The sequence below is a fragment of the Rhipicephalus microplus genome, chromosome 10 (genome assembly GCF_043290135.1).
Source record: "Rhipicephalus microplus isolate Deutch F79 chromosome 10, USDA_Rmic, whole genome shotgun sequence".
NCBI lineage: Eukaryota > Metazoa > Arthropoda > Arachnida > Ixodida > Ixodidae > Rhipicephalus > Rhipicephalus microplus.
The window spans coordinates 36,826,759-36,970,937 of NC_134709.1; the positions used below are offsets into that span (position 1 = coordinate 36,826,759).

Here is a 144,179-nt window from a genome sequence, read left to right on the forward strand (position 1 = left end):
AAAAATAAGATATATTGTTGTGTAATGGAACGGAAAGTGTTTATGAGTGCCTTGCAGCACTTTTTTTTATATGCACATGCGTAATAAACATTGCGTTATTTCTTGTTGCGCATACGTGACTCGGACAGGGTCACGTGCACCTATGTAGTCTTTGTCTTTTCCGGTTTTTCGCTATTGGCTGCTTGAGCCCAGCACTTCCGGGCGATGAGCGACGGTTTCCAAATCTGGAGAACCGAGAGATCGCGCGAAAACGAGCACGCGACACGTCGCGCGAGCGCCCAGTTTCGTCGCTAATAGCATCGCTTGTCGCTGTCGCGTGCATTATCGCGCTTATGAGGTTTACTCTTAACATTTTGACCTCCAAGGCGGTGTCGGTGAGAGATTTCTTCTGTGCGTTGTTCAACAATAAAAGTTAGGGCTCAGTGTACATGCCAATGACTGCTAAGGGGGAATGAGAGACAGGAGAATTTGGCTTTTAGTTAACGCACACGCTGCGAATTTTTTATTGTTCAACAACGCACACAAGACAAGAAAGGGTTGCTACGTTATATTCGCTGGGCGTAACCTCCTAGGTTTTAGAAAGGTTTAGCGATCGTTGGGCCGCAGCGCTATGAATACAGTGAACTAGTACATACCATGAATGAACTCGAGGTGGTTAAAGGTGGGAAGTAGATACGAAGCGCAAGTCGTAAGAAAGTAAAGGCCGAATTCTCCTGTCTCTCATTTCCCATTAGCAGGCATTGGCATGTACATCGAGCACTATCTGACAGGAAAAGGTTGCTACGTTATACTCGCTGGGCGTAACCTCCTTGGTTTTAGAAAGGTTTAGCGAGCGTTGGGCCGCAGTGCCATGAATACAGTGGACTAGTATATACCATTAACTCGAGGTGGTTAAAGGTGGGAAGTAGACCCGAAGCGCAAGCCATAAGAAAGTGTGCGTGTGCCACCTCTCGTTTAGTCCTTGGAATGTCCGCTGGATGGCGGTGCTTCTATAGGGGGAATATATGATGAAAAGATGCGAGATGGTGGTACTTGGAGTGTTGAATAGATGGGCGAACGGACACACAGATAGATGCATGGATGGACGCATGAACGGACGCAGGGGCGGATGCATGGACGAACGCAGGGACGAACGCACACACGGACGGGCGGATGGACGCATGGACGGTCACACAGACGGACGCATGGACGGACGGAAGCAAGAACGAATGGACGGACGAATGCTTCGCCCCACTCTCCATCATTCACTCCGTGGATATGCTGCCATTTTTTTCTAAACGCATCCCTCGGGACCGCTTTGTACTCTCCCGTAGTAGAGTACCAAGTACTCTAAATCGTTAACCAATTCTTCTAAACGCATCGGTAAGACTCACTTCTCTCCCATAGTTGAGTACCAATTACTCAAAGTTGTTGATTACTCTTTCCAAGCTCACATATGCTCTTGTCTGCAATGGCGTTGTCTTGTATCTGTGATTCTGTGTAGTAGAGTACTAAGTACTCTAAATCGATACCTACTTCTTCTAATCGCATCGGTAAGGCTCACTGCTCTCCCATAGTTAAGTACGAAGTACTGAAATTTGTTGATTACTCTTTCCAGGCTCACATATGCTTTTGTCGGCAATGGCGTTGTCTTGTGTCTGTGATTCTGTACCTGGGACGGATTTCGCTCTCTCTGAGAGTAGAGTACGAGCACCCTAAAAAGTCGAACACTTTTCAAGACAATAGTCTTTCTTCGGATAATGTGCAAGGTATATGTAAACTGGTAGCGTAACTTCAAAGAAGCCCGTGGATCCAGAGGTCGGCGGCTCGTTGCCACCGTTGACATCTACGTGAGAGGGAGACAACAGCAAAAAAAAAAAAACAAATTAAATATGACGCCACAACCGGAAGCAGTAGCGACGTCGTGCATTTGCTCTACATGACGCGAAACTGAAACTTTTCTTGATTGCTGGCCTGTTACGTGTCTTTCTTATTACGCGATTTCATTGCGCCTTGTGCCTGGCTAATCGCATGCGAAGAGAAAAAAAACTAAGATTAAGGAAGCTAAGTTCTTTTATTAGTCAAATGACGTACTTGCAATATGCACAAAAAACTTTGCAGAGGCAATTGTGAGACAACTGCTCACGAGCACAATAGCATAATATTTTGAAATCTCGCGTTGCCCAATCATCGAAAACCACTGCAGCTAGACAGCAGCTTTGAAAATACAGATTTGGCAGCCGTAGAGTACAGCGTCTCGTTGCCCTGCCTGTTGCGTTCCCAGTCACATAAGGTCAGGGCACGCCTGCCATGCGCTAGCGAAAGCAGTCGGTAGTCACAAGAGCGGCTATCTACATGTTCTGTGAGCTATAGATGAGCTCTCAAATGTCACCTAAGTAAACAGCACATAAAAAATAAGTAAACTACCAGTGGTATGCTAGAAACCACCACGGAAAAGTGAGCTATAGCGCCTCCTCTATTGATGCCTCGTTTACCTGGCGATGCGCCGAACCTAAGAACATGCCCAACAAACACACACGCTCTGCTAGCTGATGACCTCAGATCGATCGCGCTCACCCACAGTAAGGTCCCTAGATGAAACAAGTTTCCAAGGTAGCGTCACTCATTGTTCTCGAGCCGTCCTCCTCACTCTCTCGATTACTCCTCTTTTTCTCTGCCATCCGCGTCTGTAATTGGTGCATTACTTGCACGTGATCTTGCAAATGGCTGGTGGTGTTATTTATTATTATGCAAAAGGTTCAAAACGAGTACGCATGCGCATATGGCTCCAGCCGGATTCTCGACGTGACCAAAGACAAAATCGTAGCCAGAACATAAACTGAAGAGGAGGAGCGTTTCGGTGTGCGCCAAGTCGACCAAGATTGTTTCGCCATGCTCGTTCAATGCAACATCTGCGTTTTTCAGCAATGCTGCGTTGCCGTAAACAACAGAAATTGGTTTCGCTCTCTTCAACTTACCTCGTGCTTTCCGAGATGAAGCGCACCATGAAGTGCAACTATGAACCATTTCACGCGAATGCTTTCGTGCAACTCCGTCAACGTATGTCGACGCGGATATGCGAAGCGAGTTCACTTGTCGGTTTTTATTGAAACACCAGGCGCGCGTCTAATGCGTGTCTAGTGCATGCCAGTTGGTACAAATACATGTGGGTATGCACGTATACAGAGCAGCTGTAGGTTGTAATCAACGCACCTTCAGAAACATTTCACTCTTGACCAGTTCCCGCTTGAGCCGAAGCGCGCTGCTTCGATGCACCTCACCAGTAGAACTCTCACTTTTCAGGAAATTCCCAGCATCGCATCAGAATCACTTGGCATCACGATTGTCCAAATGGGCCCATTTAAAAAAAACGTCATCGCAGTGCTGCTGGACGAGTGTTCGTACCAGTCTGGTCGTAGTTTTTTTTCTTGCGTGTGCACAAGCCGGTTGTAATCAATCGTCACCACGTCACGCCCTGTGGCCACTTACAGGATCCAGCAAGAAGCACGTTCACTGTGTCACAGAACGAACAAAACACAATCGGAGAAGTGGACTAGTTAGAACTGGACGAAATACCGCGGCCGTGGAACTAAAATGTACTACGCGAGACGCCATGGCTAGTGGTGTAAAGTATAGAACTGCACAACGTTGCCGGTTGAGTAACGCACATCTCGCTTGCTCTTGTGTTGTGCCGTTTATGTTCATAAAGGTAACTGTTTATTCTACGTCTTATTTCGTTCCATTTTGTTTCATTTACATCTATTCACCGTAGCAACGGAACCCAAACATTCGCTTTTGGATGGAAGTTTTAAACCTTCTAGGGGGCGCTTCAGGAACATAAGCGAAGAGGAAAGGGAAAGGTGTCGCTACCTTGGAAACTTGTTTCATCTAGGGACCTTAACCCACAGAGGGGGTGAGCGCCATCTATCTGAGAACCGGGCGGCAGGATACTTTAATGAAAATTACCTGTATGCGCGACCATATATGCGTTCCCGAAACCGGTGGGCCAGTGGCCCATGTTACCAGACTGCCTGTATGGGCCCGCTGTTTCTGAACCCAAACGAAAAAAAAATTTGCGCGCACAACAACATACTTAAGACGAAATCTTTACTAAAGCAATCTACTAACTTTTTGAGACAAATAAAAATAAAACTATTGAAAATAAATGTTTAAATTTTGTTTTCATTAATCCTGCCCTTCTCATCTAATCGCGCTTCAATTGTCACGTGGTTGTTAATGTCCATCGCAATAGGTTTCAGACCACGTTACCTTCCGACTTCCGCGACCTATTTAGATTGACCTTGTAAATTGTACGTATGTGTTTAGAGGAAATTTATTTCCTCGTGGTATGGAACAAATTATAGGAAACAGTGTTCAAACATTATGTCTCTTCCTACTTTTTCTGTCTGTCACCCGATTCAGTAGAATGGCGGAAGTTTAACCCCTTCCTCAACGACCAGCCATCTTGATCTGGTTTCTTCGTTCATACATGCTGACATTGGTACAGTGTACTAGAACTCTAACATTGGCAACCAAAAAACAATTAATGCGCCTATTTGGGCACTACGTCAGCAATGGATCATTAAGTAGTGTGTTACTTTATTTCTAAAATGTGTAGATGCGTATATATATATATATATATATATATATATATATATATATATATATATATATATATATATATATATATATATATATATATATAGTGGTCTGAAACCACGTTGTGACCACTCACGGAGGATCTACTGGACTATATATATATATATATATATATATATATATATATATATATATATATATATATATATATATATCGCAGTTTTTATTACGCGGCGCTGGCAATGTGACGCTATGACCGAAAAAAAAACAAATAAACGGGCGTTTCCTACACTTCACTAAAACTAGGGTGCCTTGATGCCCGCGCGCTCCGCTGAGCGGGGGCGCGCGCATCGAGGCACTCTAACTCAAAACTTTATGGTGCTGCCATCTACCAGTTACTTTTTGTTCTAAAAAACTTCGTTTCTTTAAATTACTGCTAGATAGCGTCCATATCTCACGCAGTGCCTACTCGAGGACATCTTCATTCTAACAGATTCAAAAGCAGCCCACCGAAAATTTTGTAAAGGCTACATTGGCCCCATTGCGCATCGACTTCTTACACAACTCTCGTCCTCACGCTCAGAGGGTGAATGGAAACGGCTGATATGGATACCCGGCCACTGCCGAGTTAGAGGCAATGAGCTCGCCCATGCCTCGGCCCAAGAATTACTCTTCCGGACCTCCGACCCTGGCATATCGCATCCACCCTCGGCTATGCGTATGGACCCGCTGCTAACATACAGAAATATTCTAGAACATCAAAGACTCGAAAGACGGAAACTTCCACCCCCGGGGCCAAAGCTCAGTAAAGAATCTTAGGTAGCGTAACGTCGCCTGCAGACCTTGTAATACCCCAGTCCATACATACTGTCCAAGATAGATCGCGACACATACGCACCACAGTGCAGGTTCTGCGTCAATAAAACAGCCACCCTGTACCACATGGTATGGGAATGCCCACACAATCCACCTCTAAAACCCAGAGCACAACACAACACTGTAGGGTGGGAGGCAGCTCTGTCCAGCTTAGAACCGAAGAACCAAGAGGCCCTCGTGAGACGAGCAAGGACAGCGGCCCGTGCCAATCGGATCCCACTGACCGACATTTCTTCCTTGGTCGCAAATAAATGTTTTATTCTCTCTCTCTCTCTACTCAAGGGCATCACAAAGCTCTTCCATATATAAAAGTACGTCTTACTCGCCCAACGTTTGTTCTAAATACACAAATTAATGAAACTCACAGAAACAAAAAAAGAGAGAGGGGACCTTTACAGCTAAGCCTATTCTCATCATGGCATAGTTAATGATGCAAAATTATGTTTAGTTGTACATCTAATTAAGCCCATGCTTAGCAAGTTATTGCTACTATTCTATTTCGGCCGCAAGCTCCACTGTTAGTCCAGCCTTTCCCCACTGGAGCAAGCTGTGCAGATTTTAAACGCGATAGCATATAAAAAGCTCGCTTCACAGATATTACAGTGTCGGTGTCGTTGGTTGTGAGCAGAAAATCGTCATCTTGTGGGTGACCAAAAAATCGACAAAGATATGGAAATAAATATTAAAATTTTTCGGGTTGTGAGTAAGGATCGAACCCACGACGATACCGTGGCGAGCAAGTGTTCCACCAGACAGCCACCTTGGAAACGCAGTTCAAGTAACTTCCTCTGCTTTGAAATTGTAGTTGAAATAACTCGGGCTTTACAAACACGTGCCTTCTGTATACAGGCAATACACTGAAACGTGTAATATCGCAGTAATATTGCGAGGTGCAGTATAAATTTTTATGAAAGGGAACATACGAGCGCGTGGCCTGTGCTCTGCTGCGTCTGCCTACAGCACCATCAGCCGACAGATAAAGAAAGCGCGTCCGCTTTTGGCGGCATCGTCCGTTGAGAGACCAGAGCGTGAGCACAGCTTAGCAGCGCTTGTCCAATGGTCATCACTTGTTTCGTTCGCTTGCAGATGGCACAATAAGCGGACGCACTTTCTTTATATGTCAGTTAATGCGGCTGTATAGGCAGCGGCGACAGAGCGCAGGCCACTCCCTTGCGTGTTCCCTTTCATAGAAATTTACGCCGTAAAATCGTACATTACGATTGTTAGTCAGAACATGTCATCATAATAACGACTCATTACAATAACGGAGTGAACGGACACAGTAGACGTGGTAGAAACAAACCGACCGCGGTCAGAACAAACAACACACATATATTTAAATACTTTCAGCACGACGATATTGTCAGCCCAGTTATTATAACATCAATTGTGAACCACCTAAACAACCTTACACAGTATTACAAAACGCTCAAAAACTTAACAAACACAAGAACACACTCGAAGTGGCTTCGGCAACACTTGACTTACCACAAGGGTCCCCTGCACGCAACCCGCGGTGCCGCGCACCGGGGACTCACCGCTACAGACAACCTCAAAATGGTTGATTGGGCGAGTTGGTGATACATGACTAATTATGAAATGGAAGCGCACAACGTTGAAGCAGACGGAAAGACAGGGACAAGCGCCAGGGACAAGACAGGGATAGCGCTTGTCCCTGTCTTTCCGTCTGCTTCAACGTTGTGCGCTTCCATTTCATAATTAGTACAGACAACCGTTCGCGCCAACCGCCACCCGCCAAAGAGAACCACTTCTCTCTCCTCTGCCACCAACAAGGCCAGGCGTAACCGCCCGCGCTACCGTTTTAACAACCATGATGATGATGATGATGATGATGGTGATGGATGAATGGATGGATGGATGGATGTGGCTGTACCCTTTAGATTGGGCGGCGGCTAACGCCACCTAGCCGTAATATTAAGTGAACTAACCACTAGATTTATCTTTTTTTTCCCTTTAAATAGTAAAGTTGGGGACTGGTACTTTGCAGTGAAGGGTTTAATTTTCACTCGTGCCTTGACTTTAGCCACCAATCAGACAACCATCTAGTTAATTCTACACGCCTAAAGTCTATTTTGCCCTCCCTGTCCCTAAACCCCAGTGCTTTGAAAAACTCTGTGACATCATCCTCGCGAGCAAAACGCCACCTAGCGCTTGGTAGTCGTGAACCCGAAATGCGGCCTATGCGCGCGCAAACAACTTTACATGGGTGATAGCAGCCCCACAGACTTCGTGGTTCAAAGCCGGCCACCCATTACGAATGATACACGCGTTACTGCGCGTATTCCCTTAACACCAGGTAGTGGGTGCATAACAAGTTCAAAAAGATCTCATGCACATAATTGTTCGTCGTTTGAAGCATGCTACCAATACACAGAATACAGCCATATCAGAAATTTTCACCTGCGCAAGCGACTTTCAACTTTATCGATTACATTGTAATAATCCACAATTCGAACTTCTCGAGAAATATCATACAATAAAAAGTATGCACTGATTGGTCGAAGAACGCACTAGGGACAGGATATTGATTTGATTTGTGGGGTTTAACGTCCCAAAACCACCGTATGATTATGAGAGACGCCGTAGTGGAGGGCTCCGGAAATTTCGACCACCTGGGGTTCTTTAACGTGCACCCAAATCTGAGCACACGGGCCTACAACATTTCCGCCTCCATCGGAAATGCAGCCGCCGCAGCCGGGAGGGACAGGATATTGCAATCGCGTTCAACTCTTAACACTCCCCCCCCCCCCTTTTTTTTTTCTGTTGTTCACATCTGTCGCTTGTCCCAGAATTTTACTTAAACTTATTGGTACTCGTATGTTGATACACTTAACCAATGATGTGAAAGTGAGTTTCAAAATTATTATTTATTGCCGTAAAAATTTTATACAGCCCTAACCAATCGTCTGCAACACAGCACGTGCCACATATCGGTGGATAGAAGAAGAAGGCAAACAAGGTTACCGAAGGCTGCTGCTGCTGCTGCAAGCAATCGAGCAAGCTACTGCTGTTCAAGGTTCGATTAGCCTTCTAAAACTAAACGCAGATCACATACGAACCCACAAGTAAATATTCTGTGATCACACACGACGTCATCACCTCCGCGAAATCGGCTTGCCGACAGGTTCCAGAGCCATGATCGCGCCACTGGCCAAGATGAGCTGCACTACCGCTGTGGCCGTTTTCCTTTGCATCTTTGCTCATTTCTCAAGTTGTTTGTCAGGTAAATCTAGCCGGATTTCTGCGACCCTGTTCTTGCCTGTATGCCTTTGTCGTTAAGACTAGCGATGTCATCCAGATTCTTTGCACTGGATGAAAGAGTTGCAGCTACAGGAAACGACGTGGTAAGTGTAAATGTGCACTAACATCGTGAACGAGAAGTGAGGGAATGCCCGTTGCACTGTAACTCTTTGCCATTACAGTACAGCACGAATTTTCCCACAAGCACTCAGAGCGTCTATTTTCTCGTTAAGGTATACCCCGTCTACTTTCTACAGCCGCACTGAAACGTGAAAACGACCACTTGCCTGCGTGCTAACGTGCGCAGGTGACAAAGTGAAGCTGAAGGACGTGCAGGTTCTCACGTTGCAGCAAGGACAGTACACAGCCGGCCGCCGCTCCCACCCCGTGCCACAGCTGAACTGCCGTGGGGGCAGCGCGGGCTGCCGAAACCAGCCTTCGGTCGTTCAATGCTACAACCGGGGTACCGACGGCCAGGATGTGCAGGTGATCTTTCTTGCCACGGGACTGCTCATTCACAAGGTCGCACACGGATTTGTCGCTTCTTATGTCACGTAGTCGTGGGTGATCGATAACTTCTCTATGCGGTCACGGACGCAGCTCCATAAAGTACCAGTACGAAAACATAGCAGCTGCCTAGGCGCCAGAGCATCGTATTCACTGCTTGGGCGATCTTGCTTTCATGTGATAAAGACGCGGTCAGAATATGTTATTGGAGCCCCCTTATCCTCGAAAACTGACGTGATCCTTGACGCATATGCGCATAGGATGAGCATAAAAGCCATTTTCTTTTTCTTCTAAATTGCCGTTTGCTTAAGAAAACGTCAGCGCTGTCGTTGCTAGTACACTTAGTACTTCCTATAGTATACTCTACGGCAGGCATGGTTGAAGCTCCTTAAAACACGTTCGAGAACAGAACGTTCAGCAATGGTCATGCGTATGGAACGAAAGCTGCGCTAAATAAAGGGGACATACGGACTTATGGAAATGAACAAGAAGCTACTGGCGCCGACTACCACCTGTTCGTTATTGTGTACTGCCACCTTTGCATTCTATTCATTCTTGGAAGTAGAGGCGTTTTTCAAGCGAGAACCTAAGCACTGCACCACACCGTCACAAACACGTTGGAAAACAATCATAGAAAAGAATTGCGCATTCTAAATGTCTCACAATCAGCTATCGATTAGTTCACGCTTACATTTCATTCACTTCGTGGCAATCTTCGTCACATAGCTAAACTGCTTAACTTTTCCTATGTACACCTGCACCCGTATAAGTGACGACGTGGTCGAGCACTTGTGGTTTCGCTTGAAAAACACTTGGTCTTTTGACCCTTCAAGTTTTGCATACCGATAACGGCAATCGCCATCTGGAGAGAGGGGCGTACATCTACTGTCTTGCATGGTTGATAAAGCATAGTGATACTAAAAACGTATAATGTGATATAGATAGCGCACAATCCGAAGAATTCCTCTAGTGAGTCTGCAGAACATCGTTCGGTGAAGCCATGACATCTTTTGACATTGACTAAATGGTTGACTTCTGGCTATTGAATGTCTTCATTCGTTCATTTGCAGTGGGAGTGCAAGGCGGAGATGAAGAGATCTCAAAAATTCGGCCTCCTTCGAGTTACGTGCGAAGGATACGATTCCCCGCGAGATGAATACGTCCTCGTTGGTTCATGTGGCGTGAGTGTGAACTGCTGTTATTCCCTTCACGCGAGTCATGCGTTTACAACTGTCATATCTTCCACACTGAAACAGCTAGTATTGCATCCTCAACAAAGCTTATTCGCAAACTTGACTGTCAAGGTGCAGGTGAACGCGTTTTCTCTGCACATTGTTTCTTACCGCAAAGGGGTCACATCCGAGGCTGGAAACAAGCTTGGCAGTAACGAAATTAGCGTACATATATTGTTCGTTACTGTAATGCTTCATTAAATCAATTACTTTCGTGGCTGGTAATTTAGTAGTGTAATTCATTACTTTTATGTTAAGAAAGTAATCATTTCTATACCAATTATTTATGATTAGATAGAAATGGTACATCCACTTCTGTTAAATTCTTCTGGCATAAAAAAGTGACGGAAGGAAATAAAAAAATTAAAATTAAGAATAAGTTAATCGGACTTTCGTACCTGAAGCGTGAGAAATTAAACAATCAACTCCGAGATCTAAACTTCGATGTATTTTGAATGAAGTGTACATAAATTAGAGCACAGATTATGAACGCATTTTAAAGTAATTACGATGAAAACGCAGTGAAATTAAATAAATAGATAGATAGATAGATAAATAGACAGATAGATAGATAGATAGATAGATAGATAGATAGATAGATAGATAGATAGATAGATAGATAGATAGATAGATAGATAGATAGATAGATAGATAGATAGATAGATAGATAGATAGATAGATAGATAGATAGATAGATAGAATCTGGCAGCAGCGGCATCGCATGAGCGTCATCTAAACCTGAATCCTCTGTTTTACGCAGCCGTCCTTGTCTGTGGCTGTTTCTTCGGTGATCATCTTCGTGGTGCTGTGCGGCCGATTAGCTCTTTTGGACAGCGCTGAGTCGCCCACGTGGGTGAATCTGCGACTGCGCAGCCTCTTAGTGCTGCGTCGCTGATATCGGCAAGTCCACCGCTGGAGATCGCTGCTATCGCGGCGACACCCTATAAACAAGCCGGCATTGACGCCCACTCTTCACTGGCAGCAGCGGCATCGCATGAGCGTCATCTAAACCTGAATCCTCTGTTTTACGCAGCCGTCCTTGTCTGTGGCTGTTTCTTCGGTGATCATCTTCGTGGTGCTGTGCGGCCGATTAGCTCTTTTGGACAGCGCTGAGTCGCCCACGTGGGTGAATCTGCGACTGCGCAGCCTCTTAGTGCTGCGTCGCTGATATCGGCAAGTCCACCGCTGGAGATCGCTGCTATCGCGGCGACACCCTATAAACAAGCCGGCATTGACGCCCACTCTTCACTGGCAGCAGCGGCATCGCATGAGCGTCATCTAAACCTGAATCCTCTGTTTTACGCAGGTATTCCGACGTCAATTTTTTTCTCTTGTTAATTTTTCACTGCTGCTGCTGCTGCTGCCATCAAGTGTATCTTTTCTTCTCGCTTTTTTTTTTTTTTTTTTTTTTTTTTCCTGAGTGTGTTTCTTACTTGTACCATGCCGACGAATGCAGAACTGTCAAAACAAGTTGAGGCGTTGGAAGACAAGCTTAACAATATAGCTAAAGGTACAAGTGAGCTCATCTTTGGTAAGATCCTGCTGAGAATGAAGGAATCTGGGATCGACGTTGTTGAACTTAAGAGAGAAGTTGACTCGCTGAGTTCCAGTGTTGAGCATTTGAATGGACTTCTTGAGGATATGCGGTGCAAAAATTCTGCGTTGTCCGATGAAAATACGCAACTCCGATCCCAGAACCAATCATTGACCCGCAGGGTCGAGGAGCTTGAGCAGTACTCTCGTCTCAGCAATGTCGAGATCAAGGGCATTCCATGTACCCAAGGAGAAGACTGTGTTGAAATCCTGAAAACAGTGGGGGACAAAATTGGTTGTCCCATTTTGCCCTATGATCTCGATATTGTTCATCGCGTGCCTACCCGATCTATTGACAGGAAAAACATCATTGCTCGATTTTGTTCTAGAACCAAGAAGGCCGATTTTGTTAGCAAAGCGCGTAAAGCCAGGCTCTGTCTTAGTGATATAGGGTTGTCTAGTCAGTCCAAATTTCCCGTATTTGTAAATGAGCATCTCACTGCCTGTAACAAGACTCTCTTCTCCAAAGCTCTTTCATTGAAAAAAGAAAAAAAATGGTTGTTCCTGTGGACTGACAACTGCCAAATTAAGGCCAGGAAAACAACTACTAGTAAAGTTCTACGCATTCGGGACGAATCTGACCTAAACAAAATAGTATAAAGCTGTTTGTTCATACTTTGGATAGTACAATCATGGCTTCCGTACTAAAACCAGATCAATTGCACTCTTTTCTGAATGGATTTCATTCCATTATTCACTTTAATGCAAGAAGTCTTCATAAACGGTTTGACATCATTGACGGTTTCCTCACTTCACTTTCTTGTTCATTTTCAATGATTGCCATCACTGAAACTTGGTTGTCTGACGATGACAAAAATCTATATTGCTTTCATAACTTTAATTCTGAATACTGCAACAGAATAACCAGTAATTACGGTGGTGCTGCCATATTTGTTTCTTCTGGAATAGCTTATCGAAGAAGACATGACCTATTCTTAACCGTTGATAACTGTGAGTCTGTTTGGGTTGAAATAGATAACTGCTTTTTGACTGGTGACAATAAGAACCTCATATTTGGTTGTGTTTACCGTTCTCCTTCTTCACCAATTAGTGATTTCTGTACTAATCTCGACCATATTTTGCATAAAATTTCAATAGAAAATAAAAATGTTGTCATAATGGGTGATTTCAACATTAACTTACTAGATGAAGGATCACCCATCTGTATCAACTATACTAGTCTGCTTCATGGTTACGGATATGATTGCCTGATTGACGCTCCCACGCGTGAAGATTTTTCAGGCTCATGTACACTCATCGATCATGCTCTCTCTAATTTACTAGACCCACCAGAGGCAAAAGTTTTACACATTGACATCAGTGATCATTACCCCATCATCCTACGCTTCAATACTAATGCTCGACCGCATTCCTTTTCTCACACAAGATATGTGCTGGACAAAGAAAGTTTTAAAACGGCTGTTGCTAACACTAACTGGACTGAAATTAAGTCAATAATCAACCCACAGAAAGCTTTTTCTAAATTTCTTTCACTGATTTCAACGCATTTAATGAAATTCACTTTCAAAACAAAATGTAAAAAAATCATCGCTTTCTCTCATAATCCATGGCTTTCGCAACAGCTATTAACAGAAATGCGCAAACGAGATAACTTGTATAGAAAAACTAAAAAACAACCTTTTAATAAGAACTTAAGTGCCCGATATAAAATCTTCTGCAATGCTCTTAACTACAAACTTAAAACTGCCAAAAGACTTTATTTTGAAGAAAGAATCCAACATGCTTCTAGCACTAAAAAGAAATGGGAGATTGTGAACTCTTTTTTAAACAGGAACTCGAGACAAGACGAGGTACGTCGAATTATAATTGATGGAGTAGAATATGATTCCCCTTCAGAAGTAGCTGAGGCTTTTAGCAACTTCTTCTTCCCTGATAATACCAATTCTCCTACAGAAAGCATTAATACTTCTCGCTTACCCCACTCATTCTTTTTATTTCCTACAATACCGGATGAAATAACTGATGTTATTCGTAATTTAAAAATGACTAGTGCTGGCATAGATGAGATCCATCCTGCTAACATAAAATCTATTGTGCATATAATATCAGACATTCTTTCATTTATTGTTAATTTGATGTTCAAGAATGGTGTATTCCCTTATGAATTGAAGCGTGGCAAAGTTATCCCTGTTTTTAAAAAGGGGGATAAATCATTACTAAACAACTACCGTCCTATTTGTATTTTACCATTCCTTGGAAAAGTGGTTGAGAAACTCATTGAGACACGACTAACTAAATATCTTTCCAAGTTTAACATTATCTCTTCCTCTCAGTTTGGTTTTCGCCATGGCTACTCAACAGAGATGGCGCTTATCCATCTTACTGATCAGATAAAAAAATTAATAGACGAAGGATGCCTAGTTGCCTCAATATTCATCGATCTAACAAAAGCATTTGACAGCATAAATCATAATATTCTGTTCACTAAACTGGAGTCCATTGGCATTTGCGGCCCTGCTCTTTCATTACTAAAAAGCTACTTACACAACAGAGTTCAAGTTGTTTCTATTTCCAACGTCTATTCCCGACAGCGAACCACTAACATTGGTGTGCCCCAAGGCTCCATTTTGGGGCCACTTCTGTTTTTGATTTATATTAATGATTTGCCCAAGTGTCTGTCTTCATCACAATGCATTTTGTACGCCGACGATACCACCATATTCACCTCTCATAAAGACATCTCATCTCTTGTAACCATTTTGAATGCTGACTTAGAAAGTATTTTCAAATGGTGTAATACTAATATGTTGTCTATTAATGCTTCTAAAACCAAGTTTGTTGTTTTCACCTCACACCAGCGGAATGTAACATCAGCACCTAATATTACTTTTGGCCCCCACTCTATCTCTCCTTGCTCATTTTCTTCCTTCCTTGGCATCCTTCTAGATTGCAATTTAAAATATCAGAGACATATTGCTCACATAAAAAAAAAATTAGCATATGGTATAAGAGTCTTGGTCAAAACGCGCCCGTACTTCTCACGCAGCACATTACTATCCCTCTATCACTCTTTCGTACATTCTCATTTTACCTACGGTATAACTTGTTGGGGCAATACTTACAATACTCACATTTCGTCTCTTCAAATCGTCCAAAATCATGCTATTCGACTAATTACATCCAGCCCACGTTTTTCTAATGCTAAATCTTTACTACATGAAAATAACATCCTTACTCTCACTGAACTTACTAAATTCAACCTTGGCATTTTTTTCTACAGACTTCTTAATAATCAACTTCCCCCTACCATTTTCCCGTCTTCTGATCTTGTTATTTATAGTAATACCCGATTTGCACTAAACAACAACTTCCTTCTACCCAGTATACGTACTAATTATGGCAAACAAACTGTTAAATTCACTTCTATCTCATTGTGGAATACTCTTCCACTTAACATAAAATCTATCAGTTCATTTCATCAATTTAAGAAACAGTATAAATTGTATTTGCTTCATGCGGACTAACCATAAGACTTACTGCTTGTTTTATTTGACGTATGCTTTTGTTTGGTCTGTTTTTTGTATTTCTTTTTATTTGTTTTTTTTATTTCCTTTTATTATTTAGTTTTGTATATTGATTGTTAAACTGTTCTATCGCTTTTTTTTTTTTCTCTATTTTTTATGCGTTCAGTTGTACGCTTTGATTTATACTTACGCTCCTGTTGCTTAAATGTGTTTAATAACTCATTGCATTTGTACAGGAGGTCCCGATACAGTCACTTGACTATGGGACCTCCTTCTGTATACTAAATTCCTGTCACTTGTACTGAATTTTATTAATAAAAAAATTTTCTGATTTTCTGATTTCTGATAGATAGATAGATAGATAGATAGATAGATAGATAGATAGATAGATAGATAGATAGATAGATAGATAGATAGATGCTGTTATGGAGGCGTGGTAAAAGCGATATTTTAACCAATACACATGGATCGGGCTACCGCTTCTGGCTTGGTATCTAGCCACTCCTTGCATTTTATCTGCATCTGCGCACGTTTACTTTTCTCATTTATTTTACTGATACGACTGAATAACGCGCTCTCATATTTCTCACCATGTTGCTTTTATTGGCTTTCAGTTGCACGTTAAAAAAGCTCGCGTCAATTGTGGACGTAATAAAGCTGTTTCACTCACTCCCACTCTTTTGTTCTACAACAGTTAGAATACTATCTGGAGAGGACGACTCATGACGGTAACCCGTCTCATGGCACGTAAGCAGTACTCCCTCTTTTTCTGCATGGCCTGAGATCTTATGGTTTCCGTTCACAATAAGTGACCTTTTAGTGAACAACCGGAAGTTTGCCTTTACGTTAGTTTAAGTATGACAGTAAGATAGGCTTAATTACTGCACTATATTTAGGACATACTCAATGCGACAACAAATCACAAGCGGCATTACCAATACGGGAAAGCTTACCTAACTCACGAAAAGAAAACTCGGTAAATAGGAGTGAAATGCAATTTATAGAGCGCGTAGTTCATATGAGCAGTCATTCACAGTCCCGTCTTGCAGTCAGTAGAAAAATCCGCGCTGACGTATTTGGCCCACCCAGTCAGGTCCCTTTATTTTCTCGCTTGTTTCATTGATGTAACTATTCTATGAAGTTGTTTTGGAGCGAAAATATTTCACGCTCTCGCAATTTAGAATCTCACTGAAACATTCACCTAAGAGTAACCACCAGCTAGCGTAACTAGATAGGCTAGGTGACATAGCGTCACCTAGCTTATCTTATCCTCACCGGCCAAACAGCATCTAACAGAAGCTTATCGAATGTTATCACACATTTCGAATGCAAGAAAGCGAAACCGATGTACATACATACCACGCACACAATTGATCTCATACAGTAACACACCTCTCAGATTCCACTGACAGCCATTCTAAATACTCGTGAGTTGAAATTTTTATCAGTTGTCCGGGCTTAGAGTGTCAGTCTCTCATAATCATATGGTGGTTTTGGGACGTTAAGAGCCGTTCCACGCGCTTACCACACAGCCGCAATGGCAATGCGCGTGCCTGGACCCCTACCGCACGCAAGTGGGATACAAATAAGCCATTTGGCGACGCTCTTTCACCCTCCGCAGCGTTGCCAATTGGTTTATTTTTCCCCGCTTGCGTGCGTAGGGGTCCCGGCACATGCGTTGCGGCTGTGCGGGAAGCGCGTGGAACGGCGCTAAAGCCCACAAATCAATCAAGGCTTAAAGTGTTCTTGTCTTTTTTGCATGCATATGTTGAGTAGAGAAGATCGACCCACCCAATATTTGCCATTCGAAGCACTAAAGTTAACCCAACGCTCTAGAGGGGGGGGGGGGGGGGAGATAGGCCTCTTTATAGTTGCCTAAAAGGGTGGGCGCAATGTCCGCGCCATATACATTGACATAATAAAGAGGGCGGGGGGGGGGCGCAGCAACGAACTTTCCACCACCCCTTCCGTACAGGGTAAAACTGCGCCTGCGCACGCCTACGGATATCGGGAAAATTAAGACGCACATTGCTGCACGTATAAAGAAGTATGTGACGGCACGCGGCGTCCTTTTTCAGACACGGGCAGCACGAACACAAAGGACATCACAGCCAAACGACGCCTACCAGCGCGCTTCCATCTCTCTGGAACGCCATATTTGCAGTCCTTGCTCTTCTTGGTGCCTGCTCCCTGTGCTTCTACTGCTTCTCCCTTCGCGATGGCGGCCCCACTCCACTCGGCCGCACTTCCCACGACCGCCAGGAGTTTTCGTCAACCGGTGTTGGGTTCCAACCAATGAGAACCCAAGCTGCAGCCGCGGGATATGCATTGCCTCCGCCTCCCAACCCGTACGACAACCCTCCACCTTACAATCCGCACTACGTCTCACCCAGCCAGCAGCCGGCCCCTAACTCCTGTAAGTGAGGATGATACGCCTTAGCCCGTTCGCTGAGCTACATTTCACCTTATGGAAGACCAAAACACCGTATGCGACTTCGGCAGGATATAATTACTGTGTATGCTACATACAGTTATATAGAAGCTGGTACAGTAGCTTAATACGCGCTGACGGTATGCTGTGTGCCGGGTAACTTAGCTGCGTGGAGGAAGTGATTTTAAATGAAAAGAAAAAAAAGTGAGCCCCGTAACTGTCTCTCAGGTGGAGGACACCTCAACAGTAGCTCACGAGGGATGGGGGTAGAGAAGGGAATAAAAGTATAGTATTAAAAGGTAGAGAGATAGAGGAAGGAGAGACCAAGGTGCAAGGACAGGGCGCGACGGAAGTAAGGAGAAGACAGGAAGGATGGACACGGTTGCAGGAGTGCGAGGACGGGGCACCACTGGCGAGAGCTCTTGTCGGCGACAGGAAATGGAATGCGCTTGCCGTAACTGAAGAGGAGGTTTGCGAGAAGCTCGTGTGCTTGACTGGTACCGTGTTCCAGCTTCTGTAGATTTGTAAATATTATTTTTTTTACTTATTTCATTAATGTTTCAACGTTATTTTTTATGTATGCTTCCCCACTATCCATTACCCCAACAGGGACCTTCAAAGCTCGATAAATGGTGAAGATAACTTCGTGTAGTGCCACCAAGGTACATTTTCTTAAATCACAGCTCTGATATAATTTTGACATATTTATTTATTTATTTATTTATTTATTTATTTATTTATTTATTTATTTATTTATTTATTTATTTATTATACCCTCAGGGCCAAAGGCATTACAGAGGGGAGTGGTACAGAACAAAGGCATAACATGAGGTAGCATGGTTACAAAAAACGTTGTGTACATAAAAAGGAAAAGGAAAGACAAAACAAATTAGTATTATCGCAACAATGTGGTCACGCAAACACAGATTAAACATCAGATATTTCTGCATATACAATATTGGCTAAGGCAGCACGGAACAGTTGGTTATCGGTGATACCCGCAATTTCAGCGGGAAGGTGGTTCCATTCCCGGGACGAACGGGGCAAGAATGACTGAGTGGCAGATTTTGTATGATAATAGTTAATGCCAACCTTGTGACGGTGGTCAATGCGATGGGAAATGTATAGTGGTTGGGGTAAGAGTTCGTTGCGCAGGAAGGAATGATAATATATTTTATGTAGCATGGTTAACCGAAAAAGTTTCCTGCGTGATGATAAAGAGGGAAGGGAAAGGCTGCTTTTCATTGAAGATATGCTGGCAGTACGGTTATAGTTTGACAGAATAAAGCGAGCGGAATTATTTTGAACAAGCTCGAAAGAAGCGATTAGATTTTCTTGGCTTGGATCCCATACTGATGCTGCGTACTCTAACTTGGGGCGTATTAAGGATTTGTAAAGCGATAATTTTAGTGACGATGGGGCTCTAGAAAAATTGCGGCGTAAATACCCTAACATGCTATTAGCGTTGTTGATGATATGTTCAATATGTGTTGACCAGCTGAGATTAGTTGTAATGTGCACTCCAAGGTACTTATATGATGTAACTAGTTCTAAAGCTATGTTGTTTAGGTAATAAGTTGACTGATGCTTGGGGTTGCGGGATACATGCATAACCTTACATTTGTTAATGTTTAATTCCATCAGCCAAGTTTGGCACCAGTTAGAAACAGCGGTTAGATCATACTGAAGGATTCTAATGTCGTCACTATTATTAATCTTACGAAATATCACACAGTCGTCTGCAAACAAATGAATATTAGAGCACAATTTTGAAGGGAGGTCATTAATATAGATAAGAAATAGAAGGGGCGCTAGGACGGATCCTTGTGGGACCCCAGAGCGCACTTCGCTGAAAGAAGAGTTAAAGCCATTAGCATGAACAAATTGGGTGCGGCGGGTAAGGAATGATTCAATCCATTGTAGCACGTTTCTATCAAGGTTGAGGTTACTTAGTTTGTGAAGTAGAAGAATTTCCTCATTATATCACAGTATTTTATCGAGGTAAGTAAAGCGGGTGAGGGGGGGGGGGAGAGCCGGAGGGAGTCCAGAATTTCGTTTATTTCCGCCAATGGTTATCGAATTTCGTATACAAAAAGCCTCGTAAATACACAGAAAAATAATGTGATCACGAAATAAAGTGCTTGTTGAAACTACAGTTACTTGCACTCTACTTGACCCTCACGTCTCTTAGAGCAAGCACCAACAGTACCGTCTGTTCTAATGTCACTGGATAAAAAGCAGAAAAAAATATTTATTAGGGTCCTAGTTTACGCAATGCTCCTTATTATGTATATTGTCACACGTGGTTGGATTGTTCGTGCTTCCTTGCTAAACATTTAGAAGTAGTATGGTTTCCGTCAAGCTTTGCAGACCACTGTTTCAATCGCATAGCACAGACTATCCAGAAGCCCCAACTTTCATCGATAATTGTTTTGCGTGGAGTATACAGAAATTCGCGTGTCGAATCAGTTATTACTTCACCATCTGTCCTCAACCAGCCAAGAAGCGCGGATTTAATGCGATGCTATCACATGTCTATCAGAAATTTATCTCTGAAATTAGTGTAATCCTTCTTATAGCATGATCTCAAGCCTCCTAACTTCGTAAATATGAAGTTGCTCATTCTGCGGAGCTTTTGAAAGTATAATTCACCTAAATGTACGCCGCTGAGACTAATAATCACAGTCGTAATTAAAACTTTCATATGGACTCACTCGCTGGATTTTGTGCCGACCGGTTGTGCCCCCGCGATCTCCGACGACAGCGCAGCTCTGGCCAACTGGCTCGCCCTACGCCATCTCCTGACGCCGACAAGAGCTCTCGCCGAGTGGTGCCCCGTCCTCGGACTCCTGCGACCGTGTCCGTCTTTCCCATCTCCTCTTTACTTCCATCGTTTTCTGTCGTTCGCTGTCCCTGCGCCTTGCTCTCTCTTTCCTCTATCTATTTACCTTTTCATCCTGTCCTTTTAATTCCTCCTTACCCTCATCCCTCGTGAGCTACTGTTGAGGTGTCGCACTGTGAAGCAGACAGTTACGGGGCTCACTTTTCTCTTCTTTTCTCTTTTAAGAATCACTTCAAAACTTCCATATGTACGGCATTCCGGAGCACGGAAAATGTAGAGTGCGTTTGAAAGGTCGGAATCGCACATTTGAACTGCATTCTTGCCTGTTAGAATGATGACATTGAATACTGAAAAAAAGGCATGCTTTACCGCAGAACCATCGCTCGCTATTGTTCTGACCGGTAATCTCTTACACTTCCCTCAGTATTCTCATTCACACCACGAACACTATATATAGCCATGAAAGGTAATTTTCAGTTTCGCTGTGCATAAGGGTGCTTTGTTTTGTTTTGTTTTTGTTTGCACGAATACACTCGGCAGGGTGGGTTCCAACCACACAGCCCAGAAGCTCATCGGGAGGTCCCGGTTTCTGGACAGGCGCTGCTGCAGGCGGTCTACTGGGCTATCTGTTAGGGAACAGAGTCACGTGAGTCACGAGAAATTTTGTCTCTATGCCGCGACCTCACCAATCGCAATATCTTCATAATCTGAAGAATTAAAGTGAAGCGTTTGTTGTGAGTTTCCGTGGATATTCTGGCCGTGGCTGCTATACTGTTGCTGCTGCTGCTTTCTAATCAAGAAGGTAAACTTAAATCTCTTCTTTTAGTATAGCATATCAAACGCCATCATATCTAACTTTTATTGCGCCCCTTCAAGCCACTCAATAGACGCTCAGTCATCTATTTACAGTTGTACGATCACTTGCGGTTCTGAAGCCCACTTCTGCAATTGGTTTCCTGCCCCTACTCTATTCTGTTAATAGAGTAGGGGCAGGATACAGTATACTAAAGCTGCAGCCTATAGCCAAGGATAGGTTAGGAGACTTGTTCGCTATGAAATGTTCATCGATATCTTGGGTTGTAACTGCATGGGCATCTGCACGATTTTGTCACCGGGGGTGCAAAAACGTGTTGCATCATGGCTACAAGGGTAGGGGGGGGGGGGGGTGCAAGCGCTGGAGTAACCTGCGTACTCGAGTGGCAAGTGCTGGTGTGGCTTGAGGGGAGATAGTGCTCCTTTTGCACACCTTCCCCCCCCCCCCCCCCCTACCCTCGACGTCCATGGTTGGAAGACCACGGAACAAAGCTCGTCCTATCGCCGGTGGCCACCTCGGTGTGTTGGCTGAAATTCGAGGACGCGAACGAGCTTGATCTGCAGAAAGATTTTCAACACCGCGAGTTGGCTCCCAACATTTTTTTTTAATGCCAATAATTATATGGAAGGTTTAAAGTGATATAAATATCTGAAAATTTTGGTCTTACATAAAAAATTGTTTGATTGGCTAAGAATTCGAGGGCGCAAAACTACCGAAATAACTTGGATATAAAACAGATGAGGAACTATAGTGAAGCTGAAATATAAACAAAAGATAAAATAATTTCGAAATAAAACTTAATTAAGAATTAACTGCGGACTTCGAAGTATAAGGTGAGTAGCAAAATGCATCCAGGCGCATTCAATAGCGTTGCTTTAATGTGATCTAGTGGCGGCAAGCATTTTCGATGCACGCGTTCAGCAGCTAATGCTTCGCGCTCACGCCTGTTTACCTTTGTGGACTGCACCGCAATTCTAGTTTTCTTCTCGACTGATCCATCCCATTGTATTGGCAATGCTTTCAGGGACGCAGGCGATAGGCATCTGTTCGCTGCTCCCGTCGCAAGGGCCTTCCAACCGGCGTCATACTTCGCAAATGGTTCGTCGAGTGAGGGATGCTCAGTCATTGGTAAGATCACGGAATGTGCTATACTGTTAAAGACCTGTAAGCTTATTTCATTTTTCAGATGTCGGTGACATGCCGAGCGACGTCGTCAGTGCTACTGGTAAGCACCGTACGATTGATTGATTGATATGTGGGGTTTAACGTCCCAAAACCACTATATGATTATGAGAGACGCCGTAGTGGAGGGCTCCGGAAATTTAGACCACCTGGGGTTCTTTAACGTGCACCCAAATCTGAGCACACGGGCCTACAACATTTCCGCCTCCATCGGAAATGCAGCCGCCGCAGCCGGGATTCGAACCCGCGCCCTGCGGGTCAGCAAAGCACCGTACGAGAGGGTTGCACAACGGTTCGTGTTTTGTTTTGTTCACTGGTTATACGACTTCACTCCGTAAGTAATCAAAGGATATCATTACGTATATCCCACGGAATCGTTGGGTTGAGCCTACCATTCAAGATGTCAAAAAACACCGCTTGTTTTATTTTATTTATTCAAAGTATCGACCGCACCCGAGGGCATTATTGTATGGTGTAACATATTCTTACATAGAACGATAACTACGAAAGCAAGATTACCCCGAAAACAAAGAAAAAGATGTAGCTATGAGTGTAACATTATGCCTCTGAATGATGTCTCAGTGGCGACAGTCATGAATCTCTTGTGGAATCTGATGCCACTGTGTGTAAAAAAAAGAGACAAGTGTTGGTAGACGTTTTTCCTGCAAAACAATCCTCCTATTTTTAGAGAGCGGTCACTTCTGTGATTTACCGTTGATAAATATGCTATTAGCAGCAGAATTATAGGGCATCCAAGACTGGACAAAACGATGACACAACGCACCTACGCACATTATTTTTTATAATTAATTTTGTGTATGTATGTTCATGTACCATTCCCCCTGTTTACCGTTTTGAATACGCTGCTCCTTTGGATGATATCAATCACCAACCAGTCCGGGGTGCAACTATAATCGTCTACCCACAACACTTAACGTATGGAGCGGTACTCACTCACAAAGCGTATTCGTTTCCCTTTCTTTCCGTTTCAGGCTTCGGAGGAACCGACAGACGCTAGCCGTGAGACGAGTCGTTCTGGCTCAACGAAAGAAGGTTACTATAGTGCAATATAGCGCAAATGAGCAGAACATTTACACTAAGAACACTTCGAACAGTCCCCGTAATAAAAACAAAGCCGAATAAAGATATGTCTTGACAGGCCGACTTGCTGCGCAAGCTGAAGAAAAAAAAAAAACGAGAAGGGAGACGGGAAAGAGCACCGACTATCAACTAAAAAATGATCTATTATGAGGTACAATGTGGCCAATCCCCCATGTGGGTATGAGCCAAGATCTCCTAGGAGACAAGACAAGACTACCAACTGTTTATTGCCACTTCACGAAGCCGGTGTACAGGCATAGCACACTGCGGAAGTACCCGTAGCTGACTGGAATCATCTCAATGAAACCAATCGGCTAACTAGCGAATCTATATTATTTTCCATCTGTGTCGACACATCATTTCTCATTGGGGTGTTGGTTTATTTTATTAGCTATTACTATTAAACAAAGAGCATTTTCTTTTTTTGTTGGGTCGACCACCAAAGCTTCATACTAAATTTGTAATTTTATTATACAAATAATCTCTGTTATTCTAGAGTTCCACAACATTTACTGAGAGCACTCGATTCTTGGACAATTTCATACAGTGGGTGTGAATCAAATTTGAAGGTTTAGAAGAAAAAGAGCAACCGCTTAACTCACTATGTATATAATTCATACGTGATCATGTCTAATTATTCATTGCCGATCCGCCTGAGTGGCTATGAGCCATACTCGAGACATCATCATCATCATCATCACGTTTACTTCACTGGAGGAGCAATATATCTAGGTCGAAAATAATGAAAGTGGCTACAACCAAACTTGGTCACCACCTTACCACTCTTTTTTCTACCTGCATATAGCAAGTATAGTGCCTTCCCTTCTGCACGTCTTTTTTAATGAGGAGGAAATCATTATTCGTTTGTTTCTATAACGTAGCTGGTTCCCGTCATCATGAAAAATATTCATAACAGCGCCTCTTCAAAATCTGGGTCTGGAAATGTCAGAATCAGGTGTTCTTTTTGGCGCCTCTACTTTAAACTACAGTCACAGGGATGTTTTCTTCGCCGTTGAGAAATTGATCGGTCAGTCTAAAAGAATATCTAGCTGAATTATTCATCCATTTTATTGTTATTATTTCGTACCTAAATTCGTTATATTAGTCAAATCTAGATCATACGAGTAGTATACGTGTTGTCTTATTGTTCGTCTGCCCCGCCGTGGTGGTCTAGTGGCTAAGGTACTCGGCTGCTGGCCCGCAGGTCGCGGGTTCGAATCCCGGCTGCGGCGGCTGCATTTCCGATGGAGGCGGAAATGTTGTAGGCCCGTGTGCTCAGATTTGGGTGCACGTTAAAGAACCCCAGGTGGTCTAAATTTCCGGAGCCCTCCACTACGGCGTCTCTCATAATCTTATAGTGGTTTTGGGACGTTGAACCCCACATATCAATCAATCTTATTGTTCGTCTGCGTCCTCGTTCCTTCTTGCGCTGTGAGTTATCGAAAAATGAACTATTAACAACTAGCCCAGATTTCCCTTCTTGTTCGGTACACTAAAAAAATACTGAAAGAGTTCCTCTACTACTCGGCCCTGCATTCAGTATGAGCCATCAGAGAAGGAGAAAAAGGAAGACGTTGTTGTGATTGTAGGGGATACCATACGAGAATCTAAAGGGATGGAATGCTAAACGTAGCTGTCTTGACAGCTTCTTCACCCTGTCTTTACAGCTTCTTCAGAATATAAGCACCTATTATTTCCCTGGAACGGTGAGTTATTGCAGTTTAGAATAATGGAAATGGCTAAAACTAAACTTCGCTGCCGTGTCACCTTCCTCAACTGATAGAGCAGGTTGAGCGCCGTCTCCTCTGTGTCCCTTCTGTAAGGAGGACGAAACAATCAGTCATTACTTTCTTTCCTGTGCCCTCGCGATCTCCGACGCCAGCGTAGCTCCCGCCGACTGGTTCGCCCTCCGCGGCCTCCTGAAGCCGTGCAGCTCTCGCATTGTGGTGCCCCGCCCTTGGACTGCTTCGACCGGATCCCCACTTTCCTATCTCTTTCTATTTTCCGTCGCTTGCCTGTCTATTTATTCATCTATTTTCTTTCTATTCTTTTTATCCCTCCTTCCCCCCACACCTATAAGGCACTGCGCCGTGTCGTCCCTGAGGCAGACAGAAATTAGGTGCCTTTTTCCCCTCCCTTACAACCACAACCACCACCACCACCTGTCACCGGTAAACGTCATTTAGAAGAAGACTCAGCATAACCGGTCTGGAAATATCCGAATCAGTTATTCTTTATTTTTGGTGCCTCTACTCTGGGCTACAGTTACAGGGATGTTTACTACGCCATAGAGGAATTTGTCAGTCAGACTAAAAGAACATCGAGCTAAATTCTTCATTCTTTTAAACATTTCAATACTAATATTCTGTACTTAAGTTTGTGGTATTAGCTATTCCTAGCTTATACGAGAAGTATTGTGAAAGAACACTGAAATAAAAAAAAAACCACAGCATATCCACGGAGTGAATGGTGATTGGTGGGGCGAAGCGTCCGTCCGTAAGTCCGTGCTTCCGTCCGTCCATTCATCATTCATTCTTGCTTCGGTCCATGCGTCCATCTGTGTGACCGTCGGTGCGTCCATCTATTCATGCGTCCGTCCGTTCGTCTGTCTGTCCGTCCGTGCGTCCGTTCGTGCGGCCATCCCTTTGTCTGTCCATCCTTCTGCCCTCCTGTGTCTGTCAATCCGTTTCTCTAGTGAACACTCCAAGTAACGCCATCTCACATCTTTTCATCGTGTATTCATCGTATTGGGCGCGAGGACATTCCGTGGCGCCACCATGCGGAGGCGTCTCTGTGACGTACGTCATGGTACGTGGTTGGATAGCGCCGCCACCCTTTCGCGCTCAGCCCGCAGTCACTTTCGCGTTTACTCTTAATATTATTATTATTTGTTGTACTTCACTAAACGAAATCAATAAACTGCTGCTGCAGCTTCTTCTCTGACTATACGAAGAGCTAAATAACTACCCTGGAAAAGTATTACGCTTCTCATAATGCCTCACCACTGGCGTCGTCTGCTATGGCCACCTGAATGAAAACCACGGCGGCCGAGTGCGCCACCTCTGTAAAAGGTGTCAACTCATTCCATGTCGAATCGAGGTGTCAAATAGATAATAGGGAGTTTTAGAATAGCGCACCGCGAGCCCTGCCGGTGCGGTCGCTGCCACTGCGCATGCGTCGTAACGCGAGTCGGCGTTCGCGGACCGCACGCAAAAAATCCGAAATTGCGTGCGGTGATGGCGGCCCATACGTGGCCCGCAAGCACTGGTTTTGAGGCTACAGGCGGTGATGGCGGCCCGCATGTGGCCCGCAAGCGCTAGTTTCGAGGCCACGATGTCACTGCGATCGTGCGTTGCGGATCGCAGCAGGGCAAACGCTATTCTAAAACTCATATGGCGCCCGCAGCGCTTGCAAACGGTAATCTAAAACTCCCTATTAATGGTAAAGAAACTTACTTTCGCGGCAAGAAATGCGTGCAACCAAGCTACTTGATTCACTGTAGGTTTGCGTCTAAAGAGGGGCCGCGGTCTACATGACAAACGTGCGCAAATTGCATCTTTGTTTAGCACACATAGCCCTACGAAGCAGAGCGCAAGCGGATTTCGCGTTTCGTGGGAAGCGACAGAACATTAGGGAGTTTTAGGATACCGTTTGCAAGCGCTGTGGGCGTAGCGGGCGCCATATGAGCTTTAGAATAGCGTTTGCCCTGCTGCGATCCGCAACGCACGATCGCAGTGACACCGTAGCCTCGAAACACGCGCTTGCGGGCCACTTGCGGGCCGTCATCAACGCACGCGATTCCGGATTTTTTGCGTATGGTCCGCGAACGTGAATGCCGACTCGCGTTACGACGCATGCGCAGTGGCAGCGACCGCACCGCAAGGGCTCGCGGTGCGCTATTCTAAAGCTCCCTATTAATGCAGTCGCATGCAGCAGCAACCTTTCTGTTATCGTTGCGGGCAAACGTGGGAATCACGCACGCGCGTGCCTCATTCAGAGTTGTAAATTTTCTCTGTGGCATAATCCTAATATTCATTGCGCAAAATTTATATGGTGGTCACACGCTGCACATTCGATCGCCATCGAGCCACAAATGGGGGAAAATTACGAATGATTGGTTCTGTTCCAGAGCTTCTATATAAAAAGTCAAATCATGATAAAAAAAAACGCGATCAGGCAGCCGTATCATTTTGCGCCCTTGAATGTGCATGCTGCAAGGTCTTGCGTACCGCGATCTAAACGGCAATTTCATGTTTCAGTAAAATTACCAACGTCCAGTTGTTTTTTTTTTTTACAGCTGCATTCGTAAGCTGTGTTATATTTCACGGCAGATCTGAGAAGATGAATCAGTTCTCAAAGCTGACCACGTTTTCGCCTGTAGATCAAAACAACATTGAGAGTAGGTGACAGTGGCTATGAGCCCATTCTACCGACACAATCTATAAGCAAGGAATTAAACCTGTGAGCTGAAGTCGCAGACGGCAAGGGCATTGGAATAAATTTTTGGTTGATGGGGCAGACCTTGATTTGGTCCCGGGCCGGCAGAGGTGGTACAGCATTATTTTGTGCGCATGTATCATGGAGACTTTTTTTTCTGGAGGGGAGCGGGGGGGGGGGGGGGTCGACTACTTGGGGGTTTTTAAACGTGAACCTAACGTGCACTGCTTTTCCTTCGCAGTGAGGGTCTCCTTCTGGCAGACCCGCAAAAGCTGGCTAAGTCAGAATTTACTCCAGCGTCGAATACAGCTAGGAGCCACTGCAACGCGCTTACAATGGTTTATAACGCGCACCGTGCATCGCGCTGACAAGCATTCTACATATGAATTCACAGCATGCCTTCCAGAACCACAATGAAATTGACACATCTACTGTGCGCTCATATGCGACACTGTCTGTCCAACTAGGAGGCATTGGTAGATGTAGATCCTATACCTTGTGACTCACATCCATCATGGGGGATCGGCCAAGAATCGGGTAACTTAACAAGAAGGAAAATAAATATTTAAATCCTAGCCTAATTAATATTAGCAGAAATATTGATTCTTTGTAAATTATTTCTGACAAAAAATGTGGATAAATTAGTTCCTAATGCAGGAGCAATAAATTATCGATATCAAGGGTAATTTTTTGATGGTACGGTTTACATTGGTTAGCTGAGAGCCTTTTGGAATTGAGGTTATTGAATAAATCTTTTTGACTGTTTAATGAAATCTCGCAGGTGACACAACGGAACGCAGCACTCTCCAACCGTCTTAAGCAACACGTTTCCAACCAAGCTGTTTCCGACAGAATTCACAACGCGCGGGCAGCCTGCCACGCCAGCTAAACTAGAGGGTACTAGAACTGTAGCTAAACGCCGTGCATCGGCAGCCGCTGTTCCCACTTTCTTCGGCTGCAGTGCCCTCAATAAGGCGTCTTGAAGTGGTTCGTTGAAGGGTGCCCTTTAACAATAATGTTTATTTTTTTGTAGCAGAATATATTTATTACAAATAGACAATTGAGGCATAAGACCGTTTCAAACATACACTACAATAACCCTATGGTTACAAATAGCGTTCATCTATCCATGAGGTACCCAATTTCGCGTTAGGTTCTAAATTTCAGTGCCCACCTATAAAAGTCCGTTGTAACCCCGTATTTTTAATTATAAAATTGCTTTGTTAGTTTATTTTGAGATACAATGTGCAAGAGCTTCAAAAGTTACTTCGCAATAGTTCTAGCCTTCAAGACTGCACGCCAGCAAGTTTTTAGGGACGTAATCTTGAAGGCCATGCGCCAACCGGAAAAGCGGAGAAACAGCAACACCATCGCTGCAAACATGGCGCCTCCCTCGGAATGTCAGCGTTGGGGAGGTGGCTATCGTTCGTACTTTCTTAGGATTTTAATCTTATCTTCGGTTTTATCAGCTGGTGAGTACCGTTCAAGCTATTTATCGCGAATCGTATTGTAACAATAGCGTTTAGTCACCGTCTGTCCGTAGAGACGTCCGTGCGCAGATCGCACGGAAGATAGGCGTTGTCCGGAACATTCAACCGTTGATACTTTAGATCGACCGTTATCGCTGTTTGTGGTGCTATCGTCAGTCCTTCTCGTTCTCGCAGACGGGAAGAGGAATTATTGTATAGAAGAATGAAAGTTGTTCGCAAGAGCTATCACTAAACGTTAGATCAAAAAGGCGTTTCTTGTTAGCGCTGTTTACGTCCTGTTTACCGCTCTTGTTCGAATGCTTACGTGTTATCTACGTGTCTCTGACTTGGTGCATTGTCATATTGCTTCCTTTGATCTTGAAAGGATTGGCCGCGAAAAATGCCGCGCTGCTTGCCTTAACTTGTCATCTACTTTCCGAGTCTGCTCGGTCGTGATCCCATTTCCGAAGCGGTCGTGTTTGTCGTGTTCACCCAGTTTCGAGTTCGTGGTTATAATTTGACTTCGTAGCGGCCCATCCCACGCTGCAGAGGTAATCCTGTGCATATTGAATGATACACGAAACCGTTGTGTGTCTGACGCGCGCGTCGCGTTTTCTGCGTAAACGTGTGACTCAGCTCGTGAACACGAATGAAATGTCACGTTTTCCTGGCGGGAGGATCCAGTGTCTAACGGCGAACTGCGTTCCACGGAGCCCTATTGTAGAGCGTGTCTCGGTGTTTCATAGAAACGCAGAAGTTAGTAGTTATTGCGCCTCACTTTGTTGTTTTGTCTTTCGGCCAGTGCCAAAGTTGTGGGTTTAGGTCCATTCCGTCGGTGGTCTGGTATAGCGCTCCTCTTAAATATTTTCTTTTTTTTTGTTCATTTAACGCATAGCTACTGCATTTGGCAACCCTTTACGGTGATAAATAACACCCTTTATGCTATCTTCGCTACATTATGTGTTGGCATCGTATGGTTGTGCTTAGGGGGGGGGGGGGGGGGCTCAGTTCTCGATTCATTCTTTCTTTCCTTATCTAAGGACGTTGGTCACACGACTTGTCAAATTTCTTTATCGTCGTAAGCCTCATTGATGTGAGCTGTTGCTCATGGGTTAAGCTTCAGCTGAAGCTTTTTGCTATTTAATTGGGGTGAAAGTGTGTTAACAAAATACCCTGCATGAAGGTGTTGTGCAGATTGCATTGTCTTGAAGCACTGCATCACAGCCTAAATAGTTGATGTTGTGCAGTTATCACTGTGCACAAAACTGTACGGGGTCAAAAATTCAGCTAATACGGGATTTAACGCTCATGAACACTTGTACTCTACAACTGGCAAAGTCTTGAGAACTTGTATTTCAAAATGTCACTTATCAGCAATGTGTAGTCTGGGTGTTCGCGAGCACTTGTTCATAAGAGAGCTGTAAGTGCCTTTACACGAGTTCCTGTCTCTTCCTAAATGCAGCCACGCTTTTTGTATGACTTATACACCTGTCACACGGGAACGTCTAGTGTCGTTTGTAGCTAATGATATTTGACGCATCAAATGATGATATGTGCCATACACTGCTACGTGGCAGGATGTAATGTCATTTGCAGATGGTGTCGCTTGCAATGCAACAAAGGCCGGAATGAGCACGAAAGTCACAGTGTGTTAAAAAATGTCATGTATATGTAGTCTTAATAAAAATAGTTTAGAGCAGATATTTGTCAGACTGCATTGAGGCCATTGGTGGTACACAGGCTGGTAATTGGACGTTATAACAGCTACATCGCTGGCAACATTTTTGACAGTTTTGCCAAAAAATAGGATGTTCATACTTTTTAGAACAAATATGTTTAATTGATTGCTTAATATAGAACAATGCATTTGATGACAGAAACGTAATAGCTTTTGTGAAGAATTATTTACCATTTCTTACATAATTGTAAGTGTACACTGTGTGGTTACATTACTCTCTCGCCACATAAACACACTGAAATGAGTTGGGAAGAGTCATTCGCTTGCACAAGTTATTTTTATGTAATGATATTAGCTTGCCTGTGTGGCAGCCAACAAGCTACAATAGATGTAGATATCGAAAGGCACTAATGACATTTAACCTGACGCTATGAGCTGCACTGACTAACACTCCTTAGTTCGCATGCACATAAATACTCTATTAGCCCCGTGAAGTTGGAGTGGCGCCGCCTGGGGGATGACGTCACGGCACGCATTCTTCGATGTGAGGCGCGGTGCGCCTATATGATTATGTGCTGGCTTCGTGTGCTTTTACAATGTTTGCGTTCGCTTTTTGTTTGTCTCAAGCTGCTGATAAATGAAGAAAACAGATTTAATAATGTTTCAGGTAAAACAACAAAAAGTTTACAATCACGCACTGGGTCGTATAACAATGTGAGAAGAGTGAAAATGTGTCACACTGCTAACCCCGATGATGGATTACATTCGTGGCGACGACAGCCGCATTCCGACGGTTATGAAAATTAAGAACATGCTTCTGTTTGGATACAACAAACTCTTTGATGCTGAACCATGTGAATTTGAAGGAATTAAGACATCATATTTACATTATAAGGTTGAGATGTGCATGGGGGATTCCTTTCGATGATATCAGGGCTTCTCCTCCCCTAGAATAATTTCTACCGGAGGAATCCACGCATTTACCGACAGAGGTTTCACAAGTGTATCAAGCTCCATGCTTGCATGAAGCATCGAGTATCGCTACATATGCCGTATGGCGCTCACCCTAGAATATCCTCCCCGCTGTTGTGTCACGCTTCGAACTATCGGTTTAGATAGCCACCTCATATGTTCAATTTTCTTGCAGTTTATTACCTGTTGGGGGACATGACGTGTGAGACTAGTCGTCGCCTCATCTAGGCGAAGGTTGTTTAGTTATTACAGGGGTCCAGAAGCCTACAGGTTGAATTTTCTTTCGGGGGTCGGGGCAGGGCACCTGCTTCAAATAGAAATTTTTTTCCCTGCATGGGGAAAAAAATTTCGGAGGTAGGGGGACAGGCCCGGTAAGCCGTCCTCTGCTTATGCCACTGCTTGGGCCACGTCCGTGAGTGCGCCATAGAAAGAGTTCGTTTCGACTTTCTGACGTCTGTGTTGGAATCTCTACTATCAGCGGTGCTCCCACGTGAAGTACTTGTTAGCGTTTGTGACGCGGCGGTAGAACACTCCAGCATTTCACGCAAATCAGGGTATAGGACTACGTAATCCCTGGTGACTGTTGAGAAGAAACCCGTACATGTGATCCCAGTGAAGGAAATATCTTATTTTTGAAATCGTTGTGTGTGCTGTAGTATTATTTTGTTTGTTTGGCGAATATGTTACGTGAGTGCTTATGAAAGTCATATTAATGTAATGTCTCCTGCTGGACAAAGCGCTGTTCTGTCAAATCATTTACATCATTCACAGATGCAGGCGTAACTTGTACGGTAAAGCATAATGTATTTAGTGAATTCAAAATGCACCAATTTAGTTTCGCATACTTCGGAACAGACATGTCTTAATCCCGGAGTCTATGCCTAGTTGTAATAACGTTAGTACCATTTAGCATACTTTCTTAGCACCCATTCTGTGGTTTAAGCACTTAAAAACAACGCATGTCTTCTCCTGGATCACCATGTTCACAATGAATCTTCCGTTCAGACGGGAGTCTGTCTATCCTAAGCTAAATTTTGGAAACTTCTTACAGCTTTAAAAACTTTTACTAGTTGTGAGACCTTGTAACATGTATATTGAGAAATTCGCATCACAATATTGAGGAATTATCACCAACGTATCGCTAAAGAGTGTGTACATGGCGGGCGCAGAAAAAAGGTGACAAGCGCCGGCGGAGCAGGCGTGTCTGTGCCGTGGCGTCACATCGCCGCGAACACTGGCAACGTTGATGCCAGTTTTCATTCTCGGGGCTAATGCAGTCAACAAGAGGACAAATGCCACCAAAGTTAAATTGATAGAGCATGGGGCACATTGTTTGATGGTTGCAGGGTCATTCTCTACTGGCAGCTCTTAGCTATTCGATTTTCTTCGCATCTCTATCATAACTACTACAATGTGCCTGAAACAGTGCAATTATTATTTTCTATATTTTCTTTGGCTTCGTTACTTGTAGATTTTTTTTCATTAAGTCTTCTCGTGTGGCAGAGGTATAAGCCGAGCTTTCCCTTTCTTTTCTCTTTCCTCAGGACATGCCTACTACCGGAGACCTAACGAGAGGTGCACGATACCTCAGACACTACAGGGTGAATGGTACTCCAAGGAGAGCGGCGATGACACCTACACGACCATCGATAACAACCGCATGTCCAACCGGGGTGACTGCCTGCACCTTGTCAACAGAAATAATGACAACTTTACCATTATATTTGAGTACAGGTTAGAGTCTTTCCTACCCTGCGCATTTTAGTGCAAATAAAACTGAATTGTGAATGCGCCTTTCAGTGACAGGCTTAGCAGTGAGCTTCAGACAGTTTGATCATGGTACACTTTCAGTTTAACCTAGTTATAACCAAGTAGCATCTGGAGCATAAGTTGGTTCGATATATTCAACACTCGTTATAAAAGTAGAAATAAAAGTCTATTTCAATAAGTTGGCAATCAGGCTTGTGAAAAATCTTTGATACAAAAACACCTCATCATAGGCCCCAAACCACTATAAATAGGGCAAGTCTTACCTTTCTCTCCAACGTATCATTTCAAACTTTAGTTAGTACGCTGGAGCAACCAGTTAAGCACTTTCCTTTGGACTAGATGACCAAGATTCTTGCAAAATTTTCAAATGATTTAAAGAGAGGTGTGGTCGCAAAATGTCTTTCAATATTTGTTCGACCTTTTTGCTACCTTTCAAGTTTTGAGCAAGTCGCAAGCCAAATGTTCCTCCATTAAGCCAATATTTACAGTTTTGTTATGAAAAGAGTGAGTGTCACTGAGGTAAAGTGTGACCAACTAAAGTTATTACTTAGTTCACTATAGCTGATAACTTGCTCTATTACTGTCTGTGTTAACGAGGTTCAACTGTGATGCATGTTTTTGTAGGCATAGGTGGCTGTTGCTGCTACCAGATGTGGCGCTACCGAAATTTCTGATAATAGCTTTCAAATGTGTGCTTTCAAAACCGAGACCACGATTGTTCTGATTTCTAGAGTATTTGACTCTGAGGTTTTGGGGCACCCGACTTGCTCCTCCACCTTCCTCTCTCTCTTTGTACGCATGCACACATGCACCCGTGTGTGTGTGTGTGTGTGTGTGTACATATATATATATATATATATATATATATATAGCAAGAGAGAGGGAGAGACTTATCGAAAGCACTGACAATAAACAGATGTCTGTTACATTAAAAATAGTTATTATCTCGATGTGTATACATACATACTATACTTATTTTGCACAAAAGCCATCCGAATTCTGCAGTTTTTGTCATCCTGTGACTTCATTTTTAATGCGTCCACAGCGCCAACTCCCCTGTTGTCATTGTCTCATGATCTGAATTTTGAATTGCCTGAAGGCAAAAGGAGTGAACAGAAAGAGTCTCCTCTGAAATAACTGCAAGACAGGATGGCCCACAACAGTCCGTTGGCAATGAACCAGAATCTAAGTCAAGTTCTTAAGCAATATCTCAGGCCAGCTCAAGAGGAAACTCTGCCCCCCTCTCCCCCCCCCCCCCCCTGTATTATCCGCCCATGGTGTGACTCTTTCGGAGCGGACACAGCACCACTGTTCATGGCTTAACATACTGCTGAGCTCAACATTGTAAATTTGGTTTGAGTTGCGGAGGCCGCATTTTGAGTGGTGCCAAACGTGAAAATGGTTGCGCATCAGCATCAGCTGAAGTCTTCTTCCGCTCCGTGCGCTGGTGTAGCCGGACAGGTGGTTTGTGGCCCTCAGACTCCCTTCAAAATTGTTCAATATATTGTCACGGTACAGCGTGAACCAAAGGCAGATAAACGTTGACACAGGGACTCTCAGCAGCCAGACAGCAAGATCGCCTTCTTTATCTTCAATCAGCCAGAGCTCCACTACCTGGTGTCTGCCAAATCCCCTTATCGTCGTTTTGGTCCACCAGTACACATGCGTCATTTGCCCCCCCCCCCCCCCTCTTAATGAGCATCGCCCCGATGCTAAACCAGTAGTGCAGTTTTTTTTTTTTTTTTTTCTGTTCTTTAAGAAGTGTCTTGCGCAGTCACTACCTTTCATAAGGCTTCATGCGCACAACGTGAACTAGTTCAGGACGGTGCTGGCGAAGCCTCGTACTATGTGAACTGTCGGGGACGACCTCGTAGGTAACATCACTCAGTCGTCGCAGTACTAGATATGGCCCAAAGTATCTCCTTAGGAGCTTTTCAGAGAGTCCTCGTTTCCGTATGGGCGTCCAAACCCATACTCTGTCGCCGGTCTGGTAAACGACTGTTCTGCGGCGAGAATTGTAGCGGCTCGCGTCGTACTCTTGTTGTTGCTCGATTCGCAGGCGTGCTAGTTGTCTTGCTTCTTCCGCTCGTTCTGTAAACATCTTGGCGTCCGGTTCGATGTCGTCGCATTCGTGCGCTAGCATCGCATCTAACATGGTTCGTACTTCCCTTCCGTGAATTAGGCTGAACGGGGTCATCTGGGTTGTTTCTTGCTTGGCAGTGTTGTATGCAAATGTGATATACGGCAAGATTTCGTCCCAATTTTTGTGTTCGACGTCTACGTACATAGAAAGCATGTCTTCAATTGTTTTGTTCAGACGCTCTGTAAGCCCGTTCGTTTGCGGGTGGTAGGCGGTGGTCTTACGATGGGTTGTGCCACTCAGCATGAGGACTTGTTCCAAAAGAGCTGCCGTAAATGCGGTTCCTCTGTCTATGATTATGACGCTTGGTGCACCATGCCGCAGGACAACGTTCTCGATGAAAAATTGTGCCACCTCCGCTGCTGTACCTCTCTGGATAGGCTTTGTTTCAGCATAACGGGTAAGGTAATCAGTCGCGACAATAACCCAGCGGTTCCCAGCAGTAGAAGTAGGAAGTGGGCCCAAAATATCCATGCCAATCTGGTCGAATGGTGTTCTTGGGACCTGCACGGGCTGCAGGAGGCCAGCTGGTTTAGTCGGTGGTGACTTCCGTCGCTGGCAATCGAGGCAAGTACGAACATGGTGTTTTACGGCTATGGTCAGTCTTGGCCAGAAGTAGCGCTGCCGTACTCTGGCCAACGTTCTTGTGTAACCTAAGTGGCCTGAAGTCACCTCGTTGTGGCATGCTTCGAGTACTTCGGAGCGAAGGGCTGCTGGGATGACGAGCAAATACGCAGATCCTGTCGAAGAGAAGTTTCTTTTGTACAGTATTCCGCTCCGTAAGCAAAATGATGACAGCGCTCTTACGAAAACAGTTGGTGCCTTTTGAGATCTTCCCTCCAGGTAATTAATTAGGGCAAGTAACTCAGGGTCGCCACGTTGTTGCTGTGCAATAGCGGTTGAGTCGAGCACGCCGAGAAATGCTGTTTCCTCCTCATCGGATAGAGTTGCCGATTCAATGGGTGAGCAGGATAAACAGTCGGCGTCCATGTGGCGCTTTCCTGACTTGTGTATGACAGTCATGTCGTACTCCTGCAGCCTGAGACTCCAACGCGCTAATCTCCCGGTAGGATCTTTAAGATTTGTCAACCAACACAGTGAGTGGTGGTCGCTGATGGCTTTGAAAGGGCGGCCGTATAAATACGGACGAAATTTTGTGACCGCCCATACCACGGCGAGGCATTCCTTCTCAGTCGTGGAGTAATTGGTCTTGGCGCGTGTTAGTGTTCGGCTTGCATAGGCGATTACTCTTTCTGTGCCCTCTTGCAGCTGCACAAGCACAGCTCCCAAACCAATATTGCTGGCATCAGTGTGTAGCATCGTTGGGGCTTTCTCATCAAAGTGGGCAAGCACTGGAGGCGTCTGTAGTCGCTGGCGGAGGTTCTTAAAAGCAGCTTCCTCTTCGTTGCTCCATTAGAAAGCAACGTCTTCTCTCGTGAGGCGGGTCAACGGTGATGCGATGCGTGCGAAGTCTGCGATGAATCGCCTATAATACGCGCATAGTCCGAGGAATCGTCGGACAGCCTTCTTATCAGTCGGCACCGGGAACTGTGCAACAGTTGCGATCTTTTCAGGATCAGGACGAACGCCTGCGTGACTGACAACGTGGCCAAGAAATTGCAGCTCTTCGTAGCAAAAGTGGCACTTTTCAGGCTTCAACGTCAAGCCCGCAGACCGTATGGCTTGTAAAACTGCCTCAAGTCTCTTAAGGTGCTGGTCAAACGTTGCGGCGAAAACTACGACATCATCAAAGTAGACCAAGCAGGTTTTCCACTTCAACCCAGAAAGTACGGTATCCATAAGTCTTTGAAAGGTAGCAGGCGCTGAACATAAACCAAAGGGCAAGACTTTAAATTCATATAAGCCATCTGGTGTCACAAAAGCAGTCTTCTCGCGGTCTCTTGGGTTTACCTCGATTTGCCAATACCCACTCCTTAAGTCCATCGATGAAAAGTAACGAGCATGTCGAAGTCTGTCGAGAGAGTCATCTATACGAGGAAGTGGATACACATCTCTCTTTGTCACCTGATTGAGTTTTCGGTAATCTACACAGAAGCGCAGGCTGCCATCTTCTTTTTTAACGAGGACTACAGGTGACGCCCGGGGGCTTTTTGAGGGCTGAATGACGTCATCTTCTAGCATTTTGTCGACTTGCTCTTGTATCACTTCGCGTTCCTTTGCAGCCACGCGATAGGGGTTTTGGTGAATTGGTCTCGCCATGTCCTCGGTAATTATTTGATGCTTGGTGAGAGGCGTGCGGCCAACTCTTGATGTTGTCGAAAAGCAGTCTTTGAATTCGGCCAGTAGCTCAAGAAGCCTCTTTCGCTCGTTCTTAGGCAAAGCAGTGCTAACATCAAGGACTGGTGTCGAATCAAGTTCTGGCGCCTCGTCGACTACTGCCAAGCAGCCTTCTGCGTCTGTGATATCGTCGAAGTAAGCGACGGCCATGCCTTTTGGAAGGTGCCGGCGCTCATCACTAAAATTTGTCAGAAGCAGGTCCGTGCGTCCAGCGGCGACACTGACGATACCTCTTGCGACGGAAATGCCGTGTGTGAAAAGGAGCGAGGTTATTCGGTCTGCTACTCCTTCGCCGTCAAACTGGACAGCGGCTGCCACAGAAACAAGCGTGCATGACCGAGGAGGGAGAACCACATCGTCATCAGTTAGACGCAATTGGTTTGGTCGCGCCTGTGTACAATCAGGTGCGCCCGAACTGTTGCGGAATGTAATCAAACTGTCTGGGATATTGATGATGGCGCCGTACTCTCGTAAGAAGTCCATACCAATAATTAGATCCTTGCAGCACGTGGCGAGAACGACGAACGACGCAACGAGAGAAGAACCTCCTATGTCAATTCTCGCTGTACATCTTCCAGAGGGCATCAATAACTGACCACCTGCCGTCCTTATTTGAGGGCCTGTCCACGGTGTCTTCACTTTCTTGAGGCGGATGGCGAGGTCCTGACTGATGATAGAAAAGTCGGCACCGGTGTCGACCAAAGCTGTTACTTTCTGGCCGTCAAGAAAAACACTCAGGTCAGCGGTCACAATGTCGTCGCTCTCACGTCTTGTCGGATTTACAGCGTCGTGTAATGGGGGCTTTTCGTCGTCATCTTCATGGCCTGCAACCTTACCCCCGGAGGTCGCCGCCCTCAGTTTCCCCGTCGCGGGCTGGGTGACCTTCTTGCGTTAAGGTCCGCGGAGGTACGTCGGTCTGACGAAGGTGAATGAGCAGGAGAAGGAGAGCGGGATTGACGTCCCAAACCTGGCTGGCGGGTAGGTATTGCCTCCTCGTCAGAAGTACGGTATTCGTAAAAGTGAGAACGGGCTCCATGGAAAGAGGCGTCCTCCCGGCGTGGTATGTATTCTTCGTTCGCACGTCGATCGTCAGACCATGTTCGAAGAGGGCGGAACGGATCACTGCGGTGCCAGCAATGACGGGCAATATGACCTGCACCTCCGCAGTTAAAGCATAGTGGACGTCGATCGATTGTGCGCCATGCGTCTGTTCTTCGGAGGGGTGGACGTCTGAACCTCCCTTCTTGCGACGATGTCCATGGTGCTGCTGTGGACGCCTGGTGGTACGTCGGTTGGCTTGGCGGTTGGCTCAGGGTCTGCTCTTGCCGTGGTGACGTAGGGGCCGTCGGCACTGGGTGATATGGTGGCGATGTACCAGATGGTGAACGTCGCAGAGCATTGGCATAGCTCATGGGACGGTGCTCGTCACCAGGACCAGCGGTAGAAAATGCATGGCGGATTTCGTCGCGTACCAGTTCAGCGACGGACGCAACGGGGGTTTGAGCTACTGGATTTCGGAACTTTTGCAGTTCTTCGCGAACTATCTCCCTAATGAGGTCTCGCAGGGAGCTTTGATCCTCAGGTATGGCGGCAGCATTGATTGGGGCGCTGCTAGACATTCGATGATACTGCCTGCATCGTTGATGGAGCGCCCGCTCGATAGCCGTAGCCTCCTTGATGAAGTCAACTACGGTACTTGGAGGGTGGCGCAGTAGCCCGGCGAAAAGTTGCTCCTTAACGCCGCGCATGAGGTAGGTCCACTTCCTATCTTCACTCATGTTCGGGTCAGCTCGACGAAAAAGACCAGTCATATCTTCAGCAAACATAGTAACGCTTTCATTGGGTTTTTGAACCCGTAGCTCCAACAGCTGCTGCGCACGGTCGCGTCGATCGACATTGGTGAACGTATCGACAAGCTGTTGTCGGAAGTCGCCCCAAGTTAACAGACTGGCTTCTTTGTTCTCATACCAAATTTTCGCACCGCCGTCAAGGTAGAAATAGGCGCGTGAGAGCTTTTCTTGTTCAGGCCACAGATTAATCTTGGCGACACGCTCATAGTGCTCAAGCCAGTCCACGTCTTCATGGGCGCCGCCACTAAAGTGATAGGGAACCAGCGGTTGAAAGATGGTTACCTGTGAAGGCTGTGTTGGCAGGGGGCCTTGGGGCGCCGGTTGCGGACTGGCGTTGGCCATTTGGAGAGGTAATCGGCACTTGCGAGGTTCCGTGGAAGGCGTGAACTCTGGAGCGAGGCCTATCAGCCGCCGACTGAACCGGTGCACGGGAGTTGCAATGGGTGACAATGCGTCCGAGCTAGATGAACGGCTCCCAGTGGGAGTATGGAGCATTAGGTAGGGTTGCGTCCCAGCACCTCCACCAGTGTCACGGTACAGCGTGAACCAAAGGCAGATAAACGTTGACACAGGGACTCTCAGCAGCCAAACAGCAAGATCGCCTTCTTTATCTTCAATCAGCCAGAGCTCCACTACCTGGTGTCCGCCAAATCCCCTTATCGTCGTTTTGGTCCACCAGTACACACGCGTCAATATATATATATATATATATATATGGACACATACAAATGTGCACGTCAACATACAGAAAAAATGCTGTAGGCCCGTGTGCTCAGATTTGGGTACACGTTAAAGAACCCCAGGTGGTCGAAATTTTCGAAGCCCTCCACTACGGCGTCTCTCATAATCATATGGTGGTTTTGGGACGTTAAACCCCACATATCAATCAATCAACATACACAAGAAATCGTTGAAGCCCCCCTCCCCTTTCCGCCCCTGCGGAAAACATTTTTCGCTATGCTACTGCCTCCATGCCATATAATACCACTGTAACTTTCATGAGAATTAATAGAGAAAATTAACGCTTAAATTTATTAATATTTTCATTCACTATAATTTTGCAACATAAAACACCAAAATTTAATTGAATGTTATAGTGAACAAGATAAAAAAAATACTTACTGTTAAGAGAAAAAAAAAACATTTGCACGTCAGAGTAGTTTCCAAAAGAAGCCATTAAAACAGTACTAGTCTCATCAAACGGAACCTGTAGGGGCCAGGAAAATATGTTCCATTTAAAAGGAGTTGCATTTACTGAGAGATGACCAGGGGTGCAGAATAAAACCGATCTTGTCAGAAGCACTTGTTCCATTTAAGCAGCAGTATCGTTTAACAAACTTTCATGTAGTGTATTGTACTGCACTTTGTTAGCATATACTTCGTGCAGGTCGAGTAAGCCTAATACTAAATTGGGGAGGTGCGTTGCTTTTCTTCATGTTTCTCCTGCAATTTCAACTTAATTTTAAATACTGCAACTTTCACTAAGCATGTGCCTGAAGACCAATTTGCTTGGCTGCTAGCACTGTTTTCTGTCTTGCATTGCCCTTTTCCAGTGCTCTGAGATCAGTGTGCCTTGACAACCATTCAAATTATAGAAGTGGTGTTAAGTACACAAGGGTTAGCAATAATATGACTCCACTAAAGTAGGGTTTGATGAAAAATGTGCACCTGTTTGCAACCAGAGGGCTAGTCCATATTATGTCGCTTTTGTAATTGATGGTTGCCAAATGACCAACATTTTTATTGTACTTGATGGTGTTCCTGACCTAACTGAAATCATTGCATTCATTTCAGTGCCTGTTACTACTGCGTCCGCATATTTGTGCGGACCCTGAATGTCTTGGAAAAGATTGAAAGTAAGTTGACTTGTCTAGTCTTGTAGTAGCTCTTGGTCTCAATGTGTCATAGATTTTGGTGGTGTTTTATTAATTATGATAGCTGGCATGTGCAAACCAGATAGTATTTTGAAAAAGTAGTAAGGCTGATAACAGATATCGAAGAAGAATTCGTGGATCAGAATACGAAATACGCTTCCGCAATTCACACAACATGCAGGGTCTGTCATAAAAGCAACTTGCATTTTCTGAAAAATATAGATTTATTGATCGGACCTGCACAAATAGCCAAAATTCTTTAGATTACACTCCAGCATTAGTAGACTTGCGAAGACGTCGATACCTTCTAGGTGTGAGCATCGAAGATGTCCTAAAAATCCTCAACAGGAATGTATCTTAAAACACGGTAACATGCTTTTAGGTACTTTCATGCTCTCCCAAGTGCATCCCTGTAAGCTCGCTTTTCAGTCGGGGGAAAAAAAGTGGCACACAATCAAGCCAGGACTGTAAGGGACATGAGGGGCCAGTGTAGTGTTGCTCAGGGTGAGAGAGTTGGTTAAAATGAAGGACGCATGGCTGGAGGCATTGTCATGACGCAGCTTGACCGTGTCTTTAATGTCAGACTTAACGCGTGCGACCTGGCGTTTCAATCTTTTGAGCGCCTCTAGTAAAAAAAGCAGCTTTGGCAGTTTCTTCCTGCGGTACAAACTCAGTTTGCCGGCTGCTCAATCAACGATCGAAACACAAAACTTCACGCACATAATCCACATTTTCACTGTATCCTGTCATCGTTGAACGTTCAGAGATGGGTTTATCGGGGACCTATTCCCAGCCTTCCTTAAACGCGTTGTGCCACCTCCCAGACTCCAACATTGAAGGGCAGTAGTACTCAAAGGCCTCTTGAAACATCTGGGCTGTTTCGGTTTCATTCTTTCCAAGAGTCACGCAAAATTTTATAGCGTATCGCTGTTGAAGCAAGCATGCTCCATAGCACCGTGTTACAAAGCCAAAAAAAAAAAAAAGAAATTTGATGTGAAGACACGTCTTTGCACTCAGTCTGCTCGAAGTAAGCTGGGAACCAGCCGCGTTGGATGGGCACGTTTCCCACCACGTTGCCCAACCAGTTTTACCGTGTTGCCATGTATAGTCTCATCTCAATAAAATTGCGCACATTACTTTCATAACAAACCCTGTATGTGATACTAAATAGTCAACCTTACGTTGACATTACCTGAAGGATGACACTAAAAAATAAATCAATAACAAATTTCTAATAAAAAAGAAGGCTAAATAGATAATAACACACACTATTGGAATATCAAAACAGCAAAGCTTTATTATCACACCTTCCTGCCCTCAGAAAATGAAGAGTGTCCTCAAAATATGAAAGCAAAGCAGCATACCATAGCACATAGGTAGAAGCACAGATAATCTGAGTTTTGTACTGGATACAACTTTTCGAAAAAAACTCCAGTGTTTGGCGTAGCTCAGCAAACTCGCTCAGGAATCACCTCAATAGGACTTGGATTTTCCATGAGTTTGAGTGAGTCTGGATAAGTGATATTTTGGTAAGTTTGAGACCGACTGAGGAAGATAACGGCCAGTTTCAGTTCGAGTGAGGTTTGAGCGCAAGATGTATTTCTTGAGTGATCTTGAGTGAGGTCTCCTTTCTTTTTCTTTTTACTGACCTGTGGACCTATCTATCCATCATCAGCGTTTACCCTTTCAGTACCTGAATTTAAATGAAAAACTTTTGCAGATGGTCAGATTACGTTATTGTGGTTTTTTAATGCAGGAAATTTGTAAAGCCAGGAAGAATATATAAAAAAGTGCGGAGTCAATATTTTGCTGTCAGTAGTGCTCAGAACTGCGTAATGTTCAATACTGTTTTAGAGCGTGGTGTTCCTGGAAACACGGGTCTGCACACAGCGCCTTATCGCAGTCTGCACGCATAAAATGGGTGGTTGTTCTTTTATTGTACTTTTCTGTCGTTCTCATGCATCGACGAGTTGTGTTGGCAGACACACATGACATCTTCTTTGCATGCGGCTGCGTAGGGAACAGTAAACTCGGTAATAAAGGAGAGCATGAAAACCTCGCGAGTGTGAGTGATAAACAAGCCAAGAGTAGCATGAAGAAAGATGGAAATCAACTTCCACCGCCCCTGCAAGTGCACATGAAGATGAGAACGAAGTTTTGCATGCATTCGTTACGGTCACAGGGCGAAGCGGAAGCCATGAAAGGCCGTTGTCTATCGACGTGGTCGCCGACTGCGGGATGTGCTGACGCTGGAAATCAGTTCCGTTTATCTCCGCAAGAATGTAGCACAATCAATTCCAACCCTTTTTGTAAGTCTTGGAAGGTGGTTTCACCTCGAAGCGAGCATGCATCGTCCTTGTGGCTCGATGTTTCCAGCGTAGTGTCAAATATGTAGCCGTACAGCAAAGACACTGCGGGATAGAAAACCACCACCGTACACGTAAGGCAAACATTTTGAAAGGTTTAATATGAGCCTGCTATCGGCTCGCATTTATTTTCACAATTACTGTCACATATTTCAATGCACCAGCATTCATAAATGACCCTGGCATTTATTCATCAGATGCAATGAGGTTGAAAGCGTCGCGACTTTCCTCCACAAACTCTTCACCGGAAGTTCTTGATCAAAGTAACTTGTACGAGTCTTGTTGTTCATAAAAAATTTTCTCACTGGTTTGAAATCACTGATAACTCGTGTTTGAAGGTGCGAGTTCAAAAGGTGCCTCATATAGCCCCAATTGTGCGACACATTCACATTAAAGACCATTGAAACCATGGTTGTAACAGCTAATTTTAAGCCAATGCGCTCATGAGTTAACTCAATCAGGCTCAGATCGAGCTATGGGTCCAAGTCTGAGTAACATGTCGGTGAGTGTGAGTCTGAGTTAGTCCAGTACAGAAAACATTAAGGAGTCTGAGTTTGAGCGAGCCCTAAGAGCAAAATATGTCCATTGAAAGAGTCCGCGTGAGATTCACATTCTTTGCCCTAATTGTGTTTGGCATGTTTATTAAAACATGGCTGACATACTGGGAGCCAGATCTTTAGCTTCACTTTTAAGGCTAGAATGCAATCAAGTTGCTGAAGATCTTGTACTTGGGGGCAGTTGTTTGTCATGGTGTTTGTGTTTATAAACTTTGTACTATCTAAACATTCTCTCTTGTGCCTAGCCGGCTGCGTCAACCTCAACGAAGGCGAAATACCTGACATCAAGACCGTGTGCCGCTCCCTGGATGTCAATCAGGAGAGGACCACTCTTTTTTGTGAGCATTGTACATTCTTTTCAAGGTGCTCTAGTTTGAAGAAGAGCACATTGTTAATGGCTTCCGCAGAATTCGTATTGCCTCAGTTCATATTACCTCTTGTTTTTTGATAGGTCCTTTCTTCTCCCGTGCTTTCTTTTAATGTCCAGCAACCAACCCGACGGCGAAGAATTGTCGCTCGAGCCTGGAAGGCGTGTGGAAGTTTGCATACCAAAACACGTACAAGTTCACAGGCGAGTGCAAGCATCCAGACGCCAACATAACAGCCTGTCAGATGCCGGGAACTCAGTTCTTCGTCGTCAACCAGCAGTTCACCATCAATTACAAGCAGTGTGAGGGCATGCAGGAGACCGAGGAAGGAGGTGGGTTGTGTCTTTATTAGAGCCGGTCAATGTCTGACATAGGCGGTTCAACAGCAGCTCTGTTGCACTAAACGGAGACCAACATTGCAGTGTCATGTTATAGTGTCCCTTTTAGTAAATTGCTTGAGCATCAATTTGCCAAAACAAAAATGTTACAGTGGTGTAGTTACATTAGTGGCCGAGTCTCAATGTGGTCTCAGTCTTGTAGGGCACTCAGTGCACAGTCTTAGCAACTTTTAACTCGAACGCTTCGCAGCGGGGTTTGGACTGGTTTGATTGATGTGAGCCGCAAAAGGCGAGGCGCTGTTGCCAATACAAAACCTTCGTATGCTTGATAGTCTGTCAGCGTGCATGGGCAATATCTTGGCAACTTAACCCAAGCTACACAGTGCTGCAATCAGTCAAACTGTTTCAAGACACGCTGCCGACCGTTTGAGTTGAGCTTGCTGATGTCTGTACAGTAGCGTTAGTATGGCATTACTTGAAAATACGGACAAATTGAACACACTAGAATGGTGCTGTCTTCTTGTCTTTCTTTGTATTTTTTTTTCTGGTCAACGTTTTAAGGCTGAGTCGTTTTTCTTTCATGAGGGATTTATCCAAACAGGCTTGCATCCAAACCCATTAAGTTGTCTTTAAGAGACTGTGCGGTTGATGCTGTAGCTGTTGAATTGCCATCGGTGTCAGCTGTTTGTGAAGGCTTTTATTCACGTTGTTCTGCACAGTGCGAAAATGACCGTTAATACTCATGCAAATACTGTACTTTTCAGAGGTCCAGTACAAGTGCCTTGGCGACTGGTACATCGGCAAGGACCACTACTTTGCTGTCATGAATACTCGAGAGAGCCGTATTGATGCAAAGTACCGTTGCTTTGTAAGTGTCCTTGATTCTTTATTAAAGGGCCAGTCAACAGGCTCCGAGTTTTTTTTTCCACCCCCTAACAAGCTCAGTAATTTGTAGAGTAGACCGCAGGAATCACGTTTTCTGAATATTAGAGAGCTGTGTGCTGCGCAGAGCCTCCATTTTGAAAAATGATTCCTGCGCTCCTTTCCTACGCTTGACCAATGCTCTTTGCACACGCAGTGACTATTCGGTGATGGGCGACGTAACGCAGCACGCAGCTCGTCGATTGGTCTAAACCAGGTCTCAAAAAACAGTAGTGAAGTGAAGTCAACGACAGTTCTTGTTTTCACCCACTGCTGCAACAGAGCTATTCAGTCATACGTGTTGTGAAATTCCCCATAGGCTCCATGCATCGAAATCGGGACACTTCACTGACCCAGTATTTGGGAGTGAGCAGATTTTCGTGCCACCTGTTGATGAGCACACCCACTATTAAGAGCGTTATTTGTGTTTCGTGTTGCTGTTCCCAAATGGCACGACAGTCTGCTCCCAAAAAATCGAACTCAAGAAAAATAGGGCCCGACTTCATGTCTGGGTTTTGGAACACAGTTTAGCTGCAAATCATTGTCGGCTGCAAATCGAGTGACTGGGCTGCGGAGAAGCATCGGCACCGGGTAAACAGTAAACAACCAGGCATCACAGCAAGCGGAAGTGCATTGGGACTGATCGAGTTCGCCGATGACGTCAGTCGCTGACGTCTTGTCACATTGCCGAAGAGGGCAGAGTCACGACGACGGGCCGCGCTTTCCCCTCCTTCTGAAGGAAAAGGGTGGCGAGGCCGCGCGAAAATTTGAAACCAGCTGTATGCGATCTTCTAGACCCTATAACTTCCTTAATATAGCATATATTCGCAAAATTCTTGTGGCAGCATGTTCATGAAGTAAAAGTGCACATATTTCTCTTTACAATAATTTTTGGACCTTGGGGTTGTTTACTGGCCCTCTAACAGTACTGTGTATCTTGTTTCCTTTGTTCAAGCTGTAGTGCTTAAGGTAATTTTTTGAAGCATCATCACTCTTAATTAATGTAGTACTAACAGTACGAGGCTAGGCGGTTTCAATTGTTTTGAGAGATTATTTCAGGAAGGTGTAGAAAACAGGGCTGTCAAGCTTGAAAAGGAAAAATTTTCATCAATTGGGCTGGTAATAAAGCGTGGGGTCTGTTGAATAAGCACCTTGTTTATGTCAATCATGGATAGTCTGGTGTCTAAGTTGTTTATATATACTCAAACCTTGATATAACCAACACGGATATAAAGAAATATAGATTAAACGAAGTAAATGAAAAATAGTCTTGCGATAGGTATAGTGTTTGAAATAAACCTTTTTAGTGAATCTTCGGATCTAGCGGACTTGTTTTCATGTAAGATGTAGCTTTGCTATAATGAGGTTTGAGTGTACTATGCAATATCCAAAAACCTATTTTGGTAAAGTGATACCAAGGAAATGCTTGACTCATTGTGCACCCTTTTTAAAGCATCTCTGTTGATTTTTGGGTAACTCGTTTGTAGTTTTTTCCAAGTTCTTACATTTGTACTAGTACTCTAAAACCTGCACAGTCATTGACTACATAACAAACAACCATAGGTGTAAGAATTATTGTGTTTAATTATTTTGCCACAGCATGGCTTGGATCTGAGGTCTAACTTTTGGGTGGGAACGATTTATACATCAGTAAACATAGTAGCAGATATAATTAATTATTACTCAGCCAGGACGAGCACGGTTTCGCATGAACGATACCTACAAGTGATGGTTGCAGAGAATATGTGCTGCATGTATCATCAGCTGTGTGTCTGACTGAGTCAGTTGTCATCTCTCGCAGTTGGCAAACAGAGACGACGATATCTACCTGGGTGTCTCCATCGAACCTGAGTGTTCATCACTTAAAACACCTCAAGAGTCACCAGAGCGCTACCGCTTGGAACAAGGTGAGCCCAGTGGCTGTTCCCGAACAGCTTTCACGGAGTACGCCTTGGTAATTAGAGCTGCTTAGTTCCCTAACTACCACCTCTTGGTGCAGGGTTAAGGGAGTACTAACGTGATACGTATTTTTTATTAGGTTTTTTATTTCTTTGTTACAAGGGAAATTTCAGGGCCTATAAACTCCAAAGAAAAAACTTAAAATATTTAACCATAATAGTAAAAGCTTTTTCTAGAACCTGTTTTTTCTAGAGTAAAATGCTTTGAAACTTTGTATTAATACACTGATTGAGTAAAAGACCTTAAAAAAGACATTTTGTTGGACTAGTTTATTCCCAATTGAATGTTTTAGCAAGGGCATGGTGCAGTATGAAAAAGAAAGTGACAAACACGAAATAGTTTAAGTTAATCCATGTTCTGTGGCGTCTGTCTCAGTTCAGTGCTGCTTTGGAGTCTCGAATATTGTGAACAGATAAATATAATCATTTGTGAGTTGATAACCAATAAGTGATCACGTCGGCACATGACTCACTCTGCCGCCCTCTGCAGTGAAAACCGAGATTGTGCAGCCCAGCTGCACGCTTCCCGACAACTTCACCGGCACCTGGCTCAACACAGCCAACTTTGATGCGCTGGTCATCATCAACAAGACACACATTGTCGAAACCTGGAAGCCCGACACCGGTCGGATCAGGGAGCAGATCTACGTGTGCGTCGAGGCGCGTGAGGACAGATACCTCATGGCTCGACACGGCATCCACGGCTGGTGAGTGTGTGCACCAAAGTCCCATTGTGTTTTAGCTGCGGGGCTGTTTAAGCTATTCATTACGCTGGTTTGTGTGACCACAAAACTCGCCATCATTGATACCTTCTACATTATATGGCATCTTGCAGTACAGTCAAACCTCGTTAGTGCGTACCCGCTTTAAGCATACTAACGATTAAAACGTAGTTGCGACGAATCCCCGACCGAGTCTCATAGAGACTAATGCATTCGCGGACCGCTTGAGCCGTAGTGTTCAGCCTATGCCTTCCGGTTAGTGCGTAATAACTGTGTACCACGATAACATAGTGCGCGACAAAATTTTACTGTTCCGCTGAACTTGCAGACGCCATAATGTGCCGTGAATGGTTTTCCGTCATGTTGATAAGTGCGGAGATCAGCCAATAAGTTATTATGAGTTCCGCGCTATTGCGGCGATGACGCTGTGAGTAACCATCAGAGAAAAAAACGAAGGCGAGGTGGCGACCACCCACAAACGCACCGGTATGACTTATCGCTGGCGAAAAGCCTTATCACAGTAAGCATTCGCGGTTATCTCTTCAGACCATGCCTCAGGCACGCGTGTGGCGTAGCATCACTTCAGGCCGACTGCACGCTTTTAGTGGGTCGCTACCTGAACGCACTGGGCCGCCGATCGCTACCGCTTCGTTTTGCGGGACCATGTTCTAGGGGGCACCACTTTACAGAAATGCAAGCAGCTTGCTGTTGCGGAGTTTAGCGTTGTGGATCACAAGCACTGAAAAACCTTGCTGTATTATGCCAACATGCCCACCGCACAGCGGGCGTAGCGCTGTTGTTACCATGCTGCACACTTTAATTTAGTGACAGCCGAAATGTGCCTCCGTCTGCTTCCAGGACTGCTAGACCACCGCGGAGAACACATTGCTTGCAGAAAGCTCTTCGGCGCTGCATTAACCCAGCAGGCTACTCACCAAATCTGTGCGGCAAGCAAATCGGCTGTCACGGTGTGCGCAGAGCGAGCGCAGCGCTGCACGCAACTAGCCATGCAGTAAACGATATGGCTCCCTGCGACTGTACAGCGTGTTAAAAAAGAAAATTGCGTCAGTTTTTGCTTAGAAGCAGACCATAGAACAACTGTATCACGAACAACCAATTGTGTCCGTTCTGTCCACGCAGGAAGGAAAGTTGTTTATTTCCTCCATGGTTATGTGGCTGTACCATGCTGCATATCTGGGATTCCGCGGTGGTTTCGAAATACTCATCGGCGTCTCGATCGCGTGCTATCGGGCGGTTCTTCGAGAGTCGGAAACATTTCTGTACCTTAGCAAAAAGAAAGAAATGGCTTTGTGCTGGGCCTTTTGGGCAATATTTCCTGCGGCACTGCGTTTCTACTTCTGTTAGCGGTGATGACACATGTCAGGGGATGCGAATTTGTAGCTGGTGGTTAATGCGTAGTATGTTTAGTACATAGTTACTATGCGGCAGAAAAAAGTCATGGGAGTTAAAACAGTGAAAATTTCGCTAACGGCTTTGCTTGTTTTGACCCATGAAATGCGCGGCAAATCTTTTTTTGTAGCGCAAAGCTCTTTTTGCTTCCTCCTGTAACAAAAGGGCGCGGATCAACGCCGGGGTGTCATCTAGCCACTCGGTTCCAATGCTTCAGCGCATGCTGTTTGTAACCAGCCGTGTAGCTTAGCGTATTGGCCGAACGCGCCCTGCGCAGCAGGTGTACCAACGAAGTTCACAATTACAAACCCGACAACAAAACCATAGCGTCGGAAGGCGGCTCAGAAACATTGCAGTAGACCTTGCAGGTTGTTGGGTATCCCACCGCTGCCATCACTGTTGGGTAACCCTCCACTATCACCACTGTTGGGTAACGTGTGTCTCAGCTTGCGGCTGCTTCTGCGCAAAGCTGATAGATGGAGCGCACAAAGCGACAGTGAGTTAAGGCAACATTTATGTGCAGAATAAACAGAGGCGTTACATATTTGTCACTGGGGCAGACAGCTTAAAAAACTCGCACTTTTGTGCGACGACGGGCCGGGATTTCTTCGGATGCTCTGATGCTCTCGCCTGCGCCGCTTGGTTCTTTTGTAGGCCCTGGGGACCCTTGCGTCAGCAGCTTCCAATCAGGAACTGCCGTTGGATAGTACCCATGGGCGAGTGGTGTATTGCCATTCGTTGCTCAAGACGCTCCGGCCTAGATGACGTTGACTGCATCATCAGGCTAGAATTGAACCCGTGGGTGGAGGGAGCTTGCCGTGTGTTGCGTAAAACACACCGTTGCCGGTGATTGTGTCACCCAGGCTCGCTCGCTGGTTTTAACGCTTGTTGCCTTTGCAGAAGCAATGAAGTTCGGCTTGGACTCCAAGGCATAACAGGATGCACGATGCGCCATTGGCGTTGTGGGTGCGGTTGCGCTTTGCATGGCCTTCGAGATGGGGCGCGCGCGGCGTGTTTTTTCACCGCGGGCATGCCATTTCGGAGGTCACGTGCATTGTTTCTTGCTTTGTTTTTGTGCCACTGTGCTTGCGTGGTGCTATCAGCACTCCTGCATTCGACAGATGGCGCTTTGCCACAAAAGGAGCGACTTTCAAATCTCGGTTCACGCCATCCGCGCTTGCGCTGCCCACAACTGTTTAGCATGGTCGAGACACACTTTTTTTACTTCTATTGCATTGTTATTTTGTTATATAATAGCCTGATTTTACGTTGTTTCCATAGTTAACGGCACTGGCTATCATATCGAAGTACAATGAATGAATACATTAAAAAAAATTTTTTTTCCTTTCTTCAAGGATCAAGGTGGGGGTGGGTTCATTGTGCAAGTGAGTTCATTACGCAAGTAAATGTGGTACAAACTTGTCAGTTTCGCCAAAATGTGTTGTTTGACTCATTACCATCATGATAATTCATTTATGAATGTAAATGCATGCTGGTGCAGTGTTTCGTGAAATCTTTCTCTTTTTTTTTTTCAGCCAGAGGGACTTCGTTTGCTTCAACTTTGTGCCACGTCATCACAGTGTCATTCGCTACAGGAAAGGTATTGCACTCCAGCTCTTCTTACACTACACACTAAAGCAACAGTAAATACTTTAAAACCTCATTATTTCGAAATTCTGCTCAATTCGAAATATTTCCGCGGTCCCATATTTTGCAATGGAAGTCTGAAGGGCTAACTTGAAGCGGCGGTTAGCACCAGTCCGGTTAATGCAAAAACTTTGGGTGCCTTGTGCCGATTCCCGATCCCGATTTCACCCCAAATCCGCAAAAACAACGGCCCTTAAGAGCCACGAGGCAATGCAATGTATCGATACTGAATAGTGGCAGGTGAAGTACTACAGTCCCGCTACTCCCAGGGCAAGGAAAGAAAAGAGAATGGTCTCTGTACAACCAAAACGTACACCTGCAGAAAACAAGATGTGCTTCACTGCAACACAGCGGTGACGAGGGGGCAGCGTATTGTATGTTTTTTTTGCTATGTGTGCGCGTTATGGTTTGCTCATTCTTTCTAAGAAATTTAATAAAGGACAACATGGTGAAATTTCCGATGTATGTGAACCTCTGATTTGCTGGTTCTTCCAGCAATTTGCGCACTTGCACTGCTGGTGGAGTTCTTGCCTTCAACGCCCGCTTCGAAAACTAAATTCGAAAGCTTTAATGATGATGATTATCTAGCCAGAACATCAAGAGTTTTGTCTCACTTGTCATTATTAAATTCTTCATTTTACCAGAAAGAATGTGTGAATGGTAGCATTATGAAGTGTCGACACAGTGAGATGAAAGCTCCATGCTGCCCACTTGTCATCACTGCACTGAAGTGAAACACGTCTTATTTTCTGCAAGCGTGCATTTCAGTTGATCATGACAACGTTTTATTATTTTTTTGCTTTTTTTCGGTAGCAGCAGTTAAGCCCGCTGTTTCTTTGTGTTCGTGGCAAAATAAAGACCAGGTATTGGGAAAACATAACCCTTGGAGCCACAAAGTAGCCAGCACCGCAGACGATCAGACGATTACTTCGAATAACTGCAAGTCGACTTCGAATTAACGAGGTTTTGCTATAAGTTCCCTCAGCCATATCCCTTGAACACTTATTTTCTTGTACTTTAAAGTGATTGATTCATTTATAATTGCTAAAACTTGCTTTGCATCGTATGGGAATCACTGCATCATAAATTTTATTGAATTTTCTAGTACTTTGTACTTAAACACTTATTATGTGGTAACAGTTCTTGACAGTTGCCAAGTTCATTCCTGATATTGATGTTGGCTAACTTTAATTTCCTAGCGTAACTTACGGGTCAGTTTTCATACAGGCAACAGAACAGCCTATTGTGTGTTTTCGCGACTTGACCCTCGGCTAAAAATGGAGCCTATTTTTTGCCTGAACTATAATCTTTCTATTAACTGCCTGCTACTTCCTACTATTAGCCGTTGGAATCGGCTTCTGGTTTGACATTGCAGGTATTAAGGCATTTGTAAATTATATGAAAAGGTTTCTTTTCTTGACTTCATGAGTGTAAATTTCTTTGACATTTTACCATCTTCTTGATACATCGTAGATTTATTACTATATGTCATTTTCGCTGTTCTGTTTAAATACCGAGAATTCGTAAGTTATGTGTAAGTTTAATATCTGAGATACTACTTGTATTGCGGTTATCTTTAATAACTATCCATTTTCAGGGGTGAAGCCCCTTATGACTGCATAACTTCTATAAACCGCTATCCGGCGTCAACAGCAGATTAGCGCAGGTGCATGTGAACAAACCAAAACCTTTTTGGCAACAAAAAAGTTATGAAAAAGCTGTTAACTACAACAAACAAAATGAAAGGATGTAACACCATTGAAAACAGTGACATTTAACCACCCATTAATCAAAGCATATCACAGAACAAAAAGTTAACAAGAACAAAGTAAAAGGTTGTTAACCAGAACAAAATAGAAATCCACAACACCATAAAAGTATGAAAACGGCAATGATTGCAACATGTGAACAATGAAAAGGGTAACAAAAGGCTGTTAACCAAAATAAAAGAACAGGCTGAAACACCATAAAACATCATCATTTAACCGCCTGTCAATCTAAGGAAATGACAGAACATAAGGTTAACAGGAACAAAATGTAAGACTGTTACCCAGAACGAAAATAGAAGGCCTTAATTCGAGATGTGATGCACACTGCTTCGCCCCATCATTAGCCTTCAGGTCATGGATATGCATGGGTTTTTTTTTTTATCGCGCCCCATATTGGTGTTGTTGCTCCAAAAGTTCTGTATTAGCTTAGTTTTTTTTATTGTTGCTTAGTTTTGTATTGAAGAAATTGTTTTACTCAGCATTGTTCATGGGTCTTCCCTATGAATAATACAGTGTAATACCTTTGTCCTTTTAGCATACTTGAATGAAAAAAAAAAAGGGGGTGTGTTCCAACCTTGACTTCTGAGCCAGTTGCAAAATCTTTCTTCTTGTGAAATTGTTGACACATGCAATCACTGCATGAAATTTGGAATTCTGTACTTACTAGCGATACTAGTACGGATGATCTTATTGGGTTGCAATAAGAAGTAATGTAAACAAGGACAGGGAAAGATGCACCTTAGAATCAATGAGAAATCGTTGTACAGGGAATGTCGTGCAGCCATGCTTTTTATGGGTCATCTCATTGAAATGTTAGCTCGAGCAATACTGCCTGCTCAACTATTACTCATCGTACTCAAGATGATGTTGCAGTTATCTTGTCGCTGTTCACCTTGGTATCTACTACTGTGCTTTAACGTTGCGAATGGTATTTACTGCCTTGCTTCAGTGCTTTGTCTTCTCTTACAACAGGCAAAGAGATGATCACCGATGTGTTCTCGACTGTCTGTTCATGGACCATGTTCCCCGACAAGCAACAGTGGCGTTACGACATTCTGATCTGTGAGTCGCTGTTTTCCTATGACCGCGAAATCGCTCTCCATGCATCCACGAGTTTCACACCTAGTGAGGGGGACAAAAACTACACAAATGAAGTTGTTTTGGTGGCTTTCGAGTAGCACTAGCATAATTCCACTTCGCACCTTCCTCTGTTTGTTAATGTTTCAGCCATTGTAAACTCAGGGCAGTCGGTGCACTTGTTTTCTTTTCTTTTTTTTCTATGTCTTTCATATTTGATTATAAAGATTGATTATGATAGACATGTAAAAAAGTCACTGTAGAATGTGAATAGCAGCGTGTTCTGCTAATCAATTCCCCTTGAGCGATCTACACAAAGCCGCAAGAAACAAACTTGAAAAAGTGAAGTTTCGATCTCACTTATCCACACCTACTATTAATGTTATCCTGTGTTAAAGAAGTACTGATGTGACAATTTCCTGTTCTTTTGTTTGGTTCAAATGAAAGACCAAGTGTTCAAAATCCTAGAAAATGCACTTGTAAACATGAGTGCACCATCAAAAAATAGTTACAGAATGTTTTTTGAAGCTACTTTCGGTTCTTACTGTACTTGATGCCACGACACAGTGTTAGCTTCTTGTAACGCATTTGCATGAGATGTTGAAATGTTTTCACTGCCACTTCGCTTCATGGCTTTATTAGTGACACACAAGGCACGGTTTTAGATGTTCTTGGGGACGCACGTGCAGACATTTAGAATGTTTTGGTACCTGACGTCATCGCAACTAGCCATACTAGTGCATGAGGTCACCACAATCGATGCTCTAGCCTGACGTCATGATAGCATTAATGTTAGTGAGGCCCCACGCAAAAATTGACCTCAACGTCAAACTCATGTGCCTTATCGGCATTTACTAGGCTTCACACTTGTGCAGAGACGTCTCTACATACAGGAGATTGGTACAGCAAAATCAACTCGCCTTCAAAAATTGTTCAGCACCCCTTTGTCAAGGCTGTTGTACAGTCGACACCACTTATAACAATACCATTCATCACTATATATTCGATATAACGATTAACAATAACAGCACCATCCTCTTGTGTATTCTTTGTATGGTAATATAAACCACTTATTAGAATGCTCCAGTGCCACGGTATCGGATATAGCGATTTAATCCGGCTACAGCGTGCGCTGCAAATAGGTCTCTGCCCCGACTGTGTCCTGCTGTGGATAGTTGTAATGGGGACAACTCTGACGACGCGGTTGAGCAGCGTATGTAGGCGCTGTCATTGCAGGAGGTCAGGCGGATTATACAGTCCCTCCGGGACCTTGTTTTCGCTAAGGACCTCTTGCTCACCTACGTAGAGCGGCTAGATGCTCTTCTGAAAGGTGTGCACCAGCTATGCATGCAGCAATCAAACCTGACAAACTGTGCCTTTTCTGCAAACAACTACAGTCGAGCCCGCTTATAACGAACCTGAGCGCGACACGGCATCCGTTCGCGGTATCCCGAAGTTCGTAGTAAATGAAACACAGCTTTTAAAAAAAGTTGCGAGTGAAAACACAAACTTTTTTTGCCCCCAAAAGGCCGTGATGCACGTGTTTCGAAGAGCAGAAACGATAAGGGCGGTCTCGAGTTCATTTAAAACGGCAGGCTGCTCGTTCGCAGAGGCCCGTGGCATAAGCTGCATGAGGCGCTTATGCCACAGGCCGAACAAAGCTTCGTCGTTCTTGCAATCGGATTCCTCCAAATCGCTCTCGCCACGTACTTCATTCACAATGCCCCAATCCGTGCACGGTTCCGCAGTGTCGGCATCATCATCTGCCGTAATTAAATCATCACAACAGATGTCCCACCCGCTCTCCCAGGTCGGAGTCGACGACGTGCTGCCACAAATCGCCGCCGCAGTGGTCCTGTTCGGAAGCTTCAGGCTCGGCATCGGGCCCGACGATCGACGTATCGGCCTCGCGAAAATAGTTTCGCGCGCATGTAGCCGTCACCGCCACCCACGAAATATTCACCATCTCCACAGCTGAATACCGGGACGCCCGAAGCGGCAAGTTGGCTGCCAGGTGGTCAAAAGCTATGAGCAAGCGCTCAGCAACGCGGCACCTAACACGCGGAATACGCTCAAGCCAAGTGGTCACACTTCTGACGTTTTGTTGAGTGGCACGAAAAAGCGTGCTAGTCCTCCCGTCGGCCATCATGACCACACACGCACACCAAGAGCGAGCAAGACACGCACACGCGTGGAACAGCTCTGGGCGCGTTTCCAGTCGGAAAAAAAAAAACAAAACTAATTCGAGCCAGCGTAGCGGGCATCGCGGAGCGGTGAAGACGGGCGAAGGGGTTGTGATCAAGAGAGGAGAGCATACTTGCGAGAGAAGGGCAAGAGTTACAATAAAGACAGAGGAATGAAAGATTCCTTCCTCCGTGCGATAAAGAGAGGGAAGGATGCGGCGGTATGGCGACCTTGAAAACCAAAACACACGGGAAGGAGGCAGGTTGGGTAGCTTGCTTAAAAGGTCCGCGAAACTCGCACGTAGAAAAACTTGGAAAGAGTGCCAGCGCGCGCAGAAGTCAGAGCATGGCCGTCTCGTTCGGTGCGCGCGGCGGCGTTCAAAGAATCGGCGGCCGTGATAAAAAAAATCGTTTTGTTGCACCGGCGGGTTTGCGTGGCCTCACGAACTTCGATATTTCGTGATTCATACCGCGCAAATTAACAGCCGTTTTCGCGCTTCCGCACGCGCACAGAAGGCATGCTAAGCCGAGTGCGAAGTGAGCGAGAACAAGTCCTGAACAAGAAACGAATCGCAAATTATCAGAGTTGGTGGGGTAGCGTACGCGCGTGCACTAGACGCAGACAATCGGATACAGTCGGTAGTCGACGATGTTGGCAAATGGTCTGGTCACTCCAGGCCGGTGACGCCAACGACAGTACCAGCGATCAAAAACAGGGTACGTGGCCGACTGTTTTTCGAAAGATCGATGGCAGTGTGAAAACACGGGCCTCGTCTGGCGATGCGGGGTGCTCAGAGTAGCTGGGGGACAAAGGACGAAGGGGTGAGTAACAAAAAGCGGTCGGGGAGAGCAGCAACTAGAGGGGCGCGGAGGCAGAATCGGCGTTTAACAATAAAAATAAATGGGCACCTCGCCGATGCCTGATCGGTGGTCGAAATTGGTTTCCCTGGAAGTCGGCAGACCGGTGACTTCGTTCGCTGTAACCGATCAGCGGCGTTCGGAGACGTTCGTTCTAAGTGCGATTTCGTGCCATTGAACCAATGTATATTTTGTCGGCAGACCGGTGACTTCGTTCGCTGTAACCGATCAGCGGCATTCGGAGACGTTCGTTGTAAGTGCGATTTTGTGCCATTAAACCAATGTATATTTTGACGGTCACGCGGCATTGTTCGTTTTAAGCGAAAGTTCGTTTTAAGTGGGGCCGTTATATGTGGGCTCGACTGTAGTACGTAGCTGCAGGGCCTTACTTGCATGCAAATTAAATTTTTTTATCTACCGAATTCCCTGACGGGAATGGTTGGAATACCGCGCTCCTCTCCTCTCATTCTCAATTACTAGCCCGCTTAATACAGCAGGCCGAAGACGCCGCCAAGGCCCATGGGATCATGGCCATCGTCTAGGTTTGGTCCTCCCTTTCCCTCTTGCACCTGAAAGGGGAGGAGGATCCTTCTGCTAATTAAATAAAGTTTGATCATCATCTACCTTTTGTTTTTGTCAACCCTCTTATAACAGTTTCCATTTATAGCAATGGGATTTTCTTGGCACGTGCACATTGTATAAGTGGACTGCACTGTACTATCTTGGTGAAGCAGTACGACATTCCTGGCACACATTCTGTCCTATTGACTTGCCCGACTTCGTTATGTAAAATGACCCTAACACTGCTGGCTTTAAATGCCTGCAGTGTATAGGGCATGTGGGATGGTCTTCCGTTCTTCATCAGTGCTTGCAAACTTTTGAATATCTTGTATATTTGTGTTTTCAGCGAGAGAGCCTGTCTCCATCAAGTGCCCGGTGGCAGGCAAGTTTCGGTTCGACCAAACAGGCGACATACCTTTTGAAACGCGAATCCGCGGAGGGGTCACCCAGATTCCGCGGCCCAATGTTTATTGCAAGGAGAACATCTCCGACTTCTCGGTGTGCGACAAGGATCAGAAGATCATCTTCATCGATGCCAACTACTGCATTTCTGTCGACTACTTTGGCCGGCCTGTGGACATCTACAGTGAGTTACCGTGCAGGCATTGTTCCTGCCGCTTGTTTGTCTGTTCAACATAGGCAGTGTGTGCACAAGGGGGCCAGGGTGGGGCGGTTACCTCCCCTTATTCATCTGAAGGGCTTGGAGGCACCAAGCCTGCCCCACACCGTACCAGTCAAATCTGCTCTCTCACTGCTCATGGAAAATTTTTATTTTCTAATTGATTTTGATGAAACTTGGTGTGTTTATGCATACTTGTGTGCTGATTTAAAATATACAATAAATTGTTTTGTATAAAGTGTAGTTGCTAAAATACAAGATTTGCCTTTTAGGGAACATTTTTTCTGAACTGTGAGACTTACAAAATAAATCAGTATATCACAGTTATCTGGAGTCAAAACTGTGGGCTGTGCAACAAGAATGGATGTTCTAAACCCATTTAAAGAAATGTTATAATATGTTGAACATTCGCGAAGCAGGCCATTTCAAGCTGGGATTTCACTGGCAAATGTTCAACAAAGCATAATCTTTCTTCTATTAGGTATAGAACAATGATTTTTGTTTCACTGCACACAAGTCAGATTGCAAGTTATTGTGGTATGCTTAATCACTCTGTAACTTTCTCACTTTAGAAAAGAACTAGCCCTTAAAAAAGTACATGAAATATTTTGTATTATAAAAACTACTCGTCATGATACAAAAATAACTGCATATTTGAAATAACACACAAACGCACATAAATTAACCAATTTTCATCAAAATCGATAAAGAAATAAACAGAGTCTTAGGTGCTTTATTTGTGCCCCCCCTGTTTATAGTATAGAGTTATAGAAAGAAGGTTTTGGATGCAGTAGCAGCTGAGATATTTTGGTGTACGCATTCCAAGAACTATTTAGTTCACACATTTACCCCCCCCCCCCCCCCCCCCAACAAAAATCAATGGCAAGCTTTGTTGTGAAGCACCTCATTGCTTAATTTTTATTAGTGCATTCACCTCAAAACTTGTTTTCCTTCGAACTCAACCACCCATAAGGGGGGTCCTACACTGCAGTGAAACTTGCTACACGCCCCAATGAACAACCCTGTGCACGCCTATGCTCTTCGTCATATTAATTAATTAATTAATTAATTAATCGATACTGCAGGCCAATATGCTGGCCCATGCAGGAGGGGCAAATACAATAATACAATGACAAGGCATTCACAAAAAGACTAACAATGCAAGAAGAAAAACGTACAGTGCGAGACGCATGGGATTCACAACACAATTGCAAGAAATGTTTAAACACTAAATGTTAAGAAAAGTGGTTTTCCAATTCTTTTGTAAAGGTTTCCGATTGTGTGACGTGAACAGGTAAAGAGTTCCATTCTTTTATGGTGCGCGGAAAAAAACTGTTCATGTGAGATTTGGTTTTGGCGAATACAGGTTTTGGCAAATATTGGCTTAGTTTCCATTGGCTTTTGCACGAAGCTTGCTGTCAGTGAACATCACGGTGCTTTTATTGCCATGCTTTTGTTTAAATGGACTTTGTGACCCAATGGCATAAATATAAGTAAGAACATAACAACATTGCCTACTTTCGTCCTTTGTTTTCTCTTTCCTGTTTTTTATCTTCTCTCATTTGCATTGTGACTGCACATTAATGCAAGTGAAGTGTAAAAGTTATTTTTTATTATTCATTCTTTGGGGAAAAACTTCCTAGTGTAATTACAGTCATGCACGAAGTTGCAATATACCGTATTTACTTGAATCTACGCTGGTCCCAATTCTAAGCAGACTAGTAAAAGTTCACGGCCCGAAACAAAACAAAAAACCTCGAATTTAGGTCAAACAAAACAGCGAAGACAGCGCTCGCAAAGAGAAAACATATATTGAACATAAATGATCACTTGCCATGAGAAGTACTCCACCTGGGCTGTTTAACCATTGCTGTTTTAGCTAGGATGCAGGGCCTTCTATAAGCTGCGTGTTCATTTGTGTGGGTACTGCAATTCTTCCGCTTAGGTGAACCTGACTACGAGCTCAAGTGCATTGCGTTCTGGAAAGAAAACTTGCGGTCATACCTCATCACCTACAACGAGGAGGACGCTTACAGCAAATATCGGTGTTGGGTAAGATAGCTTTGTTTTTCATTTTTAATTTTTCACACCATTGTCACCCCATTTCTCTGTGCAGTTGCCCGAAAGTTGTGAAATTTAATTTTGAGCACTAGCTGTATGTCCGAGTGTAGTCAGGGTTCGTGCAGGTCCTTCAAATCCTTGAAAACCCTTAAATTTAAAAAATGCATTTTCAAGGCCCTTGAAAGTCCTAGAATTTTTTGCCATCCTTGCAAATCCTTGAATTTCCTGAGCAGTGCACTCTCATATCGGCATCGCGACGTCCTAAGTGTGGTACATCGGTGTGTCAACCTGTCAAACTCCCCATTTCTGAAGCAGTAATGCGGCATGGGTGCACATGACCCAATTTTACAAAAGTGCATGTGAAAAAGGTTAGTTTGTGACGAAGGTGAAGCAGTGAATGTGATAGCAAGAAATTAGAATGTCACTTGAAGAAGGGCAAGCAACCCCATACAAGCAACGCGCCACTTAAGCACGAAGGACGCACGAAAAGAAAACGCACAGGACGAGTGCTGATGAACGACTGTCACAGCTCGACACTGGAAGCGTGCTGCTTGAACAAACCAATAAGGGGGCTAGAAATGAACGCTCATGTATCCACAGGATGAGTGTAAGCTAACCACTGTCACAGTTGTTACTTCTTGGTTATTGAGCAACGTGCTGCGAGTGTCAACTGTGCGCAAGCCGACACTCTTGATGGGGTGGTGCCATCAAATTTCAAGGCACCGTGTGGGTTTAAGAATATATTTTAAGTCACTTCCCAAGCGTACCTAAAAGCTCATTCTCCTAATTCAGGGCCATCGCGAGCACGTCCAACACTGACGTAGCTCTATAGAAAGGGCAACGAAAGTTCTAGTTATGTCACACCAGATCTGAAGTCAGGTGAGTGATCGCCGGACTTCCGCCTTGTACATATCGGCAAACCATCACGGCGGCTGCAGGTAGCGGCGAGTTTGTTTTGTAGGTGCTTGTGTGGCACATGCGTGCGAGAGCTGACGATACTCAGCATGACGCGCGCAAAGCTTTGTGATTGTGTGGCTAAGTCAGCTACACTGCTACGTACCTTCCCAATAAACGGGAACTGGAAATTGTACGTATCAAAAAGGCGGCAAATTATATAGCGAGACTAAATGAATCTTGGTGCACATTTCGTGCTTAATTATTGGAGCTATAATTAAAGATTGCAGCAAAGAGCGTGCAAGCCACAAATATTGTGGCAGACCCCTTTAAGGCCTGACTACATGTGCGATGAAGCCTATCAGCGCGTAACTTTCTGACATGGCATCGTGGGATCTCCCTATGGAGAGTGTGGGAGAGGGTGCGAGAAGCTAATAAAATTACGCTCTTTTTTTATGATTGCGATATTCATGTACTTATTGTAAGTGCAATAACATTGGTCATTTTTGAAAATTTTAGAATGAAAAATTCCAACTTAGCACATGCCGCTTTGCGTCCTTGAAAAACTTGCAACAAGTCCTGGAAAGTCCTTGAATATCCTTGCATTTTCGCTTTGGTAACTTGTACAAACACTGGTAGTTCACTGTTTCAAACGTACAGCTGAGCTGCGATGGAGGTGGTAGTTTGAAGTTCTGGAGCAATATTGAATTTCGGCCTCAAGAGCACCTTCTATATACAGGAGCAAAAACAGTTTCTGCTATTCGTTCCGAGTGATGACTGATGTGATATTTTCTCGACCCTGTAAAGAAGCCCGCCAACTTTTTTTCAGCATGTTCATAAAATGCCGACCAATAGTCGAGGCTCCGAAGAATAAGAAAACGAATCATTATAGTGCAGCAGGAAACCTGGAGTTCATTCACAATTAATTCTCAAAGTCAGCTAGAAGTAATTCCCTCTTATCAACAAATGATGCCATTAACCCAAATTACTATGCCATAAGCCCAAGGTCCAGGACCATTGGCTGATTTGATCATTGTGCGCTGCTTAGTCACCGTTGCCGGCACAGAATGTTACCGGATACTCGCACATACCCTCTCGGTCACACTGAAAGTAAGCGACACGTTTGAAGACAAAAAAAAAAAAAACACAGCATATTGCTGCGAGGCGTATGGCGGATAGTGTTGCGCATCCCGATACCACCGGCACGCGGCCTTTTATTTATTTATTTATTCATAATACCCCTAAAGGCCCTCGTGAGAGGGTATCACATAGGGGGGGTTACATGAGCAAAATTACAAACAATAAACGTCAAAAACGAAAAAAAAAGGTCAAAAAATTCAAATTAATTATCGTGGTCCAGGATGCACCGCGATTCATCTGCGAAGATCATGGCCCGCACGTCGACCATTCGTTGATAACGAGATAGCGCCAGACGCTACGGCGACTGTATCTCGGATGGTGAACGCGCCTTGCGATCCAGTGGGACATTCTGTTCCCCGACGGCCGTCGAACACGCTGTTCGCCACCCGCTAAGCCGATGTGTCTGTTTTCCTTTAGTGGGCGCAAGTCCGCCAAATAAACGGATCTCCTTCTATTTCTACTAGCCTCCCGGTCTCCTGTCTTCTGGCTACCCTCACTCTTACGTGACATCTGGTGGAGGTGCGGGGTACTCATGGTGGCTGTGGAAGCGTCCTTTCGTGGTCGCGTGGGGTCCGGTAACGGTCCCAGCTCAGGTGGCAGATTTCGGAGGCGGTGACTGCTTCGAGTATCTGTGTCTTCAGCGTCCTCGTTCTCTGCAGTGGCTGTTTTAAGGTCGTTTTTGTGCATACCCTGGTCGTAAGCACTCCGACGCAGACTGCCTCTCAAGAGCCCCTGTCGGCGCACCACCAAGCCATGAAGACGACGATGCCTTTCTTGGGCCTATCAGCAGCAGCACCTTTGCATTACAGCAGCGCTCAGACCCGATCCTACAACAGTTGATCAACTACATCGAAGGAAAGGCCTCCATACCGCCTGCACTGTTCAAGCGTGGGATATCCTCCTTCTGTGTGCAAAACGGGGTGGTAGTTAAAAAGAACTTCGCACCGAATAAGGCAGCTTACCTTCTTGTCGTCCCAAGCAGCCTCAGAGAAGAAATTTTACAAGCATTACATGACGAACCCACTGCAGGCCACCTCGGTTTTACACGCACACTCCACAGAATTCAAGAACGATACTACTGGCCGGCCTCTCCTCAGAGGTTGCGCGGTACGTCAAGAGTTGCCGTGAATGTCAGCGCCGGAAGAGACCTCCAACAAAACCAGCTGGATTTCTCAAGCCAATTGAACCCCCGTCGAGACCATTCCAACAGATTGGTATGGACCTGCTTGGACCATTCCCCACATCAACATCCGGTAACAAGTGGATCATAGTGGCCACTGATTACCTTACCCGATACGCTGAAGCTAAGGCCCTTCCGAACGGCACAGCCGTAGAAGTTGCCAAATTTTTTGTCGAATCAATTCTCCTCCGTCATGGCGACCCTGAGGTACTAATAACAGACAGGGGAACGGCGTTTACGGCTGATCTTACTCAGGCAATCTTACATTACAGTCATACAGATCACCGAAGAACAACTGCGTACCATCCGCAGACAAACGGTCTCACGGAACGCTTGAACAAGACCATTGCCGATATGCTCACTATGTATGTGGACACAGAACACAAGTCCTGGGACTTAATTTTGCCTTACGTGGTCTTCGCCTACAGCACCACGGTGCAGGAGACCACTAAACTGACACCATTTAATCTCGTCCATGGGAGGGATGCCGTTACTACCCTGGACGCCATGCTGCCTAATGTCACCGATGAAAACAACCTAGACGTGGCCGCCTACCTTCAGCGCGCAGAAGAAGCCCGACAGCTTGCTCGTCTGCGCATAAAAGACCAACAGCGAAACGACGCAAGACGCCTGCGGAGACGAAACCTGCGGAGACGCGATTTAACATACAGGCCAGGTGACAGAGTCTGGGTTTGGACGCCCGTTCGCCGCCGAGGATTAAGTGAAAAACTCATGCGCCGTTATTTCGGCCCATACAAAGTCATCCGTCAAGTGGGTGAAGTGGACTATGAAGTGGTCCCTGATGGGGCTAGCTCATCCCAACGACGCCGCGCACGACAAGAAGTGGTACACGTCGCCCGTTTGAAGCCCTATCATGCGCGCTAAAGGAGGGTCCCTGTTTGCATCTCTTGTTTTGTTTATGTGTGCGTGATTCGTGCTTATTTGACATTTACCTTCGCACAGGCTGTCCTTTTGTTTTGGTTTTATTTTAAACAAAGCATCGGGTCGATGCTTACGTTGAGGAGGGGAGCAATGCCGCGAGGCGTATGGCGGATAGTGTTGCGCATGCCGATACTACCGGCACGCGGCCTTATCGTGGTCCAGGATGCACCGCGATTCATCTGCGAAGATCATGGCCCGCACGTCGACCATTCGTTGATAACGAGATAGCGCCAGACGCTACGGCGACTGTATCTCGGATGGTGAACGCGCCTTGCGATCCAGTGGGACATTCTGTTCCCCGACGGCCGTCGAACACGCTGTTTGCCACCCGCTAAGCCGATGTGTCTGTTTTCCTTTAGTGGGTGCAAGTCCGCCAAATAAACGGATCTCCTTCTATTTCTACTAGCCTCCCGGTCTCCTGTCTTCGGGCTACCCTCACTCTTACGTGACAATATCCACAGAGTCAATGATAATGAGTGGGGCGAAGCATTCCTACGTCTGTCAGTCCGTTCGTTTGCTCTTGCTTCCGCCCGTCCGTGTGTCGATCCGTGCATCCGTGTGTCCGTCCATGCGTCCATCTATCTGTCCATCCGTCCGTCCGTCTGTCATTCACACTAGCGCTACCTGCTCCGTGAGTCATACAACTAGGTGGTTAGGAATCGGGCACAGACCTGCATGAATAAACCCACGGCTTTAGGAGCTTCGCTCCTCAGTGGGGGGTGACAAAAAGTTCTCAGTGTCATGACGATTGCTGACAAATGAAACCATCTTCTTGCCTCCACGTTTTCCCCTGTATGCGTACCTTTTAGCGTGCTCGCTAATATGAAAAGAGGGCAAAAGCACTTGAAGCATGTCACAAACCCCTGGAGCTCTGCTCGTACATGACTAATCGTAAGAAGTTTTGCTGCATTCAAATCAGGAGGTAATAATCTCTCTTAATAAAGTAATTCGACATTTACTTGAGAAACTATTGCCAGCCCCCTTCAAGTGCGTGGCTGAGACATTCGGTTACACACATGGACATTGCACTTTGACAGTGGGCTTGCCCTGACCAGAGGTGCTAAATTCAGTACCTTGGCCGGTTTACACAGGTGTACCAACGAGCAGATCTGAACCGCATCCTCATGTCCCAGTCGGTGGGAGCATTTTGCCACGTCTTGCAAGACGTCACGTCCAACAACTACACCGAGGGTGCCGAAGTCGCCCTGGACATGGTCGAGTATGAACGTGAACGTAAGTATCAGTGCTACGTTTCTGTGATGTTTCACCCTAAAAGCTTCAAACGTTGTTTGAGAACAAGCTGTCTTGATGGATTTAGGGCTTGTCTGTGGTGTCTAGCTAACAAACATGAATATACTTACCGTAAAGTACCTCTTAGCAAGCGCTCCTCCAGCCTCCCTCTTCACTCCAGCAAAAACAAGTGCATGTAGACTTCCTCAGAAGTTCTCTTGCACGGTGAATTGAAATGAGGATTGACAAGCACAAAGAAAAACATGAGGGCAATGCAATAAAACTGCGGAAGCATGGCGTGGAAGCACCTAGGATTATAAGAGTATGCAATAGCTAACATATCTCAAAGGCCTTACTTTAGCTAGCTACATCGCTATATGTATCATTTTGCAATGCACATCTCGAAGACCGTATGCTTGGCTCATGAGACCCTGAAGATCATGTTGGGTGTTTTGCGATAAGTTCAAGGTGTGATCATTAGGGGGGGAATCGTGAGGTTAATGGCTAATTGCAGGCACTGGCACCTAGAGACTGGGCCGCTTAGCAGGATTCGATGCAGGTCAGTACTGCATAGACATGGTGCATGATCGGGGTGTGAAAGAGGGGACGCTTTTCGGGAGAGGTGTGGACATTCAAAATTATCAGCGAAATCGAAAGAGAAGCTTGCTAGGGTGGAGGGGCTTGCTTGGAATATTAAAGTAATTTTTCTCTGCCTGTATTCCAGATGATGACTGTCCCATGTATTTTGACGACGGGTCCAATCCATACCAGCAGATTGCCGAGCAGGCAGCAGTTCTGATGGGCTCAGCAACTGGCCTCACCGGCCACCTGTCGTTCGTACACCTTGTGCTTTTGGCATGTCTGCGTTTATTGTTGTGACTGCAAGGCAGTTGACGAGACAATTGTCCTATGCTGCAGACCTGAAGAGGCTCAAGACTTAAAAGAGACTTGTCCGTGCCGTGCATGTTCAGTCTTGTGCTTGTGATGTGTCCGAACACTCATTATCGAAGGGCCAAGATTCCGTACTTGTGCTTGCGTTAAGACGACGCAGATGTTGAATTTCAGCGGAGTGTATTGGCCAGGATGGTTTTGAGGCAGTTGATCTGTGCAGTCTCAAAACATATGTACTCTGTTTGCAAATGTGTCGGCGCGAAGCTAGTTAAAGCTTCCATCTAGATGCAGAAAGATTTCGCGAATACTTTCCCGATATGTACTAAAACACATTCTGTGAAAGCTCAAATATTTAAGTGCCCGCCCACATAACAAGGTAAGGGAACTCATTATCAGCATCAGCATCCTTTAGTAGTTCTCTCTCAGCGTGAAGTCGAGAAAAAACAAGCATACAGCAATGCTATGGGTGACATTTGTACGGAATTTCCAAGTAGTCACTGCTTGCCTTACCTCCGTTTCTCGACCTGGTGAAAGAAGGCCAATCGAAGGACTTCTAACTGCGTTTGCCTTCGAACCTGCAGCTAGGTAGCAAGTTGAAATTGGTATTGTCACTCATTTTCCAGTTTTGGCTTTAATGCCAAACCTGATAATTTAGTTCATTCAGTTGTTGCAGCAGCTTAGAAACTCTGGCACTCTGTCATTTAGCACATAGTGGCAAGCTGATAGCTAGTAGAAGTGATCTAAATATCAGCTTTTTGATTAGAATGGACTGTAAAGACATTTCTATGAGTTTGCACGAGTGAATCTCAGAATAGTGTTGAACTTTACGATTGCTGGCTGTCTAATAGTCCAGAGGTCACTCTGATGAAGTCCTACTAACCAGTCAGTTGCACTGTCAATCAAAATAATGTCAAGTCATTCACTCCAAAATCTTGTAATGTCGAAACAAATGTGCAGCGTGTTAGTGTGTGCAATGAGAAGTGGGAAGAAAGATCTTACTTGGCAGCATTTTAATTTTAACAGCGTATGCTGCCTAGTGGTGCTCGTTATTTTTATTATACATGCATCACGCCAGAACACTATGTTTCTGTTGCATTATGTAACAAAACATTCCAAGTTGCATAACAGGGCAACTGCAGAGAGTGAAATGCTTGTGGCTTTTTACACCACTGCCCATGGTTCTTATCATGTGGCTAGTCTTTACTGTACAGCTCTCTCTTTTTTTTTTTGAGCAATGTTTTTGTGTTGTTCCTTCCTTTTTGGTGTAATCTCGAATGAATGACATGTTGCAACACTTTTTTTGCCTGTAGTATTATGTAATAGCTGTTTGATGTTGCCGCTTTAGGACAGAAAGGACTACGGCTGTGACGCAGTTGTCTGTGTGGAGTCTGAAGCTATGGCTTATGTTTCAGCAGCAGCATATTACAGGCCAACATCGCATTAGGCATAAATCTAGTGGTCGAGAGTGTTTATGCATTTCATTCCGTCCATCTAAACTCCTTTCAGATTTGACATTACACTTACGACATTATACATTTTAAAATGTTCAGATAACGTGGCTGTCAGATCATTATAACTGACATCACAATGCGTTAATGCATTTCTGTACCGTTGTACATTATAGCATATCAATCAGCATTGAAACTAAAGTGAGCTTGCTGTCCAGATCATGACAATTGTCTACGCAAGTTCTTGCTTCTTATTAAATAGCTATTTTCATGCCCTTTACCCCCCAATAGATCTGAAATATAACACCAGATTGTTTCTTCTAATGCATATACATATGTATTTACACATCTGTACAGTATGCCTGTCTCGTGTACAAGATCTTTTGTTAACCGTATGTGATGAAAGTTGTATCAAACACGATCTTCATTTCTTTTATGTGGAATCTCATATTTACTTTCGTGTGCATATTTTTCACATATTAAAGGGAGCAATATGGTGTTTGCTGTATCATACAGAAGCATAACTGGTGTAATGAATGATGTGTGATGTCAAGCTTGAACTACCCGTGACGTTGGAGTGATACTTCGGTGATGTTCACATAAGCGAACTCATTCCACAAAGATTTTTCAGTTTCAGACGGCAAACCGGTAAAACCATTGTTATTTATGGCAAATTCTTCAGGCCAGTAAATGCCAAGTCGTAGCTTATTTTGATTGCAAATAAGGAAGTCGATTTCGCAAAGTTAGTTAAGCAACTTTATGCTTCTCTTAGAAGCTGATTGCCATCACTGAATCTGTGGTCGCTACTAGTTGAGGCGCATTCATTTCCAAGAAATCATTACACTCGCAAGGCTGCATGAATATTCATCCCCGGAATGCATAACCATGTTTCGGTGTTTCCCTTGCATCCATATTGTTCGCCTTCGAATGCTATCATCAATTCAGCACTTTTAATGTGTGCATTGAGCTGTTAATTGTCCGCAGGTCCTTTAAAGATTTTTTTATTTGCCGTCAAACCTACACATTTTCGTTATTTTATGTAAGTATTAACAATTTATTTGAATGACGGTTAGAAATCTTAATGGAGGAACGCGCCTATGAGAATATGGAGAAGATGGAGTGGGGTGAAATTGTGAAAGGGTAGTGCTGAAAGCATAAGTCTATTTAGTTGCATACCCACCGACCATAAGAGGTACAACCCCTTCTATGTTTTCGACCTCAATTTCACGTTAGCCAGCATAAGTATTGTTTCACTTGTGCGACAGTTTCCTAAACGATAATCCACAGTAACTGCATAAAATGATTCTCGGTAGCATTCTAAAACTTTTGTGGCATGTAAACTATGTATATATATGTGCAACCATCAATACGGTGTCAACCATGGAGCACGGTGGGAAGCACAGTGTTCAACAACAGTAATTTAATCGCTGGAACATTCACAACATTCACGGAGAAATGGAACATTGAGTTAAGCAGCTATCTTGGAAAGTTAGAGAGCAAGCTTACAGAAAGGCACGGGATACTCTTAACGCTGCAAGGCAAGGCATGACCTCAGATAATGTAGCACTGACAAGGTTTTGTTTTGCGGCCACTTCACTTCTGCAGTGGTTTTACAAATTTTTCGCACCTTTTTGTGGAAATACATCTGGAGTCATGTTGTGGTGTCAAATCATTCAATATTCGTTCTTGTAGTATGCGATTCTAGAGCAATGCATAGCTGTGGCTGTCCAACGCAGTATTGTTATTAGTGCCTCATGGCCCTGTGTGCCACAATCATCCGTCCATTTTTAATGTGCTATTTGCCATCCCAGTGATCGAACCACATTGCACGACCTAGCGGTGAATCACTGTTTTATACATGTTTTAACGCATCTGTCCTAGTGTCTTTTTACCCACTCTACAGTGATTGGTCTTCTATGTGCAGTAAATAAAGTTTTATTTTTATCTGAACCCAGCTTTCCAATTGTGATGTGACAGGGATGTGAGCATTCCTCCGCTGTGTACTGTGAAGCAGAAATTTGTAGTGCGTGTCATAGTTGCTGAGAACATGGATTTCATGCCCTGCCGTAGCAGCTGCATTGGGGTGAGGCAAAATGTATGTACAACTGCGTACAGTCGACCACAAAAGCTACAGTCGACCACAAAAGGACCACACGAGCACGTGGAGAAAAGCCTCTTAGCATCATTTTCGCTACATCAGCAGCCATCGAGAGGAGTGCAGTGCCTGAGGCGCATCCCTTAATGCATGTCCTGTTTTCAGAGCGGACACAAACATTTTTCATCCTTCACGTTTTAATGGGATGCGCTATTCCGTAGCCACATCTAGTTGCATAAGTCTCCAGATCAGTAGCAATGTTTCGTTGGAAGTGGCATCTTTCCAAGGGTATGCCTTTCGAGGTACACCATGACATCTTTGATTCTGCTGTCACAGTAGAAGTGTGACGGTAAGAACTGTGAACTCACAATATCCGGTGTGGCAGCAGAAAATAGAAAGGCCGGTAAATATAACAATATGACCCATTTCCGGCCCTGCACTGTGGTCGATGGGGTACCGTTAGGTGGCACGGACAAGCTGTTTGACACGCACTTGCATGTTCTGCAAACTTTTGTGGTTGTCTGTACATCAATTTAGGTGCACGTTTAGGATCATGAGGTGATCAAAATCACTTGGGAGTCTCCCAACACACCATATCTTTTTACAGCAGCGAGATTTGGAAAGAAGTGAATAGCAAGTGAACAAATGTCTTCCTTTGGCAGCTATTTTATTCCGATTTTTAGCAGTGAAGCCATTTAAGGTAACCATAATTTATGTGTATGGCCTATTATAAAACTATCATCATCATAAATGAATGTGTTTAAATTGGGTACATCCTACTATACTCATCACTGATCCGCTAAAGTAAAATAAAGTTAGCCCAAAAATTCTGCCACAGAAATTAGTTTTTAATTGTCGGGGTTTAATGTCCCCACACTACGACATGATTACGATAGACACCATAGTGGTGGGCTTCGAAAATTTCGACCCCTTGGGGCTCTTTAATGTGCACCTAAATCTAAGCACATAGGCCTCGTGCATTCGCGCTTCTATCGAAAATGTGGCCGCCGCGGCTAGGATTCGTTCGTGCGACCTGCGGGTCAGCAGTTGGGTGCCTTAGTCACTAGAAAACTGTGGCGGGTGCCACGGAAATGGGAAAGTTTTACTGCTCACCATTTATCCACTAAGAATGAAGAAGTTGACAGCCCAACAACGAATGGCCGCAAAGTGATGATGGCGAACCGAAGATCCCACATACGTGCAACGAGAAAATACTAGGTAACAGGCAAGGGTACGGCTGCTGCGAGAAGGCCCTGAAGAAATAAAATGCGTACACCAAAAACGTCGTGCCTATAAATCTGTGAGAGGTGTTCTCCTGGTTTCAGCGCAAATTTCTGTCTCTGTAGTTCGAACATTTGTGTTGTGTTTGTGACTGTCTGTGGTTTAACTGTAACCTCTGGGCACTAATAATCAACCTAGGAACAACCTAGCAAGAGCCCGGCAACGACCTAGAAGCAACCAAAAAAAAAAAAAAAAAAACTTACGTCACCTATAGTTAAAGGGCTATAAGCAACCACGTTAGTATTCAGAATCGTCCAGTTTCGCTGTTTCAAACTTTTGCGCACCTTAGTGCAAGCTTTGCCAATTTTTTTAAGGGGAGATGCTAGTCAAAAAACAATCTTTTTTTTCTGAAATTACATAACTTAGATGCGAACCAGCTCTTTGATTAGCCTGTGTAAGGCTGTCTGTCCATGTCTTCGTGCCAACGCGTCGCACCATGTTCCCCCCGCCGCAGTTGTTGGAACGATGTCAAGTACGTCAAGTCACAGCTGCACGCTGATATCATTCTCTCCCTCATTTGCAGCAGCTGCTGGCTTCTCCCAACACATTTAGGTGATGTTGCTCCTCTGCCCACTCGAAACACACTTCTCTCTTTGTTTACCCTCCCCACCGCCTGCAACGCTCGACCGCATGTCGAGTGGAAACACTTTCGACTCATTTATCTGCGATGAAACTCACACGAAACCCAACCCACCTCCCGTGTCTTTGCATTTCAAACAAACCTTTACTCGAGTAAAGGCTACACCAAGTTTCACTTCAAACCGTTCTTCTAGCACCGGCGCCGATGCCCGTTTCAGCCAGGTCAATGGCGCGCGCACCGCTGCTGCTTCGCATCCCATCATGGTTCCCTTTGGGGAGATGGTCTACATTTTTTTTCGTTTTTATTCACTTTCACAAATTAAGTTATGTTTCTCTACTTCTACAACAGAAAAACTGAAGATTGTAATCAAAGTTGAAGTAGGTTAAAATCACCTTCACAGAGCACAAAGTCGCTACGAAAACTAAAAAGAGCTCATTATCTGGAGTCCACTAGAAATTGTCACCTGGCTGCTTGTCACTGCATTTCGGGTGAGGAGTTCACTGAAACCACATGCTCAAAACAAGATTGATTGCCAAGCTCTCATGATGGAAGCAATCATTAAAAAAAGCATATCTTTGCCACTTAGATAAGCTTCGACTTATACCTTTAATATACATTTTTCTCAAGATACATTTTCGGGTAACTTCTTGAGATTTGTCTAGTTTTAGTACTTATGATCGTCGGATCGGGATGAAATCATGCCCATATATTGATTAACATGTGAAGGGTGCAAGTAGTTTTTTAAAACTTAAAATCACCTGTACAATTATTACGAACTTTCTAGAGCTAGCAATTAGTATAAGCTAAGGCTTTTAAAAATTCTCACATCACGATTTTTTTCTCCAATAAAATATCTTGTATGCACTTTCGTGATAGTTATTTGCATAGTACAGTTCATGTGGAGCAATATCAGCCATTGATGGCTCAAAACCGTATAAGTCTAATGGCATAAAAAAGTTGTCTGATGCGAACTATATTTTACACATTGTCATGGCACAAAACGAGAACTGTGCAACTTACTATAAAAGTAATTAAAATATTTGAAATCGGGATAAATGCCTATACATACAGCAAAAGAATGCATCGCCCCAGCCTACAGAATAACGAAACTTCTTTTTCGAATTGCATCTCCCCTTTTAATAGACAGATTATAGGCAACCGAGCTGCCCGGCGAATCACGTGTAGTTGTAGTGGTGTGTCACAATGTTTCCTAGTTACCTTCTCAGTTAGCCTACTCATTCCATTTAAGGAATGCTCATCACCGTCAAAGCTTTTTTTATGCAACTATGAACGCAAGATTTATTGTTCAGGAGAGATCTGGTGAGGACAGAGACACGTGACATGCATCAGCATTAAGCATCAATGGAACTCTAATTTAAATGTACAATACAAATGCATAGCTGTGCTGCCTTGAACAAAGCTTAGTAGACATTACGTGGCCCATTGTTTGCGTCCCAGCAGACTTGGAGGGTGGTCGCTTCCAGGTCTTATGGCATCACGGTCGGTAGCGAGATAGATGACCAGGAGGACAGAACTTGATTGCCATCTCTTAAGGACTCTGGCATGTACCTGCCCAGAGACTTGCATCCACTAAACCGTCGGTACTCCTGCACATGTCCTGCAAGAAAAGAGCGACAAGATGTCAACCACGTTTGAGCCGATTTGACACTCTCGAGGCGACCTGTTCTTTAAAGAGATACTAAATAGAAAAAAAAAAATTTTGGTATTAGTATACTATGCGAAAACTTGTTTTTGGGCGAGTTGTTGCTTTAGTTTGCTGATCATTTTGTAAGTGACACAAAACCCATAACACAAAAAAAGAGGGGAGGAAAGAGAGAGATTGGTGCTTTTCTGTCTCTTTCTGCTCCTCCTTTTCGCGTTTCTAGCTTTGTGCCAGTTACGAAACATTCAGCAAACTAGTAAGCTACGATTTCACAATACCGAAAGTGCCACTGTAAACACGAGAAAACTCTCTGCAAGCGAGAAAAAGCTCGGAAAGAACATTCAAAAGGCGACACCACCGTTTAGATCCTGCACTAGCTCTCCGTGACTTCATAGAGTTTTACGGTGTCTGCTAGGGCCAGTGGAGTCGCTTGTTAGTAAAAATTGCTTCCATTGTTTTCTGGCAAACCCAAAGTCACTACATAGCACGCTCGAGAAAATATTGAACCAATGTGGCCAAAATATGCAAAAACAGGCTCAAATTTGTGGCGTCACACTGAGGTTCGGTTCCTGCCCACAGCAATTTATCTTCTCACCTACTTTTCTTTAAGCTTCACATTTACATTACAATTCGGTCTAATAACTTCACCTATACTTTTCTTGGCATTATTGTCTGTTAGATCTTAATAATATTGCGTCACACGCGGAAAAAACGAGCCCTTAATATACTTCTTTCCTTGATTCGTCAATGAGGGTCTCGTACTGGCATACTTGGTGCCTTTAGGTTGTATATGAGCGACTATTGGTCAGCTGCCTGCTCGTAATAAGTTCATGTGCTACGTGACGCCAAACAGGCTCATAAAGAGTGCGCCACACTCGCCGCCATGGCTAGTGGTCATGCTGACTGATACTCCCCCACGTTTAATTCACATATATACCATATAAAATGGCTGGGCGGGATAGCCGCCGTGGCAGCTCGGTGGTAGAGCATCTAACGCCTTATTCGAAGGTCACAGGTTCGGTTCCTGCCCACGGCACGTTATCTTTTCACCCACTTTTCTTTCGTCACATTTACATTACAATACGGCCTAATAACATCCCCTATACTTTCCTTGTCATTATTCTCTATTAGATGTTATTGATATTGTGTCACACACTGAAAAAACGAGCCTTTAAGCAGACGCCTACACTTCTTTTCTTGACATATATATATGTGTGTGTGTAAGCGTGCGTGCGTGTGTGTGTACATACATACATGTGTCAATATGCTGGTCTTCATATTGGCAATTTTCACTTGGGCGTTTTATGGTCGTTCTCACCTGGAGAAGCTCGCGGGTGTCCTCGTCAATGCAGGTCATGAAGAATGGGGACAGGTCACTGAACAGACGGGCCACTTCCTGGCGTGACAGGATGTTCTGTTTCACGAGATGGAGGGCCATTTCGGCGGAGGACTTGCTTCGGGCGTTGCCCAAAAGTTGGATGTAGAGCGCCCTGTAAAAAGAGGTGAAGTACAGTACTTGTGCTGCCGAGTTTCCTCAAGCTCGCCACATGAGGTCACTCTGAAATAAGGTAAGCTAGGGTGCCTTGATGCGCGCGGCCCCGGAGGAGCGAGCATCGAGGCACTCTAAGGTGAGCAGCAAACCATAGGCGCGTCTCTTCATTCTGATGATACAAGTGAGAGAAGTTTGTGGTTTGAAGCAAACTGGACCGAAAGGAGAAGCGCTTAAAAGGGCCCTGCAACACTTTTCCAAGTAGCTACCATATCAGCAGAGAAGCTTTTCACCTCACAAATTGACTGCAGCAAAAATATTTAGAATCCATGCAGTAGGAGCAGAGTTACTATGATTTATTGCACGCTGCGATTGCTTTTTGTCTTCTCTCGTTCCGACAAAAGTGCTGGAAGCTGGGATTTCGATAATTCGTTCGACGAGCTCATCCCTATTCAGAACTCGGGATCATGTTGGATGGTTCTCTGCTTGTGAAGCTATATACGTTACTGATTGAATTATGGGAGATCTTCTTTAATGAACTGCATATGTCTGGAGATTGTGCAAGTTTATAGAGTATACTCTGACGTAAAGGCAGCCCTATTCGGATATAACTGTACTAGGCAGGCAACTCCTTAGTAAGGAAAAGAAAAAATATTTAGCACTAATCTGATCTCGCACCCCTTGTTCTTATCATTTATCGTCACTGTCGTTATCAACATCGTCATCATCATCATCATTGTTCTGTGCTTATGGCACGTATTCACAAATTAACCTTTTCATTATCTCATGCTTTGCTCAATTTTCTCTTACTGTCTGTGTGTTTTATGAGAGAACAGGATTAATAATGCTTAAGCAGGGAGGGATGACACGAGGAATGAAAATACGTCACGCGCACCGTGTCATCATGTGCACTTTCTTCGAAGCGCGGCTTCTCTGTGCGATCGCGTCCTCACGCGCAGACAGGTCACGGCTTTGGGCAGCGGCCCCTAAGAAGTAACTCTCGCGTGCGCCATTGTTAAAATCACCCAATAACCAATGCTTTGGCTCGTGATGCAATGATTTTTCAGACTGTAGATTGATTTTTCGAAAGAAGAGAAAGTAATGTTTGGCTGACATTGATAACCTATTGTAAATTCCAGGCCGCGTGCTGCACTACAATATTTGGCTGCATGTTCTCGGGAGCCTCGAACACAGGTGGGCAGCATTTTCTGACCATGCTCAAAGAGTGTAACAAGGCCCCTTTGAAGCGTGGGAGAATTAAACCCCCTAGATTGCACTCGTACTTGAATCATTCTAAAAATTTATGCGGCACTTGATTCATGAGTCAATAAACTCTGTTAATTAAAGCCATTCGATGATTGCTAGTGAAAGTGTTGCAGGACGCTTTTGATGTATCACCGCTTGGTAGCACGCTCCAGTCTTCAAATTTTACAGAAGGTAACATACCCATGAGCTTGACCCGGGTGATGGGAGGGCATTCAATTCTCTCCCCGAAATTTTTCAGTTTTGCTTGCGGATATAACGTGCACACATACAAACGCACGAACGAGCATATAATAGCATAATTGAATCCCTCCCCCCCGAAAAAAATTCTAACTTCGCTGTTGATACTGCTCATTTATATTCTGTTCTGCGCGAGCAAAGATGTACCTGAGCAGTTGCTCCTTGAGCTCCAATTCACTGGTTCTGTTGAGGAGGGACAAAGGCATGGCTAGCTTCAGCTGTTCAGTGTTGAGAAGCGAGACCATGCGCACAAGCTTCTGCATGAGCGCAGGGATCTTCTTGGTCCCAATGTTGAGATCGAAGGTGGAGAGCTCCTCGGCCACCTCGTCGAGGAGCTGGGTGAACACTTGGGGCTCAACCAGCAGGTCCCTGTAGGCAGCTCCGTTGAGGCACCCGACCATCTCGGACATGTTTAGTTTGAGCGAGGTGCGTGGCTTCCCATCAAAATGCGTAGTTTCCATGGGTGGTGCTCGATGGCTGGCCAGCTTGAGCTGAAGCTGTGCCCGCACTAGGGCCGGGCCGGTGATCAGGGGTAGCACGGTGAGGCTGTCGCATGTGGCGCTCTCAATGAGCCTGCCATTGACGAGGTAGTAGGAGACCTCGTGAGCCGTTCCCTCGGGTTTCAACTGATAATGCGAGTGGGAGCAGGGAAATAAGGGAAGCAACGTTAAGGAACTATAAAGGCAAACATGAAGTCGAGGTGGATGGTAGAAACAGCTTTCCAGAAACCTGGCAAATGTCGTGTGGTGCCAAAAAAAAAAGTATTTAGCTTGAAACCAAACCACCCATTACTGATTTGCTTCACCATTAGTAGGGCTTTACAATCCGACTGCCGGCGCTACGGATCAGCGAATCACAGCCTGGCGATAACGGGACTTGCGTCGTTCTTCAGATTAACTTCAAGTAGTTTTTCTTTTCATGAATCAGACTGTGCACGAAGTACATTTTATACTCTCTGGGGATGCATTGAAACATATTTTTATCGTGCGTAGTTCTAGCCCTTGATTGCGATCAGGTTGTGCTGTAAGGGCTGAATACGTCTTCAGGCTGATGTTTCAAATTGTCCCACTGGTGGCACAAATCATGTCCTACAAATTACCTTCATTCCTCAATCTTAAGTGCTGCTGTGTTTAATATTGATGTTTTAGTCATTCACAGCATTGACATTTTTCACTCTGGCGTAATGTTTTATCGGCTTTCAGTGTCTCTTCAACTGTAGTACACATAATTATTTATTGGGCGTTATTAAGCTAGAAGTCATACCAAAAATATTACGGATAGAGTTCTTGAAGAAAATGTTTTCACTAACTCTTTAATATTAACAATATTGATTGTGGTTTTACGTCCTAATATCACAATTCGAATGTGAGAAACGTTGTACCGAAGGCCTCAGGAAATTTCGACCACTTGGGGTTTCTTAACGTGCACCTAAATCCAAGTACACGGGCCTCAAGGATTTTTGGCTACATCTAAAATGCGGCCGCAGTGGCCCAGATTCGATCTTGCAACCTTCAGATCAGTAGTCGAGCATCATGACTCCTACATTGCCGCAGCGGGTCATGAACTCTCTTAAAGTGCAGCAAAATCAAATATATATCCGGTGGTCTATCATGAAAACTCTGAATTGTATATTTTTTTTCGTCGATATGATTACAATAAAAAATCCTGAAACATAGGGTGTCGCTGGTGCCAACGTTTCAACAAGTAGTCTTTTTTCTTTAAGGCAGCAGCTGCAGTGACGAAGACAACCGCATGATGATGCACATCTACAGTGTCACACTGCGAATGCACACTGTGCGTGAGTGCCGGTAACTGCAAATGTGTGCTGTTGCTAGTTTCTCAAATTATGTAACAGCTCTGCTAGCTTTACGTGTTTTTACAAGTACTTACGGCTGCTGTTGTCCTCTTATTCTAATTAACACATTGTTCACTGCTAAGCATGTAAGTACTCTGCTAGATTTACGTACGTTCGCAAGTACGTACGGCTGCTGTTGTAACTGATGAGAGGACAAGGGTGTTCACTGCTCACCGTGTTAAGATCCTCTGGAGTTCCGCCTAATGGCCGGTTCTCGGAGGCGTCGTCCACAGGTAATGGAAGCATGTTGTTGGCCAAGTGTTTCCTGCGATCGGCAGGGTGTCCCCGAGTGTCGCTCGCGCTATCTACGTGGTTGCGTTGCTGGCAGTCGTCCAGATGCTTGGTCTTTGTCATGTTATAAGTCCTGTTCTCAGTGGGGAGATCGGTCAGCGAGTGTACCTCGTAGGTGACACGACAGTATCCGGATACACCATCCTGCGAATAAAGTAGTACATTCCCATTCTGTCACGAATTGTGGTGCACCGTGAGATGCGTGTAAAATTCGCATGACATAATTCTAAGGCACTCAGTATTACATTCCAAGAAATAAAATGAAGGAATGCACTGTTTTGTGTTACTTTCAGTAATTAAAGGTAATGAGTATGTATCTAATTATTTTATTATTCGGCCACTAGTCAGCTTCAGAACTTGCATAAAAAGAATGAAATATAAGGCCTGAAAAGCACGCACAGTTTTTTTTCTCGTCGCATTATTTTCCAGTGGAGAAAAAAAAATACTTTTCATGTTGGTCCTGCAACGTCGAAGCTAGTCGAACATGTCTGCATCAAAGTGAATCTCTGCAGCAAAACGCACTACAATAAAATTAAATTACCGGTAGTCCTATGCTCAGAAATCCTGCAAGAATGCGCACAATAAGTTTCAGGAGGTCGCCCCGCCGCGGTGGTCCAGTGGCTAAGGTACTCTGCTGCTGACCTGCAGGTTGCGGGATGAAATCCCAGCTGCGGTGGCCGCATTTCCGATGGAGGTGGAAATGCTGTAGGCCCATGTGCTCAGATTTGGATGCACGTTAAAGACCCAAGTGGTCGAAATTTCCGGAGCCCTTCACTACGGCGTCTCTCATAATCATATGGTGGTTTTGTGACTTTAAACCCCACATATCAATAAAGTTTCAAGAGGTCATATTAAGTAACATACGGGGTATGACGTGCCTTCTGAGTTCATGTTTAGAATAATGGTGTACGCCGGGACTGAAGGGAATATTTGGCAACTTTTCGTAGTGCATAGTTCACTTGGTATACGAGACCACTATGACCACGCTGCAGGCAGATGAAGACTGTTGAGGTAGACAGTGGTGCAGTGATTGCGTTACAGGGTCAACTGTTTGGTATTTTAAGGCTGTTTTTATAGCTTTTGTCATTAGTGTGACGATTCAGAAAGATTCCATCATCAGCTAGATATTCTTTTATTCTTCAGCACGGCTTACAGTTGCTGATTTCCGCAGCTTGTGAAACGATCGCCTCTTCTATGAAAGTGCATCTGATGCACGTTCGTCTGCTTGGTCTACTTTTTTTAATATAAAAGCGATAGTCTGAAAATTTCGAACTTTCGTCTAACAAATTAGGCTTACACAACGGTAATCTCATTACGGTGTAAGACAATAGAATCATCAAAGCAGCACCGGGCTATGAGGGTTACAAGATCTGGCTAAAGAGTTCTCTTGATTGTGATGCTGCATTTACCTTGAATTGAGATACTAATGTGCTCATCGAAGAGCTTCATACTGCAACTAAGCAAAATCATAATGCCGTGCTTTATTATTGTACTTTCGGTTAGTCTTGCACACCGTTTTGCAAAGTACCAATGTGATTTTCAAGGCAAGTTCAAAAGCTGTGTAATGAAGAGAATGTAATGAAGTGGATGTAACTAAGTGGAAATAATTTAACCTCAAAGATTTGACAACTGTTAACTGTAGAGTTTAAAAACATTAACAAATAGCGATATTCCCGAATAATCGGCTGGGTTATTACAAAACAATTTTTCAGAATACTGCTCACGTTGGCATGCAAGGAACAACATTTACTATCGTGATCATAGCATGATGAGCCCTATCACACGAATGGAAGCTTGCGCATCTTGTCTATTTTTGATTCATTTATTAGACATACCTACAGCACCCTAATTGGCCATTATCATAGGGGGCTAATCACGCAATAAAAAATCAGCAGTATCAAAATCACAGAATTAGCATATGCAGACATTGTAGTCTAAGAGAAAGTGTATCAATAATAACAAAGCTTAAGACATTCTGTTATGAATACATTTCAAGTAATACCTAAATAAATTTGGAGAAAGTTCAAGAAAGTTTGGTGAATATACAAAGTCAATGGGAGGCAGATTCTATACTTCAATCCGCCTTTTCCATGATGCCATGGCGCATAAGCCCGTTCCTAGCGGAAAAGCCGCAAAATGCCTCTTGCTCTTGGAGGCCATTGTTTTAGCAATGCCAGTGTCCTGGCCTCTACCAAATTGCCAGAGGGCAGCACAGGTAAGCATAAAATGCCGTTATGGCTTCGAGGAATGAATGAAAACTTTAAAACCTTCGTGCAGCATTGGTAAGGCCTTAATACTATCAATATTGTTTGGAATAGTCGCGTCTTAATCTTTAGTATAACCTTTGCTAAGTGTATACCCGCTGTCATAACATTGCTGTGCTGACGTTTTTGGGCGTATCGTACGTTTGATGCTCTGAGAATCTTCTCCGATCGGTGCCGCATGTAGCAAGTAGTTTGTGTTTATGCATGTATGATATAACGAAGTTCGAACACAACCCAAGCTTGCTTTGCAAGATGACGCCTGTGTATATGCAGCTTTCCATTGGGCTGAAACTCACTTTTATTTTGGCCACTCGAGGTACTCGGGCACATGTGCCGCCATTCTGCATTCGCTGGGCAGCGTGGTATAGACTAACTATGCCAACCGAATAAACAGATTTTTATAATCCCTTCACCTCATAGTAGGACGACACAGCGGGGAGCTCCAGAGGCGTCTCGACTTGGTTCTGAAGGAGTGCCAGCACTGTTTGGTACACGCTGTTGATCCAAGCTGGGGCCCCAATGTTCATTTTGTACTCCACAACCTTTTAGAAATGAACAAAGAAGAGGTAGGGGGGTGAATTCCATGTACTATTACATGCTTGTCGTGAATTGAATAAGGTCAATAATTCTACAAATCACGTGAAAATTTCCCGGTGCATTCGAAACATTTTTGCGGCAATCGATTGGTGAGGTAATAAACTACAATATCGAGACTGTTCTGTCATTACTCAGAAAGTTGTTGGGTACCCTTGGGAAAGCACACCACGTTGTTACAATCAGTTCGCTGGCCTTCATGATGGTGTGTCTCATATTCACATATTATGCATGCTCATGTGACCCTGGAATGACCATGATATAAATTTTCGCACCACCCTCCACTGAAGTGGTGCACCGTGCCACCAATGCTACACCTCGTGCACTACGAGATCGTGTACCTACATAGCCAGCACGCGACATTGTGCTGTTAGCACTGATGTCTGCTTATACCTTCTTGTTTTCTTATGCTGATTGTACAGCCAGTGCAATAACTCTTAATAACAATTTGTTAACCTGTGCCTTGGTCATCTCCTGTCATCCTAGTCCTCTTTTGGCATTGTTACATTCAAGTTCGTCTCCACTGTCTGAGAGGCACGGCTTTGGAGGGGTCGACCAGTAAAAATTTGAAGTGTATTGTCAAGAATTAACATACTCAAGGACTTTTTAGTATGGTCTATCAAACAAGGAAGAACAATGAAGATTTCTCATGTGGTTTTGACAGTACAAGTCAATGCAACCTTTTCTGTTTTTCAGGGTAGTTTTCAAGAGCTTCGCAATATGCATATCCATATGTAAAGTTGCATTGAGCATGTGCACGTAATGGCACGCGTTTCATTTTATGTATTGTGCGCAAGGAGGTGGGGTTTGCCGCGTTCTGTAGGTATTCAGTAGATCAATGGCGGCAATCTCTATGCACCGCAGTAAAGACTGGCTCTGCGGTCAGCGAGATGTGAAATAACGAAGAGGTAGCAGCGCTTGCAAACTATGGCAGCAGGAAGACGTCAAAGCCGGCCTCACTGTGAAGGCCATCTGTTGCACGCCTAATCTAGGAGTCTACTGAATTACTTGGTAGTTTACAGTGCCTGTTTCTGCATATTGCCATATCTGTTTTGATACGTCGGGTAGCATCTGTCACTCCGATAAATTAATTGAAAGGTTGTACACTTTTCCCAGTTGGTTCATTATAACATGAATATGGGGCGTCCTTACCTTGCCAGACTTGAGGACGAACTGAACGGGGTAGCCGAGCAACTGCGACGAGTCAGCATCACTGATCGTGGTTGGTGGTTGGTAACCCCTCTCTGGTGGCGCGATAATAAGTGTTTCCAGGATTGGTGGACGGACGTGCGATTGATCAGCATCATTGACAGCTGTGAGCGATGGGTAACGTCTTTCGGGCGGTGCGATGATCAGTGTCTGCAATACCAGTGGACGGACCTGCGATTTGTCGGGATCGTTTACTGCTCTTAGTGGTGAAGTTCTTTCGGGGGGTGCGATGATCAATGTCTCCAGAACCGGTGGACGGACCTGAGATTGGTCAGCATCATTGACAGCTCTGAGAGGTGGGTAACGTCTTTCGGGGGGTGCGATGATCAGTGTCTCTTGAACCGGTGGACGGACCTGCGATTGGTTGGGGTCGTTGACAGTTGCGAGCTGTGGGTAACGTCTTTCGGGGGGTGCGATGATCAGTGTCTCCAGAACCGGTGGACGGACCTCTGATTGGTCAGCATCATTGACAGCTCTGGGATGTGGGTAACGTCTTTCGGGGGGTGCGATGATCAGTGTCTCTTGAACCGGTGGACGGACCTGCGATTGGTTGGGGTCGTTGACAGTTGCGAGCTGTGGGTAACGTCTTTCGGGGGGTGCGATGATCAGTGTCTCCAGAACCGGTGGACGGACCTCTGATTGGTCAGCATCATTGACAGCTCTGGGATGTGGGTAACGTCTTTCGGGGGGTGCGATGATCAGTGTCTCTTGAACCGGTGGACGGACCTGCGATTGGTTGGGGTCGTTGACAGTTGCGAGCTGTGGGTAACGTCTTTCGGGGGGTGCGATGATCAGTGTCTCCAGAACCGGTGGACGGACCGGAGATTGTTCAGCATCATTGACAGCTCTGGGATGTGGGTAACGTCTTTCGGGGGGTGCGATGATCAGTGTCTCCAGAACCGGTGGACGGACCGGAGATTGTTCAGCATCATTGACAGCTCTGGGAGGTGGGTAACGTCTTTCGGGGGGTGCGATGATCAGTGTCTCCAGAACCGGTGGACGGAGCTCTGATTGGTCAGCATCACTGACAGCTCTGGGAGGTGGGTAACGTCTTTCGGGGGGTGCGATGATCAAGTTCTCCAAGCTGCAACCCGGACACGCCGTTTTCGTTGAAGTGACCATCGAGAAGTTAAGAAAGCGTGCCTGGTACGTGTCCTTGCCGACCGGGTAGACGGCCAGATCTCCAGCGTACTGCAACTTCGTGCCCTCGTCCACATTCAGCTCGGGACTCTCCAGGGTGATGGTGGCGTGAACCTCGTAGACCACGCCCCCTGAGGACTGGTTCGCGGGCACTAAATCGGCGACAACGGCACTTGTTTAAAAGCAGCGTTGTGATCTCTTTCTGGTACATGGGTGAACGAAGAACGGGGATGTACGAGCTCACTTGGCTGATCTGTACTTTTTGAGATAATCATCTTTAGGACAGCGAACAAGTTGTTTTTTGCCGGGTCATGAGGCACCTATAAAATTACATGCCGTGTAATACACGTACAAGTGATGAACATACTTCGACATGGGTCACAAGAAATCTCAACCAGCTTTCATATAGTAGGTGAGGCGTGGCTGTTTGTCGCAACTTCAGAACCACCGACTACACTTTTATGCGATCGTTCGTTGCCAAAGGAAGTATAAAAAAATAAGACTAGAGATTTCTTATTACATTTAATGTAAGCTGAAAAATATGAAAAAAAAAACATCTGGGAATGCGTACCATGGTTTGTTGAGGAATAATGTTCAATAGTAACCTTTTTCTAGCCATATAAAGGAATTCACTGCTTCAGATTTGTTCGTTACCATGGATTGATTGATAGGCGAGGTTTAACGTCCCAAAACTGCCATATGAATAAGAGAGGTGCCGTAGTGGAGGGCTCCGGAAATTTCGACTGCCTGGGGTTCTTTAGCGTGCACCAATGTCTGAGCACACGGGCCTGCAACATTTCCGCCTCCATCGGAAATGCAGCCGCCGCAGCCGGGATACGATCCCGCGAGCTGCAGGTCAGCAGCCGAGTATCTTAGCCACTAGACTACCGAGGCGACGCGTTCGTTACCATTGAAGTAAGAGGGGCCTTCGAGTGTATGCTTTCTTTTTCGTTTGAGTATGTTCATTCTGACATTTTAGTGGCGTTTGCTAGGGCCAGCGTAGTTTCTAATCATCAAAAAAAAGAAAATGAAGTGAATTTTCTTCTGAGTGAGCGAGACATGCCAGTCTTCAGTTGATTCCGTTGAACCGATCTGGCCAGAAATACAAGAAAACACGTTTAAATCGGTGACTTCACCGTCGCAGATTTCTGTGAGAAAGTTATCACTAGAGTTTTTCACAATGGTTTGTTTTATCTACGGATAAACGTATGGGCGTGAAATTAACGAGACATAAATTATATTAGCATTATATGTACTAGCTTAAATTTACTAATTTATTGGTTTATTTTAGAGTTCACTTATGTACGGGGCGTGGGCCGTTATACACGGACTGTCAAGAAGAGAGTCAAGAAGACTTATGGGAACAGTGCGTGTTTAAGCTCGGCCAGAGTGATCGGACTAGGATGTGTGCTTTCATATAGCTGGTAACTCTCGCGTTACTAATGCTCACGAAAGAGGCAAGTTCTCATTAAGTTCCTCGCGTCATTGCTTCTTCAACTGTTGCATGCGTCTGAAGATGGCGTTTCTGTGCCGCCAGAGTACTTACTGAAGAGAATGGCGTTCGCCGCAGCTGTTGGGAAAGAAATGGGAAATATAATCATTCTCGGCATTCGTATGACGAACTGACTCACACGCACGCACACACACAAAGAAATATACATGCCTATTCCAATGGAACAAAAACAGGTAAATTACAAACAGAATGTGGTTGCATAGTGAGTTTAATTCCTTTATTACATCAGTATGTACTGTTTGTGCACTGTATTGTTTTTGTATGATGTGCAAAAGAAAGTAATAAAAAAAACAGGCAAATCGCTAAAAAATTGTCCCTCCGTAAAGCAACACTGGGTATAATAACCACGAGTGTTTATGAATAATTTCTGTCGCTTGTATAGGGACAGCCGTCGCACACCGACATTTGAAAGGGCTTGTCTGCACTTTGGCCTTTGAAATGACCAAGCTTAGCTAGAAGAGTCAGTGTGGGTAAGTTGGCTGTGCTCAGTCGACACTTGCAGCACGCTGCATGCTTCAAGGACGCCCGCAAAGAGCACACGTGTATACAGCGCCAGGCGACCACTCGTCCTGTGCACACCTGTGCGTTCCTTTCGTGCGTCGTTTCGGGCAGCGCGCTGAAATTGTCTGCTTAAGCACAGTGCAACGCTATCGCATGGTGTACTAATTATTACACTTTGAATCTCTCACCTTGTTCTAGAACGCTTAGTGTTCGCCACGTTTCATACCGCAAACACGTTGAAGTTATGTGGAGCGTGATAATTGATGGTGGCGCAGGCTAAAGACACGCACAAAAGAAGGCACGTACGGGACATCACAGCGCTAACTCTCAACAGCAGTTTATCACTCGCTGATCCCGCCAATATATGGTCCCTCAGAAGGTCACACGTCGGGTGCGCATAGCTCTCATAACCATTAAGTGTAACCTACGCGCATACATTACTATGCACGATATCATTATGAGACGCCGTAGTGGAGGGCTCTGGAAATTTCGGACAAATTTCGCACCGCACATGGGCGGTCATTTCGTTTCCACGGAAGTGCGACCGCCAAAACCTGCGATCATCGCGTCAACAGCCAAGCACCCTAGCCACTGTTTTAGTGAGGTGGACTCACTCGAACAGAAGATCTTTATTATTTATTTTATTCGCAAAGTTTTCTATTTTTAGGTCCCGGACAACGCTCATTTTTTCCCTCACAACTAAAGACGCCGATACCGACTGGGAGGTTAACGCTCGCTCGTACGGGTTCAAAAAAAAAAAAAAGAAAATTGACGGCACATCCACGAGGTGAATGATGATGAGATCGGGCGAAGCTCCTGGAAGTAATGCTGTGAAATTTTCTTTCGTTAGTTCGCCCGATAAAAAAAAAAATATTGTTTAAACACGCACAGGAGAAATCTCACCAGGCACTACCTTGGAGGTAAACAATGGCTACTACTGTGAATGAGAGACAGCAGAAGTCGGCTTTTAACACTTCTACTAACGTTTCCTACTGGAACATGCCAATGGCTGCTAATGTGGAATGAGAGACAGGAGCATTCGGCTTTTAGTTAACGTGCACGCCGCGAACTTTTTGTTGTTCAACAAAGCACAGGAGAAATCTCACACCGGCAACACCTTGCAGGTCAAAATGTAACACTTGTTACACACTACGACTACGACTACGAGGGACGAACAGGTGCCGCTTTAAGGAGCTTCGCCCCTAAAAAAAAGTATGTGGCTTTACAATGTAGTATACAGTCTTTCGCATTGGCGCTTGTCCTGTGTGCGTGTGTGCTTCATCTGCTCCTCAACTATGGACCTGTGGCTTTGCAATTTACAATTGTGAATCCTGCCTAAACGGTGACAGTGCGAAAGCTCACCTGCCAGGAGCAACAACGGGACGCCGCTGATGAGGACGTGCATTTTTTGGCCCTGCAAGTCCTAGCTAGGAGCGTGGGGATGCAGCTTGTTTACCATGCCGGACGCCGACGGTGTTATATAGTATCGCTTCCTGCGTTACTGATACACGCCTAACGGCCTCGCGTCCAGCTAAGCAACCGAGATTAAGATTCTGAAGGAGAAGCACATGGATCCTTCTTGGAAGTGAGAATACGTGCGAGTAAAAAAAGAGACATTTGCAAGAGAGTGCGTGGACGCCAGAGCTAACTCTGTATTTGTGGACAAAATAACTGCACAGTCGCGCACGATATAAATAAGGTTATCCCGTGGGTGTCGACCTTTGTAATGCCCCAGGTGCCTATAGCGGCACATTTCGGAACAGCGAAAATCAAGATTGCGCTGTCTTCTCTGCCTCGTTGGCTGTGCCATGCAACAACCGCCTCTATACAGCGAACTGTACACCTTTTCTACTCTCTATGCCCCGCCACGGTGGTCTAGTGGCTAAGGTACTCGGCTGCTGACCCGCAGGTCGCGGGATCAAATCCCGACTGCGGCGGCTGCATTTCCGATGGAGGCGGAAATGTTGCAGGCCCGTGTGCTCAGATTTGGGGGCACGTTAAAGAACCCCAGGCGGTCGAAATTTATGGAGCACTCCACTACGGCGTCTCTCATAATCATATGGTGGTTTTGGGACGTTAAACCCCACAAATCAATCAATCAATTTCTACTCTCTATTTTGAGCCTTCCATTCGTTGCGATCTGGTATATTCTTTGTGGGCTCTTAAGTTATCTCCGCGGGTGATTACAAAGTTGCTGGGGAAAAATGTGCTGGCAAAGCAGCCTGAACGCACATGCGACACGCATTCGACAAAAAGAAACAAAAAGACAAAAGTGAAACAGAGTTGAAAAATGAATCAGTGCATTACATACGCGATGAAATGGAATCGAGCTCAGATGCGTGCAGGGAGAGATACGTGCCGTTTTAACGTATGGCATAGTAGCGTAAGTTCGACGGGACACAAGGACAAGAAGAAACACGACACTCGCTATATACACTTGCAACTAATTTTATTTCAGAAGCAGCACTAAGTCAGTCATCAGTTTCGTTAAGTAACCGAGAAGCCAGCTTCCTCGAAGGACTATAATTAATGCTAGTGTTTGCATGTGTTATATTGTCCTTCGTGCTGTTTCAATTCTGTTTCAGGCTCGTGTAAATTCACGCCAAGAGTTTTTGGTTTTATAACACAATGCGCTGTTACTTCTTGTTTCATCTAAAAGTGTCTACGCATAACTGCCGTATACTATCGCTTGAAGCTTGTATTTGCCTGGGTTGCCCCGCCGTGGTGGTCTAGTGGCTAAGGTACTCGGCTGCTGACCCGCAGGTCGCGGGTTCGAATTCCGGCTGCGGCGGCTGCATTTCCGATGGAGGCGGAAATGTTGTAGGCCCGTGTGCTCAGATTTGGGTGCACGTTAAAGAACCTCAGGTGGTCGAAATTTCCGGAGCCCTCCACTACGGCGTCTCTCATAATCATATGGTGGTTTTGGGACGTTAAACCCCACATATCAATCATCAATCGTATTTGCCTGGGTACTCTTTTCTTCTTTTGGCGACTCGCTCGCTGGATTCCGTGCCGACCGGTTGTGCCCCCGCGATTTCCGACGACAGCGCAGCTTTGGCCGACTGGGCTCCCCCCTACGCCATCTCCTGACGCCGACAGGAGCTCTCGCCGAGTGGTGCCTCGTCCTCGGACTCCTGCGACCGCCGTGTCCATCTTTCCTATCTTCTCCTTATGGAAGGTATTCGAAGGTCGTAGGTTCGATTCTTGCTCACGGCTGGTTATTTTTTCACCCACTTTTCTTTCTTCTTATTTACATTCCGTTTGTTCTAATAACTTCCCCTGTACATTCCTTGGCATTACTGTCTGTTATATCTCATTAATATTGTGTTAAAACACGGAAAAACGATTCCTTAGGTATACATTTCTTTCCCTTGTTTCATTAAACGAGGGTCTCGTACTGGCAGACTTGGTGTGTTTAGCTTGTATAAAAGTGACAATTAATCAGCTGCCCGCTCATGATAAGGTCACGTGCTACGTGACGCCACACATGCGCATAAAAGGGTGTTTCACACTCGCCGCTTGGCTTACAGATGGCGCTGATTGACACTCCCACTTCTAAATTCACATATAAGCCCAAAAAAAGTGGATGGAGGGAAGGCCGCTGTGATAGCTCAATGGATAGAGCTTCGAACGCGTAATTCGAAGGTCGTAGGTTCGATTCCTGCTCACAGTTGGTAATTTTTTCATCCACTTTTCTTTCTTCTTATTTACATTCCATTTGTTCCAATAACTACCCCTATACATTCCTTGGCATTATTGTCTGTTAGGTCTCATATTAGTGTGTCAAAACGCGGAAAAACGAACCTTTAGGTATACACCTTTCCCCCTTATATATATATATATATATATATATATATATATATATATATATATATATATATATATATATATATATATATATATGTATGTACAGCGAGTGTCGTGTTTGTTCTTTTGCTTGTGTCCCGTCGAATTTACGCTACTGCGCCCTGTGTTAAAATGATATCTCACCCAGCTCTCAACCCTACTGAGATACGTGTAGCTTATGCATAAACGAGCCCTTTTTATGCCAAGATAGGCTTCCGAGGCCAGCCGCGCATGCTCACTATTGCTCCTGCCAAGCATCGACGTCCCTTCAACTCGAGCTTTACGATTGCAGCACGCGACAATATGAGCCACAAGATGGGCTTCTTTATCTGCATTTTTGTTAATTTTTTTTTGTAAGTGTTCCCTGAGCCGCTCGTTGGCACATCTTCCAGTTTGACCAACATAGGTCGACACGAGAGCAGGTTTGCGTAAACAACGCCGATGGCACCTGGAAGGTAGGTCTCACCATGCACCCTTTTCTGCTCATATATGCCGCAGCCGCGGGAACATAGCTAGGAAAGTTTGTTCGGGGCAGGCAGCTTCACAGTGACGCCATGTTTGCCTGCCACTTTCTTGAGCGCATCGCAGATCCAATGTATATACAGGACCACAACAGGCCTCACTTCGCCCTGTACGGCGCCCGCCCTCCAGGTAGATTTTCTTTTTTTAATCAGCGTTTCAGCCGCAGCAATCTGCAGGAACGACTTAGGGAACTCCGCAGCCAGAAGTTGGCTGATCTGATTAATGAAGCTGTCTTGCATCGTGTGAGTGCACGATTTTTTAAGAGCATACTCCATGGCCGACATCACATTCCTTGGCCGCATCGCATTCCTTTTTTTTTTTCAATGTTTGATCAAACTGGAAGATGCGTCAACGAGCGGCTCAGGGAACACACACACACAAAACTAAGAATGCTGATAAGGGAGCCCACCTTGCAACTCATATTGTCGCGTGCTACGAAAGGAAAGAAGCGATACCTTGTCGATCCAATTGAAAAGCTGGGTTTGAAAACAAATGTTGCAGCTACTGTATCCTTTGGACGGATCACATTAGATTATAGTCACAGGGAGGTCTACTCTGCTGCGTTTGCGTGCGTAATGGAAACAAACAGATAACCTTGTTAGTACATTCTCCTCCTTATATCGACTCTGAACCTATTTGATTGCCTGACCGCTTCCTCGTGTAGCATTTTCATTAACTCTTTGCGATTTGATTTTACGGTCTTAATGTCCATTGGACGTTTTTATATACACGACCCACTAACTGCTCTTGGCTGATCCCCGTTTGTGGGTAAGTGAAAGAACTTGAGAGGACCATCATCAGATGTGTAGCAGGTATGTAGGTTATCCGCAGAAAGAAGAATAACGGCGTGGCGAGTGCTGTCTTACTTCACAAGAGTCATCATTTATGGCGTAGTCGGACACCTTGCGGAAAGACAAAACTTCAAAGGCAGTTGGACTTGTCCCAAGACAAAGCTGCACTCAGAATTTGTATGAGGCAGTAAAGTAATAATCGGTAATTCTTTTTATGACAATGATGGCGGCTGTAGGCTTAGTAAAAAAGTTTAACGATTAAGAGTAGTTATTACTCTACCACAGCCGCTGGGTGTTCATCCAGCCCGGCTGGGACTTTACTATTGGAGATCAAAAAGCCGTCCCAGCAGTCCAGTCACGCTGGGTCGTGCCTTCTAGAACTGTGTTAGGAAACTGATGCTGCGTTCCAACTGTTTGTAGAAGGTAAAAATGGCGTGAAACGGACGATACGTACGAGGCAAACTACAGGACGGGTGCCCGAATAATGCCCCGCCGCGGTGGTCAAGTGACTAAGGTACTCGGCTGCTGACCCGCTGGTCGCGAGACCGAATCCCGGCTGCGGTGGCTGCATTTCCGAAGGAGGCGGAAATTCTGTAGGCCCGTGTACTCAGATTTGGGTGCACGCTAAAGAACCCCGGCTGGCCAAAATTTCCGGAGCTCTCCACTGCGGCGTCTCTCATATCATACGATGCTTTTGGGACGTTAAACCCCACTTATCAATCAATCAGCGCCCGACTAACCAATCACTGTTTTATCGCCTCAAAGCAGCATAAAGAAAAAAAAAAGGCGGGGAAACTACTCACGTCAAATTTTAAGCTATTCGTCACGATAGCAGCTATTCGACAAGATTACAAATTTGACAGTGCCACTCGGCACATGGGAGATGCTTAATCTGCTCTATACTTGATTTCATGGACGGCTCAGTAGCGCATGTTTCGCCCTCTAGCGTTTAATTGCGAAAGCCTCGGCTATCAGGCGACTGCGCTCGCTTGCGTATCTTCCCATGACTTACATTCTCGGAACTTCGGTGTGAACCCACATGTGTTGCAATATAGCGCCGCCCTGCTGTCTTCTTTTAGATGATGAGTGCTATGTAGATGATGATGAGTGTTTTAGATGATGAGTGCTTTTAGATGATGAGTGCTTGGTAGATCTAGCTCGTTCTGTAGGGTGCTTGAGTAAAATTGCTTTCCTCCTCCCTTCATGGTTATGTAAATCATTATATTATAGCTTGTTTTACTCCAAGCTTCTATACGGAATGCTTGTATGGGGAACAACAACTAAGACCAATTACGATCGAATATTAATCTTGCAAAAGCGCGCGCTCCGTGTAATAGAAAAATATAAAGGTCACCCCAAGGACTTAGACACTCAGCCGCTTTTTCTTAAACATGGAATTCTATCTGCTAGAAAAGTATATAATCTTAAACTGATGCAACACATCCACAAACATAAACTACAGGATTCCTTTCCACGCACTGTATCAACAACATATGGCTTCAGAAATTCTACCCGCAAAACTAAGAAAACACGCACGAACTATGGCAAGCAGGCTATTGATTATAAGATCATACAATTGCTAAACCTTCACGAATCGAATATAGACTTTACTCTGAAAACTAAACCATTTAAATGTCATCATAAATCCTTTCTTCTTTTGACTAAAGACATAGTAGATCCATAGGCTTTTATATTTAGGAATACTTGTATACTGAGTTGATTTTTTTTCTTACTGTGAATAATGATACTTAAACAGAATCGTTTGATACCAAAATTGTTTCCTGTTTATGTAAAACATATTCTGAATGTATATCATGTAGAAATAAGCTATGTAACTAAATAAGATATGTATAATGTCACTTATTTGTATATGCATGTTACTGATGTGTGAATATGTGTAATATGGCACTGATGCAGACTGTATCAGGAGGTCAAGACCTCGTCAGGCTATTTAGCCTTTAGTCTTTGCCTCCCGCAGGGAAGTTTTTGTATTTTTTTTTTCCTGCAAATAAACTTTGAAACTTTGAAACTATGATGTTCACGTGGTCATTGACTAAGTCAACTACCAAATGGCTCTTATGCAGAGTCGTGCGCTTGCACCCGTTGTATCGTGACGAATGGTTTGAAGTTTTACGTGACTTTTTCCCTACGCCTTATTTATTTTGTCTTGCATTGAAGTAATAAAACAGCCAGTTGTTAGTCAGCGCTCGTCCTGTGTTTTTCTTCGCGATTTCTCGTCTAATTCGCGCTGTGTTTACCTTTTATGATGTGTGACCGGCTATCCGAACGAAACGCAGTTATAAAAACTGTTAGTTTCTTTTCTTTACTGCTCGAAAACCACAGACCATAGCAGACAAATCTGAGAAGACTGTAGTCACTCCTTTCTCATTTTTAATGCATTGTGAAGCATGTAGTCTTTTGAATTCGACCGATGGGGAGGGAGGATTGTACACTGCACATAAACATTGCCGTCCCCCTCCCCCTTATGGAGAGCCCTGCGAACTACTTTGATCGGTACCAAGGCAAATTAGTGCGCGTTGCCATAGGCACAGGGTAATACCTGCATGAATAAGCCGTCCTCCTCACTTCCGAAAGACGGAGGCTCTGTCTGATCGGTATGTTATGATTGAACTGAGGATTAGGACAAACATTCGTGAATTTATCACTCAACACACACATTGACCAGAAATTCCTAATTCCGTATTAGAAACACGGGAGAGAAGTGTGTAAGCCAAGCTTCCATTACGATGTCCGATAAGGAATCCTACTGCTTGAAAAGCACGTGTTGTAATCATGCTGAACATGGGTGAGGTCAGCCTCAAGCTTGCTTGTTGTTTTTTTATCTTTGTTGTTGTGATGACGCAAGGTTGTTGAATACGGGCGCTTAGTTTTATCTCGTTGGTATTCGGGTCCACTGCATTGAGGCACCTGCAATGCTCGATGATAAAGTGCATTTGGTTGTTTCACATGAAACAGCGTTGAGCTTGCGCCCGTGGTGTCTATTCCTTGCTGGTCCGTACGTGTCTTGCGCAAAGAAGTCGTGAATTAATACTAACTCGCCCAATTTTTAGTATTCCTGCTAGGACATGCGTGGACGAGTGCTAACTTCCAACGTCCTCGTATGTCACCTTCTCCCAGTCCTCAGTTCGCGCTGTAGCAATCATGCCTACCTAGGTCAATGAATTCATCAGAGTGAGGGAAGGACAGCGTAGAAGAGCGATGTAAATATTGAATGAATAAACTTTATTTACTGTCCGCCAGTTTCCTTCGGGAGAGGCGGGGGAAGAGGGGATTGACATCTGTCCCTTCCCACCCTCCGTAGAAGATGATTGTGGTGCCTCAGGCGACCGCTCGAAGTCCTTGAACATGGGCGGCATCTTCGGCTTGCCAGATGGCCTAAAGCTGGCCGGCCAGCTCGTCGCTGTTGAGAGCCGCCTTACAGCGGCAGCGACGCTTACGCAGCCGATCCGCAGCAGTGACCGCCACTGATCTCCACTAGGTTTGGTGACCACAGCCGCGGCGGTGGCCGGCCCCTGCCCTCGAGCGGTGGTAGCTGGAACAATTCGCCTCGGAGTTCGTCCTTGCCCAACATGCGTCGCGAAGTGAGTGGAGGCACACTCCCAAAGCACGTGTCGCTGCGCGGCTCTTTTCCCACCCTCTTTACGCGCCTCCATCGGGTGCAGGCTTGGATAACATAGACGCAGGATCGCCTGTGTTCCGTTGATCTCGAAGTGAGCATGAAAAATCATTGCGACTCCACTGAGAGTCATTCGAGAGGCCCTGTGGAAAGATGCTGTGCGTAACAATACTGACGCGTGCAGGAGTATGCTGTAGAACGGCTATCGCCCTTATCTGCAGCGCTCAGAGACAGCCGAGCACGAAGCACAAGGATGTGAAGCGCGGAGGACCAGTCACAAGTCCCACAGCTTTATGACATATATTTCAGTTTTTATTTACATGAGATTGGTTGGATATGTGTAGTTGTTTTTTTAATCCACCTCGTGTCGTTACAATGGAAGTCGTGTGACAACAGAGAGTTCATTCCTAACTGCTCCTGCTTTCGGACTAGATTGACCGAATCAAAGGTAGAGTGTATAGAACCATGTCCGAGTGAACACAACCCCCTCACCGCGCGCACGCCCACATGAACCGCGACCATCTGTTGGGATCTTCAGAAGGCAATGGATTACGGGAGGGGAGGGCCTTAACGCGCCTTTGTTAAGCCACGACCGTTGCGAAGTCAATGACATCCATCTTCCAATATCAGGGACAAACAGTGCAACGCTGACGTAACAAGTTGACTGACGATTTTATTAAACGTAATTGTCAAGCTGTACGTTCCCAGCTGCCTGACCACTAGGCGGTTGCCTCAGGCGACGAGTGGCACGCACTGCTCGGGCACGCGCACTCTCTCCTGCACCGTTACGAGGTAGTTCGGTGCGAGGACTCCGAGAGAGCCGACCTCGCGAACTTTCTGGGTCCACTCCTTGGCCAGCGCGCTGTGGCGGGGCAGGCAAGTGAAACCGACGGTCACCCGCGAACTGCCCTTAGTCTTGCGGCACTCGCTCTTGCAGGTTAATATCGGGAACACGCTGTAGCAGATCTCTTGCTTGCGATCGCGGAGTAAGGTGCGGCTCTCAAAGCACCTGTCCTCTGCGGATGGAACAGGGCGAGAGAGAGAGCGACGACCCGAAGATGTCAGACTTCTCTTTGTCACGGCAGTGTCTAACAATACTGCGTGCGTAATTTAGACGTCTCATTCTTAGCAAGCTTTGTGAAGGCGTCACCAGCTTAATCCGTTATGACTAATTAGGCAAAGCCGCTGTTGAGAGTTTTTCTTTAGCACCTGCAAAGCCGGAAACTTTAAGCGCAATGCTTTCGTTATCGCTGCCTGTTCGGCACTGAACAATTTCAAAGCAAAAACCTAAAAGGAGCTTATGAAATGTGAACATCGTAATCAAATGAGGTAGCACATGAACAGCATCAAAAGTGACAATTCGTCAGGAACTTGTTTCTGTCAAACTGAGTTTGAGTTTATTTTTTCCAAAACATGTGCAATACACGCAAAAGCAAGTTTCAGCTCTTCGTAGATGAACATAGCAACACCTCGATGCGCCTGAAACCTACTTTATGGAGTTGTATTACAGTGTCTTAAAAAACAAATATGCTAACCTTCGCGCTGGAGGTTCGCAGTGTACGGGTAGGATTCGTGATGGGGAGGGTACTTGTGGTGGGTCGGGTACTCGTGGCGGGTTGGGTACTCGTGGCGAGTCGGGTACTCGTGGCGGGTGGGGTACTCGTGGTGAGTCGGATACTTGTGATGAGTCGGGTACTCGTGGCGGGTCGGGTACTCGTGGCGTGTCGGGTACTCGTGGCGGGTTGGGTACTCGCGGTGGGTCGGGTATTCGCGGTGGGTCGGGTACTTGTGGTGAGTCGGGTACTCGCGGTGGGTCGGGTAGCTGCTCTCGTATCCCAAGGGCTTCTTCAGTTCCTCGAGGTAGTGGACTGGGAGGGTGTAAACCAGGGGTTCCTTGCACTGAGGAAGGCCGAAACCATAGCTGGCCACAAATTCGGAGTAGTTGGACACAAGCCAGTTCTCGGGAGTGACGAACTCATGGTACGGCTCGTTGTCGTAGTTGCTGCAGAGACCACAGGTCTTGCCCTGGTACAGTGGGTTCACCTACCAAGGATAGAACGAGACCGTTTTAGCATCACCGCTATTTCGATTGTACCGTGTAAAGCGGATGTGTTTGTTTTGAAGTGTGCTCTCATCTGCGTGGTCTATTTAACATTCTGGCAAAGTGTCATTAGAGTAGTTCTAACAGCGTTTGCAATGAGCAACAACTACTGACTATACGTAGAATCTTACTGATAGCCAACAACCAAGGAAAAAATAACGCAAAAACTGGGATAAAATCTGTTATACGAACTCATTGAGGAAAACTTTAAGCATTAACGTCTAGGTAATCCATCGTCCAGTCCATCTCTTCGGTCAGTCTTTTTTGGGGGAGAAACGAAACACCAATCATTACTCATTACGCATAATTATGTCATTACCATGGCGAATTCTCCTGAACCGGATACATTTTCTGTGATTGCGTTCAACTTATTCGCTTCCTCACGGCGACTGATCCTCGAACGCTAAACACTCATACCAAGTTCACTTCAAGGCCACTTGACCGCTGTGAATTTGGCGTTGCTATTATCTGCACTGTTGCACTGAAATCAAGTTGCTAATAAAGCTCACATCCGAGTAGTAGCAGTGTTGTAAAAGCGGTATCTGCATTTGCAGCCACATCAGGCATCATTGTCTGTTAGTTCTCGTTAATATTATAGAGATGAAAGTAGCATGTGAACAGAGTCGATCTTGAAAGAAGACCAGCCACGGTAGTCAAGTGGTTATTGTAGAAGGCGGGTGATATCCATCACTCCAGTTGTGTTGAGTCTCGGGCACTCTCTATGGTATTGTGTACTTTATATAAAGGGTGATCTAATAACAAACAAGGTAACTTGTGTTAGGAACGCGGAGCGTGCGTCTCGTTACTGCGACCCTGCGTCCCTGGCCGCCTCTGCTCGAACGTGCCCACCACAATTATAACGGCTGATGCTGAGCCGGAGCTCATGGCATGGAGTCCCCGCCGCGACGACCACTCCTCGATAAAAGCAAAATGCTTGATACCCTCCACTACGGCGTCCCTCACAATAATATCGTAGTTTCGAAGCGTAAAATCCCTGCAATTATTTCGATCTTGAGGGCAGGATCACAGGATCGCGGTTGTGCTTTTCAAGTTTCTCACCCAAACGAAGAAGTTGACACCGTCGAAGAGCAGCTTGAAGGTCTTGAGCGAGTTGGTGAGCTTGACGACGGGCGGGTCGTGAGGTCCGCTGGTCGGGTACACGGTGACGAGAAGTTTGCGGTCCCACTTGTAAGGCAGCACGACATCCTGGGTGGTGTTGGCAACGTAGTAGGTGCCGTTGACGGTCAGCAGGACTTCAGCCTTGTACAGGTCGGGAGGCGGAAGCTCCACCACGGTGGGACCCAGCTGGACGATGAGCTTCTGCAAGTGGACAACCGTGGGACCGAGGTGTTAACGTAAATGTAACTTTTTTATACTACACTTTTCAAGGCTAATTAATCGGAGGTCCATGTAGGTGGTGTTCATTTGAGAGTAGACTCGAGTAATGGCATGAGGCAATGGTTAATGATTTATCCTTGGAAACGAGCATGCTCATGCCGGAAAGATACGCGGCACAACAAGATGCAAAGAGAAGTGCGCGAGCGGAAATACTACACAGAATTAATGTAACAAATTCCTTCGGCGATGAGCCATTACAATTTGTTTCTTCCTCACCCTGCTAGGAATTTTATGGACATTGGTGTTTCCGCGTTGTCATTTAGTGGTGTCAAGAACATCCAAGTAGATATTTGCTGGACACATACGCTAACGAAACTTTCAAACTTCGCTTTGCCGACGCTTCAGCATTGTCGGTCTAGTGTCCTATGCAAGGCCGTGTAACTCGTCCTGAAAAGGTGCGTCATTGGCGCCCTTACGAAAATATTTACATTTTTGGACCTGATATAGTCTGGCATGCAAGAGGAAGACCAAGCAGATGTAACGAATTTTCGACCCATGCATTGTAGAACATTGGCGCGCACGCAGCTTGAACAGGCATCGTCGCGCAAATAAGCAGAGTGCTTTCCTCTGCGTGAACTTAGACTAACCTCCTTTTAAGCCACACATTCTCTGCGTTGATATGTAAATTTCTCGAGAAGCTTTTACCGGTGTTGATTTACGTTATGGGAACTAGTTGAAGACGTCTGTTACCTTGGTGCCGACGGTGAGGTCAAGAGGCTGGGCAACGACGGCGAAGTCGTGCTTGGCGCTGCAGTCGCTCGTGACGAGGTACTTGCAGTTAGGCCTAACCTCGAGCGGGTAGCTCACGTTGTCGTAGGTACGGACCCAGTTCTTGCCCACGCTGCAAGGTGCTACGAAGAGTATGAGGTAAAAAAATTAGTTTTCAAGAAAAAATCAATGGCCTAACAGCATTAATTTGTAATGGTGTTAGACCACTACACAATTGTAATTTTCTCACCATGTGTGCATGCTTTATATCGTGATCTTCTTTAGCTGAGTGAAACTAATTTAGACGGACGCTTTTCAGACACATTGGACATCATGAGTAGACATGAGGTCTATACTCGATGCATCTTCAAACAGCTATGGTTGTGTATTCCGACTGTTCTGACCTCGTTAATTAATCACTGATTCCAGGAAACTCATGGGTGTGTTGATCCGTCTTGACGTGCTACCTAAGTAATGTTTTTTTATTTACGTATTTTATTTTATTTTTTCTTAATGGGATGGGAAGTAACTCGCGTATGAGTGTCGCGTCTAGAATTGCGGCTGGGTGTTGTGTACACTAGCCGATACCTTAGCGGGCATAAAACCTTGAATGCTGCATGTGCAGTCGCTATGGCGCTGATAGGAGGACACTGAAATGCATGGTAGATTTTCTGCAGTCCAGGCCCTTTACGGTCGAGCAACTTTTGTGAGCATGATGGCGTCTTGGCCATGCCAACGGAGTTGACAATCCCTGCTTAATTTTTTAGAAGGAAGACCGGCTCATAAATGCTGGTCTCTTGAGCATGTGCAAAGTGGAGACTCCTTCCCAAAGTGCGTAGCGCGCATCCATACATAGGACTACAGCAGCTCGGCATAGTCGACTCTATCTACCCCCTTCCTCTCTCTTCTCCCAGTTCACCTCACCTCGGTGAGAATTATCAGTCTAGGAACATTATGGCGAATGAATGTCTCATTTTAAATATAATCGTTTTCTTCTACCTGTTATATACAAGATCGCTGCTTTCATTGTTGCGACTGGCTGACAATAATACTTGGCTGGGCATGATATATTTCACTATCCTAGGTATATCTTCTAGCGTTACAATTATTTGTAATTAGTAGCAGCATGGTAGTCGAATAAGTACAGATATGGGAATATTAAGGCGCAGTGCGACAGAAAAAAATCACGGTGCAAGAAAAATACGTTCTACATAAAGTATTCTTACACCGTGGCAATAACGCAGGATGAGAGCGATTCTTTCTTTATGCAACCATACCAATTATCCCGTGACACCGCCCTACCGAAGCTTCTGAAAATTTTAGTCACTTGTTTCGCTGTTCTTTCACTTCTCCACGCTTACGGCTTTTCGTTTAATACGCGCACTTCCTGTGAAATGCAGCTGACAGGTTTTGGAAGGGCGCGCCTTCCACGTCTTGTTTAGCTTGCCTTTATTCATGTGTCACCACATCAATATCTTCGCGAGTGATTCCCTTGCGTGCCTTGCCATTAAAAAAAGAAACAAAAAAATGTGTCGTTGCCGACTTCAACTCACGGTGCGGGTGGCCCTCGAACACCGAGTGCTTGAGACGGTCGAGGCCGGACAGGACCAGGTTGGGAACGAGGTACTTGGACAGCTTCAGGTCGGTCAGGACAACCTTCTCGCCGGGCAGAAGCAGTTCTCCGTGTGCCACGGTCACGTACGGGTTCACGTCAGTCTTGTTCAGCTTGAACACGACGTAGTACTCTTCCTGCTCGGTCAGCGGGAGGGCGTAGAAGGTCGCGTAGGGGAACATCCTGAACTTGAGGTACGAGAGGAACTTGAGCGCGACGCTCTTCACCTTGGGGCTGACCTGCGGAGGCAAAAAGTAACGTGAGGTCGTGCGTATATTTTCATGTGTCTGTTCGGCATCCTTCGTGCTTGATTAGTACAAGTGTAGACAAATTTTAACGAGTAACATGGAAAGCTCCTGAGTAGTTGTGATTGTTAAAGTGAAAGCACGGGTAAGATCAAGCTTCAATAATTACGAAAAAAAACATTGTTGTAGTGCTGCCGCTTGGTAGCTGGCTGTTCTGGCTTCATTGTACCAGTTGTGTTGTGTCTCAGAGTCTGCCGTTATCTTAGACTCTTTAAGCACGAGGAACCGGCATGTGCCGTCTTTAGGACCGACACATTGTGACATTGTGAACGGTAAAGCACTGCCCAAATTTCTGTTCACCTATATGACTATTCTTCTCATTATGTACTTCTCAATACAAAATAGCCTTCACGGCTATTTGATATGTAAATCTAAAGCCATCTAATTAACCTCCTCCCCTTTCTCTTCATCATTCTTCTTCTCCTCTCAGAATTATCACGCTGACTGTGCCACTTCGCGCACGGTGAAAGAGAATGAGGTTGGAGATGCGTACCTGAGTGGGCACCTTGAAGGCGACGACCTGCTTGTTCAGGTGGGCGTCGTGGACGGTGGCAAGCCTGCAGGCGTAGCTGACGGTGTTACCGGCGTACTGGTCGGCCAGACACTGGGGAACGAACCAGTGCAGCAGGGGAGTGGCGTCGTAGGCGTGCAGGCCCTTCAGCTGCTCCACGGTCTTGGTGGCGTTGTACTGCAAGCGACGAGTCGCCCCGTGTCACTCGTTTTGGGCTCGAGAGCATGTACAGCGAGTACGAATTGAGGCGCTCTTCTTTTAGGCGCAGGTTTCATATACGCTGTACCATAGCTGAAGAATAGAATTCCCGAGCTGTCTTTGATGTTTTGAAGATGCAGGGTGGCCAATAATGATTGTACTTTCCACCCTGTGGTTGTGGTCAGCTCGATATCACTACATGTTTATTGAATCCTCGGTCATGGGTAGTGTCTCGTGATGTTGCAATAGTTACTTTCGTCGCAATCAGTAACGCCAGATGAATCTTACTCACTGTGCCTCTCAGATTCCGCGAAAAAACCCAATGGAATTAGCCCTCGCAAAGTGATATTGCAGTTCTTGATTTCAATTCACTCGCAGGCATGCCGAGTTCATGAGCCTTCAGTACTAAGTGAGATCGCATGCGAATAGAAACCGGAAGTCGCATGTCTCACGCTTGGTTAGCATCTTCGGTGGCTGATATGAATAGTGTCGTTATAACCTGATAAATATTCACAAAACATCCAACGACTGATCTTTCTGCATGAACTGTGCTCAAGCATCCTGCATTTGCGTGAAGGCGAACGTATACGTAAAGCAATTGATACTCCGGCCGCAGCATACTTACGGTGAGGACAAAAGGCTCCGGCTCATTGCCGACGGTCACGTACAGGGTGGCGTTCACGAGGTCCTTGCCAACAAAGGAAGGCTGGTACCAGAAGGGGCTCGGGGGCACGGGGTGGGTCAGGTTCAGGAAGACGGACACCTGTAACGGGTAGATAGAAGATAAAAGAATAAAGAGAAGGTATGAGTATCTTGCATGCGTGGAGCGTAAGTATTTATTGCTGACACCGTTTGTAACCGGTTGTTTACCGTCCGTGGGTAAAAGTGTAATTCAATTTCAGTGGAAGTACACGCCAGCATGACAAGATGGTAGGTACACTTTGCATACAAAAGGCAGGTCTCGTTACCGTTGTCCTAATAAAGCTTCCTTTGCTGACAGCTTTTTTAGTGCTCCTCTTTTACTCTGATGCAAATATTAAGAAACGCCGCAAAAAGACGTCTCTCAGTATTCCCTATGTAACGAACGCAGTCTGCATTTTTCGTGCCATGGTGATAGTGAAATTCACGCTTTTACTACATTTGGTTTGCATATCGCCAGTACTCCGCATTCAATCTCCACGAGAACGCTCGAGCAAGTACGACCAGTGTTCCTAAGGTTTGATGTCGTGCCAACAAAGCAAGTACGGTTGATGCTTCCTGTAATGACAAAATTTTCATTCCTCAATAACCATTTGCATGCAAATTAAGACTCATGCTTACTGTTTTAGGCTGACATTGTTCCGACCAAGCACAATACTCAAAAACAAAATGCATGTTAGCACTCATATATTGTGAAAGTATTGGTTTGCTGCTGCCCTCAATTTCCTAGAAGGCGTTTCTTTCTCTTTATAATGTTGGGGGTCTGAAGTGTCTTATTTGCTGACTGTGTGGCCAAGAGAGTAAAGATAGAACGAACATAGTACTGTTCTGTGTCTTCGGCTTAATGTCACTGCTACGAAAGGTTCATAGAACGCGGGGAAGATTTCTGTAGTGACTTGCAGTGAGGGACGACTCACCAGGGGCCTGGTGAGGGTCTTGACGTCGACGTAGTAGTGCTTGAGGGTCTTGTTGAGGGTGTGGTAGTAGGCGAAGTCCAGCTTGGTCAGCTTCTTGAGGGAGCCTTCATGCTTGCCCTCCAGGGTGACGTTGAGCACGTGCTTCACGAGGGTCTTGTTCCACTGGTTGTACTCGGGGTAGTAGTCGTAACTGCTTGTCAATAAAAGCAACATCTGTTAAAACCTGCTCAGAGTATTGATTGATCGATCAATTGATTCATTGATTAATTTACTGATGAATAGATTGATTGCCTGATATTTCACGTCTGGAAAGATATTAGTCATCTAAGTGCTGCCTCTGAGGCTTCTTTGGCGAATTAGATAATATAAATAAGCAGGAATAATCACTTAGCGAAACGTTTTCTTGGGCTAGTTTATGACTTCTCGAAAAAAAAAATTCTTAGCGGGAAATGACGCAAGTGCAGGCATGCTTTGTCCCGTGTTCCTGTCTGCCCTGGCACACTTTTGCGCTACGATTTTTCCGTCATAAAATGATAATTACATCATCGTTTGAAAGTGAGCGCCACGGCTGAGAGTGGCACCCGCAGTTATCTTCGCGCGTTAGAGATATGATCAATCCCGGAAGTACGCTATTGGTGTTGTTTGGTAAATGAGCGAAGAACGAACTCTAGCAAGGTGGTACCACATATTCCTGCAGAAAGAAAAGGGAAGAAGAAGGAACAGCGTAGCTAATTTCTACGGAAAACCTGGACAGAACTGATTTCGCCATACAGAGAATCTTCATCTTGGCCTGGGAATGTATAACTTTCTGTGCAAATACTATCCCTGATCTCAATAAATGTACTCGCCTCTCCTCAGACTCGTAGGTCTCGTAACCGGGCGTGGCGGGCTTGTAGTGCATGCGCTCGTAAGGAGTCTCCTGGCTCTCGTCGTAGGCCAGCGGCTTGGTCGGGGTGTAAACCTTTTTCAGGGTCGTCTTCGCCAGGAAGTCCAGGTTATGCTCGTACTTGAAAGTGGTCACCCACTGCATTTACAGATAAAGAACGACGACGCATTGAAAAAAAATCTGGTTACTCTACGTGAAATCCGAAGATTATTGTGTGTTCTACGTATGACCCCTCTTGACAGTACGTAGGCGTCGGAAACTACTATAAGGCGGTCGCACGCGTGTATTTCGTTAAGTTAGGGACTTTATTACAACAAGGCTAGTCTAAGAACCTTGGCTTCTTCGAATCTGAAATCATCCTGGAGCGCAGTCGAAAGCTAGAACGGACGGGTGATCTGTTGTTACAATATTGGTGAAAACAACACTTAATCTTCATAAAAGGACCCCGGCCTTATACGCGCTTTCCACTCTATGCAGCCAATCGTCGTGATAACTTTGAATCTTCCAGTACAGTGTGCGTACCACACTGTACTTTTTCATTATTTGAATATCCATTTTCGTTATTGTTATTACTAATATAAATACACGACACCTGGATCATATAGCCATCTAAAACTGCTCTATAATGTTTTGTATCAATTTATAGTATCAGTTTCATGAAATATGAACTGCTTATTCATATCAGATTGGCAGGAAGCATGGAGCTATTCTTGCCCTTTAAACCCAATCTGCTAAGACGCTTCATCTGCACTTGCCGTACCATCACCAAGTTTCCTGCTGATGGGGCTTCTTTCAAGTGGTATTTTATTTCCAAATCTACGCCAACTGACCTCGGTGACGGGGTCCTTCTCGTAGGGCAGGACCTTGACCTTCAGGAGGTGCTGCTTGGTTGCCGTGTGAGTCAGGTACTCGACGAACTTGGTCATTCGCTCGGAAGGCTGCTGGTACAGCTTTCCGTACAGAGGCAGGGGCAGGAGGGGACCGTGGCTCACGGATTCAACCTCCACGTTCACCAGCTTGGCCTCGTAGACCTTGTGGTACTGCGTACGCAATCGCAAAGCCACTGTGTAATCTTGGGTTTGGTGGCGACTCGCTGGTTGTACTACAGTGGTTTGGAGACACGAAATAGGTTGATTTCTGTGATTTACTACGGAGCCCAGAGTAGCGTCATTGAGGAACAGGTAAAAAAAGTGAAAGAAGAGAGGGAAGAGGAAAGATCACCATCTGCAGATGTGAGTATACCAACAATGCCGAGAGCCAGGCAGGTTCACCTCTCCCCAGTGCGTAAAAGGCAAGAGGCGAGGTTCGCTCCTTGCCAGAGGTGTTCGCAATCACCTTGTGTTTGGTGAAAGAGAGAATAGGAGAAAAAGGAGGCCGCTGAATTTAAGTTGCAGCCAATGTGCGGAGCATGATTTCGTGAATCTGCCACCTTAGTCTTCCAATCGACGGAAGATGGCCGTGACGTTAGTTTCCAGTTGTGTGATTGGCTACAGCGTATAAGCACCGCGTGCGTTGAAGCCTTCCTAGTCGAATCCGTGTCCTATTCTTGCGTGCCATGTTAGTCTCACCTTCTTTCACTAAGAATAAAAAATGGGCATTGGCAGAAGCGCGTAGACAAGGTAAGCGGCAGTCATTCATAACTACATATCGGGTAGCGAGAGGGAAGCAGAAAGTTATATGGGTGACTGATATCAACCAGTTTGCGAGGATCACGTGTCCTCAGCAAGTACAAGAGCAGAGTGACGCGCAAAACCTGGGACCAGTTTTTGTGCTGCAGCGGGCGCAGTGAGGCTAACGATATACGTACATAGAAGGGCTTCACGAGGCTGTCGAGGACCTTCTTGTAGTCAACGACGGGCTTCTCGAGCAGCAGGAACGGGTTGGGGGTCTCCACGACGTGCTCGGTGCTGATGGCGCTCAGCAGGGTGGTGCCGAAGGTCGGCTTCACGGCGACGCGGACCTTCTTCTCGTACTTCCTGTCGTAGCCCAGGGTCAGGTGAGCCTTGCCCTGCAGGTGCTTGACGCTGGTGTGGAGGACGCTGGGAGACTCTTCGGTCAGGTCGGCAGGCACAAACACGCGGTTCTGCTTGACGCTGAGGACGCTGTAATGAAGAAGTGAAAGAAATAAAGCGGTGAGCTTGTTTGTTTAGAGTGACTTGGCTTGTAGGTACACTGACTTTTGGCACCTTTTTATACTTATGATTCGTGAGGTAGGTTTTATTACCGTAAGAACCATCATCACGATTATGGCAATCACCCGTAGAAAAGACTCATCGTTTTGCGATGACACTGCCCTTGATTTGCCCCTTAAAGACAAACACTTTCTGACGCGTTGTGACGTTTGAGCGATCGGCAGCTCTCTGTGCAGATGCTGCGGGAGTATCCGTTCCGATTGCTCGTCAACGGAAGAAGTTAAAGCACGTGAGTCCTTTTTATAAACTATGGGCCTTTGTGGACAGCTTTGACTACTGAATAGTGCCATCATCACGTATGCCTCGGTGCATATACTAATCATTTACTGCTTTCCTGCTCTCCCCTCAATTGCTCATCTTTCTACTCCCCTTTCCCGTTTTCTCAGAGTAGAGTAGCCAGGGTAGTGAGGGTGGTGGTCAACAGTACAATTGTTTGGTTAAACTCCCTCTCTTTTTCCTATTCTTTTCTTCCTTCTCACTGACAAGGAAGCCTGACAACGACCTATTCCTATAAAGCTGTAATTTCGTGGCTGAACTTCCCACGACTACCGGACGTGTAGTTTAGCGCTCATGGTTTACGACGTGTGCGTCAGGTATATATACTTTGGCTGAATTTCCATTGACGCGCTAAACTTACGTTCACCGCATTTTAGAATTGCGTTTCTCGCCCTTGCTCGAAAGCCGATTTTATTGGGCTCTCGAAGTAAAGTGGCCGTCCACGAGGTGGGTGCGCAGTGCTTGCTCACTCACTGCGCACTACGCACTACGCACCACGGTCGCGCACTACGAAAAATGCACTACCACAGTTCCCGTAGTGCGAAATATGGTCGCGATACCTGAGATATTTACCGTAATTTATTTCGCTATCTTTTTTTTCAATTTTTTGAGAATTTCTGTTTGTCGCGTACTCCTTTTCGCCGACATGCGATTCTGAATGTGTAAATGGCCAATGTTTTTGGCGATAATTCCCGCACTTGCATCTCTGACTTGCTCTTTTTTTCTAGACTGATGCGGGCTGTGAAAAGTTCTGCACTTCTTGAAGGACACTGGATAGAGTGATTGCCTGTGGATACGTTGCTCGTTGCGTGTGAGCTGTGAATCGTGTGCACGCGTTCTCACTCTTTTTCTCTCTTTCAGCACCACGTTTCCCTTCCTTCTTGCTGCAGAGCAAACAGTACATAGCCTACTTAACTTCCCCGTGTTTCCTGTATTACCCCCTCTTTTCTCCTTCTCTCCTACTGTAATAGGTAACTCGAGCAAGATTACCAAACACCGTGCTAAAAGCACAGGTCACGAATGCCTAAGACCATAATGTGTGGGCAACATTAGCATACAGCCACAGAAGAGGAGCACTTGAAAGCAAGGGTAACTGAAGCGGCGACTTACAGGGGCTGCACGGTTCCGGTGACGTTCAAGGTGACGGGCAGGAGGGAGTCGACAGAGGTCTCAGCCAGCACGGAGACGTCCTTGAGCTTCAGGGACACGACGACTGGGCGCAGGACGGTCTGAACCACGGGCAGACCGACGACGGTCGGCTCGACGTGGACGTACTTCTTGGGCAGCAGCACGCGCACGAGGTGCGTGGTCACCGGGCCAGAGGACGAGACCTTCTTGAGGTACTCGACCACTGCAAGAGCACGACAAGCGGACAGAGGTTAGTTATGCACTCGACGCAGGCGCCTTGCCTCTTTTCGAGGCGTCGTGTTCGTTTTGCGTGATATGTGTGCTGGAGGGCAGCTAATAATATGAAACCATTTCGGTGGCCACGTTGATCTCTCGTACACAGGTTAAATCATCCCACATCTTCAGTTAACAAGTCGTGTCGATAGGCACGCAAAAACCAGGCGCCAGTGTCTCATTGCTGATTTCGTTAAAGCCTGTTCCGGTTCATAGTCGTCCATTGTTTATGGTAAGCTGCAGCATTAGGTCCAGAAACCTGTTACACGCATGACTTAACACGCGCCATGTACCGGTGTGATGGCAGAAAGAGAAAGGTTCGTGGTTAGTGTGTTAGCGGTTGCTTTTAGTCTATCGGAAGTTGAGCCTAAAACTTGTAGCGGTAACCCACGCTTCGTGTTCTCCACATCTGTACTGCCAGCTGTAGAGTGTCGCATCAACCCTTTTCGTGGTGTGTCGCTTTAATGTAATGGGACTTGGCCATCAAAGGCGTGTGCATCAAATACCTCCCTAATCGTAATCTGTTATTTTACAGTCTGCTCGCAAGCTTTTAAGCACTCGTTGAAAAGTAACTTACGTTCGGTCTTGAGTGTGTCAAAGAGTTCCTTGTCCACGGGCAGCACGACGTCTCCACCGAGGAACTTGGCGAACAGCACGGCCTTGGGGAACTCCACCTTGCGGGTCTCAATGTTCAGCTGAAAAAAAGAAAAGAAACATACGCAGGTGTCAGGCGCCTCGTTCCAATGATCATCGAACGATAGCCGTTACGGGGTGGGATCGGGCAAGATTGATGAATACCGTTGAACGTCGCTGAAATTTGTTGCATGTTTATTTATTTATCGCATCCGAAGTTATATTTGAAAATGGACCACTGTTTTATACGAAACAGCATCTTTTCGTTGTGTTAACAAGAATCTTAAGCATATTAGACTAACCGACGTTAAAAAGGCAAGTTCGAAAGCTAGGCTAGCTGGTACATGCTTGAATGACCAGAATACTGCCGATGATTACTTGGTCTTTGGTTAAGGAGTAAGCTCGCAGTTGTCATATTGTTGAGTACGTTCCGGGTTGGCTGCTGACTTTTTGGTTTTAAGGTTCTCGACTTATGGTGACACGCAAAACTGGAGCCAAGGATTATCTCCCTTTTTTTTCTGAACCAAAATGACGTCCAGAGGCAGCTGGCCGTAAGTCTCACCTCCTTGACGACGGAGTACTTGGCGCCGCCCTCGTAGGTGGACTCGATGTTCCTGGAAAAGACGCTCCTCAGCGTGGAGGGGCCGTAGGTAGAGAAGACTTCAGCAAGGAACTTCTCACCGCCCTTGAGCAGAAGCTTGCCCTGTTAAACCGTAAAGCGAACCGCCGGACACATGAGGAAAGTGGGCGAAAAGAATAATTTTGAAAATGTATTCTTCGAGCGTGAGACCAACCTCGAGCAGGGTCTTGACGTAGGGACCAAGGTTGTACTTGAGTCCGGCGTGAAGGTGAGTCGGGAAGAAAGAGACGTTGTTGGCGACGTGCTTGAAGACGGACTCGACACCGAAGTGCTTGGCGACTGCAAAAACAAAGTCGAGAAAGTGTTGTTGCTCACTCGGACTACTTGATTCCCAGGGGCATCCCTTTCCCTAGTCCACTTCTTACACAGAGAACGCAATAAATGCTTTAATCCCGTTCACTTTTTTCTGGGCCAATGAGACATTTAGAAATCAATATCTAGTTAAAGTTATGCAACCCGGAGACAAAGAAAAATTTATGCTTAAGGTTTGTTTCATTTCTAGATACAGGTGTGGTGTACTCTATAGGCTCGCAGAATTAACCGTTCCGGATATGCTCATAAAACACGTGCCTTTAATGGTTATTCGTTTTTGTCAACAATATATCGTGACGACGTTAGCAGTACAATGCTCTCTATATCATCTGCACAGTTACGTGAAGTAATTGCACCGTGTTTTTGTAAGCTTCTAGGTGTTCAAGTGCAGAAATGAGAGTATCGGGTGCGGCTGCAACTGGAGTCACCGACTAGGACAACTTACTTTATCTAGTTCTTAAAGACAACTTATTTAACTGGTTCTTAAATTATCCACACTGTAAAATCCTAAGGCGCCAGCTAAACACAAGCATTGCTTGATTGTTTCTGTCTTTCGCAGCATGACTGTAATAGACTGAACGCGTACTGGAAGGCTGATGTTACCCGAAACGCGTAATTGCGAATTATATAACGCGCTTAACGCCACGTAGGGAATAAAGCCGTGCTTACCGTTGTAGTAGGTCTTCTTGACGTACTTGGAGTAACGAGGACCAACGTTCAGAGCGTCGAGGTGCACGAAGACTCCACGGACGCGGCTAGCCCTGTGAAGTACAGGAACAAAATTATTGAGACGCGAGAATACAAATTCTCGCTCGCATAGCACGTAATAAAATCCAGGCGAGAGCCATATCATTTCATATGAAGTGACTGTTGGGCTAAATCATGCGAGACACCGTGTTGCTTAGTGGGGAATGATGCAAATTTAGGAATCGCAAAAATCTGCCTGCTGTATTGTTCACCGTTATCCACTCATCTACCTTCGTTTGAAAGCCCTGTTTGTTAAAGCCCGGCGCGGGCCCAAACTAACGTCCTAATGCCAAAGTACGTGACAGACGAAGGTTTTGGCGTACAGCTGTCTACGGTTGGTCTGCCACGGTGGATCTGCGTTTAAGGTGCTCGGATGCTGATCCGGAGGTCACGGGTTCGATTCCAGCCGCGGCGGTCGCGTTTTGGTGGAGGCGAAAGCTTGAGGCCCGTGTACTGTGCGATGCTAGTGCACGTTAAGGAACACCAGATGGTCGATATTTCGGGAGGCCTCCACTACGACGTCTATCATAATCATTTCTTGGTTTTGGGAAGTTGAACCGCCAGATATTAATTATTTATGAAGTTGATTACGGTAGCGCGTGTCTTTCTGTACCGAAAGTTGGTGTCCTTGGTCCCCATCTCTCTCGGGTTGTCGTTTCCCAACAAGGTGCGAGCTTACAGCATACAAGGCAAATGCTAGTAATTGTACTTACAGAACGTGGTTGGCGGGGTGCTTGTCCTTGACGACATATTTGAGGGCGGAGTAGACGTAGCTCTTGAGCTCCAGGCTGCGGTCAAGCTTGACGACGAGGGACACGGTCTGCAGGTCCCACTTGGTGGGCACAGACTTGAGCCAGACGTCGAAGGCCAGGGTCCTCACGTCAACGGGCTCGCTGACATTGAGCAGGACGGCGCGGACCAGGGGGTTCACCTGAACAACGTGTTAGCCAAGCGCTTTCATATTGTTCTCACAGGTAACTGTAGCGATCACCGAGTCAGCTATGATCGAAGTCGATAGTTTGGCGAACTATCTACTCCGAATTAGTGGTATGGTGAGAATCACCGCAGAATCTAGAAGACAGAATGGTTAGATATAACGACGTGTGAGTGAACGCATTGTAAGGTTCACTAGACATTTTTTAAAATAATTGTAAAGCTACTAAGCTACTTTCCTTGCAATGTAATTAGTCCAACTAATGGCAGCCAGCCGCTTCTGCAAACATCGTGTTTAAACGCAGTTTGGTTGTGCTATTACGCGGGAAAGGTAGATCTGGATGTCCTAATAAAGCACGTATGACAGACAAGCCCCAGCAAGTGCAACTCGAACATCGTCCGGGGCCGCCATTAGTTATGGTACGGAGAAGCTTACTTGGAAAATGTGAAAAGCCTTTTTTATGCTCTTCAACCTCATTAGAAGCCCGGCTTGCTTATGGCAGTTAGAAAAGGACCCCACGTACGTGTTTGCACTTAGTTCCACGAGAAAAATGTCCCGCCCAGCTTCAAAGGTACCCTGTTACGTGCATAGCAACGTGGTAGAAGCAGACCGTGGCGTTTAATGTTGGCAGCCTAACATTTGTAAGTGTGTCGCGCACTTACCTCCTTGGGGAAGTACTCCACAACGTGGCTGAGGGCGAGAAGAACAGCCTTCTTGACGAAGTAGACGGTCTCGGTGACGTCCTCTTCTTGCTCGGCCAGCTCGTAGAGGTTCTCGGCGGTACCGTTCAGGTAGCTCATGAGCACGGGCAGAACTTCGGGCTTGGCGACCTTGCCAAGAGCGTTCAGGTAGCCGACCAGGACCTTGAAGTCCTTGGTGACCTTCAGGGCCTCCTCAAGAGCCTGGTGAACAGGATAACGTCAACATCTCATGAAGTTGGTCCGGAAGTCTATAGCGTTCATAATGAAATTAGCCGAGATGTTTAATAGTTGCTTTGCTTTAGAACTAATACGGCTGAACAAAAGTAAAATTTGGCTTTTTTGTGTGACAATTGCGTTCTGGTGTACACTTCCCAGGTGATATAAAAAGGGGAGGTGGGGTTATCGAGCTTTCTTAAGTGGATTTGGTAAAATAATTTTCTGTTTTTTTTGAAAAGCTGACTTGCTCGTAAAAAAAAAACTTTAGCCAATTTTGTCCTTGAATATAATAACAATGCTTGCTAGTGAATGGCAAAGAGCACTTACGAACGTAAGTACTGGTGAATACGCCCCAGTATTGTTGTCTTGTTGTACATCTGTCTTTTTTTATAGCAGCTACGCGGAACTGCAGTCTCGGCACTTTCTGTTTAAGCTTACTATCGGTTTTCGCATGATGTTACCCGAAGATGTTAGGCTCGAAAACAAGTAAAATACAGCTACGCACGTTTTGCTCCTTGTTTCAATCTAGTCGTGCGACGTTCTGGGTAAACTGGGTGTGAAGTTAGCCGTTGAAAGCAGTATATAAAGGCCGCATGATTTGATTCATTGTAACTGATACCCACAGAGGCCGCTTTTGGCTTATATGAAGTGACCATAAATCATATATGATCCATGGCCGCTCGTGGCCACAACTGGACACCGATCACATGGGATGTGTGAGGTGTGAATATTGAATTCTAGGTGAAAAGCGTTGCGTAGATCGTATGCTACACTACCGGATTCGCTGGATGCCAACTTTGTTAGCGTCAAATTCAAGGCTTTTTCGGTTGGTTACTTACGGTGACGTACTCGTACAGGTCAGCGACGGTGCACTGCTTCTCCTGGGGAAGAACCAGCCTCTCGACGGACTCGTACGGCAGCAGGTGCTTGGGCACCACGGGGGTCTGCTCGTAGCGGCTCTTGAGCTTGGGGATGCGGCGCCAGCTGCTCTTGTAGGTCGGGTAGGGCACGGCTTCGTAGTGAACCTTGGTGGGGCAGGCCTTCTGCACGGCCTCACCGAGGGCGTCGCAGACGGCGACCTTGACGAGGGGGTGCAGGTAGGTCTCGGTGGTCTTGCAGAGCTCCTGTAAAGAAGTGCCACCAATTGTTTTGTGACGTCCGGCCATGTGTCCTCCTTGAGTCAACATATATTTTTTCAAGAACATTATTAAAATAAAGCGAGTTTTTTTTTCGCCATCGTCAACAGCAAATGCCGATGGCAGGGCCGTTGGCAAAAGCTCCTACTGTGTAACTTGAACTCGTAGTCTCTCTTAATAGAAACTTCAATAAATTATGTTTCGTTCTTCGGAGCTTGTTAGTGTGCATTTAAGCATGGCGTTTGGAACCTCGTGCTATTGGTGCACGAAACGCTTACACAGTCTGTTGTTCGTATTGGACACGCCAATGCCTATGCCCATGGTCTTGGTAACACAACTTGTAAATTTGTTCCTCCCCTCTTTTTATGCGTATTATTGGTGCGAACTCCACTTTCACGTTCTTTCCGCATCGCTTGACAAATAATTTTACGTCAAAATAAGTTTTAGTTAATAGCCAGAAATGTGAGGGAATATCTTTGTAGTATTCCTGAATTAGCATGTTTCTCGGCTAGGTTTCCGCCTAAGAGCCGGTCAGAGACCACGTCTCTCAGCAACTTCCTTGGCTTGTTGGATCGCTAAGCGAAGGTCGCGTAGTTCTGTGATTAGCAGCGTGGCCCGCCAACGCACTCGAATGCTCTCATTGGAAGCTATTCAACAGTTTTGGCAATCAGTACTAGACACTTCCTGATGATATAAGCTAGTGTGGTCCTACTAATACATGACTTCGTCGTTTGTAACTCAGATTAAATGTGAAGCACGATGACGGAGTTGGGGTACGTAGGTGCCGTTTTGTAGTTTCCGCCACAGAACTGACTGAGCGCGGTTAAAGTTTAGGGTGGAGCGGGAGAGGGGGGGGGGGGCTGCAAATTTTTCGGTCATGAAAATGGTATGAGCTCCTGCCACCATCCTTACCAAGAGAAGCTCGACGGTGTCCTTGTCGACGTAAGCCTGGTAGACGGAGAGATCACGGAAGAGACGGGTAGCGTCGTACAGGCTCAGCACCTGCTGCTTCACGAGGTGGACGGCCACTTCGACGGCAGACTTGCTTCCGGCCTTGCCGAGAAGTTCAACGTACAGGGACCTGCAATACGAGGCGAAGGTATTCATCTTCAAGTCTGCACATGGTAAAGAGCCAGACTGAAGCTATTATTTCTCAGACATGGGAATCAGGTGCAAAACGTAGACCAACCGCTTTCTGCATTATCACCATACATATATCTGTGATTATGTAGTACCTCCTTCATGGTTTTTAATTGATGAAAGAGTGGTGGAAGCTGTCACAGCGCGACTCATATCTTCAATGCTGTCTAATGTCTGGATCCGACAATCGATCTCAGCATTTCATAAAGCCCTGCCTAATAATAGGCTCGCTGTGATTTACCTCTCATGTAGGCACACTTTTCATGTTTGGGTTATCACTTTAAGATCAATTGTAGGTACTCTTTTTTAAGCTTCTATTCAGAAAACATATAGTTTCAGTTTTCTACCGCTAATACAATTAACAAATCAATCTCAAATGAACATTATCATGTTGAAGCTGAGCTCAGTTGCGACAATAAATCTCCTCAAATCATTTGTGACGGCAAAACATGTTCAAACGGGCCGTACTTGAGGACCTGCTGCTTGGGCTCCAGCTCGCTGGTGTTGGTGAGGAGAGACTGAGGCAGAGCCTGCTTCAGCTGGTCGGTGTTGAGGAGCGAGACCATGTGCACCAGCTTGAGCATCAGCGCGGGAGTCTTCTTGGTCTCAGTGTCGAGCTCGAGGCTGACGAGTTCTTCGGCGACCTCTTCGAGGACCTGAGTGAAGACTTCGGGCTTGACCAGCTCGGGGCTGCCCACGAGGTAGCTGTAGACGGGGAGGTCGAGGTACTCGGCGACCTCGGGCAGCTGGTGCTCGAGGGAGGTGCGAAGCTCGCCGTTGAAGGCCACGGGGTTGGTGGGCGGCACCGAGAGGGAGGCCAGCTCGAGCTGAAGACGCGTGCGAACCACGACCTTGCTGGTGACGAGGGGCAGGACGACCAGAGAGTCGGTGAGGGCACCCTCGAGGAGGCTGCCGCTCACGTTGTAGTAGGAGACCTCATGGGCGGTCACCACGGAGTCGACCTGAACGAGAAGCAGTGGCATGTTGCAATATTGCTCATGAAGAGTTACTTAATTGCATAACTAATTACTTTACTAACAGATCTGAAATGTAATAATTTACGCCACAAATGCAACTGGCCGTAGGTAATGACGTTACATTACCGCTACTTTTGAAAAGCAATGAAGCTACTTGGAAATTCTTGTTCCAAATGTTCGTCATTCATTCACTAACTTCAACACATCTACATTAAAATTACGCACATCTACATTTAAGTTACTGCTTATTTAAGCATCCCACACTTGAAGTTTAACACTCTCACGAACTTCTCTGCCTTAATTTTTTTTTCCATTGAGTATAAATGTCATGCCATAAGGAAAGTGGACACTATACATTAGTAAAGAGTAATTAGGTAGGCAACCGCGCGTCGCGGGATCGAATCACGGCTGGCGGTGACTGCATTTTCGATGGAGGCGAAAATACTGTAGGCTCGTGTGCTCAGATTTGGATGCACGATAAAGAACCTCAGGTGGTCGAAATTGCCAGAGCCCTCCACTACGGCGTCTACGTGTTTTGTAATGTTAAACCTCACATATAAATCAATGAATTAGAAAAGCAATCACTGAATTTCTTAAATTACGCGAATAAAGTACTATATTAGAATAATAAGTTACCAGTTTAGAAGTTTTATTCCTGGCATTCAATCGTTGCAACAGAAAGTCATTTGATTAACAGAAAGTCAATGCAGCAAAAAAAAAAAAAGCGTTTCGAACGCCCTTCTTTAGGTGATACCAAGGCAGCACAGACGAACAAACGCGTTTCAAACGCGATGCATATAGGTGACGCTTATAGGTGACGTTTAAGTGAATACAGTGCAGTTTTCTAGTACGGGCATATTTAATGTGTTCATTCCGCGTTTGAATGTCCCAATTTGTACCCAAGATCCCTTCTTACCGGGCTGAGTCCCTCGGGGCATCCGACGAGCGGCCTGCTCTCGTAGGCGGACGTGTCCTCCTGGAATCCGGGGAGGAAGTTGTTGGGCAGGTGCTTGGCGCACTGGGCGGGGTATCCCTTGCGGTAAGCGCCGCTGAGGCTGTGCACCGGGCGGGGCAGCTTGCAGTCGTCGAGGTACTTGGTCTTGGTCACGTTGTACACCTTGCCCTCGGTGGGCAGGAACTTGGTCAGTGAGTGCACCTCGTAGGTGACGCGGCAGTGTCCGCTCACGCCATCCTGCGCATGGAAAATGCGTCTGTCTGGACTATCAAGTCTCACTTTGACGGTGTCCTTGATGTATCCGCGCCTTCCAGAAGGAATCGGGGTTCGTATTCGTTTTAAACTCGTAGGCACCTTTCGAAAAGGTTATTCGAGCGCGAAAACTTGACACGATCACTCACACACGCACACACCCATGCATCGAACACACACAGCGCCCTGTGTGTTTTTGATGCACAGCGCTGTGTGCGTTTGATAGCGCTGTGTGTGTTCGATGCATGGGTGTATGCGTGTGTGAGTGATCGTGTCAAGTTTTCGCGCTCGAATTGACTTTTCGCAATGCTCTACCAACTATCCCAACAACAAGTTCTTTTAGAATACATTCGTAGGCACCTAATTATTGGCAGCTTCTAGGCGTCCCTGCTGTTAGAAACAATATAAGCAAAGTCACGCCAGCCTTTGGCAAGGAATGTTCATTTGGGAGGAGATTTATTAATACGACATAAATCAGCGAACTCTCTCATGAACAGACCTACTCGGACTTAGATAGAACAGCCAGTCTGAGTGAGTCCAGGTGAGAGATATTTTGGGGAGCATGAGTCTTAGAGAGCCTGAAGAGCAAAATATATTTCTTTAGTGACTCTCAGCGAGCTCAAGTTTTTTTTTTTTTTTTTGCTGACCTGTGTTGTTGGAACCAGATAACTTATAAACTTGACTCGTGAGTCTCTCCCTTGCAAGATAACTCCTCGGTAATATGGTCGAAGGCCGTAGTACGAAATCTTCCTTTCAGGAATGCAAAAGAGAAGTGATAGTTAGTAGTACGTGCCACTGAAGACAGTTTGCGTATCATCGTCGTCAACGGGAGACTGATGAATTCCGCCACGTCGGCGTTTTGAGCCACGGAGGGAAGCCATTAAAGCTGCGTAAGTCGATAAAAGCTGAAAAGATAGCTCGTTCGATGGCCTAATGCCGAAATCTGACAACGTACAGGACCGTTGCACCCCTGAATACGGCGCTATCGCGGTTCCACCTATTTGATTGCCCGAAATTCCCTGCTCAAGCATTCAAGGTGATTATGCGAATATATTTTAGCACAAGCTCGTGTTTAATATTTGCACTGCGAAGCTCCTTCCTTTAGAGCGTGAAATCCTATTATGAAAGGTGTTCGCAAAAGGTGTTAGCGAAAGGTGTGCGCATCTTTTGCATACATCACCCAATATACCCTTTTCCAACTTGTAAAGCTAGCTTTCTTGCTATGCAGTTTGAACAACTAATGGCGGCCAGCAACTTACTGCAAAAAAGCCTGTTCGAGTGCGTTTTTTTTTACGCAATGACGTGGAAAATGTCGAGTCGACTATCATGATAAAAACACTCATTATATAAAGCCCCCAGTATGTTCAACTAAAGGCGCATCTCCGCTTGGAGTACGACAGGCGCCGCCATTACTCGGGAAAATATGCAGCGCCGAGAAGCGCTCTTGCAAATTATGCAAAGGGTCCATTGACCTTTGTTTGCCACAGGTGCGTGTCTTAGAAGGCGTGTTCTCCTTCCCTGCAGCTTGACAGCTCGAGCTTATTAGAGAGTTTTAGTACTGCGGAATGGTGCTACGTACGCATCACGCAAGCGCCTTGCGTTACGTGGCGTCGTTTGCCACTAATCGGCTTTTAGTACGCCGTAGTACCCGCGTACGTAACGAGCGTGAAGCGTGTTGCGTCATCTGGTGTATCAAAATAGAAGTACGTGTTGTTGACAGCCAATGTGAGCCAATACAATTGTTATAGCCAGATTATGGCCATATTTTGAGCTACAGAGCCGGTCGGTGCTTGCCTTCGATGCCGCCATTTTGCAAAACGAAGTCTGGCGCTGTCGCGAATTTGTTCGAGAGCGGCGCGATCACCTCATACGTACGCAGGCACGCATCTCATGCGCGCGTACGTAGCAGCTGCGTACGTAACGCGATACGTGCGCGTTGCGGTCTGCGCATGCGCACTACGCAAAACGTGGCGTCCTTACGTACGCAACGCCGCCACGTACGCAGCGTACGCAGTACTAAAACTCTCTATTATCAATTACGTCCCTTTGGTGTGATCTTACCTCGTAGTAGGCAGCCGAGACGGGAACCTCCTGGGGAGTCTCGACCTGGTTCTGGAGCAGGGTCAGCACGGACTTGTACACGTTGAGAGCCCAGACAGGGACCTCAGGGCTGACCTCGTACTTCACCACCTGTCGTATTAGAAAACGCGCGCGAGTGCAGGTCAGATTAGGCTCGATGCAAGGACTATCGCACCGAAACGGCTTACGGATACTCGTGCCGGTGATTGGGAGTCTTTTTCCTGAGCATTTTTTTGATAACTTGCAGTCACGTTATGTTTGGTACGGGCACTAACTGTCGATGCGTTTAGAGGAATCGTAGAAGTTTTGGTGGGCGTATACATAATTGACGCTGAATTAGCTCACAGGTATAATTATTTATGAAATGGATGTTCACTGGAATCTTGCTTGTTTGTTGTGCTGGTGAAATTATTTTACCCGTTAACGATGACTAGGTGCTACTGAAGTTAGCTTGGTAGGCTGTTATGGGCGGTCATTCAAGTGGTCAGTCGGTTTCTGTAATCTGACTTCGTTACTCTAATCGTAAATTGTGCTTATTGCGCTAGCTGTGAAGATCGCTAAAACATATTTAAAGCTCTTTGTCTGGATGTTTGACCACGCTATCTTATCATCAAACGAGATCAGTTATGCTACGAATCGCTCTCTGTTGCAATTTCTCACATAAAAAGGCAGAAGTTCTGGATAAGATGGAAACCCGAGGAGAGTTGCACCCTTAAAAAACGCAAGTCAGCTAGTGAAAACATCGGCCTCGGCGACACCCAGTGTTCACGAATTTTTCCATCTCTTTGTATACATGACTTTAGTAACCCGGCGCGAGCGCTTTGAACTAATCGCCCATCCGCGTTTTCCGTTGGACAGTACGCCAGCAGTATTGAATACTTTCCGCAAGAAATCTGGACGCCGCTATCTTGGGGCCGATGCTTCCTTGTTTTTGTACGTCGTGACGTGAACTAATAAGGCCATAAAACATCGTATGCACCAACACAAATGTTTCCATGCCTATGCGTCTACCGCAGCATGCACTGTTCGTTTAGTTGTTAAAGATTGAAAACACAAAGGTTAACAGCCCAGTATAGTGGCACTCAAACCTATTCGTAAAAAGTCGATACTGTTATCTGCCTGGAGGTTAGGTTATGTTAGGTTAGGTTAGGTTAGGTTAGGTTAGGTTAGGTGGATAGAGGCTGTGGCGCCTGACCTTGCCGGCGCTGAGGACGAACTTGACGGGCAGGCGGAACTTCTGCGAGTAGTCCACCGCGCTCGACTCGTTGAACAGCGGCACCGACTCGTTGAGCGGCACGGCGGTCAGGTTGTCCAGGCCGCCGTACAGCTTCTCGTGCTTGACCACGGAGAAGTTGAGGAACTGCGCCAAGTACGTGTCCTGTCCGGCCGAGTAGAGGGCCAGGTCTCCCGCGTACTGGAGTCCCGCGCCCTCGGTCACGCTCAGCTCGGGACTCTTCAGGGTCACCGTGGCCCGGACCTTGTAGACCACGCCGCCCGACTGGGTCGGTGGCACCGGATCTGCGATGCACACGCGCGCGTACGCTTTACTTCTCAGTCGGCAGTTGGGTGGGGTGGGACGAAGTTTGATGGTCTCCGACCTACGCGCGCTCTTTGATGCCTACGAGCTATCGCATCTGGTATGCCTATCAAAGACATAGCTTTCCTGTTTTTTGTTTTTGTTTTTCGAAAAGAAAAAGAGGGGGGCACAGAAATCCGAACTATGTCTGAATGAACGAAGGCAGTCATAAGAGGTCCACCAATGTTGCGATCAAACTTTGGGAATTCGTTTACTCGTGCTTCTTTCCGGCAGTGTGTTACGTGACAAATGAAAATTCAAGCGGTAAATGAGGCTGCCGGTGTATCTATAGCTTTTGAGGGCGGAAGGAAGGGGTCGGAGCTGTGCTCGAATTTGACGGGGTGGTGAGAGTGCGAGCGCAACTCTACTCGCACCGTGACTGATGCCTCTGTGCCATAACGATACGGTCACGGGACAGTGCAGCTCGCAGGAGTACCAGTAGGTCTGTGCTTCCTGCCGTCCAGCGGCCTTTCGGAACGGTTTTAATTTGAACGCCCTGCGTGTATGTCTATATATGTGCGTGCGTTTTTTGTTTTTATTTATCTCTACCTATGTCCTCATAACAACTCCAATTTCTCCACCCCTATGCAGGGTAGCAAACTATTACTTCTATTAGGTTTCATCTATTTCTTTTTGTCTCTCTCTTTCTCACACATTACACTGTTCAGTGGGTATCTTTCAGCAGTTTGTCATTCAGCTGGACCCTCTGAGAAATGAATGGGTTCTGTAGGAGTAGTCGGCACGCAAATTAATCTCGTAAATATTAATTGACAGGAACGGGCCTCTTATGAGCAAGATAAGCAGATAATCACAAACTGTAGGTCCTGACTTGGCAAGCAGTGTGTATTGATTGTGATAGCACAGGAAACCTATGTAGCGAATGTGTTACTAGTAAATAAAGGAATGTTCTGTCAGTCGTGTCATCCACGGGCTTAGCTGTGTCTATTTTCGATTTCCAGCGCATACTTGAGTATTATTAAACATAAATGCATCGAGAAATTGCTTTTTAACAAGACGGGATACTCACCGAAGAGGACGCCATTAGCCGCAGCTGCAAAAGAGAGAAAAAGAGATTGTGTATGATTAACTACGTCAGTTGAGCACGATCAACAGAAAATGCGCGTGGAACATTTTCCTGCTTAGTAAGACTCGTGCTCGAAGCCATATTGCTCTTGGAGCATATTACTAGTGGAAACATTTTCGCATGACAGTTCTTTGCAATTCGTGAAGCGCTGGACACAAACGTATTATGCCCAAAATCATTTCTGACTCACTGAATGCGTATAGCCTATGCTATTCCTACTGTGAATAAAGCGCATGCGAATAACTTGAATCAACACCGTGTTGTCACGAATAAAAAAAGGAAAAGAAATGGGGGAAATATAATACATTCAAGTGAAAGTGCCACCAGTTTTCCATGAGCCCAACACAGTAATAAAGGTGGGCTGTCACAGTACCTGAACGGTTGGACCGAATTCCTAAATTCTAATGGAAAACTTAAACAGTACATTATTGAATAGAAAAAGAAAAGGATCAACATTCGTCGTGTGCACATTTGCGGTCCTGAGTTTTTCTTCTTTCTGCTACATTATTTTCGAACATCTTGCGAGTGATTGTGAAATGGCAATAAGGGGACTCCAGCTCATGAATACGTCTACCTGTCGTGTCAACCTAACGGTCGTACCGTCAAACTAATGAGCTCCAGGTCGCTAGTTTTGATACCGGCCTCGGCAGCCACTCTTTCTCCACAGTCCAAAATGAACCTTCATGCACTTGATTTCAGATCGCTTTGAAACTTCCCAATTTTCAAGATGAACCTTCATTTCCGCACTTCTTTGTATGTCATACCAGATTCTGGTGAAGGCTTGTAATACCTCACAGCTTGTATCGACTCTCTCTCTTTTTTTTACTGTAGAACCTAACATTGTCGCACGTCATCGACCGACTTTTAACTGTCTATCAATGCTGCTCATACAGATGAAGCGATGAATGGAACGGATTAACCGTTAAGTCGCAGAATATAGTTGAATCTGTGGAGGTACAGTGACTTTCTTAGAAGGTCGTTTAATTTGCAGCCATAGCACAGCATTATTTCTGTTGCAGCGTGATTAGAGGTGAAGCAACTGCTCGCGTTAGTTTAAGTTACTATAACAGACCTCGGGGCGAACTAAATCCAGTTGCTATTCCCACGTGCAGATGCACGTGTTGAAACGTGTGTCTTGAACTTATAATATTACTTCAGGGGCACAAACATTTATACGTGGCTAACCGCTTAAAACCTACGCCGAGGGAACACGCCTGGGATTTCCGATTAGTGCTACTACTCCGACGGCTTCCAGCCTAGAACGTACGAAGCAATGTGGCATCGCTCAAGTGAGTTCTATCCCACGGCAATTTGACGTGAGCTACAAGGAGCGCGTTTTTCGGCGAAATAAACGGGTCACACTACGAAACCTCTAAGCCGGCTTTGAATTCATTAGTGCAGTAATAAAGTTTCAGCTATTTGTAGACCTTCAACCAAGAGTTAAATGGTGCCTCCTCCAGACGATGTTAGTTGATTATTCTATTTTCTACAAAGCAACGGCTACCAATATAAAAAATTGCTTTCGCTCTTTACTCTTCATTAGATCTGGAAACGTTTAGCTAAGCCACGCTTGCCAGCTCTGCTGTGACACATTGCCAGCACAGCTATGCCACAGCCTAAAACTTCGTTGAGACATTTGCACATCAGGCGTGTACCTGCCGCGACATATCTATGGGCTGCGCAACACTGGTCGTCAGTTCGATACCTGCAACGGGGCTCACATCTCGGAGAAAGCGAAACGCAAGGACGTTCGTTTACAGTGCTCTGGGTTTCCGTTAAAAGAAAAAATACTGCTTGTCTTGACGAGTTAGAAACTCTACAGCGGTGGGCGTCCTTCGTAACCCATTTGTGAAATCTGGTTTGATCTTGGCGGTGGCCCCATTTCAATGCACCCGTGTGCAATATAAGTGCTCTTTAAGTTTACTCGGAGCCCTGCACTACTGCGCTTCTCATAGCTCAAGTCGCTTTGCGATGTAAAACCCCGCGAACCAATCATCTGCGAAGCTCGGGGACGTCAAACCCCACAATTCCGAGTCCCCCCCAGGGAATGATTCCAGAGCTGGGAGCAAGTAACCACGGCTTGTCCGTTCATATTCCAAGAGCGTTGGCCGGCCCGTACGTTCAGCGAGCAAATAGACGAGCGAGCGGCGGGCGATGGCTACAGTCCTTTTCCGAGAGCGCGTACTCCAAAAAACCAAGTCCCCGGTTGAGCCCGAGAGAAGGGCTTCACCGCGCGTCCCTCGCGCCGAGCGGCGCTGCTCACCTGCAAGAAGCAGCAGCGGGAGACCACAGAGGACACGCATCCTTGGGCCTTACACGGGAACCACCGAGCGTGCTGCTCTGTGCCGCCGACTGGGTCCGGTTATATAGCATCCCGGGACCCGCTGCTGATACAGGGCTGACGCCGCGGCTGCTCGGCTCAGCAGCCGAGATTAACGGAGCGCTCTTCTGCCGATCCGTGTGCTTGCTGCTGCTGCCTCCTGCACCGGTGAGGAAAAGCAGCGCCTCTTCACTTATTCGAGGGTTCAGCTGCACGTTTGCAAAGGCTGTACGGCACTTGCCGTACATCGTTGGCGCGCGTTGGGTGCATCGTTTCGGCAAAATAGAACCGAATCGCGGCGTTGGCATGGTGGTGACAGTGCTGGGCTGCTGACCTTGAAGACGAGGGTTCGGTACAAGCAACGACGACGACGGGGGGCAAAGTGACAAAGGTCCCGTGTACTGTGTGGCGTCATAACTGGTTAAAGAACAACAGGTGGTCGCAATTTCCGGAGTTGTTCACAGCGGCATGCCTCACAAAGCATATCGTGGTTTTGGCACGTAAAATTCGAAACATCTTCGTTGGAGGTTTAGACTGCACTCTGCACTGGACAGTACAGCGGCTTGCTACCAAAACTGTCTTGCCACCATGTTGACTTGATTACATGTTTGGTACCCGTATGGCAGAACGTGCAGATGAGCTCACTATATCAACAATGCCATTCAAAGCGTATCGATGATTTTATTTCAGGTAGTGAAAGGAGAGAAAAGGTTTGCGTTTTGCGCATGTGCACGTGCGTACGTTATATACAGGCCGCCCCAGCTAACTTTAGTCTAAGTGTAAAAACATGCATATGCACTCTAGCACGACGGGACCAAATGCACGTTGCTGACTGTTTCATTGAGTATGAGAAATTCTTTTTGTGTTCTGATTAATTGCTTAATAAGGTTAAAATAATTGCCTAATATTTTAAGCGACAAAGGAGTGTAAAAATACCAGTAAGAAAGTAGTACATCGTTTTTGAGAAGGGCTCATGTCCAAATCCAAATTATTGTACTCATTGCTCTTCCCCAGTTCTCTTATTTTTTGGTTCGACGTCATTTTGTTCTAGACGTGTACTATACCGATGAACCTTGCGTGAACAAACTTCCGAATTTGATCGCTATAAAACAGTATTTTTTATTGGGCGCCTGAACAATGCACTGTAATTGCAACTTGACTCCTCTCCCCAGCCTGCCTCTATCCGATATTTTGGAAAATGTGAAACCTACATCCTTGTTTGGAACAATATTCGACTATGATCCTAAAGTTTCAATCTTCGTTTAGCCCAGATCATAGCTAATGTATTTCGGACCACTAGCAGGCCGCCAAGGAAAAAAAAGCTTTTCTCGAAGAACGCTGTAACAGCCTTCATTGCAAATTTTTATCCCGAGGAAGATTGCTCAGAGACAGCGAAAGCTCAGCAAGATCAACACGCTCAGAAGCACGAGCCTGAAACAAGCGCCGAAAGCACCGCTGGAAGATCAAGTGCGTGCAGGAGAAGAACCGGATGACACTACAAGGACTGACGTGGAAGTCTTACTAATACTGACGAACATTTTGTACTTGGACTCACGTGAGCGTTCAGTTTTCTTTGTCGTCGCGCGCCAGTGCGGGGGCGCGGAGGATGTTAAATATTGTGTGAACGACAAAGAGTGCCACTCTCATCATTAGGATTGGAGAGGGATGCGGAATAAAGATGATGTCGACGGGTGGGCCTCGTCATGGCCATGGAGGCTTGTTCCTTTTCTCTACATTTTGATGCCGTGAAAACTGGCTTCAAAGGACTAATACGCCTGGAGATGAAGAGCAGAGCGTCTCGACGTCCGTTTGTTGCGGCGTAGGTCCAAGAACCACCACGTGCCACGCGTCATCTTTCGTGTCCCTCTTTCTCGCCTGCACCCTATGTCCACTGTTTTTAACCAACGCTTCGAGCCTCGCCTTCAAGAGTCCCGCGCTCATCGCCTTCTCGCTTGCTAGCCTTGTCTAGGTTCTCGGTGGACGCCTCTGTCGTGCCATGAGGAAACGAACCGTTTCGAACTTTCCGAGACAGCCTAATGCAAGCGCAGGTATTAGGTGCTCATTACGCCATGATTATTTCTTTTGCGAATCAGCGAATGATCCACTCCATCCGGCAGCATGCGGACCTGAACAGCTACAGATTTTGTGGGCGCTTTAGCTGCTGCTGCTGCTGATGATGATGATGATGGTGATGATGATGATGATTATGATGACTATGATGATGAAGAAATGTCTGAGTGCTTTGTGATGGGTCGGCCTTCAAGGAGATACTAAACAGAAAAAAATATTTTCCCGTATGAGTAAATTTCTTATCAACATCAGCATAATCTTCCCTACCATGCCCACTACAGAATGACCTCTTCAAATGCTCCACTAATCAACCCGGTCCGGCCGTTGCCACCCGCAAACTTCTTAATCTCACCTGATCACTTAACTTCCTCTCTAGCCTTGAGTAAAGTACACTTTAAAAATACCAAATCCACCACTCTTGGCTCTAAAAGACCTCCGGTAAGCAAGAAAACGCGCAAAAAGAGAATGCGCGCTTGGCGATCGACACAACCTTTTAGTTCATGCCCCCGATTGCCGTGACGTCATAGATTTTGAAGGCGCCTCCTAGTGGCTACCTAGCTCCTAATCGGTAAATGTGAAGTACTTTGTGCGCTGTGGGAACTAGGAATCCAAGCTTCAAGAGGAAGGAAGGTAAACAAGAGAAAGGAAAGGCAGGGATGCCAATCAGTTTGGCATAACCGGTACACTATACTCTGCACAGTGGGAAGGGATGGGGAGACTGAAAGGATATTAAGGTAAGAGAGATGCGGAGCACATACGCATGCACAGAAAAGTTCATTGAGTCAATATGACCTAAATGCGAAGGAAACATCTTGAAATCCGTGACGTCGCGTGCGGAGATCTAAAAATAAGTTCAAAATTATACCTTGGGATTGTATTTCTCTTCTATTAATTTACGTATATTGGGGAAATTAACGACATTGGAGTTTTACGAGCATGATTAGTCACTCAACTGATTCCGTGTGCCATGGGAATCAATACTCAACTTTGCGTCAACACCACAACCACACTGAAAAACGAAGAAAGAGATAAGACTGGCGAAGTTGATTATTGATTCCAGATATAAACCAACTAGCCCAACAGCGAGTACTATAAGAGTTCTATGTATGACTTTAATTGGTGGTTTTATTGATTGATATGTGGAGTTTCACGTCCCAAAACCACCATATGTATACGAGAGATGCTCTAGTGGAGGGCTCCGGAAATTTCTACCATCTGGAGTTCTTTAACGTGAACCTAAATCTGGGCACAGAGATCTACAGCATTGTCGCCACCTTCATCGAGAATGCAGCCGCCGCAGCCGGGATTTGATTCCGCGACCTGCGGGTCAGCAGCAGACTAACTTAACAACTAGACCCCCGCGGCGGGGCAGTCAGTGTGAACGTATTTCGCCGCCTTGTGGCATAAAAAGAAACACTTATATACTACCTTCATAGGAATCACAAGTCTGTTACGTGCAAACAAACAGTACATCATCAAGACGGGAGCCGACAGATGGAAACAACGTACTATAGGATAATCATGGTGAACAGTGGAAGTGCCTCGGACAGGCTGGCCGACGTTTTAACGGGGAGGGCCTATCTTTCTCAAAGGCCTTTGAGAAAGAAATCCTCCTATCGAAACGTCGGCAAGCCTGTCTGAAGCACTGCCACTGTTCACCTTCATTAAGTGTGTTTAGAAAAAGTGTGTAACGATTGCGAGTACTTCATACTCAACTATGGGAGAGCAGTCAGCCGTCCACCTTGATTATCCCACACACTTCATCCGAGTTTTAAGTATAATGCGCTATGAATTGCAAAAAAAAAAAGTTTGAATAAAATAAATGTCGACATGCCTCCTGTCTCAAGTTTTTTTGTTTGTTTGTTTCATGTGCCTGCTTGACTTGTCTCCCACAAGCGAAGTGTTTTTAAGGGACAATATTTGTAGCGATGCTTTTTTCCTGCACCAATGTCTTTTAATGCTCCGTGGTTGCTGATGGGTCCGAAGGAAGGAATGAGCACGAAAGTGCATTCGGAAGGGCATCACCAGGAAATACCGGCACGGTAGTGTAGCACTATCGACAAGAGGGCCAAACCGCAGTCGGCGCGCCGACCCTGTAGAGGGCCACTGCAGAATAATCCAATCTCGGACGACTGTCACGATCGTGTCTCTTGGGTCACGTGCTCAGACTGTCCACGTCTTGCCTGGCAAATACGTAATCGTGACGACATTATTATATATTGCGCTACATAGTCGGTACTATCAGCTTAATAAGTGACATATTAGAACAGAGATCGCCAACCTTTCAAGGCGGAGGGCCGAGTGGCATGAATTCGACAAGGCTGTGGCCGGAAGGCGAATCGGAAGGTGGGGAGGGAAAACAGTATCACAGCATATCCACGGAGTGAATAATGATGCGTGGGGCGAAGCGTCCATCAGTCTGTCCGTGCTTCCGTCCATCCGTTCGTTCTTGCTTCTGTCCGTCCGTGCGGCCGTCCACGTGACCGTCCGTGCGTCTGCCCGTTTGTGCGTCTGTCCATTTGTCTGTCTGTGCGTCCGTCCGTGCTTCGTTCGCTCGTTCGTCTGTCTGTCTGTCTGTCTGTCATTCCATTCATGCGTTCGTTTGTCTGTACGTCCATGCGTCCATCATTCCATCCGTCTGTCTGTCCTATTGTCTATTGTATGACCACTCCCATTCGCGGAACTGCAACTTCACTTCGCCATCCGTGCTAGGTCGTTGACGTAGATAAAAACAATGACAACATCAGCTGGTTGATGGCGCTAATGTGTCTGTGACACAAGCAACACGAGGCGTCGTCGATGAAGATCATGGTGATCTAAATGTATGGCTCACACCCACGCCGAATGATAACCACTCCTGCTCGCCTCTTCTGCTCGCCTCGGTGCTGCTTGTTCGGTTTATCTGAGCTGCATTGTTTTTTTTACATAGGGCGTCTTTCTGCTGTTTTCTCACCAAACAGGCGTGACTGAAATTTGACAAATCTTTGTGCCCCTCTCCCCCCCAAAAATTAAGGCAGCTTCGCACTACAGTGGTGCCAAGACTAAAAGAACGGCGAAGCTGAGTGGATTTCCTCGCCTTCCTTCTTTTTTTCTTTCTCTCTCTGGTTGATATATGGGGTTTAACGTCCCAAAACCACTATATTATTATGAGAGACGCCGTAGTGGAGGGCTCCGGAAATTTAGACCACCTGGGGTTCTTTAACGTGCACCCAAATCTGAGCACACGGGCCTACAACATTTCCGCCTCCATCGGAAATGCAGCCGCCGCAGCCGGGATTCGAACCCGCGCCCTGCGGGTCAGCAGCCGAGTACCTTAGCCACTAGACCACCGCGGCGGGGCTTTTCTTTCTCTCTCTCTTGTTCTTTCTATCTTCCTTTCTCTCTTTCTCTTTTCTTCATTTTTATCGTCTGTTTTTATATATTTTTGTCTGTTTATTTCTATATCTGTCCTTATATCTCTGTTTCACTTTCTAGTTTTCTCTATACTTACTGCTTTTTCTTTCCCTTTCCTCTTCCTCTACTTCTCGCTTCTCCTTTCTTTCAGTCCCTTTCTCTTTATCAGTTTCTTTCTGTCTCTTTGATTCTGTCTCGTTATCCTTCTTTTAATTTATGCGTCCAGCTCTTTTCTTTTCTATCTCTATTCTGTATCCGTGACTTCTAATACCTTTCTCTCTCTTTCTGTCTATTTTCTTTCGCTGCCTTTCTTTATTCTTCTTTCTTCACTTCCCATAACTATTTCTCTTGCTCTCTCTCTCTCTCTTTCCGTGTAGTCAATCTCTCGCACATTGGAGTTATTGCATCTCACGCCGGACACATCGACGCACGTGTCCTGTTGGTGAAGCAGAAGAGAAAGAAAGGAACGAAGGGAGTGCATGCCAGGTTCATTATTATTATTATTATTATTATTATTATTATTATTATTATTATTATTGTTGTTATTATTATTATTATTACTTAGGCTATTTCACGCCCCGATGGATGTGAATAAAGTTTTTACATACCATACTATACCATAAGTTGCTATTATTTTTTTTTCCTAGTTCACTTTTGTAATAGGCTGACAATCATTGTACAGCGTTCATGTATAGGCACTACAAGCTTTCTTGACCAATCACCCGGAAAGGGTATGTGCCAGGGCTCACAGGCAAGCAAAAAACAAAATAAAAACAAATTAGCTTTATGACAATGACAGTTTCTCTACAGTCTCTCTGCACGGAACAATGGTTCGCTTAAGTAACTATGCTCCTAAAGAGAGGTCTAGCGCTCACTCCGGCTGAACTGCTGCTAGCGGCGCTGGCGGCCTGCTTTCACTGAAAAGGGTTGTTGGTTCGGGCGTTATCGCTATTTACCGGGCGGCCGGCGGGCTGTCTGACTGGGTAAGATCGGTGCAAGGTCCTTGAACGCCAGATGTGCGAAAGGCAGCAACGTTGCTTGTAGAGACGCCTTCGGGAAAAGCAGCCATCCTTTCTTCATTTTTCCCCCCGCTCGCTATAGAAGATACGGTAATCTGATCGTGCAGAGAAACGTCTCTTCTTGCTTTGGCTAATCGCAGCGATGTCCAGATAGCGCAGATTTGCATTGTGTTATTGCAGGTACGCTGGGAAAAAATTCTTCTTGGTAATCGTGGGCTTACCATTTTAGCGAGAAAATTAGACATCCGCGGTCAGGTGAGTCATACAGAGACATTTTTAAGGTCCACGTTAAACAATTGAAATTTTTTTTTCTCGCGTAAACAAAACAGACAGTCCGTTAATCATTTCGATGACAAAATATTTTTGGTTGTGCTGCAAATCGTGAGTTGTAACATTGTTTAAATTAGACTGTTTCATAACGAGTGCCATCTTCATTTTTATTTTGTAGCTTTTCTCAATATTGTGTGGCTCGTTTGCGAGCCCGCTTTTCTACGTTATTTAAATTAGTAAGGAAGAAGTTGAGGTGAAAGGAGGGGGAAATAGAGAAGCTATTGCCTTAAGCATATCCACATTTTACGCGTGAAGGGAATAAGGCATGTGGTCCTTGTTTTAGAAACTAACGAAAAATGAAGTTCAAATTTCAGAATAGATATACCGAATATTCACTTTTACTGGCCGCCTAAGGGCATCAAAAGGCGCAGGCGTCAAGGTATTGTGAATGAACAATGACGTTTGCAGCCCTTCATAAGATTTGTCGTGGAGTGGAGTAGCGTCGCTATGCCCAATGGGTGTGCAATGAAAAAAAAAATATTGAAGGGGATGACCAGAAGGTTACAGAATATTAGTAGCTAAAAGCATGTGTACCGCTCAACGGGTCTTCCATAGGTAAAAGAGGCTGACGAGTTAGATTCAAGAAACTTTCTAATCACTGTACAAAGAAAGCTAGACAAATTTCCACGCACCCTGGAAATCGACGTTATGCGTAGCATGGGCAGGATAGGCGACTGCTTTGTAATTTTCCATTGAGCGGAAACGTTACGAAATGACGCTTAAGATGTTTGCAAAGGCTGTACGCACAGATTTTCGCGCTCCCGTGAAGTTTCTTTCAGGTGTCCGTGTTAAGCTTGGTGGGGCTTTTCTTCAAGCTCACTTGAACAGTTGTTTTTAAATTATCGTTTACGTATATATATATATATATATATATATATATATATATATATATATATATATATATATATATATATATATATATATATATATATATATATATATATATATATATATATATATATATATATATATATATATATATATATATATATATATATATGTATGTATGTATATATATATATACATATATATATATGAGGCACACTTCATCTTTTTTCTTTCCTTCTATCTATATATCTATCTATCTATCTATCTATCTATTTATCTACTGTTCTTTCTCTCTTTCGGTATTTACATGTTATTGCACGGCAATGCGACTTTCCAAGATCACAATAGATCTCGTTTTCTTCTGCAAAAAACAAAAACAAAAAATATCTACTTGAAATGGGTAACAAAGTGCTGCTCATGCGGTATTGTTTGCAAACGTTTGCCTCGAACCTTCCTTTTCTGCGGTACTTTCGAGTCAAGACATTCGGTTCAACGCCCCGCTCGTACAGAGTTGTTACCGAAGGAAAACACACAGGGGCTGAGGAAAGCTTGAATTTCGCACCTCAAAGACGGCTTTGATACTGTTTTTTGTCGGGCTCCACTTCGAAGCGTGTGTCATCACCAAAAGAAGAAAACGTCGCGCTCTGCGATAGCGACATAGCGCTTCTCCAGGTGCACTGCACGTGCCATATGCCCAACATAGCAATGGCTCTTCAAAAAAAAAAAAAAAAAGAGTGTTTGCGCAGGCAAACGAAGACGTTTAAGGAAGTACCCACTTCAATCTTTCTTTCTTTTTTCGTCTATTGCGTTGAAAGCTTTAGCTGTGCAATAATCTTCAACCAGAAAGTTTCGGTTAACTCCTTTGGAAAATTGCGCACAAACATATGCTATCGTATAAGGAGGGATCATCGGTCGGTCAAAGACCGTTTAGGGGGAGCAGCCTGGCATACCCATGCACAGTTCTTCTTCAAGGGTGAGGGGTTCGTCGTAGCGCCCCCCTCCTCCTCTAGCAAGGTTAATTATGGGGCAGCATTCGTGCCCTCCCCTCTTCAATAGAAAAGAATGGAAAATCGACAATACCCCATACTAAATATCGACACCTTGTTGGATTCTGCACAACCAATTTGCAATAATATGTGTGCATGTGCTTCTACTCCGAGTTCGGTCACCCACTGCCGATTGCGAGCTTCCCTGTTGGATCTTGTTCGATCCCCGGACCACAACGAATATTCCGGCAACTAACAAGTTTTCTTTCAGAGAAATCCATGCGAATGTCTTGCTGGCTTCTTCCCGCTATAAGTTGCTGGTTGTTAATTTACTACTCTTAACAATGACCATTTGATTGAGCTCTCATTGCTTGAGCAAAGTTTGCCTCATTCATCGACTTAATAGGGGAGGGGGTGCTGCAATAAGCATCCCCCCGCAAGATTATGGGAGTAATTTTGAGCTCTAAAGGTTGGAACGGCATATTTCTGGGGTGGTTTGTTTGCGACCTCGTGTGGATGGGCACCGCTAGTTCTTATGTGATCTAGATTGTTAACTTCGCCGCTTCCGGACAGTGTGGGTCCAAGGATTCGGAATGGATGATGTTAAGAAATCCTAGATTAGGTTATCACTCTGTATGTCGAAATTAAACAATTAACAAAGAAGCCCTGCTATACTGTAACAATTCCACCACCAAAGCGTCCATTTAAACCTGATAATACGCATTAAATGACGGCGGAATTGCACAGAGGCAAAACCTAAATGGTTTCCACAGGGCAGCGATCCTGGTTAAATCTGGCGAGCTATTGCAGCCTTTGCTGTAATATTACAAGACCTGCTTTGTTTTGTTTCTTTCATATGTTTCTTTTTTTTTCTTCGGAAAAGACGACACCCTTTCATACAGCAGCACTCGGCTCGTGCTTCTGATCGCTGCTGGCTTGCTAGTCTCACTAGACTGTGCCTCACGCTGTCTCCCTGTTGATCACTAGGACGTCAATGGACCCCACCAGTGAGCCTGTTCACATTCATTTATTTTTATTTTTCGATATCTATCACATATATGGTCAGACCATAGCTGCTTCACGATTCGTTGAGGCTCAGTGAACACCGTGTGGTGTTGTCGATGAGTGGACTAAAAAAGGCACCAGAACTCAAGCCAACAATAGCGAAAGTTGCCTTGTCATTTAGTACTATCGCCAGATTTGTAGCCAAATGGAACCGTAATGATACTATGAACAGAGTATTTATTTTTGGTGAATAAATAGAATCATTTTAAGTAAAACTGGGAAATTAAATGTATATAGCGACAAAATAGGCGTGGTGCAAACTGTAAAATTTTCGTCGCCAGACGGGTTGAAAAGTAGCCACCAGCGGCCACACAGGCATCCCTGCTCTTCACCTGGGCGATTCGGTCGCCGACGTGTGCGATCACGTTGTTTTTGCGGAAAGCCAAGAGGTCTCGCTTTCGTTATTTTCCTTTTCTCGAGAGTGAGGACGGGACAGCCCGCTGGCCGGCCGTATCGTATCGGCTTCTTCGGGAAACGGCTGACGCGGTCTGCCTTAGCGGGCGGCCCATATCGCGCTGAGGGTAGGTAAGATTACGGGCCCTCGCTTCTTCCTTACATCTCACTTTTTTTTATGTCACTTTCAGCTTTGGCCGTTCACCGCAACCTTCGGGTGAACTCCTTGAATGGCGCTGGCGTATCTATTAAAGCGAATATGTCGGTAACGACCTGCAGACGCTAGGTTATTGACATTATTAAACATTCTCATTCATTCTTGGCGGAACAGTGTGCGAAAGCGGCCCGGAAAGAAAGATTCTCATGTCCACGCGATGCAGACTGGGTAAACGGTGACGTGAAGCCATGACGTTGCCCATATGCAGAGAGCCCCGCCACGCTGGTCTAATGGCTAAGGTACTCGGCTGATGACCCCCTGGTCGCGGGATCAAATCCCGGCTGTGGCGGCTGCATTTCCGATGGAGGCGGAAATGTTGTAGGCTCGTGTACTCAGATTTGGGTGCACGTTAAAGAACCCCAGGCGGTCGAAATTTCCGGAGCCCTCGACTACGGTGTCTCTTATAATCATATGGTGGTTTCGGGACGTTAAAACCCATAAATCAATCAATTAAAAGTGTGGTAATTTTGGGACGTTAAACCCCGCATATCTATCTATCTATCTATCTATCTATCTATCTATCTATCTATCTATCTATCTATCTATCTATCTATCTATCTATCTATCTATCTATCTATCTATCTATCTATCTATCTATCTATCTATCTATCTATAATGAGAAAGAAAGAAACAGATCTTTAATATGGCCGCGTATATCCGTGCTTCGCTGCAAAGACGTCGAAAGAGCGTAGTCTTCTGTCTGTAGTCGCTGCGTGCGATATGGTACCATCTGGCAATGTTGGGAAGAAATTAAAGTTATTTTACAATGCAGAGCCGCTAGTAGGTGGCCGCACTGGGCCGTTTTAGTTAAAGCCCCTCAATGTTTTAGCGAAGCGTATGAAACGCCCGCTTTTTCGTTCGCATTTGTTGGCGCAGTGTAATAAACACTTAGGTCTTTAGAATTACGTGTCTATGCATTTTATAAATAAAAAAGACCCACTGCCTAACGCTTTCGTCTTGACGTTGCACCTCAAATATGTGTAATTTTTGCTTTTCGATTGACAATATTCGCAAGTGTGAACGTAGCCACCAGAGAAAGATAGGTGAGCTTTGAGCAGTCGCTTGAACTTTCCCATCTGACTATATGGTTGGACCAACAAACAAATAGACAGACAGACTGACAGGCATACAAACATTTTAGCGTTGAAGTATCTTGAGGAAAACTACCTCGTTAAAGATGGGGTAACCGCGATTTAGTGGTGCAGAAACTGAGGCAACAGCGCATATGGTGGCATTCTGTTCCTTTGCCTGCTAATCACTCTTACTTCTCATTCCCACTTCTTGCTACCATCATCGACAGCCTGATTACGTCCACTGTAGGGCCTCTCCCAACTTCCCCTTGCTACTGTAGTATAAAAGGCTATGTAATATTTCACCATTTCTCCTCACCCTCGATTCCCTTCCCACCTTTTGATTTACTATACTGGATAAACATCAGCGTCCCAAAGAAAGGTGACGACGTGGTTAGGAGTGAACGTACGGACCGCGAATCAAGAGACTAGAAGACCGTGTGGTGCTCTCTGGGGTTCTTTTACCGCGTGAGGACGAAGATGGGCCATCAGGAAGAGGACGTAAGATGGGCCACTTCTCTAAAGAGGAGTAAGGCTCGTTCTTGTTACCTTATTCGTGCGGCACAATGGTTCATATAGCTATGTTTCACACTCCCCCATTCTCTATACCCTTCAACTTTCCCACAATCTTGCTGCCGTCTGCGTGGTGTAGGTTCTACCACGGAGCCGCGCTGGGGCTTAGTACTTCAATAATAGATATGATGTCATAAATATGGCATGCAGTGGGAGTACGCAGTCTTAACGCATTCGATATCGTGTGGCGTAATCGTAGAATCACGTGCGCCAGGCATCAAACTTGTGAATTGCACTGTCAGTCAGTCAACGAAGTTTATTCATAAGTTTTCCTGGGGAGCCCATGTCCCTCAAGAGGGTGGGTCGGCTGCGGGCCGCACTCACGTTGGGACAAGAAGGACATGCCCATCCCCCAAACTGCGGACCCTCTGGACAGCCCGTATTTGGACCTCCCGGTCCGAGCTGGTGACTGCCGTCCTCCCGGCGTACTCGGTGCTGAGAGGCTCGCCATTGCGCAGCACCGTGCATTGCCAAGGCATGTGGGATGACGTGCATCGTCTCTCATCGCAATGGGGTCAGTGTGAGGCTTTACTTTGTCAATAAACTTGAAATAAGGGTGACGGGTAAGTACCGGTTCGCGGCGTCCTTAAAATGGTTGACTGGGCCCTCGAGAGTTGCGGGTGCGAGAGCGGGAACCTACGCCTGGACGATTAAAGGTGTTAACATATTCCGTTAAAGGTGAAGAGGTAATCAAGCTGCTGGATGGCTTTGGCTCAATGTCCGTCATGGAGGGACAGTGTGCGTGCGCGGGCAAACTCGTCATTGGGGATAACAGGGTGAACATCCTTTCCCATGTGGTTAGAAAACCATCATGTTAACTGCGCAGCTGCTCACCATTGCAAAGTTTGCAGTGGCTTGCAGGTGTGCGTGGCACTTTACGGACGCGTCGTGGGTTATTCGCTAATTAACAAAAGGAAGAATTAAGCCTAGTGGCCGGCACTTCGTAACTGTGTTTGCAGTGGGAATGGATGGATGAAAAACCTTATTGGGGTCCTGAAGGATTCCACCCCCGTTTTATAGGGGTTGGATCGCGGGCCGCTCCCACGTAGTTTGAAACGGCAAATGTTACACTCGCAAGCATTCCATTCCTTGCGGCATGGTTGAATGCAATGCGCGCACGTGGGGCCCGATTACGCCATCGCGTTCTGCTCTTAATGATGGAAGCGTCGCCCATGGATTTCTTTCTTTTTTCCAGAGATAACCGAGCGTTTACATTACTAAAGGAAATTAACTTGATCTCCAAGCAAGCCCCACTAGGCCAAAGCATGTGGTTTCCACATGAAAGGTTGACAAATGCTGACTTCACTTTTTGTTGCGAAAACCTTGTGAGAGCTTCCAAGCCAGCGTTTATTTTATTTTATTTTTAGACACTTTGGCTCGAACTGATATATGGGAAGCATCTGATCTTACGTACCACTGTAAATAATCGTTAATTGGAACTTACAAGGAATTCGTACTGAGTACTGACGGTCTAGTCTCGGCATAGCTCTAGCTGCGCATTTATATTCATATGAGGAAAAACACCCGATCGATATATTCGAATGCGTTGCTTTCTATACAACAGTCAATGCGAACCGGGAACTCTTGGCTTTTGTCGCTCCTCGTAGAAGTCGGCCTAGAGTGCACGGTCGCAATATGTTGCAAAACAAAACCCAACTACCGGACATGCAAAACAACGGAACAGCAGCGTTTTCAGCTGATGAGATTTCGGACGCTGCGTTGGAGCTGGACAAGCTACAAACGATGCTCGTGGATTCGTGATGAACGAAACGCAAGCAAATGCAAATTACTGATTACTTTTGAAAATTTGATTGTGTCAACTCTGCTATGGGACGTAATAAACAATAAACGCGTCTTGGAAATTTGGACATAAACTGGATGAATGCACGCCAGTACTCGTTTATGGCAAATGTTTAGGATCAATTATGTTTGCTGTTAGAGCTCCATAAACTTAAAGGGGCCGTGCAACACTTTTTATAGTAGCTGTGGAATAGGTTTGATAAATGAGCTGATTGTCTGACGAATTTGGCGTCGCAAAATTTTTCAGAATCCGCCCAGGACGAGCGGAGTTACAAAGATTTGTCGCCCAGACAAAACCGATGGAAGCTAAGCAGGGAGGGATGGCACGGGGAAACAAATTGCGTCGCGCACACCTCGTGAACTTAAGCACTTTCTCTCGCTTTCTCTCTTATTCGAATACGAGGCTTCTCAGTGCGGTGCAACGCGCACTTCATGAGCGCACATGAAGGCTCCCTAGCACGCATCGACAAGTCGCGGCCTCCCGCGGCGATCCACGTAACGACCGAGCACGCATCGACAAGCCGCGGCCTCCCGAGGCGATCCATGTAACGACCGAGCGCGCCACGCTCAAATCAGCCATGAAAGACAAATCAGACAAGAAAGAGCCATCCTAGCAATAGATTTTAAGAAGGCCTTCGATAACGCAAGGCACTACACCATCTTGACTAACTTGATAGAACTCGGCTGTGGACCAAGAATGTATGCATACGTGAAAGCTTTCTTAGAAGGACGGACGGCCACAATACATACAAGTGATCTATCTTCACAATCTATCACCATGGGTAACCGCGGCACCCCCCAAGGCGCAGTGATATCCCCACTCTTATTTAATATTGCCCTCCTTAAACTGCCGCATGTCTTACAACAAATTCCGGGAATCCACCACGCCCTGTACGCAGATGATGTCACCATATGGTCCAAGGGCTCACTGCAACTCACAGAGAGCGACCTCCAAAAAGCAGCCTCGACAGTCCAGTTAATCGGTAACGCAGTGGGTCGGGAATGCTCACCAGTCAGAACTGCTTGTTTTCCGGCACAGATATATGAAAACCACACCTCTCAAAATCAAGATATAAATTTAGGTAGCGCGAGGCGAAAAAACGAACACAGGAAAGAATAGACTGAGAAGACAGAGCGCTACTATCAACAACATGTTTATTTTCGACCTCCAAGCTGCTTTTAAGCCATAATCGTCAGGCGACCAAGCAGATAAGCACGTGCAATTCAGGTACATGCACGACAGTGCCATCTACCTACAAGAAAAAAACGATAAATAGGACAACAAAAAACCTCACAGATAAAATTACGGATCACTGCGTACGCAGGAACGCCAGTTCTTTGGGTGACAAGGCAATTGAAGGCTTGTCAATGTAAGGATGAGATGACTCGGTTGATCATAGAAGCGAACTTATTGATGCTCTTGGAGATGTATGTATTAGCAAGCCTTCAATTGCCTTGTCACCCAAGAAACTGGCGTTTCTGCGTACGCAGTGATCCGTAATTTTATCTGTGAGGTTTTTGTTGTCCTATTTATCGTTTTTTCTTGTAGGTAGATGGCATTGTCGTGCATGTATCTGAATTACACGTGCTTATCTGCTTGGTCACCTGACGATTATGGCTTAAAAGCAGCTTGGAGGTCAAAAATAAACATGTTGTTGATAGTACCGCTCTGTCTTCTCAGTCTATTCTTTCCTGTGTTCGTTTTTTCGCCTGGCGCTACCTAAATTTCTTTCAAATGTTTCACCAACAAGCCCACATCGCCACTCTTGTCAAGATAGAGGACACTTACGTCCAGGAAGTCAGATACATCAGAATCCTAGGAGCATACTTTAGCAACAAGGGAAACAACGGGATCCCAATACAGAAACTTAGGAACAGGTGCCTCCAAATTTCCCGTATGGTTAGCTGGATTGCCAATAAACACAGAGGACTGAAGGAACACGACCTCCTACGCCTCTTTCAAGCTTTTGTAGTCAGCCTTGTAACATACAGCTATCCCTACCTACAAATATCCAGGACATATGAACAAAAGATCGACGCCATATTGCGCGATACCCTCAAAAAGGCACTGAACCTCCCTAGATTGACGTCTAAAGAACGACTCCAACAACTGGGACTTCACAACACCACAGCAGAACTATTCAAAGCCCATCTCGACAATCAAATAATCAGGCTAGCCCTCTCCAGAACTGGCATGGCTGTGCTTTCTAAACTAAACATCACACCACCTACGCATGTTAACCACAAACATAGGCTGCCGGAGGCATGGCGAACAGGCATCATCATCAAGCCTCTTCCTCGGAATATGAACTCCACATTCCATGCAGATAGGCGCAAAGGCAGAGCCAAAGCCCATGATAAATACTCAGATGACGAGAGCGCCTTTTTCGTGGACGCCGCCCGGTCACACACAGGACAGAGCACGGTGGCAGTAGTGAACTAGGGGCAATGTGTCGACTGCGTATCTACCATACAGGATGATGTTACAAGCACGGAGGAGGTCGCTATCGCCCTCGCGCTCAGAAACCCAGCGTCAACCTTCGTCCTTACGGACTCAATGACGGCCTATCGCAACTACCTTAAAGGCAAAATCAGTCCTCTAGCACGCAGAATACTTTCACAAGCAGCAGAAGGCCGTACTGAGAGAGACTGGAAACAAGTCATATGGATACCTGGCCACTGTGGAGTTAGAGGCAACGAGCTAGCTCATGCCTCCGCCCGAGCTCTCCTACCCCGGGACTCCAACTTCAGTGTAGGGACTCCAGCCCTTCCAGATCAGACGGCCCACCTGACCACATACACTGAAATATTACAAAACCAAAGGCTTGCGCGGAGGAAATATCCTCCACCACATCCTCAACTCAGTAAAACCGCACAGGTAGCCAGGCGCTGCTTACAAACGTTATCGTATTTGAACCCACATGTACTCTCCAAAATTGACCCTGATAAGTACCCCTTACCAACATGCAGGCTATGCAACACTAGCTACACTTTATCACATGGCATGGGAGTGCCAGTGCAACACATCCAAAACAGATGTATTTAGGGATTTCATTAGAGATGGATGGGAGGCGGCACTGTCCAGCCCGGACCGGGGGGTCCAAGAGGCCCTGGTGGCCCGCGCAAGGACCGGGGCGCAAGCCAATGGGATCCCGGACTAGGGACTCCACCCATTCAGCAATATGTATAATAAAGTTTTTCATCCATTTATCCATCAAATCAGCCAATGGCTCATATAACTATGAATATAATGGCTGTGGCGGAGGATATTTGAGCCTCATTCGTCATTTCTCGAAAGAAGAGAAAGACAATTTTTAGCTGACTTTGAGAATTTACTGTGATTACCAGACCACGTGCTTCGCTATATTATCTTGCCCGCGTGATCTCGGGAGCCTCTACTACCGATCGGCAGCACCATGCTCAAAAAGTGTTGCAGGGCCCCTTTAACTTACGAAACCACTTGCCACAAACGTCAGAGACCATAGTCACATGTGGCTTCTTAGGTATGGTGGCTATCTTGGGTATCTGCTCACGCCCCACGCAGTGTGGCGTAGCGTCCACTTATTCTAGCACCCACCCACTGAATCGAGCTCCACTTCATTCGAGCAATTTTATAGTACGTGGCCGAAGTATACTGCGTGGTAGAAAACACGGGCGGGAGAAGGACAAGGACAAGCGCAGACTATTAACTGAAACTCCATTTTGATCACATTTTGATCGTGTGAAACCAACTGGCCTGATTGTTCACTTTTATTGGCTATATTTAGAGTACCATCTGAGATCCAATTATCCAACTTTTGTTGTAATAAATGTTCTCGCGCAAATAAATTTAGTGCATTTGCGTTGTTGCTGGCTTCCATTCAAAAGCTTAACTGGCAACCAGGTTAAAAAAAAAACGTGTTTGTTTAACAAACGAAGTCTAGCCAAGCCAAGTTGCCATGTATTTTAAAATGGCAGCGCGCTGCGTCAGTTTTGCATGGCAGCATCAAAACATCATTTCGTCAACTTAGAGGCGTAAGCGAATGTCGTTTTCTTGAAATCTCTGTCTGTTTTCGCAAAAATGGACATTAGAGTGTACTAAAACAAGGGGAGTGCCCGGACCGAGATCCAAAAAGTGAGGCCCAAACGGGGTCAAATCCGCTAGTGGCGCTGCGATCGGTAGTCTGTGACCTGTCGTCGTTTTAAGAGCCGTGCGCAGCTCCGCCGAAGTGGTCGAGGGGTAGAATGCTCGCATCCCACTAAAAAGACCCAGGTTCGAATCACCGCTGTGACCATAGATTTTTTTTTAAATTTCACGTGTACAACTGTATTGTTTGGCTTTTTTTTTAAATATGCCTTCAGTTTCTACATATTGCTACAAAACATTACGCGAGATATGAAGTAAAGGAGAAAAAAACTTGACAGCAAGCGCATTTATTTGCAGCGCCACCGCACGGGATTCAACGAAAACTTAAAAGCATAGCTTGCGAGATTTTAGCGAATAAAAGAGAGACGGTGTGCTTTCACTCGCCTGCGGTCGCCGCCCACTGGCTCGCTTAAAAAAAGAAAAAGAAAAACTGAAAGTAAACGATTTTCAGTCGGCGGGAAGTCGCGAAGGTTTGAATACTGGTAAAGCAGCGATGTTCTGTCTGCTCGAGTTTTCAGTGTTCCTCCTCACACTAAATGCGTAAGATATTGGCGTGTAACATTAATAAAGCTATCACGAGGTGTGCGGAAACAGACAGGTGAACGTGTTCATATTTTTGTGGCAGACGATAAAAAAGCGCTGTCCGCAGTGCTCGTGCGCGAAACCTCATAGTTGCCGCAGCGGGCTGGCGGTGTAGCCGAGCAGACGACACGCGTGTTCCCCTTCAGATGTGGACCCCTCTGTACAAGTGAGAGTCTCACGTCCTGTTACACCTTTCGCAAATGAAACCAAAGCGGCAGGGCAACTGCTGTGTGCCCGGCTGCGGGGTTACCTACATAGGATCTACTGAAGGCAGTAAGTGTTCGCTATTCGCCGTTCCAACATCTCCGACCCTGAGGGAGAAATGGGAGTACAGCTTACGCTTGCCAAGAGGGCACATGAAAAGTTCAAGTGTGGTCTGCGAGGCACATTTCGAGCCGCATCATCTGCTTCGAGACTTCGTGCACATTATAGGCGGTAGAGAGGTCAGGTTGCCCCGTGACCGGCCAAAGCTTGCAGTCGGAGCAGTGCCTGTTATACTGAGTGGACAACAACGTTC

The 144,179-nt window shown here is 45.5% G+C and overlaps 3 protein-coding genes across 6 annotated transcripts; 1 reads left to right on the plus strand and 2 right to left on the minus strand.

Moving 5' to 3' along the window:
* The first annotated feature begins 9,116 nt into the window (after window positions 1-9,116).
* Window positions 9,117-71,480, plus strand: udt (protein undicht). Of its 3 annotated transcripts, XM_075875473.1 has the most exons (20): window positions 9,117-9,201; window positions 10,293-10,403; window positions 16,227-16,279; window positions 17,611-17,948; window positions 21,346-21,451; window positions 22,644-22,747; window positions 22,806-22,844; window positions 34,003-34,192; window positions 42,311-42,372; window positions 45,559-45,651; window positions 45,801-46,013; window positions 46,784-46,887; window positions 48,742-48,847; window positions 49,389-49,605; window positions 52,566-52,630; window positions 55,419-55,508; window positions 59,472-59,711; window positions 61,690-61,796; window positions 67,053-67,194; window positions 67,916-71,480. In XM_075875473.1, exons 2-20 carry the CDS (start codon window positions 10,311-10,313, stop codon window positions 68,068-68,070), a joined length of 2,517 nt encoding a protein of 838 aa, XP_075731588.1. In that variant the 5' UTR covers window positions 9,117-9,201; window positions 10,293-10,310; the 3' UTR covers window positions 68,071-71,480. The 3 variants fall into 3 exon arrangements, with proteins under 3 accessions (XP_075731588.1, XP_075731589.1, XP_075731590.1); XM_075875474.1 differs by lacking the exon at window positions 22,806-22,844; XM_075875475.1 differs by lacking the exons at window positions 9,117-9,201; window positions 10,293-10,403; window positions 17,611-17,948 and having other exon boundaries at window positions 16,240-16,279.
* LOC119180817 (uncharacterized) lies at window positions 69,900-89,017 on the minus strand. 2 transcript variants are annotated; one of them, XM_075875470.1, is made up of 8 exons: window positions 88,871-89,017; window positions 87,042-87,064; window positions 84,298-85,653; window positions 82,965-83,093; window positions 80,171-80,431; window positions 78,289-78,767; window positions 76,468-76,639; window positions 69,900-75,104 (listed from the first exon to the last, which is right to left on the minus strand). In XM_075875470.1, exons 1-8 carry the CDS (start codon window positions 88,911-88,913, stop codon window positions 75,036-75,038), a joined length of 2,532 nt encoding a protein of 843 aa, XP_075731585.1. In that variant the 5' UTR covers window positions 88,914-89,017; the 3' UTR covers window positions 69,900-75,035. The 2 variants fall into 2 exon arrangements, with proteins under 2 accessions (XP_075731585.1, XP_075731586.1); XM_075875471.1 differs by having other exon boundaries at window positions 84,298-85,646; window positions 87,041-87,064; window positions 88,871-89,016.
* Window positions 89,018-97,667: 8,650 nt separating this feature from the next.
* LOC119180900 (uncharacterized) lies at window positions 97,668-125,283 on the minus strand. Its single transcript, XM_037432037.2, has 25 exons — window positions 125,154-125,283; window positions 122,834-122,857; window positions 121,426-121,748; window positions 120,213-120,341; window positions 117,861-118,136; window positions 116,436-116,929; window positions 115,740-115,908; window positions 114,531-114,815; window positions 113,437-113,676; window positions 112,554-112,771; window positions 111,763-111,854; window positions 110,936-111,060; window positions 110,704-110,844; window positions 110,086-110,203; window positions 109,218-109,458; window positions 107,447-107,741; window positions 106,470-106,679; window positions 105,602-105,777; window positions 104,754-104,943; window positions 103,763-103,900; window positions 102,922-103,116; window positions 102,065-102,362; window positions 100,494-100,654; window positions 99,465-99,725; window positions 97,668-98,347 (listed from the first exon to the last, which is right to left on the minus strand). Exons 1-25 carry the CDS (start codon window positions 125,191-125,193, stop codon window positions 97,835-97,837), a joined length of 5,352 nt encoding a protein of 1,783 aa, XP_037287934.2. The 5' UTR covers window positions 125,194-125,283; the 3' UTR covers window positions 97,668-97,834.
* Window positions 125,284-144,179: the final 18,896 nt, after the last annotated feature.

What these genes read in the sequence shown, in the direction of transcription:
- udt (XM_075875473.1), top strand. Translation starts at nt 10,311, where the DNA reads ATGAAGAGATCTCAAAAATTCGGCCTCCTTCGAGTTACGTGCGAAGGA. An exon ending in GGTAACCCGTCTCATGGCAC is followed by an intron (nt 16,280 to 17,610) that starts GTAAGCAGTACT and finishes GTCCTTTTTCAG; the next exon opens with ACACGGGCAGCACGAACACA. An exon ending in TGAGGGATGCTCAGTCATTG is followed by an intron (nt 22,748 to 22,805) that starts GTAAGATCACGG and finishes TTCATTTTTCAG; the next exon opens with ATGTCGGTGACATGCCGAGC.
- LOC119180817 (XM_075875470.1), bottom strand. Translation starts at nt 88,913, where the DNA reads ATGCACGTCCTCATCAGCGGCGTCCCGTTGTTGCTCCTGGCAG. An exon ending in CCCGTTGTTGCTCCTGGCAG is followed by an intron (nt 87,065 to 88,870) that starts GTGAGCTTTCGC and finishes CTTTCCCAACAG; the next exon opens with CTGCGGCGAACGCCATTCTC. An exon ending in CTGTGTCGTCCTACTATGAG is followed by an intron (nt 80,432 to 82,964) that starts GTGAAGGGATTA and finishes CTTTATTCGCAG; the next exon opens with GATGGTGTATCCGGATACTG.
- LOC119180900 (XM_037432037.2), bottom strand. Translation starts at nt 125,193, where the DNA reads ATGCGTGTCCTCTGTGGTCTCCCGCTGCTGCTTCTTGCAG. An exon ending in CCCGCTGCTGCTTCTTGCAG is followed by an intron (nt 122,858 to 125,153) that starts GTGAGCAGCGCC and finishes TCTCTTTTGCAG; the next exon opens with CTGCGGCTAATGGCGTCCTC. An exon ending in GTTCGAGGGCCACCCGCACC is followed by an intron (nt 100,655 to 102,064) that starts GTGAGTTGAAGT and finishes TACTCTTCGTAG; the next exon opens with CACCTTGCAGCGTGGGCAAG.